Source organism: Drosophila montana, unplaced genomic scaffold (assembly GCF_035044405.1).
Source record: "Drosophila montana isolate Dmon_TW-CO22-7 unplaced genomic scaffold, ASM3504440v1 contig_779_1, whole genome shotgun sequence".
In the NCBI taxonomy this organism is placed as follows: domain Eukaryota; kingdom Metazoa; phylum Arthropoda; class Insecta; order Diptera; family Drosophilidae; genus Drosophila; species Drosophila montana.
In genome coordinates, this window is record NW_026999075.1 from 1 (window position 1) to 109263 (window position 109263).

General features: G+C 39.3%; 2 protein-coding genes and 1 long non-coding RNA gene across 3 annotated transcripts; 2 read left to right on the plus strand and 1 right to left on the minus strand.

Annotated features, from left to right (window-relative positions):
• Positions 1-1923: 1923 nt before the first annotated feature.
• ppk15 (pickpocket 15) lies at positions 1924-3944 on the plus strand. The gene is made up of 5 exons (XM_064698648.1): positions 1924-2059; positions 2119-2343; positions 2403-2574; positions 2644-3323; positions 3383-3944. Exons 1-5 carry the CDS (start codon positions 1941-1943, stop codon positions 3621-3623), a joined length of 1437 nt encoding a protein of 478 aa, XP_064554718.1. The 5' UTR covers positions 1924-1940; the 3' UTR covers positions 3624-3944.
• Positions 3945-43016: 39072 nt separating this feature from the next.
• On the minus strand, positions 43017-92548 carry osy (oskyddad). Its single transcript, XM_064698556.1, has 9 exons — positions 91848-92548; positions 75532-75794; positions 57029-57188; positions 56452-56714; positions 55486-55579; positions 48782-49209; positions 48502-48721; positions 44393-44570; positions 43017-44168 (listed from the first exon to the last, which is right to left on the minus strand). Exons 2-9 carry the CDS (start codon positions 75765-75767, stop codon positions 43414-43416), a joined length of 2334 nt encoding a protein of 777 aa, XP_064554626.1. The 5' UTR covers positions 75768-75794; positions 91848-92548; the 3' UTR covers positions 43017-43413.
• Positions 56100-56881, plus strand: LOC135439765 (uncharacterized). Its single transcript, XR_010438175.1, has 2 exons — positions 56100-56312; positions 56370-56881. It is a non-coding gene; the product is annotated as an uncharacterized LOC135439765 (long non-coding RNA).
• Positions 92549-109263: the final 16715 nt, after the last annotated feature.

Genomic DNA, 109263 nt, shown 5'->3' on the forward strand with positions numbered 1-109263 from the left:
ATATTTTGTTTTAATAGTCCATATAAGGAAAGCTTTAATGAGGCTAAACTAATAAATATCGTTAAATGTTCTGTAAAAGAAAATATTCTCAATGTAAAAAAAAAAACAAGATTAATGGAAATCCAGCTCAACAACAAATTTTAATTAAATACAATAAAGGTAGACTTATAAAATTTCAACAACAAATACTTTTACAATTTTTAACAAGCGTTGGCAACATTTTTATAAAAATTCTTAGCTCGTACGGTAATAAATTAAAACCTTTCCAACTGCGACGGACCACAAACTACCTTAAATACATTAACGCGAATGCAACAAATTTATTTTTTTTTAATTTTGTTGTTATTATAGCAAAGCAGAAACTGTCAATTGATGAAATAAAATGGTTTGTGGGTGCTGTTAACAATGCGTTTGTTGAATTATTATTGCTGGACTCAAAGGAACCAAAGGAAATTAACTGCATGTTTGGGCGCATAAATAATTAAAAAGCTCGCATTAGTGTTGCATGGGCCATGTTGCATGTTGCATGCTGTCAGGCAGGCAACGTTCAAATTTCAATAAGCACTCTAATTGTTTTTAAGTGTTTTTCACCAGGCAGCAAACAACGTAAATGAGTCGTAATTGCATAATTCTAATTTAGCGTCGAGTTCTAAGCACCAAAAACATGTTGACTACATTTAATGCATGCCACGTTGAGTGTTTGAGTTTTGAGTTGAGTTCTACACGTGTGTGCTGGTGTGTATGTGAGTATGGGTGTGGGTGTGTGTCTGGCTGTTTGGTGTGAATGGGTCGCTTGTTCAGTCATTTTGTCTAATAACATACTGCATTTGCAGTTGCTGCTGCGGCTGCTACTGCGCCTGCCTGGCTGTCAGCCCACCTGCCTGGCGGCTGTAATTGGGCAGGAGTTCTGTGTCGGTAGCGCCGCTAAAAACTTTACGAATTATGGCCTTGAAACCTGGCACAGGTGCCAGCAAATTCGTGTGCATTTTAACTTAAAAGATGTGGGAAAATATGGAACTGTTTGAAAGGAATTTAAGAGGACACGTATGTAGGGCATAAAGTGTATTTTAATTTTATTATTACTTCAACTAGAGAAACATTTAAAAATCGATTTGTATTCAAATCGGTTGTCTTAAATTTGTGTTTTGTCCATATTTGTCACGTACTTTTATTACAAATATAAACCAATTCAATTTACAAAATATACTAATATAAAAAATTATGTATGTTTTATAATAATATTGTTTTGTTTTATTGTTAATTGACTCCATAGTAGATAAAAACTAAATTCGTTTATAATATTAAAATTATAATTTCTTGTTTTCTTTTAATATTGATTAATATTTAATTTTGTGTTAATGAACGTTGGGCTTGTTAAACAGTTTGCATTCAACTTATATTATAATTCATATGCATATATTATTTCTCTCCTTTAAATTATTTACTTAACATATGTATCAATTTGACCAGTCCATTGTAAAATTAATACTGACATTCGAGCTGCTAAGTGAAAAGTTGACGCCTGTTGTTAACCCACTCAGACACAAATAAATTAACAATTTATTGTGCTTCGAGTGCTTGCTCTATATATAAGTGCATATATTCAACGAGTGTGTGCTGTGAGGGTGGACTTAAATCCTTATTGCGACACCTGCACAAAGCAAATACCAATTAAAAGCTTTTTGCATGCAGCGAACCTACCGACCAGTCAGCTACAAGAGTTGGCTCAGAGTGAGAGCAATCGAGACGGAGACAAAGGCAGCGACGGAAGTGGAGTCCAAGGCCAATGGGTGGTACAACCAGGCGCACATGCAATTAAGCTAACACAGGCCCAATACAAGTTCAGAATATGGCAGGAAAAGTGTCGCTTATATAAATGACATGGCAGGACAGCTCTACTCAGTTAGCAGGCGATTGGCATAGGAAACGATTGGGCGGATATGAAGCTGGAAAAACACAATCAGTCCTGGAGTGTATTAGGCTGGAGATTTGTGGCCTACTTGAAGGATTACTGTCAAAATTGTAGTCTGGCAGGCTTTGCCTATATTGCCAATCATAAGTAAGGGAAGGTAAGACGCGGATTTATGCACATAAACTTGATATTGTATTTGGCTACAGTTTGCATTTCACGGAGCGAATTTTTTGGCTACTGTGCATAATTGCATCGACCGTAGGTGTTTATAATCTGATCAGTCAATATCAGCGCGACTTCACCTCGCGTGCTGTCAGCATCGTCCCCGAGAGTCTATCGCCTTTTGCGATGCTCAAATTTCCATCGATCACTGTTTGCGAAATGCACTTTCGCACGGATTTTCCGCAAAATGTGGAAGACTATGTCCAGAGGTATGTGCAACAGTTCAATCATAGAAATATGCTATGTACAGGCTTGAGGTTTCTTACAGCTTGGGTACAGACTTGAATGGGCCCTACAACTATGATTTGGAGAATTATGTGTCCTTCATATTGTTTCCATATCTGTATTCCGTTAACATGGTTTCGCGCTGCGAACGATTCGAAAATTGTGAAGAATGCGCCAAGTGCCCCAAGAACGATTATCGACAGATTGCCACAAGGGTATATTGAGAAAAGGTGTACTATGTCTTAGGAGGTCTTTTTTTAAACTTGTATTGTTTTATTTCTCAGTTTGGTTTTAATTGCTCGGATCTGTTTATCAGTTGCAAATTGTCGGATAACACCTTTGACTGCTGCAACTTCTTTCTGCCGATGATCACACCGTTCGGGCGCTGTTTTCTGCTCAACTCGCTGCAGAACAACGAGCCCGAATCGAAGCATTGGCTGCCGGCCATTTTGGATCGGGGTAGCCGACCGGAAATAAAACTGCATCTGACACGCGGCGCTAAGATTAGCGTACTCAATGAGGAGGATGTCACGACCGCGCAGCTGCCAACGGTGGATGTCAGTGTGCTGGAGGGACAGCATAAGACACTGCAGTTTCACAAGGAGGCCATGGTGAATGATCCTAATATGAAGGATATTCCAGTGGCCGCCCGTGATTGCTACTTTCCCGATGAGGTTATGCCCTGGAGCATGTACAAGGCGTACAGTTTTAGTGCCTGCATCAGCGACTGCGCCAGACTGTATCAATATGAGCTGTGCAACTGCTCTACCTACAATTTCACACCATTCAAGGATGAACGCTATCCCGACTGTGACTTGAAGGGGTACTTGTGTCTGGAGAAGGTTAGCATGGTCAAGGAGGATGTCAAAAGACTGTTTCGCATTAGTTCACCGAAACTGCATTGCCATTGCCTGCCCTCCTGCACGGAGGGCGACTTGAAAGCCATCTATGAAGATCTAACCAGGTAAATTGTGAATCCCTAGCTCTGAGGGCATCTCTTTAACGTCTTCCAATCTCTGGCAGCACAATTGCCAATGTCAGGGATACCAATGTAACAATTATGATGCCAGTGTGGCCCACGGATCAATATCGCCGTCAGGTGCTTCGCACCAAACTGGATGTCGTTGTCTCCATTGGTGGCATACTGGGCCTCTTTCTTGGCGCCAGCATCCTGAGCGCCATCGAGTTTGTCTACTACTTTACAATGCGTGCTGCCAAAAGTGCGCTGATGGCACGCAAGAAATTGGTTAAGACAAATGCTTAATTGGCCGTCTGCCAAGCAGATGCAGAAGCATTATAATCGTTGTAGACGCCTTTAAAATTGATTTACTATTTAAAGGAATATTTTTTTGCGGAAAGTGAGCTTTTTTTAGAATCAGTGTTTTATCATATATATATATATATATATAAAATAGCCTGAACGGTGACTAACGCACTGCCCAAGCCGTAAGAGCTTCAAAGCTGAAAATTGGATTGAAGCTTCCTCTTCACACGCAAGTGAGGGAAATGGTGGTCTAAGATTTTGTGACAAACATCATAAGCAACCCACTGTGTGAATTTGGTGTCTGAGCTGTCTAGTATGCGAGAGGTCACCGGTTCAACACCGGTAGCTGTTGGTAATATTTATATTTAAATATTTAATATGTTATTCTTAATAAAACAAAACAAAAATCACAATTAATTAAAAAACAACAAATTAAACGGCAAGGGAATAGGAGTTCACAATAATTTATTTTTTATTTTTTGGCAAGACCGAATCAGTCTACTGATTGGCTTAGTTGGCTAAGCCTCGCCACATTGAAAGCGAGACTGAGTTTTCAAGTACCTGAGAAAACAGAAGACGGAAATTGTAGATCTCGTTAACAAAAAATAAATGAATAGATGGGCGATGAATATTTTACTGGCTTAACCAAAATGTAGACAAACTCGCGACGGGAAATGCCTCTTCTGTATGAGTCACGGAAGCAACTGTCGAATGGTATCCTACGCGATTGTTTTGAATAAGGCCATTTTAGTTAATTAAAGCAATATAAGTTACAATGAAACTGATCAACCAAAAAAAAAAAATGGTTGTACCGACTAAATATATTAAGATAGCTACTTCTGATTTTAATTATTTTGTCGCACCTATTAGTTTTCTTATTAAAAACTTCTGGACTTAGGGTACAAACAGTTTACGACCGTTATTTAATCGAATCTTTCGTCCCTAGTCCATTCGCATACAGTGTATGTGTATTACATTTTTATACCCTGAACCCATTAAAAATGGGTACAAAGGGTATAATGTATTTGTGCAAATGTAAGTAACAGGCAGAAGGAAGCATATCCGACCCCGTAAAGTATATATATTCTTGATCAGCATCAATAGCCGAGTCGATCTAGCCATGTCCGTCTGTCAGTCCCTCCGTCCGTCTGTCTGTCCGTCAGTCCGTATGTATGAACGCAAGGAACTCAGAACCTATAAGAGCTATGACATGAAATTTTAGCTTTAGGTCCTCCTAGAGCCCGCGCAGATCGAGTTTGTTTCCGATATTCGATAAATTGCCCCGTTTCCAAGTAATCGATAAAAATCGATATCGAAATCCTGTTTTTGAGCAATTTTGGTAAATAATAAGAGCTAGGGTCACCAAACTTGACATGTAGCTTCTATAATAGTATATATACAAAAAACACAGAAGTTTTTTAAGAAAACGTGTTGTGGCTTTCCTCGTATGTATACATGTACACACACACATTTATGCGCGTCTTCTTTGAATTGTATCAACAGCATTGCAATTGCGATTGTATTGTTTTCTGTGCTGCTATTTCAATTCGTTTTTTCTCATTGAGACTCAATTATTGTTGTGGCTGTTGAGAAGAGGCGGCAGCAAGCGGTGCGGTCTGTAGCGAGTTCGAACCCTTAAGGAGGGGACTATTTTGTTTGCTGGTGTGGCTGTTGAGTAGAGGCAGCAGCAATTAATGCGGTCAGATGAGAGTTCGAACATCTTCTTTGCTTTTTTTAAATTTATCTTTATTACTACCAAAGCAAACGAGCGCGTAGCGCGAGCTGCATTTGGTGTTGGAATAAGAGGGTTCAGGGTATCCCCTCGTCGGGAGCTCTCGACTAGAACCTCTTACTTGTTTTTTTTATTAAATAGTTGGTTGACCCGGCGGACTGCAATGCATATTAAAAATTCAGCCGTGGAATGCTGTCGTGCCAAGGATACGGAGAAGGATGCCAAAGCCCGAGTGTGTGACGAAAATCAATGAAACTTGCAATTTGCACAGTCAGCGGTCAGTGGCCAACGCCTGCAGTGACTTCATCTCGCATTTTTCCAGGTCCTTTTGCTCTGTTGCTGACGCTCGGGGCTTGCCTTGTTGCAGGCTTAATAAGAATTTCATTTGCTGTATTTTAAATATTTAAAATTCCTTAACAATGCGAAAGGGACCGGCACAAAAAAGCTGAGCACATTAATTTTGTTGCCTTGTGTCCTTTTTGTGTGACTAAAAACAATGCTTAATTAATAACGCGCTACGTCCAGTGAAAGTGCCACGAAATGGGCCTTTTCTTTCGGCCTGATTGTCTCAAACACTTAAGAGTATTTCCAAAATTACACCTAATTGCCAAAGGGCTTAAATATTAAAAGCATATATATGTGCTTGGTAAAATGTAAGATTTTTATTATAAAACCTTTTTAAATTATTTAAAGATTATTTGGCTTGCTAGTTTAATTTAATTTATTTAGGTCTTTTGTCATTCCCTTGGAAACGGTTGCTCAGTCGTTTAACAATTTAATTAATTATATTAGATAGCATTTCCTTACATATTTTAATCAGGTATCTTGTAAAGACAAATATGTAGCAAGTCTAAGGGAATCAGCTGAGTGTTATTTTCATTTTGATAAAATATAGACGTTTTATATTGGAAAGCCCTTTGTGAATCTCTTAAATTATGTATATTTATTTTTTTAGTTCGGCTTACTCCTGAAACATGTAAATAAAATTTGTGTTTTACAAATTTTGAATTTTTGTTAAAAAACATTTTTTTTTTATCAAGGTCGAGGTTCTAGCCTTAGATTAAAGTATCACAATAATGCTAATTAAAATTAATATGAGTTCAGATAGATATTTATTTTTTCAGTTCCTTCAGTATGGAGATAGTTCCTTTTCAAGCTTCACTTAAAGGTACTGGCATGAGCATCATGTTCAACCATAAATAGGCTCAGCCACAGAGTCATAAATAATAATCTTGCCTTTATATACAATATTTGTTATATTTTTTTTATTTCACATATTTTTCTGCCCTTCGCTCTCTGTAAAGCCATTCCATTTTATTTTATTCAGCGCTTGGCTGCATCGTCTGGGCTTTCCCTTTTCACTTGGCCTTTTGCCTTTGCGCATTCATAGTCTTATTCATATTCATTGTGCATTTGTGTTTCGAGGTGTTGGCATATTTATGTCGGAAATCCTTTTTATTCACTCAAATGTTTGTCCACAAAGCTGGGTAGGCAGAAAAAAAAATGGAAGCCGCAGTGAAAGTGTAGCAGAAAAAGCTGTGCCCAGCAACAAAGTGTAGTCCGGCAAGTTTTTGGGGACACGCTGTCAACTTTACAGTTGTTGTAGCTGCTGTTCTTATTTTGGTTCTTGTTGCTGTCGCAGTTGCTGTTGTTGTACTTGTCGCGCGTATCATTTATCAAGCTCAGCAAAAAAGGGAACATTTTTGTCATGTTAAACTGTCAGAGTGCGCATTTAGTCATTACTTACATTTTGCTAGCCCCGCTGCGCGCGCTCTGTTACCCTCTCTTCCCCTTTGTCATTCTTTTTCTGCTTGTCATACACATGCAAATGCAGCAGACACGCACGCATATACACACCTACGCACGACACACACTTGCAAAATGTAATTAAAAGTTGCCATGCAAATCTGCGGTTGAGTTTTCATTTTCATTTTCATGTTCATTTCCGCTTCCGTTTCTGTGGCCCGTTTCGCTTTCGCTGGGCCATTAGCATAACGCTCGAAAGTATGCAACACTTTAATGAAACGCCCCATTTGCCATTTATCAAACTCGGACGGACATCGCAAATGTTAATTATTATGTTTTATTGCTCCAGACGGCGAAAGATTTGAATTTCTGTTCGCCGTGATTTCGTCGACACTAAAATATGAGCTCAGCATGTGGCCAAGAGTTTGCCGCAAACTTATGACCAATTTATTGCTATCAAACCATAATTAAATTTACAAGAATTGAAATGGAGCTAAAGCAGCTATTTATTGGATATACCATTCTAAACAAACAATTTCTTAAATTAAGATTGATTTCAGGCAGCCAGACTTTAATTACAATTTGGAAAAGAAAATTGCATATAAAATTAAGTTTGGACACTTGCAGCGTCTTAAATCGCATTTCAATTCCAATTGGCAACTGAGAGAGTAAGCAATTGCAATTGCCGAAGAGGTGCTTGAGGAAAGGGATTGGCAATGGCAATGGCAACGGGAAACGAAAACTATTTTTCAATTACCTTTTTCGCACGCACGTTTGCTTAGCATTTTACCTTTGTGCGAGACTTTCCGTTGCCACCCAATGCTAACCCAGCAACAGGCGCCTTTCTACACGCTTCTCACGAGAAACGCTTAGCAGGAGAACAAGAGGTAGGAAATTGGGCTTATCGATACACAATTGAATTCCAGCTCCAGTTGAAGAATTTAATCTTTGATTACGAGCTTCAATTTGAGTTATTATGAACTGAAGGCTATAACGTATTTTGCAGTGTGTAGCTTTATTAAAAATAATAAAAAAAATAATATATATTTAAATAAAATTAATTTAATGCCTAACACTAAAAATGTACGCCACAAATTTGATTAACTTGCATGCAGCAACTGGCAAATTGTGTGTTCCAATTGATTGCACATGATTTACATTCAGCAAGACAATTAGATTGTAAGGGAATCTATACTTCGCCTTTAAAGGCAAGTGGAAGACATCAGTTTTTTTTCTTCAACTTTTCCGGATTCCTCTCATTTCAATGCATGACTGTTGCAATACCTTCACATACCCTTGGCCTGTGTGTGTTTGTGTGTACTAAGTGTATGTAGTTAGCAGTTTTTCAATCAACGTGCCACACTCACACTCGCACACACCCATACGCACACTCAGTAGGAAGATGAGCAGCTTCAGTTTGCGTTAACAATTGCCTTTTGCTGCACTTTTAAATTTCCTCTAAGCGGAAATCTATTTAAATTGAATTCTATTCTTCGGCTGGCAATTCATGCTGCAGATATGCATTCTTGTCTGGATCAGACGATGCTGCTGCTTCTTCTTCTTCTGCTGCCGCTGCTGCAGTGTGAAATTTTGCACAGCGCACTTTACACATTGGGAATTATATTAAATCCTTGGCTGATATTTCCATTTCAATGGATAATCATTATGAGTGTATTTGCAGACGGCACTAGCTGATGCCATTGTTGTAGTGGTTGTTGTTGTTGTAGTTGTTGTTGTTATATCAGCAGCCATTTTGTTGCAGACCGTACAAGCAAACGCACAGACACATACACACACCATCTCTCACACATATTTATGCATATTATGCATTTTTTATACATTTATGTAACATTTGATTGTGCTATATGTGGCAAGCTGCATTGTAGGTGTAAATACTTGCCTCTGGCATTCAGCATGTTGCACAACAGCTCGTTTGAGTAATATTTATTCACGCTCTGCTTTTGTCCGCCTTGTAACACAAACACACACACAGACAGACTTATACGAAGTGCAAGCAAGTCGAGTGAAGCATTCAACATATGCCAAGCATAAACATAAGCAGGAAATTCATTTTTCATTTGTTTGTTCAAACTTCTGAGCTGAACTGCCAGAAAGAAGCTGCTGCTGCGGCTCTTGAATAATGAATATTCATCATACGCCAGCGTGACCGAGCAGCAGCACTTATTATGCTTAAATTAAGGCACCGTTTTCGGGGCATACATGAATACGAATATGCTTAGCAGGGTCCTGCAGAGATCCCGACCTGAAAAAAAAAACTCTAGTACCGAAGGAAAATTTGAAATTCCAACTACCTAAGTTGAGTAGGCAAGAAAATAAGCGATGAAACCAAAAAAAAAAAAAACATGGAATGCAATTTACTTTAGCAGCCAGTTCGATGGCCTTTCCAGGATGCCATAAAACATCAGCTGTTTAACGTGCGGCCTTTTACAGATTTATGTCCTGAAAATTGTTGCGCACACACATAGACCAGCCGGTTCTTAGGACATATCAAATGCTGCTAAAGTTGCTTTGGCAACTATCTTGTAGGGTCCTCTTGGCTTTATGTGAGGTCACAGGGTTAAATGGATTTCAGGCTGTAAAATGAATAACTTGGCAGCACTTGATCTTATCCACATACATGGCCTCTGTATCGGTGCCAACTAGCTTTAAGCTGGTGAGCTTTTATTTAATCATAGTAAATTAAATTAGAATACAAAATTAATTATAGTGGGATAATATTTATTCACTGGAACTTTGGCATCAGATTTCTTGTTTTACAGCCAGAAAATTTAATCTTTTTGATCCATTTATCATAAGTATAGAAGTAAAAATATTTTTAGAACTTCTAAAAATATATTAATAAAATATATTTGCCTTCTGTTTAGATTCTTCTATTAACTTTAATTTAAATCTGAAACTAAGATATGGCACACACAAAATATTTATACAAAAAAAACAATATAGCTGTACGACATTGCAGGATCTGCACCTCCATTCCAATAAAGAAGGTAGAGTGTCAGTGTGAAGCAAATCTTATCGTCCGGACTATTAACGCAACAATCCAAAAAGCCAAGTTAAGACCAAGTGAGCGAACGCGTGGCCAATGCTGCTGACTGTTGGGCATTATCAGCGACAGTGCGGGCCCATCAGCAGGTTGTAAACTACGAGGGAGAGCGATTCAAATCCAAACGAAATAACCACGACAAATGTTTGCACGTGCTTACCTGGCGCCATAAACCAGAGGCGCAGAGACAACACGAGCCACAGTAGCAGCAGGAGGAGCACACAAATCCCTAGCAGCCGTTGATGTCGGGCCAATGTCCTGGCATTTAAGTTGCACAAAAAAGTTCGAGCGCATGAATATAAACGGTAAAAGTGGTTTTTAGGCCTTAAATTGGTTGTCCAATTTATGCGTTCCCCCGGGCAGAGGCCAGACGACACGAGACGAGGCGAGGCCAGACCGAAGCTGCTCCAAATGAAAGAGTGTCTGTGAAATGTTGGTAGTGATATTGGCCAGCACCCGTTGCGAATTGGTAACAAGTAAGCAACATTTCTCATGGCCAGCCTGCTGATAGCTGCCACGGACGACGATGTCTGGGCAGCGCTTACAAAACTTTTGGGATTAGAAATGATTTCTTATGGCCTCTCTTTACTCTAGCCCAGTTTTTGGCTGCCATTGCCATTTGATTTATGCTGACATCCCGGGGCTGCTCCTGTACTTGCTGCTCGATGCTGCTGTTCTCGCGCCGACGTTCGATTGCCATGCCCTAGTGCACGCCTCACTGGTCAGGTGGCTGGCCGGCAAAAACCAAAAACCAAACATTTCTTGGCAAACACTTGGCAATTTTTCATGGGGTTCATTTCATTTGAGTTGCTTCTTATAGCCATCCACAGCAGTCGCACGGCTAAGCACTACAGTGGAGCCAAGCATTATGTTAAACAGGTGAAAAGCCAAAAATTAGTTAAATAAAACTGTTGCCTTACCTTACGAGATGGAGCTCCAGGCTTATACTGGGTTTTCGAAAAATTCAAGCTTCATGGGACTTAAATAGACAGACAATATTAGTTCTTAGTTCAATTATCTTAAAATTCATAAGTTTATAATTTTTCACGAGCGGGAAATGGATGCAAAATTGATTTCGAAAATTGGAACCAAAAATCTCAGACCGGGCGAAGCCAGGAAATATTAGCTGGTAAATATATTTATGTAAAATAATTGAATTCACCTTCACTTGATAAGAGAATGGTATGAAATATGGAACCCAACAACTATTGGCTTTAGATCAATCACTATTTCTCTTCTTGTGCAATTATTCTTAGAAATTTATTTACTTTGAAAATTGTTTGCTTTAATTTTAGAAAGTTACCACACTGTGCGCCCAAGTTCGAGCTAAGTTTTACGGGGCGTAAGCCTTAGTGGTCTCCGGCTCTGCGAATGCCTGGGAATTTGTCACACAACAGCCCTGTCGCAAGGGCAAGTCAAAATGGCGTCCGGATGTGGGCAACATTGTTGCCAGTCGCCAGTCGCCAGTTCAAGCAGCAGCTGTTGTTGTTGTTGTTGTTGTTGTTGTCAATCGTAACCGCATTACATGTCAATTACCGTATACTAAACTGTAAGAGCGCTTACGCCAAGTGCGTCCTGGAAATGGCGCCTGCCCTTTCGATTCGATATAATAGTCCCTTTTCACTTTGAAGTTTTCGACACATACTCTTTCGCAAGCACATACACACACCCACACACACATCCTGACACACACACGTTGGGTGAAATAAATTTGTGGCACATGAGTTTAATTTATGGCGCTCGCAGCTATTTTGGCTGCCAAAGCGGAAGTGCTGCTGTCAATAAGGATTGGCAGGCAGCATGCGGGCTGAGCTGGCCTTGGCTGAGCTCACAGCTCAGCTTTTGGGTTGCTTTTTTTTAAACATCTTTTTTTTTTTTTGCTTTTTCAGCAGCCGCAATCCCCTTTTCATAGAGATTGACAAATGCGTGAGTGTTGGTGACTTTTAAAAAATGTTTAAGCTGCACAAAAACTCAAATGAAAGTCTGAGTGGGGGCATGAATAAATGGCAGGGTGACTGGGTGAGTGTGTGCGGTTTTTGCTGGTAAAAAACCCGTAAATAATGCGCAAAATTTGTTAAAAGGACAAGCGTAATAAATCCTCTCAATGGCACACAATTTCTTGATAACTTTTTAGTGTCTAATATTTTGTAGTTGTGCGCTCGAGGGTCTTAGGAAAAATTAAAATTTATATCACTTGTTATTTGCTGCTGCTTTCCTAACCATAACCCTAACCCAAATGCTAACCCCAACAAATTCATACCGGTTATGATACGTGATTTGACTGATGGCTGCTTATAGTGCAATTTCCGCTTGACAAACGCAATCGCACCCGATTCCCTCCATCAGACTGACTGGCATTAAAACAAGTTGGGAACCATTAAATATTTTATGAGTTCTTTAGATTTTTATTTCGACAAGTTTTGGTTGTCAGTGAGATTCATCAAGTGAGCAACGCATGTATTTCTCAAGTTTTATGTTGGATTTCAGTTTGATATTTCATGTCTCTATTTTGATGAGCAGCTTAAGCTCGGTCGTGCCTCAACACAGACATGCTGCAAGAATTTTGCCATAAATTTATCAAATAATTTATTGCCGTATTTATGCAGATTTTTTGAATTTTATGCATATCAAATATTCCGTTCAGTTGGCTTTACAAGCAAAAGGCGTTGACCTGGAACTTTTAAAAGAAAATTAAATGCACTTAAAGTTGAATTTATTTACAATTTTATAAAACTCATAGCAAGCGCTTGCATATTTATTTATTTATTTATGAGCATTAAAGTAAGTAGCTGCTGGTTTTCTTAGTGAATTTACTGGGTATGCTTTCAAAGCTGTTGTTTTTAAGGTTGTCAGCTCTTTGCCCTGTGTCAACACTTAGAGACAGCATACAATTTATTAACCCAACCAGCTTCCTTACTAGTTGCAAACACCCTGGACGAGATTAAAGGATTCCATCATAAATCAATTTGAACTGAGCTCTACAAAATTAAGAGAATATTTTAGCATTAACTCATTCATTGTCGTATTTTTTGTTAATTAAGTGTCTATTTACTTTATGCAACACATATATACAAGAACGAGATAAAATTCGTAACATAATAAAGCAATTATTATCGAAATTTAATGAAATTTGTATGGCCTATATGTATGAAAGCTTTACAATTTTGTTAAATTAGCCGTAGATACAACTTTTTGGTAGCTCAGCAAAATACATTACGGCTTGCATTACACTTTAACTAAAACTAACTAATTTTCTGTACCAAAAATGCATTGTTCTTTGCATGCCTTTAGTTTAAAATCTAATGCTAATTCAATCCTAAAATTCCACTACACATTCTCTCGTATGCACAGATACAAATAGATGGAAGCAATTTCGAGCTGCTTAACTTTGGCCTAATTGAATCTGCCGTAAATTGTGATACAAAGGCAGTTTCCAAGCGACAAATTTTACCAGATGTTTTCATAAATTTGCTTGGAAAATATTTACAAAACTTTGCACACACGTTATCACACACACACACACCCGCACTCACACACTTAGTTGTCAGTCAAAGAGCAACTAGTGCAACTAACTGGAAGCTGACAATTTCATTCATCCCTCGACACTTGTGCACTTAAATAACGTGTATCCTTCAATGTCATCGTCATCGTCTTGGTTCGCAGCCAGAGTACCTCTTGGCCCGATCCAGGTGGTGTGCAATTTGATCACTCGGCCGAAAAAATGTGGTTTAATGCCGCAGGCACAAAATTTAAGGGCCAACTTGGCCCTAACTAACTAACTAACTGTCTAATGCATAATTTGTCTGAACTTTTATGCGACTAAGACGAGCGGCTTTAGTACCCCGAGACATAGACAAGACCCTCAGATTGCTGCTGCGGCTTTGTCCACGTGTGGTAAGACCCCCCTTCTCCACCCCGACAGCTCAACACTCCCAAAACTTGTGCATTGAATTCATTGCATTTTGTGGCTGGAGTCGTGAATGTGTTCATTTGATTTGAATGTGAATGAGGCGGTCACAAGCCATTGCCAAAGCCACAAAACGGCATAAAAGTTTGCACATGAACTTTACGGGCTAGTTGTGGGTGGTTGGGTGGTTGTATGAAAACTAACTGTAAATCCAGGTGAGGTAGATGATGGCTATGTGCCTCAGATCAAGCCCCATCGTGCCTTAATTTATGCGTATTTAATAGAGTTTTTATTGTTGTTTGCAGTTCGCAGACGCAATGGTAACTAAAACCAAGTTTTATATCTGCAATTCTCTAGTTCTGATTGAATATTTATACGATATTCTTGGGTACTTCTCTGCGGGAGGGATAAGAGAGTTTTCTTTGTGAACATACAAAAGTTTTTGTTAACATTTCAAATACGCGTATTTTCTTGGTATATAATGTGATTGACAATTGTCAAACTGGCTAAAAACTTTAGAAGCATATTTACCGCTGTGAGATGATTCTTAAAAAAAAAACACTTATATCCTTGATTTGCTAACCTTTAAATTTAAGTATTTATAAAATTATGTGACATAAATTATAATTTGAAACTAAAGGAAAAAGTTTTGTATTTTCCATTAGTTTTGTTTATTACGGGGGTATTAAGTATTTCGCATCAATGCATTGAAAGAAGAGTAATTGATTATAAATATTGATTATTTCAGAGTATATCAGTTTTCGGAAATAGTTAAGCTGATCTCATGAGAGCAAGTAAAAATAGTACACAATACATAATTACATAAGACCAATTCGTATAGGAATCGTAGTAGGCTACTCAATTCCATAACTCACTTTTCATGTTTGAAAAGTAGGCAAATAGACTATGCATACAAAAGAATCCGTAAATTGAGTAGTGTTGCAAAGCGTCAGTCATATATGTAACATTTCACAGATGCGACGATTTTGGTATACATTCCACAGGCCTGGGATACAGAGAACATTTGTAAATTTTTCATACTACAGCTGCTACGTGCGAGAGCTGCTAGAGCTATTGAATACCCTCAATGTTAAACACTATCGCCAAAGGAAACGCTTTCCTCTTCCTGGACAGGTACCGCTTCTCAATGTGAAGTAAGACAGCTTCTTACCTTTGTATCTCGCATGATAGATGCATCATAATTGTCAATAAGGTTTTACACTGCAATTTGCAATTAAAATATTATCTTTGAATATTTGACTTGAGAGTCAATTTAACGATGTACGAATTCTTTTAATTGATTGACTTTTAAATTGTCAAGAGTAGTCAGTACTTACACTTTTACAATCTGGAAATTTAATTGAAAATTCCCCAAGAGTACACACACACACACCACACACGAGCACATTACAATGATGTTCTCATTATGCACGTTTCCTTTGGCCTCTTCGGTTAGCAAGAAGCTGGGACGTGAGGTGCGTAGGAGAAATTAAATTTGCTTTAGCGAAAATATTTGAAACTAATTATGCCCAATAGAGCGAGTGCGGAGCACTCTCGTTTCGCAGCTCGGCTGGCACGTAGGCGCATCCGCTCGTGATTTACGCGCCAGGAGTTGTTGCTGGATGTTACCCTACACATCCGCCACAGGGAATGACAGCAGCAGCAGCAGCAGCAACAACAATAACATGGCTAAAGGCATTATGTTTAAACATTAGACTTGGTTGCCAGCGAGAGCCAGGGCTCAGGTTATAAACAAAATACGCGTGACTTCCTTTTCGAGCCATTAAAGCGGCGTATCCGGTTGCGCAAAGAGTTCGCATGTGTGTGCGTGTGAAGCTATGTATGTGTGGGCATGCGTGTGTGTGTGAATGATGAGCAGCCAAGCAAATTACCAGCGCCGACAAGAAGCAGGCAGGTAGACCCGGAAAATGGATTTAAATTGTTGATTAGTGCCCTCAACGATGAAGACAACAGCACCTAGCGTACAAAATGGGGGTAACTGTTTCACTGTGAATGTGCGTGTGAGTGTGCGTGTGAGTGCGAGTGTGTGTGTACTTCTCAGTGTCTGTGTGATTTTGAAAAATAATCATAATAATGACGGGCATTGTGCTGAAAATTCGAATGCAGCACAGCGAACCAAGAGTGAAGCTACAACAAAAGTAATTTGAAATAGTCTCTGTCTTCTTCTGTTACTCTCTCTCTCTCTCTCTCTCTATCTCTCTCTCTCTGTCTCTCTTTCGCTCTCCCTCGGTTTCCCTCTCCATTTCTTTCGTGACCCTGACACTTATGCCGCGCATTTTTCTTAAGCTTTATGTTACTTACGCACTTAAAAACTCGCTTTGCAATTGTTTTGCTTTGTTTTGTTTTTGGTTGTTCTGTTTTACTTTTTTGAAAATTTCATGAACTCTGAATCGAGTTCACCTGCAATGTGAAAACTTTGCAGACGGCAGTTCGTGCAGGATAATCCCGTTTTGTGCCGCACTCAGATCAAAGGTCGGCTGCGGCTGTCGAGTCAGGTTGAGGGAGCGGTACTAAGCAAATTGCGCTAAAAATGAATTATTAGCGCTCAAAAGACCAAATGAAAAATGTTGCCAGTCGGCTGTTTTCCTAAATTGCGCCAACAAAAAGCGAGCAACCGAGCTACCGCGCAACCAGCCAAATGTGTTTTTGCGCTTTGTTAAGAATTATGGCTGTGAGAAATGAAAATTGTTTGGCTATTATGTTTTGAGTTGATTGCGCCGACAAATGCGCTACAAACATTAAACACACGTATGGAATATATGAAGTTTTGAAAAGATTTGTAAGATGATAAGAGATCTTTGATATCTATATCCAGAAGGTACATTATTTATAATATACGGATATCTGAGACTTACTTATTCAAACTAGCAATATAAATACTATGTATTAAATTTTAATGGCATTAAAAGCGATTTCATTTTGTGAGTTTCTCAATCCGGCTGAATATTCATTGCGTACATTCACACTTTTCACTAATATTCCAAATCATTTTGAAAGCTTAACTTTTCGAAAACAACATCCAAATTGTAGCGCACAATGCAGAACAGTTTTGTTACTTGCAGTGGCATATCATGCACAATAATGTTCACATTTTTGACAGAAATGAATGAATATGTTGATGACGTCATTAACTAAATTGAATTTTAACAAAATGCGCGCACACACACCAGCAGCCTCTAGACTCATGCACACACACACACACACGCAGACTCCTTTGCCTTGTTTCTGGCATCATTTGCAATTTGAATGAAAATTGGCTGCATTTTTAACAATGTGCGCAGCATAAAGCAAATGATTGCGAATCTTTAAGATACGTTTAAGAAGAATGCTCCTTGAAGTATGCCGTGAAAAAGGTTTAAATACATGTCAATGAAAATATGCGCGGCATGGCTCTAGGCGGGAAATTAAATGCTTAGCTCAATTGCAGCGACTCGAATTATATGAGTTGCACTCGCTCAACATAGCGGCACATTGAGTGCAAAAATACAGGGAAATTTTGCCAAGAGAGGAAGAGAGAGAAAGAGAGAGAGAGTTAGAGAGCGCGCGTATTGCCGACACAATTCGCCGTAATTGGGCAGCGTCGTTTCCTGTTTCTGGTTTCTGTGTCAGTCGGTTAGCAGGCAATGTGCGCGACGGTTGACACTCGGTTGTCGGTTGTCGGGTGTTGGTCGCGACCACTGCCGCTGCCGACGCCAGCGCCGACGCCCCTTGCCAACAATTGAAAAGTGTTGATGTTGTTGTTGGGGCTGGAACTGTCGCATATTAATGACACGCTAGGCAAATGTGTCATTTTGACATGTTAACAGTCTTTCATGCAGTCACCAAAACCACACCATTTATGTATGGATATATATACTCTATACAAATATATAGATAGAAATACATATATTTATAGGCAAGCATGTTGTGAAGCTGCAGCTGTGACGTTGCCATATAGGAAAAAAAAATAAATAAAAAAGAAAATGGCGCCGGCAACTTAAATGTGTGCCATTTGCTTATCACACACATTCACATGCACACACACACACACACACACACCCACAGAGGCCGGACGACGGTTTTGTGGCCCAGAGATTTGTCATGCATGGATTTATGTTTATGTTTGTGCATAGTTTTTGGTGACACTCACCGCCTCCCCCATTTATTTATACCCCCTAGCATACAGCCGGCAGCTACATATAATTGTTTGCAAATGGATTAAAAAGGCATTTGTCAAGCGGTTGGCCCTGTGTCTATGTGCGGCCAGTCAACCAGGCCCGGCGGCCTCAGTGTGCCGCATATTTAATTAAAACAAAATTTAAACAAATGCAGCGAACTGCTGCAATCATCGCAGCTCAGATACACTTATATGTAAAAATTGGATTTTTATTTGTAACTACATAGAAAATTAAAATATATTCAAAATTTTTAGAAAGGCACGTGTTTAGTATTCGTTCTATTCTAAAATTAAAACTACATATATAAATAATTTAAATTGTAGATCATATCTCACCTACATCTGTTCTTCCTTGCCACACAATATCTTATTTGTTTGTATTACTGGAACTTCCATTCCACTTAGCTAATGCCCCCAGCACCAAACCACACAAGCAAATCACGATGCTCTTTACCACAGATACGACAACATAGCGTATGATTTAGCGAACGCGCGCTCAGGGATTCGAATTTCAGCAGCTGTTTCCTTTGGGGAACCGCAACAATAACCTTATTTTTTGGGGTCGTGGCTTATCGCTAATTGTGGCATACGCAGGGTGCATAAAGGTCTAATGTCCTTTCATGTTAATTGCTCGACTTGAGGTCCTTAAAAATTATGCACTCGGCAACGCCTCAGTCTCAGTCTCAGTGCCAGCCCCAGCCTCAGTCGCAGCTTTCATTATTCTGTTTTCAGCTCTTGGGTTTTGGTTTGGTTTCGCTTTTCGGCGCCTGCCTAATTCGAAATTAATTTCTGCCCTTGTCTGCCCGTGGACTGAGTTTTCTTTATCTGGCTAATTAATTTATGCAGAGCAGCAGGCAAAGCGCGTGTGTGGGAGGGGGAACGGGCCTAATGGGTATTAGGTATGAATTCATAACTTTTGCATTAGGCCTGTGTGTGGGCCTAGTTTACCTTTGACAAATTTGAAAAATGATTTAACTTGAGTGTCGTTGTTGTTGCTGTTGTTGGTGTGGTTCGCTTTTGTCGGTTTCTGGGAAAGTGCAACAAAATAATAAGGGCGCCAAAAGGCAAATACAAAACAAAAGCAAAAAGCAGAAGGCGCAAAAAAGTACAACAAAGTGTACAGCACAAAATAAACAGTGGACACGGCAAAGAGCAAAACAAAAAACAAAATAAAGCCAAAAAAAAGAAGCTGAAGGACACAAAACTAACTAACTGAACAGACGCCAGGACGATAACTCAGCCAGCTGTGGAGCCCAAGCCCGACAGCATAAACTGCCACCTGGTTGGGTCAGTGGGTGGACTGGAGGCGTTTGTCGGGTTTGGCGGGCTTGGCAGCGCTTTGTTTGCCGAAAGTGCCAAAACACTAATTTACTTTTTTTCGCACTTGGAATCTTTGTCTGTGCGTGTGTCTGTCTGTCTGTCAGTGTATTTGTGTGTGTAAGGTCGCTGGGCAGACTAGTTCCCAGGCACCACCCTTTGGGTTCCGGTTGCTGGTTCCGCTTTTGCTCGATTATAAAACGCAGATGTGCCATGCTCGTAGTCAACCTCCTAGTCAAAGGACAGGTGGAGGAAGTGGCGGGAGTTTGGAGCAAATGAAAATATTTAGACAACACAGCGTGGGTGTTGGGCTGTAAGCAAGAGGCCTAAACTGAGGCCCGAATCCCGTCTGAATGCGTATGTGGGCGCAGGCACTGCCAAGGGACAATTCCTTTCCGTTTCGCCGTACAAATCTTAATGTAATTCAAGAGCAGGTATATTGGACTAAACATTTTGGAAACTTTTGAACAGAAATATTTAAATATGCTTAAATATTTTTAAATATAGGGTATCACTTAGTCGTGCCTATTTGACTGGTATGCCTTTTTTACTTTTCTGTATTCGCTTCTTTTACATTTTTCCGTAGCCTTGTCTTTATTACCGGAATGTGTTTACAAGATCCAACAAAACTGGGCGTCGCATCGCAGGCAACTACTTGAAATTGTTGCGATGCCATAAATGGTTGCCGCGGGCGGTGCGGCATGTGGCATGTGGCGTTTGTGATTGGGGCTGTTCGCACTTTCAACGCCTTTGGCAGGGGTGAAAATTAAGTGCATAAATGCTTAATTGTGCTTATTGAATTGGAAACGCATTTAATTGAAGTAATTGCTGTTGTCCAAATGCGCGCTTAATATTAGAAAAATGTGTTCTGATTGTGAACTATATACAAGGAAACAAGGAGTAAATCAATATTTATTTTATTTATTACTATATATTATAAATCAAATGAATAAAAGGATTGCTTTTAACGCTTCAATAAATAATACATCTAGAAACGCTTTTCTTTTGTTGCTTTTAAGAATATAACTTTTTGATTTGTCAAATCTTATAAACTTTGCTCTGTTGCATTTGTGACAAATTGAAAAATAATTCAATTCTTATGCGATGCCTTTTGAATTTCCGCCAATTAGCTAATTGCAAATATAATTGCCGTTTCCCTCGAAATGCGTAAGATTTCTGACCCAGACGGCAGCCCTTTCTATGTTTATACATATACATTCTATACGAAAAGGTATACCCTTAGAAATCTGCACCCGCCTCGCTATCCAGCATTAAATTCATTAAAATTTCATTCGAAATTTCAGCGAGAAGCATATTTGAAATTCTAATAAAAGACAGGCAAAAGCAAATGTTTTCGCAGGACGCAGAAAATTTCCATCGCCACGCTACAAAGATGAAAACATAGATAACAATTAAGGCTAGCAGCCAGGAAAAAAACAAGAGAAAAAACAACAACGAACCGAAAATGCCACAGAATGTTATAGCTGAGGCAACACGAGACATTCTGAAGTACACAAATATGAAGCATAAATTTTAATACTCGGTAAATTTAAATTTTCAGCCTTGTCAAAATGTATGCAGCGAAAGTGATAATATTTTAGAAATTTATAAACCAATTTTTTGTAAATTACAATGAGACGTCTGCGTGTTCGGCTGCTGTTTTTCGATGCCAGCGCTCTTTGCTGTTTTAATTAGGTTAAAGAGCCAGAGCGCAGTGCGCCAGAGCTAATGTCAATGGCCCTGGCTTTAATTGCCAATCGCTGGCGCAGTTTGTTGTCCAAAGAGACACACAGATACAAAACATACACACACACACACAGAGAGAGAGATATACCCATCGGCAGGCACTCAGACAGATAAGAGCACGGCCACAAAGGGGACGCTCAGTGGGTAAACAAATTACGCGGCTTTAAAGCTGAACGTGCTTTTGTCCTTGTCGTCCTGGGACAGAACACAGGCTACAATTGTCACTGGGGACAGTTCGTAAACGTTTGCGAGCTGCTTGCGTTGCCTTTGTCGGGGCAATGGCATATTTATTCTCGGCACAAGCCCAAATAAAGTCAAAGCGATAATGTGCTACAGTTGCTTATCCTTTAGCGGGGCAGCGCCTGCTAACCCTTAAAATGCCCGCCTCCCACAAATCACATGAACTCAAGTGTTTTGATCCGTTACGAGGCTGGTGCTTCTCTGTGTAAATACTTTGTGGCATGTTCTCAAAACATTTTTCAATTGTGGTCCATTACATAGCAGGCACAGCTTGTTGCGGTTGCCTCAACCAACGTGCTAATGCTTTCGGCTATGGATTGGGCTAGACAAAGGCTTCAAGTCGTTTTACAAATGAGACTCATTTTCTAACAAATAAATACTTTAAAGCTATGTGTAAGTGTCTGGCAACCTTGCCTCATGGCCGTTCGCAGCGAATCGATAGATGTGCGAATAAGTATCAGGATCAGTAGAGTGAGAAGCTAAGCAGCGAAAAAGTAATTAAGGGAGATTATACTTTAAAAAATATTAATATCTAATCAACTATTTGTGGCATTAACGACATTAAGCTCTTTCGTCAATTACAAATATTTATATAAGCTAGGATCACTAAGTTAACCTTGCTCTCGCATATGTGTATTGAAAACTAATCTTTAAGCACCCATCGAAATATTTTTTAGGATTTCAGTATAAGCCTTTAAAATCAACAGCACCATCAAAGAACCAATTATAACTAATTTATTTATTTATTTATTAATGGTTGACAAATCCAGGGTCAACCTAAGCCAAAAGCCTTACAAGAATACAACAATTCTTAATAACATCACCATCGAACGATGGGGATATTTTATTTGTCCGTTCCGCCAGCTGTGCCCCTCTTTACAGCTAATGTTGTCAGAGACCTTTTATTAGACCTTTTATCTAAGAAGGAAGGAGTTAGTCGAGAAAGTAAAAAGTAAGTAAAATCAAAAATAATCTTAGTCAGCTATATTTATTTAGAATATATAATAAATTGGAAAAAGAAGAGCGAAAGAATTTTGTTTGACAGGAGTTTACACTTTGTGGTAGAATATTAAGTAGATCGGGTAGAGAAAATTATGGGAAATCACTGAACTGTCCGGCAAGCTATGCCCCTACTCATAGCTAGGCGTGGTCAGAGAGATTTTATTTGAAGGAGAAAAAGTTCAGTGGAGAAAACATGGAACAAGCTATTGCAGCATGTGCATTAAAAAATAGTTGTGCATTGCGTTGTGCAGGCAGGTAGGAATAAAAGGCGGTAATTCCTAGTAGGCCCGGAGGAAGCAGGTAATTAAAGAAAAGAATAATCTTTCTCGTTAACAGTCAACTTATGTTGCAAGACAACACCGAGAATTTTTCTACGGTTGGCTTACAATTGAAGATTATGAACAAGAACCTGCTGGAGTACGATAGGAACGGAAGATTAACAATTGCCGTAAGGCAAAAAGGAGAAATTGTTTCTAAACTGATTCAATTCGATATATGAGTAGTATTCAAGAATAGGGCGTACAAGCGTGATGCACAGAAGTTTCGTTATGGAGCGATCGAAAGACTCCTTCGACCAACGTTTAATGAATTTAAATACAACTTTGACCAACAGAGATTGAGCTTAGAGTCAAAGAGATCATTAACTGTTAGTCTACGATGCAACGGAGTATTCTCGATTATATAATTGACAAGATAAGATAATTGAAGGTAAAAAGCATTCAGATGGAACTTAATTTATGTACGACCTCGGGAGTCGTTTCATTTAACGTAAATGTTTCTAAATAATTTTATTTTATTATTATTATTGTTATCCATGTAAAAAGTTACAAGGCTGATTGGCATTTCGTGCGTTAGATAGATGTTTTGTTAGATTTTGGTACCGACTGACTGTAAACTTCCGTGCGACCACTACTAATTACAGACTACACGATCAGAACCGACAGCCACAACCCCCAAAAAATTGTTAGGAGTGAAGATCCAAGATGACGACCTTGAGGTACGCCAGAAGTAGCACGGGCAAGGCTCTTTGGGTGCTGCGCTTTAAAGATAGAGAAACAAAAGGTCATGGTTCACAGAGTCAAATGCCTTGCTGAACACGGTTTAAATGCATTAGCAACTTTAACCAAAGGAGCAATGTCAAGCAAGCTGGAAGTAGTTGAACGATTTTTCCGAATCCATGTGTAGCATAGGAGAGAACTGATTTGCAAAAATGCTGCAAAATCCAAGCGAGATTGGAGAAAACGTAGATGAAGAGTGTGTGATTTAAATTTTCACTAATATTCTAAATAAATATTGCCAATGCGTTTTTACTTATGCTCTGCGCTGGTTTTTGCATTTAAAGTAACATCCTTTTATGAACTCACAAGCGGACGGCAGTATTAGCCCAGACAAATGTCAAAGGCAACAAGCGTAACGGTCAGCAGCCACTTTCTGCAGTGAGCTAAGTGGAGATGCGACAAACAAGTCAAGTGCTGCAAGGGCTGGCCGGTTGGCAGGTGGCGGGTGGTGGGTGGAGGGTGGTGTGTGGCCAAGCGTGGAATTGCCATTAAGCTGCAAATTTAAAGCAACTGAAATGACAGCAAATAAACAGCCAGGCGAGCAGCAGCAAGAGCACCAGCTTTAGCAGAAGCAGAAGCTTGAAATGAGCGTCCAGGCGACGAGCGTAGCTGGCATTACACATACGCTACGTAAGCCGCACAGCAGTTAAGCTGTCGATGGCCTCAGCAACTGCTGGTCCATTGAGAGTGTGTGTGTGTGTGTTCACGTGCATGTGAGTCATAAGCAAATGTGTGCGCAAGGATGTGCTAGGATTATGCATGTTCCATGTGTTGGCTTTTGAACGCTGCCAAGTTTACAACGAAATGTGTCAATAGTAGCCCTACTGCAAGTCCGAGTCCAGCACTGAAATTTAAGCCACTCCACCACGCTATGCCACAAACATATACACAACCATATATGCTATGTGTGTGCGTCTGCTTGTATCTCCTGTACCCTGCCAAATTTTACAAGCACGTATTTGGTCGCGTCGACATGCTTGTTACCTGGCTGGCTGCTTGGCACAGTTCTTGCTCCCGGCCAAGGGTGACTCATATTAATGCCCAGCCAACTAGGGGTGACGACGGACGGAGCCACAGCGACGGATAACACATTAAACTGATGAGCTTAATTGGAGGTTACCTGCACAGTGAACCCAGAGAACTCAACGACAACTACAGTAATTAAAGCACGCTGTGAAATGGCAAGACCTTTAGAGAGCCGATGTTCTGATGCTCTAAATTAAAGCTGAAGTGAAAATAAAGAGAAATTTGTTGGATAGAATATATAGAGATTATAACTATTCTTATATATCTAAAAATATATCTGCAAATACCTACTTAGGAATATTTGATTGCCATCTGTCAGTAAAAGGGAAACATTCGTTCATACATATATACACATGCTTACAGCGAAAGTGGAAGTAGAGCGGGTTAGAGGAAACGCAGAAGGAAGAGAGAGATATCAAGCAAAAGATAAAGGTAGAGGAGACACTATGAGCAGAGATAATATTTATTATGCACACACCCATTTTTAAATATATCACCTATTTTTAAAACATGAAAATCAGTAAAACTCCCATGAATTCGCGAGAGTTCGCATAGTAAGATAACTTTTATGAAGCCCGTTTTTGTTTTAATTTAGAGCGCATCGAGAATTAAAAAGTATCTAGGCTTGGAACAGTAGAGCACAAATAAACACAAACAAACAAGCATGTATACATTCATAAATACAAAAAAAAAAATAAAGTTTATTTGAGCAACGGAATAGCACACATGTTTACATACTATAAGTGTATGAACAAGGGAGATGTAGCGAGTTTGGTAATGACAGCATCGTTTAATGAATCCAAGTACACATTTGGCCTCATTATCGATGGCTGCTATATAAAGTTTCAAGCAGAGTTTAGAATAAAAAAAACAGTTAGATTCTTAACTGTTAGTAAAGCATTCACCGGAAGTAACGTGAACCTGTTTTGAGGTAGTTAGCATCAGCATAACTCTTTTGGTCCTAGCTTTTAAATAAGAAAAAATCTAAGGCAAAAAAAAACAGAGGGAAACCTTAACGGTCAAGTTTAAGGAGTAATAGATCATGGGGTACAGAATAAAACGTAAATTCAAGCAAATTGATCGTAGTTGACCGATTCTTTACGAATCCATGTTGAGCAGGGGAGACAACTGAATTGCAGAAATGCTGCAAATTCGAAGTGATTATTTGTTCAAATAATTTAGGGATAGCGGACAGTATTGTCTGAGTGGCTTTAACGACAATACATACAAGTAAAGTAATATTTTTATCTTGAAATTTCAAACAGGACCTTTTCAAGCTTTTCCGCTCGTGAGAAAATGAAATCTCCACTTAACTTATATTTGTACATTGAATATTTCTCATTGGTGAATTATCTGACACATTTGATTTAAGTCGATCGAACGAATAGTTGCAATCAACACTTTTTGCTCACGCGGCAGACTGATATTGCCTAGATTGCTTTGTTTAAAAAAATAATAAAAAAAAAATCATTAGCTGCTGAGCAACACTCTGCTTATATCGGTTTATTTTGAGTCAATTTAAGATATTTAAGATACTGTACTCTCTATCTATAATTTATAGATGGATGCAATTCTTTACAATCACTTTAACCCGTAAGAGAAACATGTTATTTTGTGTTACTTTCTCATAGATCGCTTAAGATTTTTCTGATCTTGTGAAGTCACTGTCACCCAATTCAGCAGCGAAGTGAGCCGAGGGCAGTATAAATTCAGTTTTGGTTACATATCACGAAAAATGTTGCCTACTTTTGTGGTATACAAACACAACAACTGGAACAACTGTCAGGTCGCAGTTTTTATTTCCGTTTCACGACGCTTTGTGCGATTGTCATGCGTTTGCGTACCTTCACGTGCGCTGCCTGTCCTGCTGCTCCGTCATCCCTCGCCCAGCTCGCGTTTCCTGCTGCTGGTGTTGCCACAAATAAAATGGCTGGCGGTGCTGCTGCCCGAGGTGCTGAGCTTAGAGCAGCTCACGTGTGCTTGTGCTCACGAAGTCTCTTAATTAAGAACATCATTTATAACAAATATTTAGCTGCCGGCCATACAACTGGGAGAAAATAACAGCAGGCACCAGCCCGGGGGTCATTCCGACTGCGGCTTGGCTTAAACATTTCCGTTGTACAATTTACGTATATATATATATATATACATATTTTATTTATTATTTTTTTCTCTGTTTTTTTGGCTTTTATTTACACTTTCTCTTTTTGCTTTGTCGACTTCATTAAGCGCGCAAAATAAAAACGAAATGAAGCAACTCCGGCAGAAAAAAGTAGAAAATATGCAAATTTGTTGCTGCCATGAAAAACTAGTGTCGAATATGCAAATATAAAATATTTACTTCCGCTCTCGTGTGGTATTCACATTTTTAATGGCACACACACACACACACGCCTGGAACACACAGCAGGTGTTCCAGTTTTGAGTGCAATTATAAAGCTGCCAAAAAGCAAAAGACGACCAACAGCTACATGACATAAAAACGTCAACCAAATCCACAAAATGTTGGCTAATTCGAGCTGCTTTGTAGGCCAACTTCATTAAGAGCTCAACTGTAGCTTGTGTATGTATGTGTGTCAGGCCAAAGGTGTGTGGCCTAATGAATTAAGGCAATTAACAGGTGGCAAAACATTTAAACAAATTGGAAACAACATTTTTTATTGCTTCTAGCAGCTAGGCCAAGTGCTTCGGAAAAGATATTTTTTTATCGAATGTTATAGCTTGATAAGATATCAAGCATTATAAATTTTATCCAATTGTTCATTGCCAAACTGTTAACCTTTTGCAATAAGAAAAACAATTAAATAATTTATCTGAACGCATGCAGGCAAATAAAAGCGCTATTAGTTCAACAATTTACACATTTTCACAAAGGTATACATATTATAAGTAAAGTTATTTGTTTTGTATTGGTGCGTGCACAAATGACATACATTTAAAAAATGTTAAAGCCGTATTAATTCCGCAGTGCATCTTTTTTCTGTTCCCATGGAATGTTTGCGCATTTACTGCCAGCTATTAAAGTTATTATTTATTTCAGTAGGACTCTATTTACGCAAATAATTTCCTATGTACATGTACATATGGCAACTGTTCTCTAAGTAATTAGATAGATAGATTTGTCCTGGGGTAAGTTTATAAACTTTACTGAAACTCGAAGTCCTGGTCCGGTGAAATGTCGAAAGTTAAACATTTTTGAAACCCTTTCAATTCCATTTTAAAATGTAATATATGTGTTTATCCGAAACACTAACAATACCTAATGCTACTCAGCGTGTATAGTAAACAATAGATGCTTTTGGCATATAAATCTGCGTATTTTGTCATTGTTTTGTCGCCTTGTCAACGCACATTTTGCACTTTCAATGGTCGCCTAATTGCACACATAAATAAATTGTTACTAATTTGTGCCAAATCATTGCAGCCAGCAGCCAGCAGCGGCAACAAACAAAGCCTCTTGCACAGCAGGAGCTAAAGAGAGCATAAGTGAGAGAGAGAGAGAGAGAGATAGAGAGAGGGCGAGATAGAGAGGTTGGAGAAAATGAAAATGGGTTGCGGCTTAGCATGACATTAATGGTTATGGCTGCCATACGCCAGAGGGAAACCGAATGAACTGATATGTGTGAAGGGTTTCAGGTGCAAAGCCCGGCAGCGTGTTGTAAAAGGTGTTAAAAAATTCAAAAGGATTTCGACAAATAAAGGGCTGTTTTTTTTCCCATTGTGTTTTTTTTTTTTTATTTTGCGTGGGCAGCGTTTATAAAATGAATCAGCTTATAATTTTTTATAAGCGGATATTGTCAAGTAATGGCTAAAAAAAAGGTGCATTAAAATGTACAAAAGAATGGTTTATAAAATAAGCAAACAGAATTGACACATATTTGTATTAAATTATAATTGTTATCGATGAAAATGGCTGAACATTACCTGTAACGTATACGCCTGTAAACTTTTATTTTTGCACATTTCCTTTCGGACAGCCGCCGTTCCACTTGCGTGTTTTCTTTCAGATGAAAACCTTTTATGGATTTTCATTGTCATTTCATTGTGTGGAAGTAAAGAATAATTAAAAACTCAGTTTGGTCTTACTGCCTTGCAAAATGTGAAATGGCATTGTTTATTGTTTGGCCAGCAGCTTTTGGTAGCTGATGAAAACATGGAATAAAAAAATCCACATGGAAAAAGAAGCATATCAACTGGACAAACCAACCAAGTGACTAACTGAGTAGTTGAGTGTCTGAAGTTGAATGTCGCCTGTTTGACTTAGTTGTTCTAAAGTACAGCAACGTTTTATTGTTGACTTTTGGAAAAAGATTTTTCATATTTGTATCTGTGCATTGGTAGAAAATATAAGCACAATGAACAATGTTCTACAGCACTAGAGCATCACAATTGGGTGGTAATGCTGGCAGTATTAGGAAATCGTTATATTTAAATGTTTTTTCTAGTGATTCTATTTTAATTACATTTGACGAAATATTTGGAAATTCGAATTTTATGAATTTAAATTGATTTTGCGTATATGTTGATAAAGTTTACATGACAAATTTAATGTTATCTCTCAACATATAGAACCTTTACAAAATTATACGTTTTTCTTTTCATTTCCTTTTTTGATATTAGTATATTCATTTTAAAAGAATTTGGAGAGCTGCATATAAACATGTTATTTATTGTGTGATAATTAAATCTATTTATATCTTAGAAATCGTTGCATAATTATAAATCTCTATGGTATATATATATATATAAAATCATATTTCTAGGGTATTTCTCATTTCTCTAGAGACATAATTCCGTTTTTTCTATGTTTCTTAAGCTCTTTTTGTGGATGTAAGTCAACGCGATATTCGCGCTAATCTGGCCAACTTCAAAGCTACTTAACTTTTATCCATTTAAGCCATCAGCGCAGGCAGGCAAGCAGGCTGAAAGACTGGCAGGCGGCGACGAACAAATGGCAAAGTAAAAGAAAAGGCTGCCAGTACATAGACAGCGTGATAGATAAAGAGAAAAAGTAAGTAAGAGGGGTGAGTGCGAGTTTTTGTATTGTCTGTGGCTTGGCGACATTTTTGCTCGACTGCACAGGGCCTTTAAATGTCTCGGTCGACTTTCGGACGGCTGCTGTGATTCTGATTGCGGCAGCTGTTTATGACATTACGCATTCGCCTCGTTGACCTTTGGTATTGTCAGAGGGCGAGCGGTGCACCTCTCTCAATTTAGTGAGGCCTTTGTATAATGTGCAAGCGGCCCAAACTCGAACGTATGCAGGCAGGCTCAGGAGACTGATGAACAAGTTTCTATCGCAGTTGTTGTTATTGTAGCTGTTGCAGCTAGTTGTAGCTGTATGCCACTTCCGCTTCCGTTGCGGCAGAAAACAAAAGCAATTGCAGTGCACTTTTTGCCCCGTCTCTTGTATCCGCATCCCTTACACATTTGCCACAACGTCAACAATGTTGTTCACTGCCTGGCGGGAGGCCTGCCTGTCTGCCTGCCTGCCTGCTTCCCCTGCCTGACAGGCGGGGCTGCTTAGAAATGCAAAGCAGCGCACAACGCAGCAGCGCGGCAAACACAACACACAAAGTGATTTTTATATTAAGACCACAAGTGCCTGCATCCGTCCACCTCCAAGCCCAGCTCCCATCTCCCTTCGCCTTGTAATGTCCTGGCCGCCGGTTTGTTGCCATTATGATGACTGCCAAGGCACGTTGATTGCTGCGGCGCCTCTGAACTGCAGCTGAAGCTGCTTCTTTGTCAGAGTGTGAGTCTGTGTGTGTGTATGTGTGTGTGTTTGGAATGCGCGTTGCATGAGATAATCTCTTGCAATGTGCGTGCTGCACGCCAACCAACCATCGTGGCCGGAACTTAACTTAACTTGCGTCATGCGACTGTTGGTAAGGGCGTAGGTGCGGTATAATCACAGAGAGCAGGACCTAAAGAAAGGGAAATATGGAGAGGGAGAGACAGCACGCGGATTTTTGATGGTTAATAAAAATTCCAACATTGTCTCGTGCAGTTCATCATGGCCACATATGAGCAGCGGAAGAGAGCGACCGAAGCGAGCGCTGACAACATTTATACACTAAGCAACTTTTGTTGATACTTGCAAGAAATGTACTAAGTGCAATAAGCGATATAACAAATAAATAAATAAATAACAATGTGAAATAGTAGTTGTTTTTGTTATACATTTCATTTATGCTTAAAATGCTCTATTAAATACAATTTTACTAATGTTTTGTGTGTGTTATGCTTCCCAAGCATTTTATTTTCAGAAAAAACTTGGTAATACAAATATTTAAAAAAAGTCAGAAAGCTGAAATGTGATTTGCTACCTGTACAATATTTGTAAACTATTTGAAGATCACATTAAAATATTTGTAGACTATAAGATACAAACAAATAAGTTAAATAAAAACAAGATCAATAAAACATTTATTTTATAGGAATTATAAAAATATTAACTCTATTTTTAATTTTTAGATAAAAATAATTTCACTATTTGTAAGGTTTTATTCTTTGTTGTGTGTCAATAATTTTACCCATTTTTTGTTTCCAGTGTAATGTTGCTGTTGCCGTAATTTTATTGGGCTGTATGTGTGAAAATGTTAAAATGCAACATCTCGAGCGCTTTACAACTCAACTTAGGCGCTGAGAGCTCAACGCACGCTCGTTGCCTGCCTCATAAATGACACGAATTTCAAATTATGTGCCAGAGCTCAAGTTTTCTTCACGCTCCTCGCTGAAGGAAATAATAACAAAGCCATTCATATCTAGTCGAGTCGAGCAGTTGATTGTGAAGGCATTTTAAAAGGAAATCTAATCAGCCTGTTACAGCATTCAGCAGATCAGCGAAAGGAAAAGCCGAAGCAAAAATGTTGCGTACTTGGCAGCGTGCAGATTTTTTAATTAAAATGGCATAAGGAAAGTGCAGCGCGTGTGAGTGTATGTTTGTGTCATTTGCTCAGTGCAATGCTCTCAATAGATGGCAATGCATAAGTAGAGTTCATAAATGAGAATGCGAAAGAATCACCTGCAGGCATTTTCCAATCAAGCAACTTCGTTGACTCCTCCAATAAAATCCCCGCCACGCATTTGAGCTAAGCTTAACTTTATGACCGAAAAGCGGCACCCCACAGGATCAACATGCACACAGCTGTAGCGCCCGCCTGCAAACTCGTCAGCATGAACGTCATCATCATTATAGCTAGCAGCCATCGGAATTTAGATTTTCAATAATCAGCCATCATTGAAAAACAAATACGCGCTGGATTTTCAACTTCAATTGAATTGCCGTAGCTGCTGCACAGAAGAGCATCAGGCTATATTTGGGATTTGGCACAGAGAACGTGATTGGCTTTGCTGAGTGCGTAAACTGAGCAGGTGATGAGCCACTGGATAGGGTTGAACTTGCACCCACACACTTCAAATATGCGTGTAATGCAGCGTAGAAGCTTATCGTATCGAAACCCGACTCTGTGATGGAGTAAACATGCTGAGGGAAACATCTATTATACCCTGCATTCATGAATTTGTTCAAACAAGTATTGAGCATTGCAAAGAGGATTTGCTCTTCAGATGTCTATCTGTTTGTATGACTATTCTCGGTTTCTGCTAAGCTAAACTATACATCTGCATACATACAATTTTCTGTCCTGACTTACAGACTGCTGATTTTCCCCCGTAATTATCTTATGTGATAGCTTTATTCGATGGATTTCAGACATATTTTAAAATATTCGTGCACTTAAAGATAGTACGGGCCGAAATAAATATTTCATAGGCGGAAACAGGATGAGAAAGTCATAAATGCGCGCTAATGTATAAATTTAAAACATGTGATATCCAATCCCAATTAAAGCAGATAGTTTCCAAATTTATATTCAAATCAAGATCCAATTTTTCGTCGAATCTTTAACATCAGTGTCGAACCAGATTCTTTTGAAGTATTAAATAAAATTCCCTCTCCCGCATTTAACCGAATAAATGTATAATATTTTTTTTTAACATAATTATTATTTATTTTATTTAAAATCTGCCCCCTTTTTGGGCAATAATTAAATGTTTTCTTTGACCTATGGCAGTTATGTATTGCGTGTATAATATATATATATATATATGTATAATATGAAATAATACTTTTGTCAGTTTTTTGAAGTCAGTTTTTTAGGGTTTCCGATAGTCGACTTCAGTTTTCATACTTCTTTCCCCAGAAACTTTATACTACGAAATATGTAGCAACATCAAGTATTTACCAAGCAAATTGAATCATTTTTAAAGCCAAGCAACTCTTGGCGGTGACTTCCACTCAATTGCTAAGCAAATGCACAGGCAGTTCAATAAAATAAAATCAACCACAACATGAGAGCACATACTTGAATGTTCTTGGCAAATCCGGGAATCCATGTTTGACAAGTGAAATCCCATCGAATTTCAGGCCAGTGACTGTCATAGTTAAATGTGTTGACTAATCGGCTTTAGACGATAAAGAAGCCCCCGAAAATTGATTGAACTATGTGAAGGAAAACTGCTGAATGGAAGCCAATCAATTGACTTTCACTTTAGATAATTTGGACACACTTGAGGCCTTGGGTGAGATACTCACTTGCTCCTTTTTGTGGCTTATGCAGGACAATTCTGCATTGGCAATTTCTAAAACATTTGCATAATTCAATAAGCACACAAATCAATAGCCCGCGCTGTAAGTCCACTCGTGAGCTAGACAAAAAAAATTAAAAAATAAAATAAAAATAAGCCAGAACGGACCAAAGCTAGAGAATTCTATTCAAGCAATTTGGTGCGATTAACTGCTCAATTATTTAGGCATCCCGTGGCGCAATGCAACAAAAAAAGAACGAGAACAAACATGTTTCGTCAGAGTGTCGAAGCATGATTACCCTTACAAATAAATGGCACGATTACAATATTGTATGCCTAACTTATTCAATGGCTTTTGGAATTTCATATATGAGTATTTGTTTTGATGCATCATTGTTAGTGATATAAAAGAATATTGAAACATTGCCTTATCGATGTACCGAAATTTTCACTCGATTTGTAAAAAAAATAGCCAAAAGTTTCAGCAAATAACACTATTAAGCATAGATGCATACCTTATTTGTAATAGTTTATTTATTAATTATTTGTATACGTTTGTGTTTGTTATATTTGCAAACATTGTATGTTCTTGCATTTATTCTCTAAGCTTCTGAAAACGGAAATTGCTCAACAACTAATCCGTGGTGAGGCTTAAATTACAGATCGTACAGAATTTTAAGAATGTCAATTATCACCATTTATTCAAATTGCAAAAATATCTTTTAGTTCTTGCTTCAGAGCATTATAATATTTTAAGTTGTGCAGGTAATTTATAATACACAATCTACTGAACAAGCTAAAAATTTCATAACTTAATGGTACAAATACATATCATAGCAACGATATCCTCGCTGAGAGTATACAAAAAATCAGAGCCTGTGCTACACGCTCGACTTGTTTTCAAATGAAATGGGAGCAACAGCGACGATGCTGGTCAAACACAAAACACTTAGCCGGCAATTCTGACGGTGCTGTGGTGCCTTTGGTGGGCAGCTGGCGGGTTAAAAGGGTTGTGATCAATTGACATTGATGTGTGCCAGACCAAAAACTATTTCAATGCCCCAGCTGGGCCAAGCGAAAGTCAACCAACCAGCCGGCTGACGGACGAACCACATAGCTGAAGGTCCTCTCGCTTATATCTGTACAACTTCTGCTTGACGCCGACGCCAGGATCATAAAAACTAACATTTATTGGTGCGACTGACGTTGACTTTGGTTGCCTTTGGCTCTGCCTACTTCACGGCTAGTTTTGCTTACTTTTAACGGCCTGCCGACGTCTCTGTGTGTGTGTGTGTGTGTGTGTTTGTGTGTGAATGTGTTTTTAGTGTGTCATTATAATCCGTGCCCATTTAGTGGCGCTATTTGTCGTAGAGCTGACTCCCTTTATGGGTCGCCATCCTTGGCTGTGCTGCATGCAAAGTGCGCCACTTGTATGGCAGCATCATAAAAATACGTTTTATTTCCCCAGAGGATCTGCCTCAAGACATGTCCACGCACTCACTCTGCTGTCGGTCTGTGGGTAGGTGGCGAATGGCAGCTAATTTATATTGAGCGTGTAGGCGTGGGCGTAGCAACCTGCTCGTTAATTCACGACATGAAAACTAAAGTGGAAAGTATGCGGCACGACCTACAACGAAAAACCAACAACAACACAACAACAACAGCATACTGCCGGCCATCAAATTTAATGTTTATGTCAACACTGACAATACACACGCCAGGTCGTTTTACAACACTGCGTCTGTGACCCTTTAAAGTTGTCGCCATCGTTGTCGTTGTCGTTGTCGTTCCCGTTGCTACATTGATTTTTATATCAATTTTCACACTAATATCTTGTAATATGTAATTTTTATGCATGAGACGCACACAGATAACAAACACACGCACACACATGTGGTGCGTGCACTTCTCGTTGAATGGCCTTGATTGCCGTGTCTGTGGCGCACACATATACGTTATTTTTGATTTTGATTACCATTTTGCCTCTTTGTTGGCGCCAGCAAAACAAAACAAATTTCAATCAAATTTTCAACGCCATTTTTGTGTCGTTAATTAAGTTAATTTTTGATTACCCTTTAATGATCAACTTTTTTTCAAAAGTTTGCCCCATCGGCACGTCCTTCAATGCACGCACACGCTCATGGGCCTGATTGCGAACATTTGTGTTGCCCTTATATTATTTCCTGTTGATTATTTAAAAGTACTTTGCATTCGCTTCATGTGCATCGATAAGCGCCATCGTTTCAACGGCTTGCGTTCTTATCCACCACCACGTTACCCCCTTGCTCCGTGGTGGCATTTAAATTACATTTGTAAATTGCATACAAAATAAAAACGTACGTCGAGTTTCAGCAGTTTGTAGGCGTAGAGCATGGCTGGAGTACATGCAATTCATTGCACTCAACTGGTTAATATTTAGTTATCTTATTTATAAAAGTTTTGCACTTAACCCTTAATAACATGACTAGAGAGTTACCCTCACAAAAGAATATTAAATGACTCTTTTGCTATTATATTGAAATTTATTAGCGTACATTAAAATTGCTATTGTAGAGCATTTGAAAGTTTTGATATGCTCAAATATTAAATTATTATTATAGTCTACTCTGAAGCCTTTCTTTTTCAATTCGTTTCACAAAGTGACAATCAGAATTCTGGCAGCTATTTATCTGTGTTATGCCATAAATTATTTCATTTCGATGCGCTGATTAATTAATGTCCCATGCACATACGATATTACCAATATGGTCAATGCGCCCTTTTAAAAGGACACTTTCGTTTAATTTATGAGATTATTAATTGTTACGTGCTATTAAACGATCCTGCCAGCCTGATGCAGTGCAGCGTCAAGTTCCACGTGGTGTATTTGTGATGCTATCAGGACATTGCATGGCATTTTTTGATTGGGTGGCGATTGCGCATGCAGTGAACGATTGCAATAACAGGAGCTTCAAGAAAAATATATATATATTACTTGTTAATGGAACATTTTTTGTTCAACCAACATTTTGAGATCTTACTAAAAATATGCCAATAACAATAATAGACAATACAAAGGAACACACAGAGTTGGACATGCCGAAGAATAAATACTCTATATGGTGTACGCCCTTCGCTGCTGTCGGTCAAATGAAATTATTGTGCAAATTGTAATTAGAATATAATTATCTTAAACAACATAATAATAACATAATTATAACAGAGTAAGAATAATTGGATGCTTTGCAGCACTAAAACTTATCAAAATTTAAAAGATTTATTAAGGATGCATTTTATTCTGAATAATAAATTTCTGTTATTAAAGATTAAAGAAAAAATGTTCGTACTCTTTTCTTGAATACTTATTGTTTGCATAAATAAAGTAAATTATTAAACTGAATTAACTGAAATGTAGCATCTTCTTGAGTAGATATTAAGTGAGAGGGATTCTGATTTGCATTATGTGGCAAACTTTGTCAACATTTCCAAAGTATCCAAATACTTATTGAGGGTAATAAATATGTCGAGTGCCAAGTGCGCTTTGGCATTTCAAAAATCATAAATATTAGAAAAAATGTCTGGAAATAAGGGACTGGCCGGGGGTTAAGGGGCTGGTCGACTGCTGGACGACGTCTTTGGTATTTTTACTAAGCTAACGGCAATTGTGGGAGTGCACACAAAAGAGCCATTAGCAGCGAATTACCAGATAAAGGGACACAAGTATGGAGCCTGCTGCTCCTTTTGTGAACTGAGCCAGATACTCAACATTTTTCAATGGGCCACACATGTATGTGTGTGTGTGTGTGTGTGTGTGTGTGTGTGTGTGTGTGTGTGTGTGTGTGTGTGTGTGTGTGTGTGTGTGTGTGTGTGTGTGTGTGTGTGTGTGTGTGTGTGTGTGTGTGTGTGTGTGTGTTTGTGTGTAAGTAAGCAACAGCCTGCGGCGTTTATTAGTATAGGGCGTGGCACTAACAAACCCACGCACACAAATATTTATATGTGTTTATGAGAATGCTGGTGAGTTCTCATGGCTGACTTTTAACGTATTTCATGCTCGTGTTTTGTGTCATTTGCTTTTGAGCCATTAGCACGTACTTCCTGCCAGCCAAAGGAATGAAAGGAAAATATATACATATTTATGTGTGCGGCTGGCCTGCCCGCCAGGCTGTGGGCTCTACGAATTGGCTTCATTGTAGCAATGCTTGCCTCAAGCAGCTGTAGGCAGAAAAAAATAGAAACAGAAACGAAAAACAACAGCTAGAACTAAGTAGTTCATTTTAAGATGCCTGCTTTTGTTGTAAATTTTAAGTACGGATAAGAAAAAAACAAGCTGCAAATTGTCGCATAACAAAGGACAAGGGGCTGCCAAAGAAAAATGCCTAAAATGAAAAGCGGCCAACAAAACCTTTGCTCAAATAGAAAAGCATGAGACGAAAACGAAGGAAAAGTAGCAGCTCTCGCTGAGTCTTGACACAAAATGTGTTTCCGCCCCAAATCCCAAATATCCCCGGAAGCCGATTAAGTGTTGGACGTAAGCGCGCGCAACAGCGTGAAAGCGACGCCGCTGCTGCCGCTGTCGCAGTTGCTGTCGCAGTCGCAGTTGACTGCGACTGCAAATTGAGCGCCCTGCATTGTAAGCCAGATGCCATAGCAAAAGCAGCAGCAGAATCCGCCAGCGCCTTGGAATATAATGGCAATACATGCTGTTTAAGCAGTTACAGGAGCAACAAGGGACACTTGAGAGGTAATGGAACCAAAAATGGTAGAAAATAAAACTCAGGCTTGTGTAAACACAATTTTAAGTTGATACTTTCCGAACTGCCCTCGCATGTGCTGAAAACCCAGCCGGCTTGTAAACATTGCAAAGCATATTACAATAAAATATTTATCGTTATTATGCTTTTGAAAATGCTTTTCAATTGAGGTCTGTACATAACGTAGATACCGCTGACTGAAGGCGATTCAGCCAGCCCTTTAGTCCATCATTCGCCAGCTTTTTAGCTTCTTGGCGGGACCACATGGAGGCGCGCTTATCGAAGAATGATTGATGAAGGCGCATGGGGACTGGCGCTTGGGTTGCCTTGTCTTGTGGTGCGCTGACAGCATTATCTTGCTCCAGATCTGTGCCTGGCGGCAACTTCATCAAATACGCGAAATTCCCAAATATATATGGGTGTAGGTATATTAATTTGTTAGCCAAACAAATTGCATGTCTGCGCAAATAGCTGGCATACGCGGCGTATGGGTAATGGCATGTGTAAGCCCTTACAAGACAGACACGCCCCCGGGCCAATACAAAGGCGTTGATTTGCCAGATCATATTTATTTAGATTTCGCCAGCTATTTGCATGCGATTGTCAGCCTAAGTGGGCTGCCCGTTACCAGCTTTAGCTCAGGGCGACAACTTCATTTATATATTATTTCGTTTCCCCTTTGGAAATTAATATGTCATTTGAGCCACCTACCCAGGCACACAGGCGGATGCCGAGACTGGCGCAAGCATGGATATAGAGTCAGTGGAAGAGACGTCAGGAGCAGGCAGTGGCAAAACGAGATGAGGAAATAAAAAGGCAACAACATGCTTAGGGGGTGAGCTTCAACGGCAAGCTAAAGCAATGATGAAGCCGTCTAAAAATTGAAAAAAATACAAAAAAAAAGAGTGGTAAATATAGGAGAGGTGGAAAAAGTACAGCATAAGCAAAGAGTGAAATAAAAATGCAAATAAAATAAAATAAAAATGTGTCTGTCATGTCAATATTTGCCGCCAGCAGATGAACTCAATTTGCAATTGGCATTGAGTGTGACAGGCAGCTGTATGTGTGAGTGCTTGTGTGTGAGTGTGGCTGCTGGGCGGCAGGACATCAGCATGGCATATACTTTGGTGGCAAATCGTGGAAAAATTGATTGACATTTTCATTATACAATTTGCCAGGCGAAAACAGAAGCAAAACGTAAGCAAACAGCAGACAGGAAACAGCAAATGCTGAACTGATTGCGGCTGCTGCCCATGTTCTTGCTGGTGATGTTGTTGCTGTGGTTTCTGTTGTGGTGTTCGTAAATTAAACAAATTGCTCATAATGTACCACAAATAATTAATGCCAGCCATTAAAATAATAAAGTGCCTGCATATGAGAGTGCCTGTTGTTGCCGTCTCTGGTAATTGCTTAAATAATTAAAGCTTTCTTCGAATTTGGCAGTTGTCACTAGTAAATGCGCTAATTGATGATGGCTAATAAACACAAAATGTTGTAAAAAAAATATTGATAAAAAGAAATTTAAACAGCCCCGCTGATTAAGTGGCAATTATTGCACATAAGTAATGCAATAACAATGCAATATCCATGAGGTAATCATAAATTGTTTACTCAGTAAATGCCCGCTGCGAGGAGTTTGCAGCTGACACCCAAATTTGTATGTTCATTTTTTGGCCTTGGTTTGAACGATGTGTGTTCTTTATCTTTGCGGGCTATGCTGGCTGTTAAACTCAATATAATACACAATATATTAATTCAGTTTTTCAACTGCACGTTGCGAAGTCCAGTGTAGCTTTCGTCAGGAATTCTGAACTTTTAGTTTTTGTTATATACACATTATGAAGATAAGTTCCAGTACACATACATTTGACAGCTCTTAATTACAGTTTCATCATAATCCATAATTTATATAACACCTTGTCTTCATTCCTTCCAATTATATATTATGTCGTCAGGTTAATTTATTTAATTTTTTTATTCTTATTGTTACTTTCTTTGTTTTGCAAGCGCAGTTTGTCTACTGTTAAAGCTGCCGGATAAATTAAGTTTATCTGTTCCATATTTTCTTTGTGGCTTACTGTGTTGTCTCATCTTAGTTTTGCGACATAGAGAGATTTTTGATTTGAATTTGAGTTTCTGAAAATTCAATAGATTTTTATCAAATATGCAGAAGCTCAAGCACCTGGCTTCAAGAGTGAATGCTATTACCCACAAATCGCAAATTGACATTTTGCTTGAATGAAAAGCTGCTTAAAAATATTTTTCTAGTTAAAACAAGCCAAAATTCTCAATAAAGTTTTTATAACCTTGAGTTACATATTTAGCAGTATAATCCAAAATTAATAAAATTGAATAAGACAAAAATAAATAATAATAAAGGTAAATATAAATAAAATATTACGTTAACAAACCGAAACGAAATTTAATGTTCAACTTTCTAAATGTCTCAGAGTTCGCATGAAAAGATTTTTTATCTAAATTGAAATCCCTGTACTACATATAATCCAAGTTACCTGTTCGTTCGAGTCATTATTTATTTCATTTTTATAGTCTGTTAATAAAGTATACTGAGTAACTACATTGTTCGCTTTGCGGTCTACCCGACTGTCAATTAGTTCGCAATTTATCTGTATATGCGTCCAATATGTGTTGTCGCTTTTGAAGCTATCGACTTGAATTTTCGCAGCACTCGTTTATTTTTAGTTTCTAAATTTTTGTATATAGAGCTTAGCTTGACACATTTGTTAAATTCATTCGAAATATCATTTCAATTGATTTTATTTTTATAGATCGATTTTTAATGACTGTCTATTTTCATGAAGCTAAAAGTTTTGTGTAAGAGTTGAGTGTTTGAAAGCCCACCTCCGCCTATAGACTTTTAAGTACTTTAAGACTTTTTAAGAAAGTTACATTTTAAGAAACCCCTTAACAAGCACCTGAAACTTTGCAAGCTGCCAAAAAGGACACTTAAAGTCGAATTCCTGAAATGATTACATTTGATTAAAATGCCACCGCAAATATGGCAAATGGTGAGCTATTTAAAGGGTGGTCCTGACCCAAGCTCAAATAAAAAGGCGATGCCTTCGGGAACGTGGGGTTCACGGACCGATTTATGCCAAGGAGCACACATTTACGCGCTGACATTTGTGAAAGTGAAGCCCATTGAAATGAACAGACAATTGACATTTTGAGCAGCGAAGCAAATGGCTGGCATGCTGAACAAGTGCCTGGGGAGCGGGCTGGGGTGAGGTGGCAGATGCTGGCTGAACATTAAATTAATTGAGCAATTAATTAAGACGCCATCGAGTTGGCGGAGCAGCAACACTTCACGATGAAGAAGGGCCAAAGGATCCAAAGGAGCAGCCCAGCGCGATTGCGACTGCAGCAAAAGGAGCAGCCACAAACAAAGAGCCATTGTAGACATCTGGCTGACTGGCTGAATAACTGTTGGATGTCCGTTGGTCGGTCCGTCTGTATGGATATTATTAAGGCTTCACGGAGCACGTGAAATTATGAAGTTGAGAAATTAATTCAGCGGCAAGTCGAAAAGTTTGAACTTTCAATTATGTGGAAAGCAGCGCAAGCTGCCTGAGCTGGCAACATGAACATGAGAAGGAGAATGAAAATGAAAATGAGTTTTTCCAGCAGCGCTCAACTTTCCAATTTATGTGCTCAAGTGCAGCCGTCAGCTACACTCAAGTAATCAATGATGGCATCCAAACCACAACATCAATCCGAAATCATTTCCAAACGAATGTGAAAAATAATAGCAAATTCTTCCGTTCAACGTTATCGTTCGCTGACGGATATCTAATTCTAAATACACACGCTCAGAGCTCAAGAGGAGTTGTAGGGGTCAGGCAGGACAAGGCGTCGCCTGCGCATTGCCTGACTGATTTGCGACAGCAACTCATTGAGCTGATGGAAGATGGAAGCTGCAGGCGTAGGGACAATGGAGATGGATAGTGGACATGAACATCAATGCAGTGGCAATCGCAGTGCTACGCCCAGTCCAAGTCTTGGTCCTAGTCCTCGGCTAGTCCTAGTCACGGAAACGGACGACATGTGGAGCACGTTGCAAATTTCAGATATGGTCTGCCAAGTCCACAGTTACACGCCCTCTTGTAGTACTGACCTACATATGCATATAAAACACCCCACTCTGGGTGTATGTGTGTGTGTGTGTGTGTCCGCCCGGTGCTTTTGTAATTCCTTTCCCCTGAGCTTGGTCACCGCAGGAGCCGAAACAAAAGCTGAAATCCCCATCCTTTGGCTGTCCTGTCACTTTGTCCGCTTGTTAAGTTGATTTCTTGTGCCAAACGGATACTGCACGTGTGGCACGGGCCACGTTACTCACCCCGGCACTTGCTACATGCATTTCCGGTTTAATTGATTTTGCCGCAAAATGTGAAATGTGTCGAAAACGAGCTACCCGACAAGCTCAGCTGCCCCACCCCAATCGGGGGCGTTGCACCAACAAATAATGCGCATGTTTAAGAAGCAGCTGCAAAGGGGTTAAAAATTTTGACCAGCACCCAAACTGACAGATAGGTGTTTGGGGCCAACCTTTGATTGCAGCTACTCTCGGTAAATAAATATTGGCTAAATCAAAGACTGATTGAAAGGGTCAAAAGTGCCTCAATTTGGTATTTAATGAAAAGCATTTGCTTCTGCATCTGAAAGCTTACTTCGGGGCTTAAATGTTAGTAAAGTTAAGTGCATACATTTTTGCAAAGCAAATGTAATTATTGCTCATAATAGCATGAATATTCCTCAATAAAGCTTCAGTATAGACTATTTTCAAATTTAATAATACGTGGAAACTGCTTACATTGATGTACTCGAAATAAAGTTAAGCAAATGTCTCTTGGAATAATAACTGGAACAGCATCCAAAAAGGGTTCAATGAAGCCCTATGCCACAACCGAGCTCAAGTTTATTTCGGAATATTAAGAGCTCCTTCTGTTCGCACCAATATTGTTTAATATAAGTTTTACTTAAATTGTTTTCAGCATACCCATTATATACAATCCCTAATACTTAAAACATAAAATCCTTTTAAATTGAATTCACATTTTATTCATTTTTTTGGTTTACTGTATACTTTAAACAAGGATAAAATGCTTTACGCTTTGTGTTATTGAATTTAACATTGCTTTTTACATTCAAAATTCATGTACATTTATTTATATCGACCAATGTGTAACGTGAATGAGCATGATCAGAAGTAGGTGAGATAGGTGATAGCTGATATGAAACCTTAAGAATAAAAGGCACAATTATTCCATGAAAATGTGACATCCGGAACCTTAAATATAGACAGTTATATCAAATAATTGGGTTGACTAACACATTGTACAAGAGACATACACTCGCTCGACTTATAGAAGACTAAGGACTACCCTTACAACCTAGTAAAATCATAGGCAATAACTGTTGGCGCTGTTCTAGTCTTAGCCCTTTTTGAACTTAAGTAGCAGAATGGTAAGCACCATAAAGACGAGCACCCACGCTGAGATGGAAATAAAACCATTGTAGACTGTGGGATTGTCCATGCCCCAGCCGCGTTGCAGTATAGAGCGCATTGATTCTGTGGGCTTGGTCAGTGGCAGGAAGGCGGTGATAAACTGCAGCAGCGGAAACATGCCCTCGATGGGCCAAATAATACCGCAAAGCATTACAATGGGCAGGAACGAGCCCATGGCTACATATGTCGCCGTCCGCTCCGTATCTACAGCGCAAGAGATGACAAAGCCAAAGGTCATGCCACAGAGTCCGTTGAGTATGCACAGCGCGACCACCAGCCAGATGTCACCCACCAGCGTCAGCTCGAAGAAATAGAAGCTAACAATGAGCACGAACACCGTCTGACTGAGCATCACCGTGAACTGTGTGACGACCTGCGAGAGCAATATCTCTGGTCCTGTTATGCCTGCCACCAGGCAACGCTCAAGCATGCCCTCATTGCGTTCAATCAGCATCGCGCCCGACGTAATGGCCACAGACAGAAAAAAGATAATGGTCAGTATGACGCCGGGTGCCGCAAAGTCTGTGAAATTCGGATTCCGAAAGCCGTAGATGGGCTGCACAAAGTCCACGGGCACGCGTCCCAGCTTGGGATTCACATTGCAATCGCTCAGTAAGTTCTCCACAAAGCTAAAGAAAGTGTACTGCAGGTCGCGATAAAGTAGTGTAGAAATCTGTTGATCTGTTGATGAAAAGATTGAAACCAAGAATGTTATTTAAAATAGTTAGATATACATATATAATATCTCATATATATATGAAACGAAATATTAGTCTGATAATGAAAAGATAAGAGCCGAATTTCATGCAGATATCTTGGGAAGGAAAAAGTTTTTCATATGAGAACTTGATTATCGACCGGTCGTGCCTTTATTGAATTTTTTAAAATTCGATTAATATACTTACTCGACCAATCCATGCGTACGCCTAAGTCGGATGCCTCTACGGTGCTATCCTCTGCATAGCGGCCATCCTCGACTCGTTCAACCAGGGCATTCGTATAGTTGGGCTGTATGACAAGGGCGGCCCAGGCATATCCGCGACGTACCTGCTCGTAGGCGGCTTCATCATCATTTACGAATTTCTGTGCAAAGAAGAAAGGAATGGGAAATTAAGTCAGTGCAGGCAAATGCCAACAGTCAATCAAATATTCATTCAATTAGCCTAAAAACTCAATACAACTGCATAGCCAAAAGCATATGAAAATCTATATCTGCGTCTTGGTACATATCCTTATGTGGGTGAGTGTAGAGCATCGGCATGACTAGGCGCCTTTCGTCGTTGTTGTTGTTGTGCAATTAAAAACGTCAGGGTGTCAGAGTGCGCGTAGGACTATTGGGGCTTCCTTAATGTGTCTAAAGCTTCGTGGCTGTTCCTTTGTTATAGTAGACAGTGTAACTGTTATAAACGTAACTTCTAGTGTAACAGTATCTCGCATCATTTCCTGTCGCATTGTTTGTTGCATGTTGGGCGGCGTTGTAGCAGCACAATAAAAGTAACTCCGCGTAATTAATGTGCGTACTTTGCGTCAAGCGATAAATTCTGTAAACAGGAGCAACAACAACAACAGCAACAAAAAAACAACAACAACAAGAAGGGGAGGATCCTTAAGGCAGCGCCGCAACACAATATGCGTTGCCTACTTTTGTGCGTTGCGCCATTTGGTTTTTGCGCGCCAACGTTATTGTTGCTGTTGTCAACAATATGTTTATGTTATCTTTCACAATTTCATTGCTCTGTTTTTTTTTTTTTTTTTGAGTCAGTTCTCCCTTATAGCTTTTGCGTTATACGCGAAAAAATAAATAATGAAGTGTAAGCTCAGAGCAATGCTGATTCAGAAATTTGTACCCCGCATATCCTTTGGGCGTAAGCCACTGCTTGTAAGTGCTCATACATTGATTAAGTTGGTTCAAACAACTTTTGGGCCAGAACTTTGCCTAAAGTTTTGGCAGTCACTTATGTACATACAATAACCCACAGACAACAGCAACAACATCAGTCCTGACTTGTGGCACATGTATTGGCATTTGTATCTGGGCTAAGCTTCAGCAATTTTGTGGCTTCCTTGAGTGGATATTTAAACCGAAGGAAATCTAGAACAACAGGCGTGAAATTTACGCAATTGACTCATTAATGCTTGGACAAATGAAGTCATTCACACGAACTTACACTTATACGCACATTCCGAGAAAATGTGTGTGGCTGTACGGCGTAAAACTTTTCATACATAATTTTCGGCACATTTATAGAATAAGCTACTAAACATAAATATCGCTGTCGAAAGAACTTATTTATAAAATTCGGAGCCTTCTAGTGTTGAACATTCGATGGTAACGATTAGCGAAAGTTTAAATATTTTGGAACAGTTACAGACTTTTGACAGAATTTGTTGCCCCATCTATCGATAGGTATCAACAGTCACTTTGCTGCCAAAAGGATTGCTGAACAAGAGCTGATTTATTAAATATTTACAAAAAACATACATATAGTTATATAATGATATTTAATTTACGCACAACCAATTCAATCACATGGCTCAGAGTTGGGGCAACAAACGGTAATCAATTCAGCTGCCTTCACAACTTTTGTGCTTTAGCTAAATCTTAAGTTCAACATTGTTTATGACAAACTTGAGCCACAAACTATGCGCAAATGAAGTCAACTTGGACGGTAACAAAATGGGTTATGGGAGGGCCAGCAACGGCTTATAGAGTGTAACAATCTAGAGCTAGTTGTAGCTCTACGCAAATGAGCTGGAGACAGAAAACAGGTGAAACTTTGGCGCGTAGCTGCGCAATTTCTGTTTTCACTTCTACCCGCAAGTTTTTTGCCCATAAAATGAAACCACTACGGAGGTTTCCTTTAAGTTAAAGCTTGTCGCTAATCAAGTGCAACACAATAAACTGACTGCACTTAGCCCCGCCTCACAGCTACCGCTAGCAGCGAAAGGCGCCTAATGAGCAGCGTTGTCACGCCTAATGAACTTTTAATTAAAAGCCACGGCAGCAACAACAATTGCGTCCCCGCCCACAATACGTTGTGCAATTTTCGACATAATTTAAAAGCAAAAAGTGCCAAGGGGAGCAAAGGGGTTGCCATTTACTTGGCTAGCCCTCCGGGCTAGGGGGGGGGCTCTAAAAGGGTCGCCAAAAAAAAATTAAGAACCAATTTTTATAGCACTTAGATAAGGGGGTCAAGCTAGAATGCGTTTGATGTAGACAAAACCACAAAGCAAAAGTCGACTTTGAAAAGATACAAAATAATTATTATATATGCATATATATTTTTTTTTAGCTGGAGCATATAGGAGCTGCTGCTGTGGATGCTTGTGGCAGCTTGCAAAAAGGGGAGGCAACTATTGAATTGCTGTCAATAAGCGCAGCGCTTGAAGGGCAGCAGTTCAGGCAGCAAAAAATTCAAATTTCGAATGCCAAAGACCCCCCTTAGGGTACCCGGGTGGCGAGCACAGAGCATTACGTTGCTATTGTTCCGCTTCTTGTTGTTGCTGCGATTGTTGCTGCTGGCCACGTGCTGATGGCTGCTGGATATGCTGTTCATTGAGCAAAATTAACTTTTGGGTTTCTCAACAAGGTTTGGGAGACACAACAAACAGAATATAGACAACAACAAAATTAAAAGGCGCAGCACATTTTACGGTCTAGCGGCAGATGCGGTCTACGCTTGCCGTGTATTTTACTTTTTATTTTTATATATTTTTTATCTAAGTTGAAATTTGCGCAAATTAAGAGTGATAAGGGAGCAGTGGCGGTTGACCGAGCTGCTTTTCAATATTCGAGCCTAAATAAAAGTTTTGGCCTCGGGTCGGACTTTGCAAATTGGCAGTTGAAGCGTGCGGATTGTTGTTGTTGCCGTTTTGCAGCTTTATTGTTAAGGTTATTGTTATTATATTGTTTTTAAAAGAGCCACAATTTGTGGCTACTGCTGAAAAAGGTCATGCGTGGAGCGCTCTTTAGTTGTTTTTGTTTTACGGCAAAGGTTAGCTTTGATGTCGCAGAAAAGCATTTTTAATCTTGATTGAATTTGTCAGCTGCCCGATATTAGGCCATTAATTAAGAATCATTAGAAAAGGTACAAAAGCTATAGGGGTACAAATTTGAAATAAAATTTTAAGTATTCTCAGTAGAATTTAAGCTTGTGAGAATCTCCTAGAGAGGCTATCAGCTACATCAAATTATATAAGTATTTAAGACATGTGCATACAAATAAAAATACTTCTTTTTATAACTCACTCTCTCTCGCTTTCTTTCAATTCACTTCATTAATAAGCCATGCTTAACAGATTGTGTGCTTGAGAATGAATTTTTGTATCTTAGACTTGGCTTAAAGGACCAGCCAACAATTGTGCACAAATTAGCCAAAAAGAAGGCATTGTTTTTGAAGCATAATTTGCAATAAATTGCTCTGAGGGGCAGGTCTTCTGCACTGGGACTGGATTTCAACTACTGTTTTTGCCCCACAGCCAGTAAATTTATTGATGATCTCGACCGGCCTGCAACTGCCCAGCTGCCCGACTGCCTTACTGCCACACTGTTGGTGCTGTTGCCAAAGATAAGCAGCTGTAATTTGTGTGCGCCAACACCAAAGGCAACAGCAACAACAGCAGCAGCCAAGACGGTGCCAACTCCAAGGGGGAATCGCTCTGGGTCTGGGATCCAGGCACTTGATTTAGGAGTGCGGCAGAATGGAGCAGGGAAGCAAGACGAGAGGGCCAAACATTGTGTGCAGTAGATTGAGGAGCATGCACACGGTGGCTGACCAGCTTTGCTGTCCACACAAATTGAAATAAATTACACGAATGGCCGGCAGGGTCGAACCATCGTCTCAACATCCTTCAATAAGCAACAGCAACAGCAACGCCAACGGCAACAGCAACAATAGTTACATGAGTGGTTATTGTACTTGTAGCCCGGTTTCTATTTCAGAATTTAAGCAAAAGCCAATGACAGCGTAGGCCCCATTTATGCCCCAAGGTAATTTGCATTGCATGTACTCACCACAACCATGCTCTTGTTCTTGACCAGCATATCGAGATAACGGCAGCTGAGCATGGTCTGATTGCATCCGGTGTGCACTGGACAGAATTGTTGCACAATCATTTCCTCGGACATCTCGTGATTTGCCACGGCCAATTTGAGGCCAGTCGGATCATGGCCAATCGCGTAGCAGAACAGTAATATCTGCACCACCGGCAGACCCACTATGAACAGCATTATCCTAGATGAGCCCCAGTTATTTAGACAGTTGGCTATGTTGATTTGCTAGCCAGTTACTCACCCCACATTGCGCATCATCCAGAGAAAGTTTTTCCAGATGAGTGCATGCAAATGATGCGATTGCATCACATGCAGGTTATACCAGAAGGATGTGGGCATCTCCTGCGCGGGTGGCAGCGGTGGTGCAGCCGGCGCTGTGCTGCTAATGGGATCACGCACCGCCGAGGACATAGATATATTATCACCGAACTCGCCAGAGATCTCGGCTGCATGCTGCTCATCGGACATGTCCAGCGCTGGATTCGATATGGCTGGCACTGTCACCTGCTCCACAATTTCCTGTGCAATGGAGGAACGCCGACGTTTGCCCATGTTCTGCATCACTGAGAGCTTAAGGAACACCTCTTCCAGCGACTCGGCATTATATTGTTGGCGCAAAAAGTCTGGTGACTCCTCAGCGAGCATTTTACCGCCGCGCAGCAATCCAATCTGTAAAGACAACACTTTTTTTTAGGAATATTGTTTAGAGTTAGAGACAAAAGTGTCGCCAAGTCAATTAAACTTTTGACTTTGACAGCGACTCGTTCGTGTACTTGTGTACCCACAAACCCCAGCACCCTACTTGCTCCCCTATACCTTCCCATCCACGATTCAGGTTCAGGTTCAGCTGTAAATTGTCAATTCCTGGCTTGTTTGAGCGAAAGTTTCTTTGTCTTTGCACAATGACAGAATTATGCACATCCTGTTGTTGCTGCTGAAAAGTTTTATTGACTGTCCTTTGGCCACGCCCCCCTGCAACAAGCAGCTAATCCAACGGCCGCTTTGTCACAACGTGCGGAAATTAAGTTAATTGATTTCTGTGCCGCACATGATTAGGCATACCGGGCAACATATTAGGCAAGTTTGGGACATTGTTCCTGCCACTCCAGCATCGTTCTGCTGACTGACTGCCTGGCTTTGGGCGGCAAACTTTGCGGCTCTGCAAAACTTGGCCAACATCTTCATAGCCAACTGCTCGCTCATCAATTCCAGTGCTCTGGATGGCTTCATTAGGCATGTACATGAGTGGATACAGCGCTAGTTTCTGCTCCTGCCCTGTCTGTAATGTGCCTTCACTTGGAAATTTGCTGCAAAATATGCTACACACACAGGCAAATTCACTTACACCCACATCCACACACACGCACGAGCTCTAGTTAGTTAGAAAAGTTTTGCTGCTTGATTTGATTCTGTCTTCGGTCTACCGGAAATCGGTTGTTTCCTCTGGCTTGTCCATTGGCTGTTGTATTTGGTAATGCGTCGATAGAGCGATCTATTAACTTCCTAATTGAATGCCAAACCAAGGCTAAGGCACAAGCTTCCTGACGTACGGCCAGCCAATTGCACTTTCATGGCCCTCGATGTGATCTGCATTTAATATTGCCCCGAACTCCAAATGCCATAAATAATTCCTTTCATATTTTATGCTCTGGAAGCGGCTCTTAATATGATGCCACGAAATGTGTAACGCATACATATGTCGGTATTGGTGTACCAATAAAGAAAGCATATATAAGAATAACCAATAATGGACGGTTTTTGGAAAATTAGCTCTTAAATTGGATAGAAATATTTTAAATTAAAATAAAAAAATTTTTTATGTTACGTTACATATCAGCTTTAAAAAAAGTGTGCGATAAACAACTATTTGCACTAAGCTAAAATATGTAAATAATTGTGTTCATATCGATGGTAACTAGCTTGTATATTTTTCTGAATATGATTAAATATCCATCCAACTTAGATGGAAAATACTTTATATGCCTGCAAGTGTATTTAATCTTCTGTACCATGAATATAACCATTTTCCTTGAATTTTTTGCGTGTATGAAGCCGGAAATTGAAAAATGATATACGAGAAGGCGTATGTGCAGTACCAAGGGCATTGTTTGCATTTTTCAGAAATTGCAGGAAAGGCTTGGTGTTATTTGCATGCACATGGAAAGAAAATGAACTTTAAGTTGTTAAATTTTAAATTCAATGTGGATCTTTTCGAACAGGAATAAAATGTGATCTCTTTCTTTTTTTTACCAATTACATTGTTAGTCAATAAATTATAAATAAAAAAACATGTAATAAAACTATAATAATATCAATATTATTATTGATTCTCGTCTGTATTTTTTTTTTAAATATGACTTTTTGATTTTAAAATTTATCAACTAAAACAACCAGTTTTGCGAGCCTCATCATTTCGATTTCTATTGCCATTGAATGGTTTCAAATAGTTCGAACATTTGTATTGACTTGATTAAACTATATGACTTCCTCTCTCCGGTACTCCTCGACTCACACATGCCCCTATATGCCATGCCTCCATTAGTGTGTACGCATTTAAGCACTTCCTGCTCCCAGCGCCGCCGGATATGGACACACGTTCGTAACATACATACATATCTGGCGAAAGACCCTCATCAAAGGCTGGCACCATATTATAGCAGAACATCAACGCCTGCAATTTGCGTCATTATTAACCAGACCCAATCTAACACCCCACCCAAGCCTAAATGGCTTGCAACTGAAATTGTACAGAGGTGGCAACACTGGCTGCGTTCCGCTGTCTGCCAAAGTGATGCGTTTCTTTTTGCCCCTCTTCCTTGTGGATTCTTATTTTTTTTTCGTTAACTTTTTTACAGACGTTGCTTCCAAAATTTAATGTCAACGTTGGCTTGGCTCATGGGAATTTGTTGGCCAACACAAAAAGCGAGAGTAGTAGGAAATCGCGTCTACGCCGCATAGTCGGCGCAGTTGATAGGTGGAAGGGACGGCGGTGGCCCATTGCCATTACCCAGTTGTATGTGCAGCACTTTCTGCTCTAATAAATGAAATCAGGGAGCGTAACATTATTTGATGGATATATTGTTGCGACTACTTCACGACCCCCCGTCGCATCCCTTCTCTGCACCCCTGCAGCGACAGTCAGAGCTGATTCAGTTGGCGCTTTAGCTCTGTTTCTGAATTTTTGCTTGTTATATTTTTTTGCCTTGTATCTTTAATAGTTTATGCTGTCTCTTCTGTGTTGCATATCCCTTTTGTGGCGTAATTTTCCGCATGTTGCTTTTAAAAAGCAGTAAAAAAATATATGTATAACAAGAAAAATATGGAATTGTTTTTTGAAGCCAGGACAAAAATGCAAATGGACAGTTGAATAATTGCTGATGTTGAGAAATTACAAAAAAAAAATTAACCTGCCAAACGGTTTGCTTGTCCACGCGTGTGTGTATATGAGAGGGTGTGTAATTATTTCGATCATATTGATTGACAATTTAATGCAACATTGCAGTCGCCGTATTATTATTGCTGCAAGTGAAACAGTCAAACGGAAATGTTCTACATACAACAGTAGATATAAATATATTTTACGCAGCGTAAGCCAATTATATTTTTTGTCAATATTACCTTTTCGACTTGGCCAAAAGTGTTTACTGTGATATAACAGAGTGCACATGAAGGTACGGTATAATGGCGTATTATAAACAAGTAATTATGCGATTTTTAATAACTCTATAAAGTTAACTTGATTCACATGGATTCCATCCAAGAAGAAATGTTCATGCTACAGTATTTTTTGTTGTGTTGTCATATAAATTTCTCTATTTGCAAGTTTCATGAATTAATACAACCAACATTTCAAGAGTATTTTTACTTTCAGTGCCAATGAAAGGGTATTCAGTAGGCACTGTAAAAAAGCGATCTGGCAGCCATTTCGTATGCCTCATAAATATTTTATAAACAAAATTTTTATTACTTTTATCTAACAGCCAATGTTAATAGCTAAGCTTTAAATTTGATACAACACAAATTTTAATGATTTCGCTTAAAGTTTTACAGCAAATCGAAGTTCAAATTATTTTTCATAAATTTAGCGAGCGGCAATTGCACATAAATTTGTTGGGGCAATGCATTTACAGCCAATAAAATGCACGACATGCAATAATAATAAATTTTAAATGCCAAATTGGCGAATGCAGTGCACATGAAATCGGAAAAAGAATGGGGCGGACCAGACCTCGTGCCTAGGTAAGTGTCAATAAATATTTCTCACTCAATCAGCACGAACAGGAGCTCAGTCTAGTAAGGCTATGTGTGTGCCTGGGCTTGTGTGTGTGGGTTAGCAGCAGTGAGAGTGTGCGGACCGTTCAAATACCCACACAAGTGTTTTAGTGTGCATGCATACGCTCTTGTGTTGCCCTCACGCAATTCTGCTGAGTCAACAATAAAAGGACAAAAAAACAAGAAAGCCGAAAGAAAAAAACACAAACTGACCAAATTCCACTGGGCAGTTAGACAAGTAAGTCGCACGACAGCTGAACTCCAAGTGACGTGCAGAATTGGCGAAAAATATGTGATACTGCAGGATGACTCCTTCGAGCTGGGCTCCAACGTTGAGCATTGCGCAACCTGCGGCAAAGCAAAAACGTGGCACGAAAAAGTGACAAAGCTGAAAAAGCAATTTGCTGCCGGCCATAATACGAGTAGTCAACTCAAGCGTGCACAATCTAGGCGGACTCCGTGCTATGCTATGCTATTGCCGCCTTTGTTGTTGTTGTTGTAGTTGTTGTGAGAAGAAGAGACAACACGTGTTCAATATGAGCAATTAAACATTGTCACCAAAGTTACCAGACAGACAAAAGTCGGGCCAAAGTTTCTTGCCACCATAGGCAGTTTGTATTTATTTTTCTTTTTCTTTCTCTTTTTAAGATCCCAACAACAATTGCCATTAAAGACACATTTCAATGGGCGAAGCGTTGCGGTTAGATTAACTAAACCGTAAGCCTTGGGCCCTATTTTAGGGACTGGGCTTCAGGTTGCCAGCACGTTTTGTGGCAAACAAAGTCGCACAATGATTTTGTTTATTGGCCATAACTCTTTACCGCAGTGACACACAGCGAGGGTATTGTTGTCGTTTCGACAAGCGTCTAACAGCTGTTGCCAGCAGGCAACAGAGGGGGTTCAATTGTCGCGTGTGTGGCAGGTCCCGTAAAGCAGTTGGCTAACGAGCTCAAGAGCACTCTCTGAAACAAATACTCAAATATATATCAAATAAGCCGCTTAACATAATTTAATATGATTTTTCTGGGAATTTATTTAAATTCAATTCCTCAATATATATCCTTTAAGGTAAGCCTTTGTATTAGATATATAAAATTCAAAACCTTGCATCGATTTTTAAGGCCATTTACTTAAAGTAAATAAACGCATGAAGCATGAACAGCTTAAATGTTGAATGTATTTAACGTTAGCTGTAATAGTTAGCACGTCTTTTCAACTTGTTGAGTAATTCGATTTGTTTAATCAGCTATTTGTTTCTTTCGATAAGATAATAAAATATGAAAGGGAAGACTACATACATAATTTACTTGGATAAACTTAAAGCGAATTCATATAAGCAGTAATTTTTCCATCTTGTGGAAATGTACAATTTAAACTAAGAAATTTACAATTTATGCAGTTTCATTCAGCATTCCAAAAATCGAATCAAAAAGCCACCGAAACCCCATAAAATGTAGTCGGAAATCAAATCAATGCCCTCGTCTGTAGAGATGTTCTCCGCAATTAAGTGTTGATAAGGACCTAAATAAATCCGTGTTTTGCAATATTATAAATCGCTTGGCCATCAATCATTCGATTTCATATGCCCAGCATAGAGTACACACGTGTCGTTTTGTTTGTCTGTTTTCTCCACCCCAACTATCGTCAACTCTTTAAGGTCGTTTCTTTAGCATCAATCTTTGGGTCTTGCCACTGATATATCTACAGACTTGGCTTTAGCTTAGCTTCCACTCGGACCTGACCAGCATAAGTGCGTTTCTGTGTGCAAGGACTTGTTTGTTTTATATATGCGTGCGTGTGCGTGTGCTTGTGTCTCTATGTGTGTGCATATCCTGTGCGTGTCGCATGGGTATCTGTTGGTCTATCTATATATCTGTCTATCTAAGTGTCCATTGTGACGGGCGTTTGCTTTGTGCGTTTTGTCACGCTTTATTTCTGTATTTTCCAAGCATTTTTTCTCTCTTTATTTATTTTTCTTGTTTTTCATATTTTTGCTGTAACTGTCAGTCGCTCGTACAGTTCATTGTCTGCCACACACATTGGCAGGGGGCAGCAAATGACTAATACAAGTACACACACGCTCACTCACGTACACAAACACACACACACACACACACACACAGAGTGTATTCCCGCATTGGCTGATTATGGTGCTTCGCATTGCCAACATAAATAAATCTGAAGTAAATTTTGCAATGTGTCTCGCTCGGAAATGCCTCGTAAATCGTGCCATGGCCATGGGTCAACAGAGGGACAGCCAGTAAAATTATACTTTTCGAGAGAGAGAGGACACAGATTTGTTGCAGCCCGCGCAGGATACAAATTTGCCAGCGACCAGTCCTACATGTCCCGCTCCATCGGCACATTCATGCCCTAACAGAAGGAAGCACTTAGCGCCGCGTGTTGACAGCGCACACTCGAGCTTGAGCTGATAAGCGCCGCCGCTGTGCAGAGACTCCCTCGACAGCTGAACTCTCACCTTTGCCAGCCCGAACCATCTGAAGCGCATAATATTGCCCATACGCCGCATATTACAAATAGACGTGCAAGCACCGACTATTAATCAAGCTAGCAAACAATGCGTGGGCGCCAGAAAGCCGTTGACACTTGCTGGCAGCCACAGCTCTTTATCCGCCACACACCCCTCTAAATATGTGTCGAATGTGAACTTACCACATGCGCCTGGGCACACTCGTCGATGTAATGCGTGGTGATTATCACAGTTGTGTTGCCATTTTTCGTGATGTCCACCAAATGATCCCAAATGCTGTAAATGTGAAAAGAGTTAATTAGAAGCCATCTATTTGATATATTCAGTTACATATTATCTACTTAATACCCTCAAAAGGGGAATCTCAAAAGCATGTAACAGTTGCAGGAATCGGTTTGATTCTAACTAGCTAATTTAAATATAAAAGCAATTTTAAAATAACGGATTCAACTTCATAATTTTTTTTTGGTTGCCCGGTAGAGAAAAATAATAGGGAATGTAAACCATCCTAATATCATTTAATTTTTCCTTATAAAAAATTATTTTGCAGTTGGGATTTTTCCGTCACTTATTTTACATATTGAACCTGCTTCTGAGCTTAAAGATTGGCTTCTACCGAATTTTCTGCTTGAATGCGGAATTCTCCCGAAATGGCGAAAACTCTTTTCGACAAACTCATTAAGCACTTGTGGTAAAACAAAAGCTGAAATTTTCGCTTGTGAAGCGCTGAGATATCCGTTTTTCCTTTCAGCTCGAAATTTTTAATTGCATTTCATTTTCTTCCTTTTGACTTGCTTTTACTGTCAGTTTCACGATTCTCACAATAAACTTAATATGTGGAAATATCTTTTAATATATCGCTTTTATAATGTTCACTCTAATTGTTACTCATATGATGACGTCAAGTGGAGAGCATAATTTGGATTATATACAAGTAAATTCATTCATTTTTAATATTATAGAACAAAACGAAATTATAATTAATTGGATTAAGTCCACATTCACAAAAGTTTGTTGTTATAATCATATTATTTGAGACATTAAAATAAAATAAGGTTTTTCCTAGGGAAATTCTGCGGGCTGGTTCTTTAAATATCCACATTTTGAGCCAGCCTCGAGGCACAATTTATTGTATATTGTATACGCACCTCTGTCGAAGCACCGGATCCACGCCCACTGTCGGCTCATCCAGTATGAGTAGCTCCGGTTCATGGAGCAGAGAGACAGCCAGGCTCATGCGACGCTGCTGTCCACCGCTCAAATTCTTGACAAATTTCGAGCCATTTGGCAAATTGAGCAATTTGAGCAGAAATTCGGTACGATCCTCTATGTCGCTGCGGGGCATGGCGGCAATAAGTCCAAAGTAGATTAAAGTCTCACGCATTGTGAACTCCCCGTAAAGAGCTGTCTCCTGCGAAATGGGAATTAAAAGCGTATTATATAGCGAGAGCGAACGAATGCAAATACCGTTGCCTACTTCACGGCGCTGCAGCTTTATGAGCCCCGGGGACTAAAAATATTACTGCGCTTTGTCGAAATTAAAAGTTCTGTACTGTGCAGCAGTTAAAAGTTTTTTTATTTGCTGCATTTTTTCTCTTACTCTGGCTTTTAACGTTTTATTGCATTTATTTAATTTAGTTACGAGCCATGAAGCCAACTGCGGCAGGGCAATAAAAAGCGCATGAAATATTTAGGCAGCTGCACGGCACATGGAGTTCGACTCACCTGTGGCATGTAGCCAATTCGCGGACCGGGTACACCGGATCCGGGTGAACCCGGCCGTCCGCCCAGCACCCAAATTTCGCCCGAATTGAGACGCCGTCGTCCAACGATGCAACTGAGCAGTGTTGTCTTGCCACAGCCAGACGCGCCCAGGAGACCATAGCTGCAAGAGTGAAGGAGAAGTGTGGGGTGGAGTGAGCGGGAAAGATTATATAATAAAATGCATATAGATAAGGCTGCACACTCGCTGGTATGTATGCTTTCATATATGTATGTATGAGATTTAGTCAGGAGCTGTTCAGGCTGTAAATGGGCCCAAAACTATTCGGCTTCTATGAATGAACTATGAATACAGCAGCGAAAACACTGATTATTATAAAATTGCAATAAATTCTCTGAAACGGAGTAAGATAGCAGCGGTTCACGTTGATCTTTCTTAATTTATAAGCCATAGGCTTCATATCGAAAATCTTTGAAATAATGTTCAAAAATTAATACGCTATTATAAAGTACTCTTACCTTGAATCTATTTTAAAAAATGGTAGCAGACTGATCGACAATCAAACGACTTTCAGAGATACCTCAATCACAAAACACTCAAAAGAAAAAAATGGCATAGACCCATTAAAGGATTGGCGCCCAATTCAATTGGCTGCACCTAATGGGGCACCGAGCCAATCCACATGGCCCGGCCGAGGCAGCGGCATTGCATTTAACTTGAGTCCTATAAAGCGAGCCGTTCGTTTGGAGGCCAGACAGTTGGACAGGCTGCCAGGCATGCCACAGCTTCACAAGCAGCCAGGCAGACAAATATTTTAAGCACTTACCTACACACACACACACAGGCGCGTAAGAGGCATAGGCACACCAGCAGACACACACACACACACAGAGAACACACTGTGGTCCATGAAAAGCATCAGGTGAAAAATCAACTGTGAATAGTTTTGGAAAAATATTCAGGTGCAAAAAGTTTCATTGCAGTGAACAGTGCCTTTCGCATCGCCGCGTGTCCTTGCCGTCCTGGCCATGGCATGTGTGCCGCTTATCTCGTATGTGGAGTGGAGGAGCTGTTGCAAAATATATTTAGGGAATGTTTAGCACAGCTTAGAGCGTAGAAATCCCTTGCCCATGTCCATGTCCAGGCCAACGCCTTCGTTTTACTATGTGTGCAGCGCGCTATAGTTTAGAGAATTACCAGCTTGGCTGTTGGTATTTTGTTCACGGTGGTGCGCTGGGGCAGGGCTAGCTGCCATGTGTGCGTGTGTGTATTTAGCCATGAATAACATGCAGGTCAAAGTGACTCCGCAGTGTGCACATGAAAAAGCCACACTTGAATAAGCCAAGCCAAGCGCCAAAGGGGTAAATAAGAGCGCAACTCTGCGCCGGCCAGCTTCAAGCCAGACTGGGATCCCACCAACGTGCAACAAGGGTAACAACAACAGCAACAAAAATAGTAGTAGTAGCAGGAGGTAAAACAATAAGCGCAAATATGATTTAAGTGTGAAAGTTTAAGAGCTGCGAAGAGTGTAAATAAAGGTGGCAAACTTCTTTGTTGACTTTAAATGTTCCCAAGTCAACTAAATTGGGAGTTAGAAATCTATGATATGGGAGGCTATAAAAGTTTAATATTTTTTAACTTATGTGTTCTGTTAACATTTACAACATTTGTACTGAGTTTGTATTCATATAAGTAGAGTATATGGTCTTGTAGGCATATTTATTGTCTGCTTGCCTAGAAACAGAAATTTTTTTAAAAACGAAAAATATTGTTTGATCACAAAAACAGGCATGTTTACCATACAAATTTATTATAAAAATGACAATTATTTTTATCAAGCTCCTGGGCACACTTTAAACCATTAACCCTTTGATAACTAATGTCCACTTTTAATCACACCGCAAAACTTATCTTTATTTCCGTGTTCCTGTGCTAAAATGTGTAGCTGCTCGTGGCATTAGACATGCAACTGCATATTGCCACACGATTTTAACATAAACTCCCCCCGACAGAGCTGGGAAAATGTCGCCGTGCGTTAAATGGGCGCCGTCAAGCTAAAATTTTGCAGTGGAAAAGAACGAAGCCATTGGAAGTCACAAATTACCAACATTTACCTGCGGCGTGCGCATATTTTAGCCAGACGCTGTCGCCGTTATTCAGCTAGCAAACAAAGCAAAAACAGCAAGCTGCAACAACTACAACAAAAGCATCGGCAACAAAAACAAACAATGCAACTTCAAATGGCGGCAACCGACGACCAAGTTGATTTTTGAAGCCATTAAACTTTTTTGTGCGCAGCCTGATGCATTCGCCAAGCAGTTGGCCAAGTTAAGCATTGCTGCCGCAGTGATTGATGATTTGTGCCGCAGAATTAGCTTGTGGCATGCCACGCTGCACTGGTGCACATGCTTTCTTCAGTGCCACTGAAATGTTTACTAATTAAATGTGATTTAACTCGGAGACATTTGTCATTAACTATGGATCCATTGCATTCGAAATTATCTCATATCTGTCTCTGGCTAAACTTACTGTCAGTTTGTCTGTCAGTTAGTCATTTAGTCAGAGGTCAAAGTGTCAGCTGATAATTAAATTTAATGTTTGCGTATTTTGTGCCATATTTTATTGACTAAAACATGCACGCCAGCAAAACTTTGCAGTCGACTTTGTATGTTGTTGTTGTATATTGCTGTTGTGTACTGCTGCTGTATGTTGTTGTTGTTGCTGTTGCTAAGCAGCACATCGCTGGCAATTAGAGGCGCGGTAATGCGTATTTAATTAACAAGCTTACTTTGTAGTTTTCCATGGAACATTAAGAGCATTGTTGGCAAGTCTGAATTACTTACTTGAGCGACTGCCAACAAGTCAGCTGTCTAATTAAACGGTAAACTTTTCTAATAGCAGATCGCCTGCATTCGCCTCCCTCGCCTTACTGAACCATGCAAAAGTCTAAGTGCCTGTCTCTAAGTTTTCTATGGTTACTACTTGAGGCGGAGTTAAATCAGTTCGACATATAGTTAAATTAATAAACAAGAAGTTGGCTAAGCTCTTATTAAAAACCTATAAATATTTACAGCTTTGTGTAGAGCTTAAAAGTAACCCCCAGCTACCTTTTTGTAACAGCTGCTGCTCAAATACATAAGTCCTGGAGTTGACCAAGGGTTCGTCAAAACAGCCTTGCGTATGCTTGATATTTTTTCAATTAGAGACAAAAGCGCACGCGTTACGCATACGCAATTTGGAACCAAGTTTGCAAAGCTCATAAAATTCAGACGGCGTTGCTGCCATTGCGCCTGAACGTATGCTAATAATTAAAATGTGTTGGCACAAAGGCAAGCAACCGAAGGCGCGGTGCGGGAGAAGAGCAGGTTATGGAAGTATGACTGGCAGCCCAGTTAGAGTTATGCTTACAGTTACAGTTACACTTACTCATTCAGTTGTAGTACGTGCTGACCATTATGTACACAACTCTTGACCCCGGACTTCGGTCAAAACAATGACTTGAATTTTGTGTTTTGAAAGGATTGTTTTGCCTGCCAGGGCAACCGCAGCAGCAGCAGCAGCACCAGCAGATGTCTGATTTCATTTTGCAGCGTTTATAAATTATTTAAACAATTCCATGTGCGAAGCATATAAAAAGCGCTTCCATATTATTTCCCATATTTATTACTTGCTTTTGTTTGAGCAGCGCCGGCAAAGTCAGCGTTTTTCCACTTGCGGTCAGTTGGACACAACAAAAAACAAGATACAACGGCTATCTTTAGCACGCCGAAGATTTAATACCCTTGTAGTAAAATAGCTTATGGATTTGCTAGTATGAGGAAGATAGTAATATTACAGTAAAACTCAGTTTTCGGTTAATTTTACCAAAAGAGCTCTTGACAACATTTGGCTTCTATGTAAGGAACATAGGTAAACTATTAAAAGCCGTTTTTGGTCACACAGACGCTTGATTTTCGACCGTTCATTCCTGTGCCATCAAATAATATGGTGGTCCGATGCGGCGGTTCCGACATATGTACTGGCTGGAACAAAAAACGGACATGCAAAGTTTCATGACGACGGCTTAGAAACTGAGAGGCTATTACGCATTGAAACAGCCAGATGGAGATTGGTACAGCGATCCAGCTGTTGATCCTGATCAAGAATATGCATCCCTTTTGAAATTTGCAAGGGTAAAATAAAGCAAATAAAATAATAGTTAGCTCTAGGCAAGGGTGAACAGCTAGTAGGTACCCAGTGGGAAGATGTATGTATCTGTCGTAACGACATTTTATATACATATATGCTTAAAAGGTTATGCATGATGCGCTCTTCCGTTTGTAGCGCTGACGTTTTTTTCACAATCAAAATTATGTTTAAATTTATCGAAAAGGCCCTGTTAAATAATATCGACTTTCAAAACGATCAAATGCCTCTAACGAAAGATTCGCAATTACATATAAATATATTTTTTTTTCAACTGAAATTTATATTTATTTTATTATTGACATTTTTACCGTCAAAATATTTGAAATGCCGCTGTTCGCCTATAATGTACATATTTTTGTTCTAAGTCCATTTATTTGATGGTATTTGATGAGATCCACTCTGCTGTTGATATGGTTGAGGAATGTCCTTCTTTTGTATTTCCAAAGTAGCAATAGATTTACTGTTTGTCAGCTAGTTTTTCCTTTTTCATGTGTACAGGGTATAAAAGCAAGTTATTATTGCCACTCAAATGAAGATGATGTTGCCCTTGCATCATCTGCAGCCGCCGCCCCCGTCGCCCACGTCCCTTGACTGCGTGTATTTGTTTACTGTCTGTCTGTCTGTTGCATATCAGTGGCATATGCAAAGTGCATGTGTATCGTTATATGTTATAACTTTAACAATTTTGTTTTCGGTTCAGTCTGGCTTTTGTGTTGGTAACTGTGTTCCGCATGGCGTCCCGCATCCGGTTGAACACTGTTTTGACAGTGGCCTGTAATATTTAAATGGTTGCCTTGCTTTTTGGCTTTTAATTAAGTTTGCGTGCTGCCAGTTGGCCAGTTGAGATTGAAACCTCGAATTGAGTTTGCGAGAGCTTTAAGTGTGCCCTCCGACTATCTGGGCGTGTCCACAACAATTACGTTTATGAAACTTTCGCTCAATATTCGAGCTCTGGTAAAAAATTGCAATTTTCTCGGGATAAATTTTTGTCTATTTGCTTCGTTAACCGCACACACAAAATTCTATTCTGCGACTGAATGTTTGCAAAACTTTGTTTTCCCTCCTCGCTGCGCATTATGCTAAACTTTCTTGCAATTTTTATACTCTGAACCCATTAAAAATGGGTAAAAAGGGTATAATGGTTTTCTGTTAATGCATGTAACAGGCAGAAGAAAGCATCTCCGACCCCATTTTTGGTCAGCATTAATAGTCGAGTCGATCTAGCCATGTCTGTCTTTCCGTATGTATGAACCCGTCGATCTCAGAACCTATAAGAGCTAGAGCCTTGAACCCAGCTCCTCATAGTATCAGTTTGTTTCCGATAGTCGATAATTTGTCCCGTTTCCAGGCGATCGATATAAGTCGACATCCAGTTTCTTGGGCAAATCTATTAGGTTTTAAGAGCTTTAGCTTTACTTAATGTAGCTTCTTAAATAATATTTAAAGATCAAGTATCTTTAATTTTATAGCTACCTACAAAGCGAGCTGCATTTGGTGTTGGTAGAATAAGGTTCAGGGCATCCCCTAGGCGGTCACTCCCGACAAGAGCACTCTAACTTGTTAGTTTTTTGTTTGTTTTGGGTTATTTATTTTTTTTTATTACTTTTGTCAAATGCAATAGGCAACGTCAAAACCAATTACAAAACCCATAGCCGCAGCGTAGGGAACAAACAAAAGTGAGTCGAGAAGTGGGCGTGGGTGCAAAGTTAGCTCGCAAACAATTGCAATTTATTAAGCCAAGGGCCAAGCCAAGCGGAGCAGAGCACAAACAATGTTCATGTCCAATCTGCTCAGCGTCGGCTGTCTTCCCCCATAATTAAAACAAAGTTCAATGCGCCAATGCTGACTGCGTACAATCTAGAGATGGAGAACAAGAAAAATAACTAGACCTGCATTTAGATATGAACACGATTCAAATTGAAAGTAGTGGCATTTATGGTAGTCAGATATCGTGTGCTTTTGGATATAAATGAAATATATAAGAAATGCTGTAAAATGGGTAACAAATTTAATTTTAATTAGAAGAATCCCAAAAGTGACTAGGCTGGTTTTATTCCCAAACTTCACCCGCTAGAATCAAAGCTAATGGCTGACTTAAAGCTTGTGTCGGGCTTACTCTATTGCATGCATTTAAGTTAATAATTTTCCTTGTGCGTCATTCATAAACGTTTTGAAACTACGCATGCAAGCTCTCAGCTATTAGTTGTATTTTATTTAAATTTCTGTCTCAAATATGATAAATATTTTTAACCAAAACCGAGATTTTCTTCTTTTTTGTTTGTTTCATATGCTGTATACACTATCATATTATGACAGCTTTTACTTTCCCTTAAATGTGCAATTAGGAATCATATCTTCCAAATAATCTATTGTAATTACATTAAAGATTAATTAATTAACAGTAATTACATTTTGTCCTTTTTGCCAGGCATGCTTCCATTAAATCAAGGGCGCATCACTGATGCGAGCATCGCTCATACGCCCCGCTGTACGAATTTATTATGCGCTGCAGCGTTTCCAACGTGTAATTATGTTGCAATAAGTTGGCTGCCTGGTCGCTGGGAAAGCAAAGCGTTAATGCGCGTGCTACAAATGTGTGACCAGGCACTTCAATTGATCAATGGGTGGGTGAAGGTACGGGGGGTGGGCGAAGGCAGCAACAAAGACAGAGCTAGACAATGGAGTCACTGATTAGTTGTGAATTTACTGCTGATTAAGATGCCTTTTAAGATAAGTTGCCGGCAAATGAACTTTGGCACAACTTTCTGTATGTTATTTGTTTGTCTGTTTGAGCGGTGTGCCTGACTCTGTGTGCTTGTGTGTGTTTGCTCTTGTTGTTGTCACAAACTTTTCGTTGAATTGGCAGTTTATGAGAAATTCAAGGACAGCATTAATTTCGCGCACAACTACGTACAAACACGTTCGCCTCACTTGAAAGTTTGGACACGCCAATTGTAAATATATGTGTATATATATCCACTATATATATGTACATATATATTTATATAATCTATTTAGTAACGGTCGGGGCGTGAGGGTCGTTGAATACATGCTGAAAAGTCAGCAATAAAAATGTGCAAGCAAATCAAAAATGCTGGAACGGCTAGCTTTCCGCTTAACGCAACTTAACGCCAAACAGGAGGCGACCTTAAACTTCCCGCTTATATAATATATATATTTATATATTCGTTGAACTCGTAAGGCTAAGGTCCAAGTGAATCCAGAAAAGTGTAAATTACAGAAGCATTTGTTTTTATAAAGTGAAATGTGAACTTGTATTATTTTTAGCTTTTATTGGTTATGTAATTTGATACACACGATAATAAGTGTCGCAATCCCATAATTTTTAACTATATTACAATTGGCCTGCTTGCTCATAGCTGCCATATATCAAAATGTTTACTAATGCTTATTCATAGGCACAACCCACTTAATTACAATTTTTCATTATGGATATAGAAGCGCGATTCAATGCAAATATTTTGTCATTCAATGTAAATAAGTGCAGTGCAAAATGTTATATAAACAATGCAAAATAAAATCACAGCGTATGGGCTTTTGTTTTGGCTTGTTTACAGGTTAAATGAAATCATGACAATCAGCTCAGATGCAAATTGCATGCCACACGCATAGATGCAGACACAGATACAGATATATGAGACTGCTGCTGCCGATGCAGCTGCTGCAACCATATGTCAATTACTGTTTTTATGATGTCTAAATTGTTGTTGTTTTAGATGCTATTCCTGCTCTATTGACATGCTAAACTGTTGTCTATTGCACGCTAGCCCCCGCCTGATTACAAAGCCAAACAGAGGGTCACAATATTGAAGTTTGTCCCGCTGCTTTACAAATACGTACACATTTTTCGAGCGTGCTTATGTGTGAGAGCGTGAGCAGCGTTTGCAATGCAATTAACAATTAAGCGCAACGGCAGCCATTTTGTTATTGACCCAACTGACAACTGGCGAGGTTGGCTTAGGGTTTGTCTAAATAACCAATACAAATTTTAATTTAATGTGAATTTATTTTATGCGCATAATTTCATTTTAATTAGAAGTTGCATTAAGCTCGCGCACTTAAACAGGCAGCAACATAGCCAGTGCTTCAGGCCATGCAGCAATAAATATGCTACCAACTATATTTTAATGGCTAATTTAACTCGCTTTTGTGGCAAAGGTAGGCGCCCAACGTACCTCACATATTCAACTGAATACTGCATCCTTTTTTTTTAACGGATGTTGCGCATACGCCATTTTAAAAGTAAGGTCAACCCAAATGCCGCCAGGCACTTGCTGCTAGTCAACGAAACTAAGCAAGAGCACTAGTATGTGTGTGTGTGCGTATGCCTGTGTGTGCATGTGTTTATTGTGGCCACATTATGCTGCGCACAAATGAATGGGCCAATTGGCTGCAATGTGCATTTTGTAGGGTCTGCAGGCATTTACGTGTAAGTGGTGCGTGGGCATAAGATGCTTGCGTCATGTGGTTTCGTTAATTGAAGAATGCGCAGAAAGTGCAGAAGGGGCTCGAATGACTTGACGGTTGAGCTACTTAGATCTAAATTCTAGGCGAGTGAGTAAAAAATATAATTGCCGTGTGTGAAAAAATTGTCTTTAGCTTAAGTTTAATTTACAATTCTTTTTATTTTGTACTTATATAATGTATATATATTCAATTAATATCACTTATCAATTTAAAATTGCTTATTTTTGGCGCAAGTATTCGCTTGAATATTGAACAACAATTTCACAATCAATTGAAAAAAATAATAAAGCTTACAGTAAATATATTTGTTACTTTTCAATCAATTGTACACATTTGTATACTTATACCCTTATTCATATTAAATTCGCTGCTATGGTAGCGCATTAAATATTGCATATGGGTCTGAATTTAAAATAAAAAAGTTGTGCAGGAAAAACAGGGAAACAATGTCGCAGCAGCGGCGGAAGCTTTGCAGCTGTGCGTGTGTGTGTGTGTAGGTGTGTGTAAGCGCGGATAGCTCACTTTTTCCCACAGGTGTATGTATGTATTTAATGTGTATGTGTGCCTTGGCGCTTAACTTATTAAACGCGCACACTCAGTTTTAATTACACACACAGCTGTAGAAAAATACTTAAATATATACGCACATATGTGTGCTGCTAATTGCGGCCACATTTACCAACTCACACACACACACACACACACTTTGACAGACATGCAAGCGTGCACAGTTAATGCGCACTTCCGTTTCCGCAGTAATGCCCTGAACCACAGTTATTTTTATAAGCCCCGCCCGCCGCTTTGCCCTCGACAGTGAGCTGCAAGGTGCAGGACCCACCCGTAATTGATGCTGCAGTTATTGTTGTTGCTGCTGCATTTTGCGGCATATAATTGTTAATTTCAACAGTGCTGGCACACTTTGAATGATGAACGTCCAAACTGTCTGATTGACGCACAGACTGCACCGCGAATGCAGCGCAGTGTCTTGCCACTTGCCACTTGTCACATGGTGCGCTGTCAGTTTGATGGGCTGCGTTGCAAATTAACAACATTTTAAGTGCGCGGCCGCAGAATGAAAAACTGCCAACATGGATAAACATTGACAGATGCGAGTGCACAGTGGGGCACGAGAAGGAGCGGACTGCGGCTTGGACTAAAAATGAAGTGCAGCTTAAGCAAATTAAGCGCAAAATCAGAGCAATGACAACAGGAAGGCAGCAGAGAGTCAAATTGATGGAGCAGTAAGCAAAACATCTCAACCATTTGAGCCAGCCTGAGATTGAGGCAGCTGCCAAGAGTTGAGCTAACAGACTATTATGCAATCATTTAAACATTGAGTAGAACAGCAAATACAAGCGAAGCAACCTCAGTAGCAGCGCGAGCTGTGCTAAAATAAATTGAATTCCTAGACGCCTAATTGCGGCCAGCACTCAAAAGCCGCCTGTCAACGTCCCAGGCACGTAATGTCCTTGACAGCAGGACAGCAGCGGCAGCACAGCCTCTCCGTTTCGTTTCTTACATTTCGATCTGGGTAATTGCTGCTTGAATTTCAATTCGCATTCCGATTTGTAATTGCAGGGTTGCGACGACCTAACCCGACCCCGAGGACGTGGCTGTGTTCAGGGCTTAAACTACTCTGGAATTTTCACAGTGTTTAGCAGTCAAATCGAATTAAGTTTTTTTGTGCAAAATCGAACTGGTCTCTTGATGCCTTATAATTAAAGCTAAACTGAATAAGGTTTGTCCACAAATTAAAACTGAAGATAATATAAGCAAAGCAGCATAGAAGATAATATTAAAATAAAATCGGGCTATTTTTGATTTATTTTGGACTTCATAAAATATTTAAAATACAAAATAATAGTATGTGCTACTTATATGTTAATTAGAGAACCTTTAGCTTATCGAATTTTCACAGAATTATAATTAATGAAGGATATGCTGTAAGTCAAATCGTTTCATCTGCATTAGAAAATCCGCAAAGCCTCGAGAGAAGAGCATGTGAAATTCATTTGTTGGCCAAACTAATTTTCTATGCCACTTAGTTGAATGGGGGAGTGTGGCTGTGCTTGTTTTGGTCGCTGGTTGTTGGATGCGGGTGTGCTGCCGGCGCTTGACGGCCATTTCCAAACAACATTCAATCAATTAATTATTGTTTTATGCTGCTCTCAATCCTTCAAATGGCACGCCGCGGACTGGGCTCCGCTGTGCGAAGGCAACGAGCAAAGCAAAATGGCCGCACACTTTACAATTAATTTGCCATTATGTGCTGAGGCTCTGTGCGCTGGGTCGGCGCCATTTTTAATCGATTTTCATTACAGACTCGCTGCGGCCAAGTACTGTTCGTCACTCACTTGACGCGCCAATTGGCCACGTCCAGCCAGCTGGCTGCTGCCTAATTTTACTAATAAGCTGGCCATTGCAGCGGCTGTTGAACTTCCGTTTGCCGACTGCCGACTGCCGATTGCCTAGCTGGCTAAGCCAAAGGGCCACTTTGGTAATTATATTCCACAACAGTTGGGCGTTGAAGCGTCTGCCAGCCGCAGGCTTCAAGTACTGCTGTCCGTATCCCCGCCCTAGCCCATTGACTTCGCCCTTTTGCCAGGTTCCGCTTCCATTTGCTTTCTTTGCCTAAGACTTCCACGATGTTTGGGCTCGTCTGCGCGGGTTCCGTTTCATGTTGCTCTTATTGGTTAATCATTAGCCATAAAGATTTTAATTTCCGTTTTTTAATAGGCAAGCATTCGCGTTAAGAGCGTGAGCCGCCTGTTTAACTTGTGTTTGCCTTTTGAATATTATACGAAAATTAAGCCAATCTCTAATTGTTTTGCTTGCAGGCGCGCTGAGTACTTCATGGGCATTAGACTTTAAACAAAAATCGATGCTACAATCCTAGAAATTTAATTAGTCCAAGGAACTACATGACGTGCCAATTAGGCAATAACAGGGCGCTAATAATTCCATACCATAGAGTTTCAACGTTTTGAGTGTCTGTCATTGTGTCAGTTTCGAGTGTATTGTAAATCGCAGTAACCAAAGCCAGTCAGTTGTATAAGCCAAATAGAGCTGGCTAATCATACAGCCTGTTAGACAGTGTTTCAGACAGTCAGGCAGTAAGTCGATTGATAAGTTAACAAAGCCGCCATTCAAAATCACTCAATAATTTAGAAGTGACTGTTGTCAAGAGAGAGAGATAGAGAGAGACAGAGAGAGAGAGAGAGAGAAGGCGTGCGCGAGCAGAGCAATCACTACAAATTGCTGCGCCATATCGAAATTGAAATGCTATAATTTGAGTAGCGGACAGATAGAGATACATACACACATTCAGTTAAATATGTACAAATCGCTGCAAGTCTGATGATTATATGGCAGTCAGCGCCAAGTTTACTTACGCAAATGAGACTGATTTGAAAGGTGTTTTTACTGCAGGCAACAATAATGTGTCTTTATTGATTTACACACAATTCAAGTATTCCAAGTTGCCAACTGCCACGCCCCAGTCCCGGGGCAAATGATTGCCGCAGGTCGAGCAGTAACATTATTAGGCATACAGTATATATGCATAGTTTGTGGCTGTAATTAGTGGCAAATGCCTGCGCTGTTGACCTCAAATTAATGCGAGCTACACAAACAAAGAGTGCGCCTTCGGGCCCAGGCCCAATTTGCACTAAGAATATGATATACATCGCACTCAATCGCATTAGAGTATATCACTTTCCGTTAGCTGAACCAGTGGAGTGCGTTGGCACTTGTGTAAATGGGCAAAGTGCAAGTAGGTTGTGCATCTAATTGTTGGTACTACGCTCTCAAGTGACTGCGTACTAATAAGCATACTAAGAAACACCCAGCTAGACAGCTACAGACACTGTCTAATGAGCGCCAGTTAGTTGTAGCCTGACAGTGGGTAGTTCTGCAAAACCTATGAAGAAATTCATTTATCTACGTTTTTACTTTGTACCATATTAGTTAACGTTTTGCTGACTGCGTTCATACTTATATATTAATACATTGAGCTCGCACACAGAGTGCGAACTCTGTGCTACGCTTTTAAATTCTTCTCTGTGTCACTTGCATATCTGTCCCTTTTTCATTTGCTTATCGAATTTGGATCAATTATTCTTTCCTTTGAATTCGTAAACGTTTTACATATAGTATACGCACTCTAGTGTGTGTCTTTAAACATATTTCACTCTTCTCTATGCATAACGCTCTCTAAATAATTTCTCAATTTTTCTATTTGCTGTATTCGTAAACGTGTTACTGATAGCGCTGTATTGCCCCACTGTTAATCCTCTTAATAATGGAGAACAAACAACTTCAACCCCTCCCGCTCTGAAAGTCCCGATGTTTGTACTTAATAACCCACAATTTGTTTGGGAAAACCTTGGTATCGTTCCCTTTTGGTTGATTGTAAGCTACACTAGGCATACAAATCTCTAATACCGGCACTTTATAACACAAATTGAATGTCAGAGATCATAGCATACTTATAAATACATAGCACATGCTCTCGCTCAATTAGATGGCCAGCCAACGTCTGTTATTAATATGCAAAAAAAAATAAATAAAAAAAATAAAATAAAATAAAGTCGAGCGCTTAATAATTAATGCCAGCACGTAATACTCATGTCAATATCAAGGGTATCGACTAACGCGATTATTAAAAGCGGCCTCAGCATCGGCCAAGCTTTTGTAATTAAATAACAATTTAATGTCAATTAAAAGGCGAATTATATTTATGTGTGTGTTGTGAGTGTTGAAAATCACAGGTCTCCAACTTGCACGCTTTATAATCTCTTGCATGGGCTGTTTATTGTGTGTGTGCGCTCAATTTGGCCTGACTCATGCACCATTAATTGGCCATTTTCATGGTTTCTGCAATATACAGAACCCCGCTCGAGCCGTCGAGAAAGGGTCACTTCCCCCTTTTGGCCAGAAGACCCACTCGAGGCTCTTGGCCCTCCCCATGGCTGTGACCCCTCTCAACGACCAATTACACCTAAACAGCTTTAATTTAATTTAGACACCCTGCGAACCATTGCCTGGCCCAACGCCACCCCTCGGCTACCCACTAAGGAGCATGGGGCTTTGTGGAGGCAAGAAACAATGGCGCAGATGTAATGTTCGCATTATGCTCGTTCACAAATTGTAAGCAGCCATTATGTTTCTTCATGTTGCTGCCCCATGTTGCCGCATTGTAATGCCCAGGACCCTGGACCGCCCTAACATCAACAGGCCTGAGTTCTAGTCCCCGGTCGCTGTGTCCTTTTCGCCAGCGTGTAAAATGGTTCAGCGCTCGTGTTTTCCATTGTTCCGGCCGCCTCTCAGCTCTGTCGTATGTCAAAATAATGGCGGCTCCATGAGGCCATTGTTGTTGCTGAGCTATTGTTGTTGTTGGCCATGGCCATGCGGTGGTATTACCTGGCCAGCATGTTTTTGAGCCATATTTTGCAGCAGTGGTTCAGTTTACTCAGCGGCAATTGCACCGCTAAATAATAGCAAAGTTTTAGTTGTGCTCCTGATATGCACTAATTTTAGTTGTTTATCAAGTTAATGAATGCTGCAATGTTCACCGCAGTCTACGTGCAGTTACTTTTTTTCAAGCTCTAAATATCAAAGTTGAAATATTTAGTTCCATTGCTGCACATTTTTTCTTTGTCTCTTACTTACATTTAATTTCCACAGAGCTTCTTAGCTTTTCATTTTCTTTTTCTGTCCCAATCATAAACGTTTTACTGACTAGATGCTCACAATTTTCCCAGTATTTAATTTCTGCATAACTATGCAATTCTTCGTTTAGTCGCATTCAAAGCCGCTTTACGCAGTTATCGGTTTCTTCATGTTTCCAATAAAATCCCAGCAAAATTGAAACTCAGTGTCTGAAACTGAACAGCTCGTTTCTTTGAGTTGCAGGTCAGAATTTCATCACATTTTCTGTACCCAATATCAATTTGCCTCAACTGCATGTATAAATCATGTCAGAAAGGTCATTACCACAGAAATTACATGGCAATCAATGGGGCCTGCCTACAGTTTGTGGTCGGTAGCCCGTCCAAGCCAAGGAGCAACAAGTAAAAAGAACACAGCACATGCATTTCCAATGCCAAAAGCCAAACAGAAAGACGTGTTGTTAAAACACTGCCGATGCTTGCATACCCTTTAACGATTATGAAGAAAATAATATAGTTATCATATAAAGAAATTGACAATGCAATATCCCTTCTAACCTAGTGCGGTAAAACTATAAAATAAGTGGATAAGTGTTTGCCATATACAGCTGTCAGAGGTGTAGAGTAAAGCACATAAGGATATTTGCCATTCAATTGACTAGACGTATTCCTGACAGAGGAAGTGCTCGGCTGTGGTCATATTTTGTGGTCAGTTTTAGTTGAGCTATTCACTAAATATTGCCGTTGCGGCCGCTTCGTGTGCATGCAAAGAGTAAAATATTAAATTTCAGATGATTAAATTGCAATGCGAATAATCTAGTAAATTAAAGGGCTATTTTTTATTATTATTGCAATTTGTAGTCTGTGCGTGTGCATTAAGTGCTGTTCGCTCTATGTTGAATATCAATTATTTCTCTAGTTGTTTTCCATGTCTAATTTAGTAAGCCGCAATAACTTCTCTCTTGCAATGCGAACTGGATCGTTAAATACGGGTTAGTAATTGCTTTTGTTTCGCGGCATTCGGATTGTGTAATCATAAGTGAATTACACACTCCAATGATTAAACCAACTCAAATTAAATTCAATTTGAATGTGGACTTTGATTTTGATTCATGGAAACGCATCTTTGTGTTTTGCCGAAATTTAATTTAGTCAATAAATTTGCCAAAAATACACAATCACGTTCTTTTGCTTTTTTCAGATTAAACTGACTTATCTTCTGGGAATTTAAATATTGTTCGTGACAACTACAGAACAATCGTGATGTATCTATTTTAAACTTTTAATTAGTTTAACAATACAGAAATATTCAACATGTCAGCAACATAAAAATTTCAATAAAATGCTAACGGTATTTTCTAGGGATTTTATTTTTTCGAAATTTCCTATTTTCATCACAATTTGTATTTGGTATTTGCATATAAAAATGCCTTTTTTAAGATCATACCTAACTAAAATAAGTGAATATTCACTTTCGACCATCCAGTCAGTATGCAAAATATGTTCTACTTTCTATCCTCTATTTATTTTTAAAAACCATTCAAAATCTACTGGATCCATCCAAAAATAGGCAATAAAAATACAAATTTCGCGCTTACTCTGTCTCGGGTTAATTGAGTGCATTGAAAATTTAATTCAGAGCTCTTAAAACCACTTTACAGAACAGATCCCAGTCAAGCATTCTCGACTACAGCACTCCATATTTTTATTATTTTGAACGCCTGCCACTTATTAGCCAACAGAATTTATGTCCTTTGTTTGCAGGCCGGCTGGATTTTTTATTGGGTCATCGCTAACTGATTGTCGTTATTGAATTAAAACCGCCGCCAGACATTTCAATCGAGCAAATCAAGTACGCTGAGCGGAAAGCCCATAAATTTGCCCCTGTTCAGGGCTGTTGGAAAAACCGCGTAATTTCTGCGTACTTTATTTATGCGTGGATGGCGTGATTTATGTGCGAGTTTTGGCAGACCGCAGAACAACACTTCAGAAGTGGGCTCTGTCACACTCCTAAGTGTTTATTGTCTATACTTGTCTTATTTGCCTATATATTTGTATGAGTGTGTGCGTATACTCTGATTTCTTGTGTGGTGTGCGTGTGGCCAGCAGGAAAATATAAAAACAATATAATTCATTGCAAATAAAGCAAGCAACATGCAATTATTTATCACTGTGGCAGCCGTCAGAGATGGCGTTGCTGATGTATCCGGCTCTGGCCACAGGCGAATCCCTCACCGAAAACCGAACAAATACTTGTACAACAAAACAAATGTCAGTCACCAGACGCAGACACAGACAGACAGACAGGCAGACAGCCAGACAGATGGGAGCTGAGCCGCGCCTAAAAAAGACCCTAAAACTTTTGGGCTTAGGGACTGCACAGTCTTTCTCTCTTTGCCTTCCTCTTCGTCATTTTTTTTTTTTTGTATACAGCACAACAACTCAAATCTTCGCCTTGGGCACGACTGACAGCTGGGAGAACTCGAGTCGGGTGAGCCGGGGCGACATATTTTGTGCTAAATCTTCTTGTTCACACTAACGCGCCGCTGACAGTTTTTCGTTCTCATTTTATATTTTCTTCTAGTTTTTTTTTTCACTCGCCTTTGTTTGTCTGTCTATTTGAGGCCCGAAGTTTCTGGGGTAACACTCGCGACAACGCATCGGCTTTTATAATCTGTGTGTGCGTGTTTTTTTCCACAGATTTGCGTGACTGTCAGTCACTGAGTCAGTCAATCTGTCAGTGGTATAAGTGGTGTGAAATATCTCGCCAAATGGTCAAAACAAACACCCGCCTCAAGGCAGTCGCTTCGATGAATTCATGGTCAAACTTTTGTGTGGGCTGCTTCATTCATGTTTTAGCTGGCCGTTTTCAAAGTCTGGCAACGCCGCAGCACGCTCTCTGAGCGCTCAGGCTGTGGTTTGTGTCTTGTCTACAAAACTGGTTTCGGTTTCGAGATGCTGTTGCTGCTGCTACTTTACGGGCTGTCACGGTGTCTCTGGGCCGACGTCTGGTTAAGTCATTCACACACACTCAAACTCAAACTCACAATCACACTCACACTCAATAACTCTTTGTGTGTTAATTTGGCAGTTTTTCAACTGCTGACATTGACCCACTTACCGTGTCGACAAAGCGTCGACGGCTTCATCTTCGCCTCATTTGCTGCTTGGCAACGCCAAATCAACAGCAATTCGAGTGTTAAATGCGGTCAATAACATTTTACCACACGCAGACTGTCGAAGTGCATTTGCATTTAGTTGTGGTTGCTGTTGTTAGTTGGCAGCCTTTAGGTGCAAGTTCAATCGTAACTACACTTCCATTTTGGCTGCGTTGCACACCTTTGATCGAGCAACCGAAATGTTCCTTATTTAATATACATACATATGTACATATCAGGTCGTTTCAAATATCGAGTTTTGTTTTACTTATTGACCCAATCTCATCGGTCGAAACTAGTTGTTTTCATGACATAGTCGGGTCAAAAGAATTTGATCTGAAGTGTGTTTAACTTGAACGCGTTTCGATATGTGTACTTCAAAGGTCAAAAACACTTCAGACTTTTTTATTTAATCTACAATTAATGTGAACTTTTTTTTAATTGTACTTTTTAGTTTAAGTTGATAATTTAAGCTTTTCTTTTTTATCCACAATTTTTACATGTAAAATATTTCCAGCTCAAGCTAGTTACTAATTATAAGACTGTAAGGCTTAATAAACTGTGGGAACATCTAAATTCGATAAATTAGAGAACTGGATCAGACCAGCGTTCTTAAAGCGATTTGCTCATTGTCAGAATTCTATAATCACTTAAATTGCAATAAGTCCATTTTGTAATAAACAAGATTTGCAAGTTAATCCGCACAAAACGAAAGATGGGCTCCAAATGCCGTTTACAGCACTACATTGCTAAATGTGATTAATGAGCTTTAAGGGCAAGAGCTGAGGGCCAAAAATATGATATTTGAAATATGTACATACATATATCATTTCATGATATTTAACGTAACATTTGTTTCCTTCAAATCGTAAATTCTTTGATTTGATATTTGTAAATATTTTGGTGTATTTATAATATGCGGGAAATACTTTATAAATTTTATAAGAATAGTTTAACAAAGAGGATGAGCTGAAACTTCCTTAAATAGTGAACTGTACTTACATGGACCCCTTGGGCACTGTCATATTTAGGCCATCCAACACGATATTTGGACTCTTGCCACTGCCATACATCTTATGGGCGCGCCTAACGCAGACGGCCTGCTGTCGACGCGTCGCCAGCGTCGAGGGCTGTGAGATGAAGAGGCGACGCCGGGCGGCCAAGTCCAGATCGCTGTTCGCCGTGGTCGCAGCTGCAACTGGCGCCGTTGGTGGCACTCCATCGGCTTCGGCGTCCATATTTTATGCTGTTGTTGTTGTTGTTGGCTGTAAATGACGATACAAATACAAATCGATGTGAATATTAACGTATAGTTGAAAATTGAAATAAAAAAATTTGAATTGGCAAACGTTTCGCGCAGCGCAGCGTTTGCCGCTGGCATTGTGCATTGACAAGGAAAGTGAATCGATATGTTCTAAGCATATATATAGATATATATGTATATATACATATACAGCTATAGCTATGAACTGACATGCCCACGCAGCAGCTCGCGTAAATGAAGCCAACTCCTATGCCCCAGTTGCTGTCAATACGCGTCTAACTCGTCCAAGCTCCAGCGATAGCCGTTCTTGTCATTGTTGTTGTTGTTCTTGTTTTTTTAGGGGCTATTTTTGCAAGTGCTGCTACTGCCCCTGCCACTGCTGCTGTTGCAGTTGTTTCACAGTTGATTAAACCAATTTTTGTATATGGCCAAGCTTGACCAGTGGTGTGCAGTTAGCCAGTGATGGATATTGCTGCCATGTAGTGGCAGCTCAAAGTTATTTTGGCTATTGCCAATTTTCTAGCTTCCAGTGAAATGAAATTTTCAAAATGGCTTCAACCCGTTGACTGACCTCCTGGCGGGTTATCAGCTTTTTTGCGAAAACGCCCCAGCATTTGCCTTTTTAGTTTCATTTTTATTTTTCTTTTTATTTTTATTTCCATTTTCATTTGAAGTTGACATTTTGCTAATCGAAAATGCAGCAAACAATTTGCGAATTGCGCTAAAGTTTCGCAATTATTTTTGCCAAACCTCAGGCAAATACAAAAGAAAAAATAAATAAACAGAATAAAGCACAAAAAGTATTCTAAGCTCCGTTTCATTTATTGATTTACTTCGCACTAACAATGGGCAGGCCAAATAAATAAAAATAAGCATAACAACAGCAAATAACTAACCAAAAGTAAACAACAACTGACGCCTTGTGGTTCGGGGCTTGCCTCTGTTTTGCTTTCGGCCTGCTTGGCTTTTTCAGGACCCCGGACCCCTACTTGGTGCCTGGGCCAGCAGCAAGAAATAAACTTTCTTGATAAATGACTTCAATGTAATTAATTTCTGCTCAGCTCGCTTGCAGTGCTGGCAAAATTGTAAGCACAAGTGTTTGACGGGGTCGAGTGGGTGGGTGGTGCGGCTTGGTATGGTCTGCCTGCTTTTGTGGTGCTGTGCGAGTAAGCTCATGAGCAATGGCCTGGTCAAATGCTGTCACTGCAAATGTTCAACTAGGAATCTTCCTGGCTGTCTGCCTGCCTGCCTGCTCTGTCTGTGTGTGGTAATACAAGTCAGAATCTGCCCCGCAGCATTTCAATTAAGAAATATTGTTTAAACATGTAAGTTGTGGCTTGGGCTAACTTATTGTTGCTCACACATGATAAGCACTGCAGAGTATTCTATTTGTTATATCTCCTTTTAACATAATTACATTATCTACTTCAATGGGCTATCAGACTTTAAGCTTAAGTGAAATCTTCTGCAAAATAAATACTACGCTGGTTTCTATGATATTTGTTAAAATATGAAAAGATAGTAAGAAGAAGTATTTCAAATTGGGCTGTCTTACATGACTTTTGTAAACTAAGATTTAAAAAAAAGGTGTCCTACCTACAATAAGCATTTAAAAAATAATAATTTCAATTGTGAAAAGAGTTGACAATCATTTCATGCATAAATTAAATTTGCAAATTTGATATTCAAAATTTATTTATTTATTTCGCCTACTCGTTTTACAAGTTGTTACTAAATCTCAGTTAACAAAAACAATTTGTTTTTAATAACAATTTTGCTAATTTCACATTCAAACAATTCACATAAAATAAATATTGCAGACACGATTTCCGCTACACTTCATTCACAATAGAGAATCAGTTAACAAAAAAATATAATTAGTTCATAAAAGGTGAACAACATCCGTTTCCGCAATTGCATTGCGACTGAAAACAAAGCAGCAGATAATCAGATCTTATAGATATTATGAACTTATTTGTTTTGTGAAATCGCACCACATTGTGGTTAGCCAGACTGTAGTTAATTGAATTTGCATGCAGTTCCCATAATAACCACTGACCTTTGCTAAGCCTGGTGGCTTTGTCGCTGGCAAATGCCTCCAATTAAAACTTTATTTATCTTTTGCTGGTCTGCTCGAAGAACTCCCAGGCTGATTGGCTCTAGTTGAGAGCTGGGTGCACACTTGGCACCACAGCAACCACAAATTTAATCAAACAACTGTAAAACTATGTCCATCCATAGGCAAAGATAACAACTACCTAGGCACATACAAATACAAATGCAAAACAAACAAACAAGCAAACACGTACAAAATCTTTGAGTGGTTGCAAATTGCAAGAACAACAAAATAGTAGTTGTGGAAAAATGTTTCAAAAAACCAAAAACAAAAAATATAAAGGAACGAGAAGGTGTTTGCAAACTAAAAGTGTATCCGAACTGGCAAAAGTATATTTTATTGTAATAAAGCAGCTAACGGCACGTGAACAAGCCGAAGGTAGACAGATCGACAGACCGAGGGAAAGGTACGCAGGCAGAAATTTTTTTGGTTAGGGTAAATCTTTTAAAGTTTTCACGTGCCTTGGCGCACCGGTATCTGTATCGGCTGCACAGATTTGTATCCGTTTTTTATAATCTTTATGGCTGTTGGAGCGGGAATGTCGCTCCTATGGCTGCCGGAACAGGTGCCAACTTGGCAGGCACAACGGAAATAAATAAAATCACACAAGGCTCAAGAGCTTGGGCAGGACCGTGAGCAGGGGGCGTGGCAGCTGTGTGCAAGCATGAAAAGTAAAATATGTTTATAAATAATATACAAATACGCATACACTCAAAGCGGCAGACTTACACTCACACCCACGTACACAAAGTTTGAAGTTCGAGCAACATAAAGAAGTGCAAATTGTTGCGTGCCGCGATTGTATCTATCGAATGCGAGCACACAAAGGTATTTCCTGACAACAAATATAAACGCCGCAATAAAACGAAATTCGGCAACAATAACAACGGCAAGAGCTGGCTCCACAAAGAGAACTCACAAGTTTTTGGGGGGCAAACAAAAAAAAGTTGTAAAATGAAATGATTATCTGGTGCCTGGCGTTCGTCTAGCCAGACCAATACATGAGTAAATGCGCCTACGCAAAAACACACACACACGAACACACCTCCACGCACACACCTAGATATGCCCACCTGAGGTATGTTCAATGTGCCAGGGATGTCTATGACAAAAGTTGCGTCAGATTTATCTTTTATTTGTATTTTTTGCTCTCCAGGTAAATAAGTCTATAAAGGCCGAAATTCGTCTGCGGCATGGTTTATTGCGATGCGAGTCACATATTTGTACAGCATTTGGTTTACTGCATTTATATGATGTGCCATATATTTATAGGAAATATTATGTTATATACGCACTGATCTGGTATTATGATTATGGTATCAACAGTAAATGTTTATCGTCTGCATAAACTTTAGTGCACATTGAGATGTTAATCATGGCACAGCTCAGATCAAGGATACGATTATAAGCTCAACAGGGTGACGGGTGACTGGGTTAAATTATAAGACAAGTTGTAAAATATCATTGAATATTGGGTATTTATATTGAAAGAATCCACAACATTTTTGTAAAAATGTAAATGCAAAACAAAATAAAGTAATCTATATTATTTAAATATAAAGTAATTGTTGAACAAGAAAATAAATGTAAGCAAAGTTTGAAGCATTTAGTCAAATATGTTAAGAATAAGATATCTTGCATTTCAATCCATTACGACTGCATATATCTATGTATTTCTTATTCAAAATTGAAAATATTCTCTATACTATATTCTATTTGGAAGCTTATTAAGTTAATAGTGCGTTATACTAGTAATCAAATATAAACTATAATTCACTATAAGTTGTGCGCTCGCCTTGCATCGTCTTAACACATGAGTTCTTAAAATTATCTGCCCGATGGATTTTCCTGCAATTATCTTTTGAGAAGGCGACGTTAGCTGGTTGAATGCGTGATTTGATTGCTTGGCCGAGTCCCTAAATGCTCGGCAATTTTGACCATAACTACGCTCAGTTTAAGGCGTATATAAAATGGGTCAATGGGTCTTCCAAGCGCACAACTGCAGACCCGCTTCATTTACATATAAAAAGCATTTGATGTTCCGAGAGCTAGAGTCAGGCACACAAAGTCTGCCGTACAAAAGTCACTTTTCGCAGAGTAATAAATATTTATATTTATTTTTGCACATACACGAAGATATTGTAACTCGCTCTCTCTCTCTCACTCTCTCTCTTTCTGTGCCTACATCTCTTGCACACTCTATTTGTCTCTTTGGGCCGTTGGTGTTGGTCAACAAAAAATTTGCACAAAATTTTACGCTCAATAAATTTAACAGCAAAATTTTGCCGGCCAATGCCAAAAAAAAGCGCTCATGTGTTAGTAATGGGCGAGCTCCAAAAGCACACGAGCACACTCATACACACACACATATATATATATATATATATATATAAGCACCAGAATTTCCATAATAGTTAGCAAATTATTGACCACAGCTCTACGCAAATAGTTTGTCTATGCTTGAGGCAAATGTATATTAAAATATTTTTCTCTATGGTGAGAGATTTCCATATTTTTCAACTAAGAATTTCACATAATTTTGGCTTTTCGGCAAAAATAGAAGGTTAGCAAGAGATCGCATGAACACAAAACCAAAACAACATAAACTCATGAAATAGTCATAAATAGGTAAACACAAAAATTCAACTGCAAAATTCCATTCAAAAATTCAACACACAATTTTCAGGCCGTAAAATTGCTCACATAATTTTAGACCAAACCCATAGGTTTTCGACGAATTGGGCTCATCGGACGCGCAAACAAATACACGCACACACACACTTATGTATGTACTAGTGTATGTATAGATCATTTGTTAGGCTGGTTCCGGGCTTTGGGGTTTTTGTGGCTTGCTCGTTTGCCAAGCACATTTGTATTTAATGAAGCCTATTTTTTTTCTCTTTGTTTTTATTATGGGGTGTTACCAACATGAGCCGCAATTATTACGAGCCATTTTTTTAATAAATAATCATCGAAGCTTTGTTACGCGGCTTGATTGAGTAAATAATTTATGCAATTGATATGAAGGTAAATAGCTGCAACATACTTTGAGATAAGTTAGAAAATATTTTTTAACCAGTCATTAAGTGGATTTCCAAATGCTATTTAAGCTATGCTTAAATAATTTTGGAATATATTTCCACTCAGCACATAATTTAGGTTTACTCAAGCGGATGACAGACATGAAAATCTCCGCTTGTCTATTCATAAATAATAAAATTGCATCTGGTTTTGTTGCAATATTCAACAAATTCTTTCTTTAATTTAACTTTTAATTGTTTTTAACCAAAGTTTTGTGGTTGTCTAATACTTGATAGGCCTGCAAAGTAAAGCGATAAGCAAGACCAAAACTTTGTGCATATTTGGCGAACAGTTTCGGAATCGATGAGCACTTTACGTTAAACATACATATAACAACGGAATTTAAGATGATATCCACATACTGCATTTCGCTTGAAGAAAATCTTTATAACCTTTACGCATGAAAAGAGTATCATGCATAAGACAACTCAATGTATATATTCTGGATTAACATCAAAAGCTAATGGAATCTGTGTGGGCATATCAGTGAGCTGATTACAGGGCATCTGCTCGTGAAGTTCTCTTAACTCGAGCATTCCTGTTTTATTTTCCATTGTTGGGTGCATATTGCGCAGTTATATTGATTACGCCATTTCAAAACAGAGCTACAAAACAGTTTGTGTTTAGCTGGCATGTTCTCAGCTTGTCTTTGACCTCCCAAATCGCCTCCCCACCCCCACACTCACACACTTTCAGAGGCGAGCATATCGTTTTCATTACATGTAGCATACTTTTATGCGTTTGGGCTTTGCCACAACGTTGTTAACTGCGTGTTGCTTTCTGATTATGCACAACACTAAACTACACTGAGCAAAATAACATGGCCATTTGAGCTAAAGTAATTAACGAACAATTAACTATTCATTTACATAGTTTTCGCATTTGTTTCATAACACTCGTATACAAGCTTAAATGTCTGAGTGCTGTCAATAAAATGAATGGTCCCTACACTTTTTTTTAACATGTACTATTTGCAATCCGTTTCGCATTTCTGACTGTCATCTCCCTGTTTGGCCTGACTCAGCGCAATCGTTGGCGCTGTTAATTGAAAATTGTGAATTCAAAATTCTAGTTTCCAGCTGCATAAGCCATTCCCACTACAAGTCCAATTGGTCAACTGTAAAATGGGCATCAATGCAATCGATTTGACAGACAATGGAATTTGCCCTGCATTGCGAAACGCAAATGCGGTTGTGCTCTATGGACCAGTTGGGCGGAACACTTAGAATCAGAGACTGTAGCGAGAAGCAAGCTAAGCAGAGAATAATTAAAATTTCGAGAGAAAATAATATGCAAAATATATTTATTGTAAATATAATTATTTTTTTGTGCTGTCGTCAACAACATTTTTAGTTTTGCTATTTATCTTAAAATTTTGGAAATATATTTCTAAAACAATTTTTTTTAATAGTAACTGAAATGAAAACAAAGCGTCAATTTTACTACTTACTAATTATCATATTTACTATTTTATTGAGAAAATTCCCTTGTGTTGAATTTTACGCGCGGTTCGCAATTATTTTTACATTGAATATTTAGCGGTCAGTCTAGACTATGTAGTTCCCTGTAAACAACAATTCAATGTCTTAAAGCAATAGCCGCACAACTATATACAATCAAACTAAGTAAGTAGAATAATGCTGTGGCTAATCATCTAGCCTCACACAGGTACACAGACACACACACACACACCGGCAGCTATAGCCTTGTTGCTATGTAACTTTACAAACGTTAGTTTTAATCGACAAACTGCAACTTTTCTGAGCTTGTTGCTCGGTCCGTTCAATTGAGTGATATGTGCACTTTGAGCTGCAAAATTATCAGCTGCATGCCAATTATTGGCTTTGTTCAGTTGAGGAGTTAAGCAGTTGATGCAACATGAAGCGTATCGACTTTGAACACTGCACTCGAAAGTCAAGAGAGCTTGATGAGCTCAGGGGCAAGTCAAGGAATCCACAACAGTGTGGACCCCAGGCAAACATATATGTATATCGGGGGAAAAACTGGCGACTTCATTGCACTTAGTCACTGTTAAGTGTGAGTGTGTGTGTATGTGTGTGTGTGCGAGGGGCTAGAGGAACCGGTTTCGTAAATTAAGCTGCTAATTAACGTGCCTATAACAGAACTGTCATAAAACGAAAGCCCGCAAAGGTCGCATATAGATAGCTCAGTCTCTGTGGAATAACAATATACTGTATAGTACACAGCTATATATATAAATATATGATTCGACGAATGCCGCCTAAACTTGACTGTGAATATATTTCTCGTTGTTCAGCGAGAAAATTTCTAAACGGGGAAACAATGGCAACGACATCAACAGCAATGTTGTTGGAATGTCGCAACTAGAATGCAAATGATTGCAACTTGTCTATTACAAAATGGCATGTAATTTATACGCATATTAGAAAACAAAATTCAATCGCTACCCCCTCTTGTCCGAAACATGCAATGGAATAATTTCAGTTAATCTTGCTGCTTCATAAATTTGAAAATAGCCAGGAATACATTCTCGAGTTCGCAATGCATGAGCAATTGGCTAGGGTCAGTTTGGCAAGCGGTTGCAGTATCTCTTTTGTAAAGGAAACAGTCACGTTAACCTTACCACGCCCATACACGCCCCCCCCCCCCCCTCCCCCACACACACACACACTCGCATACAATCTAATAAGAAAGTGACCAGGCACAAAGCCGAAATCAAACGAATTACAGCAGAAATGCACAAAACTGTGACTTCATTACAAAAGTATCGATAGTGGCTATAGTCAAGTCTAACAGCATCGATGCTGGGACTCAATATAAACTCAAAATATATTAGTATTTGTCTAAGGTGCTGTCGCTCGTTTGTTCTATGGTTCGGATTAGCGTAATTATATTTGATATATTACTAGACAATTACAGGTAGTTAAGACCGAGTTACTTGTTTCATTAAACGCCCATTGCTGTTTCAAGTTAAAGGTCTTAGTCTTGACTGTTAATTGAGATTGAACAACAAGATGATTTAAAATTGATTGCTTCTAGAAAAGTGAACTTTAAGCATGAAGTAATGTGAATAAATTAAGTTGTTATTACATTTTTTATTATTATTACTCAGGTAATGCGAACTCGCAAATCTTATTTATTATCATTGGGTATAGTAGTCTTTATTTAACATCCTAATATATTCAATCAATATTTCATTTCAATTATGAACTTGGTATCTTTTCCTTTTTCCAAAGACTTATACTTAACCTGACCGGTTGTTTTTTTTTTCTGTTTCGATTAAGCGATTAACGACCCGCAAGGATACCCGGGCTATCGTGTCTGCTAGTTACTCTGGCAACGGATATGTAGTATTTTTTAATAGTTTTACTAAACATCTTTGCCTGCATTAGACTTCATGTACTCAGCGAAACTTAGGAGGTCTGTAGTTCTGAGAATATGACTTTTCTGTCAACCATCAGCATTGTTCCCATTTAAAAAACATACATTTGAAAGAGGCATTCAGTCTTTGCATGACCTTGACCTCAAAGCCACCGTAATTTTCTTTAGATCTAACCAGCAAAAATCGCAATTATCCTTATTCTGCTATTTTTGCGCATCTCCAATTCCCGACAAGCTGCAGTTTTTCACACACTAACACGTAAACAGGCACATTGAAATATTTATGTCGGTGCATATTTTACAGAGACATTTGCACTTGACAATAACAACAACAAGTACAAGAGTCACTGCAGCAGGACCATGTCAGGGCAAGGATTAGCGGCAGCAGAGGCAGACATTGACGATGATGACGTTGACAATCACTGCAACAGCCGTTACAGCAGCAGCAGTAGCAGCAGTAGCAGTTGGGGGAGTGGAAAGAGCAGAGAAATGGACGAGAAGGAGCAACAGCCTCGAGACGCTGGCGCCGCCATCAGCATTAAAACATAAAGTGCAATGCGTCTGGGCTGGGCATGTTTCAGGTTACGCTTTGGGATTGAGTTTGCAATCGGAATTGGGGTTGGGGTTTGGGGTTTGGGTGCTTAGAGCTTGAGGCTTGGGGCTTGGGACTCGGGGCTTTTGGGGCTTGGAGTTTGGTGGCAGAGTTAGACAAGGACTGACATGCACATGGCAACCAAGACACAGACACAGACAGAAACAGAGCAGCGAAAGTGTTGTTATTTGTTAGGTGGGAAGGCGGCTCGGTCATGTATAGGCCCGGGAATAGCAACATATCTAAATCTCTCTGCCACTGTCAGTCGACAGACAGAAGTCAACAGACAGCAGCAGAGCACAATACAAGAACAAACAAAGCGTACGAAATGCATACATTGAATTTTTGAAAGAAATCTATCAAGTATACCCCGTGGCGGCTTGTTGTTGAAAAACCACGCATTCGATCGAAAATCAAGCCAAAACCAAAGCACTCAAGCAAAAGTCGAGACAGAGCAGCGCCTCCTTCCCTTTAGCTCGTCTCTGAGTGTGCCCACACTCCAGAGTGTTTAGCATTTATTTGCATATGAGCATGAAGGATGCGTCTGTGCGGAAGGAAGGGCGGAAGTGTGGGTGTTTGTTTGTTTGCGCTTTTGTGTGAGTGTGTAAATATTTAAAGGCCCCTTATTGCTTTCTTTTCGTAGTAAGCAGCAGGCACAGTGGAAAGTACAATTGGTTTTAAATATTTAAGAACAAAATACAGTGAAAAATTAAATATTTAAATAAATTTCAACTGTCAATATCAATTTGCATACTTCATAGATATTGGGTAACAATATTTTTGTTAAGGAATTTTTATCATAAGTTTAAAAATCCATAAATTCTATTGACTATTTTGTATGTTAATTTTCAATAAAACTTTAAAATGAAATAAAATAATTTTTACAAATTCCAATTGCAGAACGCATATCAATATAAGAAGCGAACGAGAGTCCCATATACAACTCAAAGGCCGATAAAATAAAATATGAAATTTATTTGCCGTTTGTGCAGTTGGTTTTATTTCACAAAGATGGAATTGACTGGACAAGAACAAACAATATTTTTGCAATGAACAAAAATAGATGTCGCATTTATTTTGTTGCTCGTTTGTCTGCGGCAATTTGAATGTCGCCTGCAATCGCACAGACAGTGATTTAAGTGGTATACACACACACCACATACATAACACACACACACACATACATGCAAGCAGCTGACGTTACAGCTAGCCAATCCAATAAAAAAGGTCATTTAAATATATTTTATGCCGTCGTATAATTCATTTACTTGGATTGCAGCAACTCGACGTGCATTTTATTTATTTTAAGTTTTATTTGTTTATAAACAATAAAATCTAGTAATTAACACAGGCAGCTCAACAGCATGACAAACAACATAACAGCGATTCAGAGTTGGCTTTTAATTGCCCACACACACACTCAGAAAAGCACGCACAGATTTTCCCAACAATTATGCACAATGAGCTTGAATTGTTTCCAAGGCTTTTCAAATTTTGCTTACACACATAACGTCCAACCAAATTTGGTGTAAAATAACAATTAACAGTTAAACAAAAAACTAAAATGAAAAGCGCTTGGATTGCATTTAACACAGTTTTACAGTTGAGCGGATTGCAATGAGACCCACCGCTGCGATTGCGACCAAGAGCGGTGCTTCGGTTCCGCTTGGAGGTCTCAGATTTCGATCGCTTCTTCTTCTTTGTTTCATATTTTGTGGCCAAGTTTATGCCTAGGTATAGTCTAGCCACGTTGTCTCAGCGCTTAGCCAGGGTTTGTTTGCACTCTTGCGGCTCTGGTGAGTAATCGCAAACTTATGTAGTCTCTTTTTATACCCCGTATGATAAAATTGTTAGAATGAAATTAGACTCTAATTCTTAAAATATATATGTACTTATTACTTATTTTTCAAAAGGACCAGTCGGGAAGACCGATTAAACCAACTATTAGTTCGTCCGCCTTTCGACCAATCTACAAAGCTATTAGAGATAAATTCTTGCTAATATTTTTCATATTTTTTGCTGTCCGCAATTCAAGAATCCAAAGAAAGTGACCCAAGTTGCGATAATCAATTGTGTCTTAAGCTTCATAAATTTATTATATGTTCTTATAAATACCAAATTACCACCCCAACTGGCTACAGGGTATTCTCAAGTTTATTGTTTGTTTGTTTAAGGCTATCTTTGACCATTAGTCGCTTTTGATTGCTTGAGTGGGACAACTTCAAGCATTCAGCCCTTGAAGAAGTCATTAACTGGAAATATTAATTTTGATTTGTTTTTCGCCTGATTTAGTTACTAGTATACCTTTCACTGAGTAAGCTATATTTTCAATCCCAAAGGTTATTTGATTATTTAAATAAAATCACAGCGCTTGGAGCCTCACTTTATTTTTACGCATATAATATGGACCTCAAGGTAGCAATAAAAAATCGCAGACAACCTTTTAAAATAGTATGCAAATAAGGCGGAATACCCTGCGAAAAAATGCGCTGCAGTGCCAAATGAAAATCGGCTACATATGCCTGTCTATATGCAAATATTACTCTTACATATGTATGCAAACATTTGGCAATTACTCGACTTTGTTGTGGGTGGTTTTGTTGTTGTTGTTGTTGCTGTTGTTGGTCTGGTTGCCGCCCTGCGGCTGCGTCAGTTGTTTGCCTATTTGCAGATACAAATTCACTGTGAAGAGAGTGAAAAAAAGAGTCCAATTCACATTTTTTGGGAATTTTCAATTTAAATTGTGATTAAATTTTGCTCGCCCCAATGCAAAAGTCGCTGCCCTCTCTCGCACACTCTGCATATTTCCAGATATATATTTATTGATATCGCGCATTATGCGCAGACTTCAGCCGAGTGTGTGTAAAATCCTGTCTAGGCTTTGTCCTATTTCCTGCCTCACATTTTGCTTACTTTTGCCTCGGCTGCTATTTGTCATGCAAATTTATTTTCGATTACTTGTTACCAAAGATTTGCTTCAGATTATGCAAATGTGTCAAACGTAAAACTCACACACACACACATACACGCGTGCACATTTAGGCGTGGGCGTGGCATTTTGCATGCGTATCGGGGCGCCTCATCGCTGCCTTACAAGTGGCTTATTACTCTTAGTGGTTGTCGTTGTCGCATAAATGCAAAAACTTTGCATATTTTCATGAACATTTTGCGAAACGACTTTCGTATATTTAGGCATAAAAAAATATGACTTGGAAAATCTATTTTCGCATTCACTGATTGTTTATCGCTCAGGCTATTGATTCCGCATTGAATTGGGACTGGGGCGTCCTTTATTTTGCCATTTCACACATTCGCACACAGTCCTTAGTCTTTAATATACATTTGCATAATTTGAGGTGGAGCAATTCCGAGCATTGAACGTTATTCGGTATTATACAGCCTCACTAAATGGAAAATGATTTGTATTAATATTTATTGGGGACAACATCAAAGAAAAAATAGTTGGAGAAATTGTTTTGAAAAATTATACTAAGCATCTTGGGAATTGCGTGAAAATTGAATATTTGACAGACTTTTGTAGTATAAAATAAACATAAGTTAATGGTCGTATGTAAATTCTCTTAACAATATCTTAGTTATTTTATCCGTATTAATATCAGCTAAGACCTTTTTCTGAAATTATTTCTCTCTGCTTTGCAATTTTTAATATTGGACTCCCCTTTTTTTGATATTAAAGCAATTTAAAGAAAACCGAATAAATAAATTAATTTTATAATTGGACACATTTCATAAAATGCAATTTGGTTTCGTGCGTCCGTCAGGAAAAAATGCATTTATTTGTATTATTATTATATATATTTATTTGTACCTGTTGTTTTGTTTTATTTTATATCTGCTTGACCGTTTTTATTAGCGGTCACCTTTGGACGCTGTCATTTTTATAAATTGTATGTGTGGTCTTTATAATTGAATAATTACATACACATGTATGCGTTAAAATTGTTATCTCTTTTGTATTTTGGTCTCTTTTTAACGGGTTAACTCTGTTTGTATAGCTTGTAAATCAATTCCCATTACAATGCCACCCGTTTGGCAGCAAATAAAACAAATGAACAAAACGTTGAATAACCTTTAGAAACTGAATGAAAATCGTACCGGCAAATATGTTGACAGCCCGTGCAAATTGTTGTCAGTGTGCAAAAATAAAAGTTCGAACTGAAGTGTAGAAATTAAAAAAAAGATATATATATATAAATAAGTTTTAGCTGCATTCCATTAATTGCAATTCAAGAGCCCGCACAAATGCCAAATGCTAAATGCATTTTATTGCAATTGGCGCTTTCGAATTACTATGAAAACAGTCAGACGGCAAATGAATGCACATGCGAATAGTAACGAACTAATTAAAAATTTTGATGCTGCAATTAGCTGCTGACAATTACCAAAAATAATTTCAATTTACCTCAACGAAGCTAAATAATAGAAAAGAATTAAAGGTAACATTTAAAATATCAGTTTTTTTGACACTAAACTTTTTCTGTAGTTTGTGCAGTTTGTTCTTTAATGTTCTTTTTTTTTTTTTATTTAACACATTATGGTGGCACAAAAAACTATATTTTAAATAAGATTTTTTTATTTCTCTCTGAATGCCAGCCCAGCCCTGCCAACCAGCTGGCAGTAAAAATTTAAATGCATTGCCACAACAATGATTTTTTTTAACGGACGTTCAAATTACTATGTAAATAACGCAATTAAAAAGTATCGATGCATCGCATAATCAACATAAATTTCACATCAGAGTGACTTGTAAATTGCAAAGTTGTTTCGTTATACTTAAGTCCCGCGATGACAAAATATCGGTGCAATAAATTAAAATCAAAATTCATAACAAACAAAAGGCAAGTATTTTGCGGTTGCTTTTATTTTTTCTCCGTTCTTATCGAGCCATAATGCTTAACATTTTATTAAGTGACTCAGTCAAAGCTATAAGCATTTTTCTGCAATTCATGGCAAATAATTAAATGACCAAGTCCAATGCCAAAGGGAGCCGGAAAACCAGCAACAGCTAGTGGTCAAGAGAGAACAGGGAAGCTGACCGACGAATGAATATTCTTTCCGCCTCTTACTTTTAAATTGTTTCGTATTCAGTTGCGATTTGTTATTGTGTTATGCAATTTATAAAGAAGTGGGGATTGGTTTTCGTAAATATTATTATAATATTTGTAATCTATAATGCTTGCACCTTTCAAAACATTGTGATTGTTAAGATCAACATCGACCTAAAAAGTTCAACATTAACTTAAGATTAAGGATAAGGTTTGTGTAGGGTATGCATAATATCGTTTTTATGATTTTGCCCATCAAGATAATATAGTATTCTTGATGTATTCCGAAACGTGTTTTTCAATGCGTAACACATTATGTGGCAATAATATTATGTACCTTACCACCGCCTTCACCCCGCCAACACGACGAAACACATGAAATACACTTAACACACACTCAACTGCACAAATGCCGCAAAATCGTTACGAAATTATTTAATTAAATTAGTCTGGAATAATGCGAATATAACGGTACTTAAATTTGCGTTCTTTAATTTTTACCTTTTTTTTTTGGGGTGGCTTTTGTGTGCGTGAAAAATGCTTCTGTTTTTTTAATTCATTTTCGAAATGCCATAAACAAAGGGCAAATGAGCTAAGTGAGCAGCCAGCAATGGGCCAAGCTGTGTTTTGCGGATTTAATAGAGCCAAGTAACGTGGTTGTCGCAACTGCTGTTGTTGTAGTTTTTGTTGTTGTTATTGTTGCTGTTGTTACAGTAGTTGCTCTCATTGTTGCGGTTTTTGTGTAAACCAAAAGGTTAAGTGGCGTATTTAAAGCAACGAATTAAATCATTATAAATCACCACGGGACAAGCGAAAGCAGAGATAAAAACGCTTGACCAGGCCAAAGCATTTGTGGAGAGTTCAAGGTCTGGCAACGACCTTTCAAGAGGTGATCAGCCTAAAAAGTCATAACATTCAGAGATACCTGTTAAAAATCATGTAATGACCATATCAAATTGCACTATTTCCGTTTGGCATGTTCGTTGTTCAGTTTTACCAACTAGATTCATCTATATAAAGCGGAAAAGTTTCATTATTTAGATACCTTGACTGGGTCACAATACCCTTCGCAGAGATACAAATCAAGCTACACGCATACCCATGACAATAGCTGGCTTATTCATAACAAAAACCCGGCAACAACAAGAAGCTGTAGCATTAAAAATGAAACAAGTTGTTGTGTTCGAAGCGCATGAGCTGTACTTAGAAATACCCTGTGCAAGGTATTTACTTGCGTAGAGCCAGGGTGACGTATTTGATTTTAAATGTACTTGTTTGAATGAATTTCCAGAGGATTTTTTAAAACGGCATACATACAAAATGTGGTAGCTATACCTGAATTGAAATAATTGAAGAGCCGGTAAGAGCAATAGAAACGATTTTTATTAATTTGCGTATTTTTTGATAACAGAAGATAATCAATTTTGTTTCTGTTATAAATACTTTCAATAAATCGAAAAATAATCTCTTAATCCCATTTTGTGTACAGGGTATCAGAGCGTCAGCAGCAAGCGCAACAATAACAACAACAAAAAAATGGCTTAAGAAGCAGCAAGCTCTGCGCTGTTGTTGGATGTCTTCGACTTCAGGTGAAGCTTCAGCTGAGTTTGCATTTTGAAGCGGTTGCTGTTGACCTTGGGCTGCATAAATCGAATTGGAGCAGGTCGTTGCCGAAGCTGCTGCTGCCGGCGCTGTTGTTGTTGTTGTTGTTGCTGCTGCTGCTGCTGTGCATTAACATTTTTGCGGTTGATATCATCCTTGAGATTGCGCTGCAATTTCGCAAGGCCTGCGCCCTTTTACAATTATAATGAGGTTTGGGTTTTTGCGGTCTCTTACCTGTTCTTAAAGTTGCGGCTGTTGGTGTTGCGTTTGTTGCTGATGCAAGTGTTGCTATTGTTGTAGCTGTTGCTGTAGTTAAAGTTTTGCACACAAAATGTAAACAAAATACTTGTATTGTTGTTGTTGTTGTTGCTGTCGTCGCTGAATAAGTTTGGCGCGTTTGCGTTTGCAAAATCAACAAACGTAAAGAACACGTTTGCTTTTAGTTAACCTGTTTTGGCAATGCCCAAAGATTGCGATTGAGCAAAGATTGAGACAGACACACACACACACACATGCACATACATAGATACACCAATACACGTATACAAACTAGACAAACTTTGCGCATGCGAAATGTGAGCGTTGTCTGAGCGGTTGTTGTTTTTGTTGTTATTCTTGTTGTTGCTGCTGCTGTTCGCTGATTTTTGTGTCTTTTACTCGCACAATTAGCCAACAACTAAAGCCACAGAGTGAGCCACAATGAACAAATCGTAAAGACACAACAGTTACTTAACTTGCTTCGTTCACTGGCCAATCGACGCGTTCTAGTAACTTTTAATTTTGATCGTTTGCACCTGTCATTTATCGTTGACGGTCGATTTTATTAAATTCGATTTGAATTTATTTTTGTAAGCCGCCTGCTCAGCGAATTCTCTTTAGCCCGTTGCTCGAAACGTTTCCGCGTGCTGTTACCAGAGCCACCGACGAATGTAAACTGAATATCAAACCGAACGCTTATTTGCGCTGACAGATCGCCAGTTAGGCTAGAGCAGCCGCGCAGTCGACGTCGACGTCTTCGTCGCCGTCAGCGTCGGCGTCGTTGTCTTAAAGTTGTCTAAACGGCCCGTCCAAAAGATCAATCTGTAAGTGGTCTGGTCTACCTTTTGCGGCGGCTAAACAGTTGCTTAGCTTTTTGGAAGAGTTTTATTCTGCGGGTGCGTGTCACGACTAAAGCAGCTGATCGAGCTTTTATGTGTGCGAGAGAGATGGAGAGAGTGACCGAGGGTAATGCCTTTCAAGCTTTGATCATTTAAGCAAGCTTCAGCACTGCGCGTGATTGTTGTCTACACTAAGAAACTATGCTGGAAATATGTTGGGGTAAAAAATCACTGTAACGTATATAAATTACTTTCTATTTGATTTCATTAAATTTCATATTAAACTTGTGGGTTCTCGGGAAAAGAAAATAATATACTAATATATCAAGACAAAAATGATAGCCACAAATTTATATTAGAGTCACGAAGTATATAACGCAGATAGAGGCATCTGCGACCTATAATAATTATTCCTATATTATTTATCATTTTCAATACATCAATACAGTCTGTCAGATTGCAAGCAGAGCAAATGTCGGATTCGGCCGGATCGGAACATTATATCGTATAGATGGCGCAGAAACTATGCCGGTCGAAAATAAGTTTCTTAATGAATAGCATTTTTGTTTTTGAAGATTTTTGACCAAATTTTCCATTATTAGGAATGGCTATATATAAAACATGAGGCTTAGCATAAACACTTTTCTATCTTTCAAGCTATCCTGACCAATTCCAGCATATAGAAGCTTTACTGTTATCCTATCTAACCTGCAAATCGTTTCAAATCAGATTACTTTATCAAATGGCTTCTATAGAAACAATCGGTCGGAATTAGGGCTTTTATTCTTGGCGTACCAAAGATAATCGTTCGTTCCTGTTAGCAGATAAATTATCTACTTTAATGTCAATTATTTATTAACTTTTATCGACATAACTCTGATAAAAGTTTGATTCGAAATTCTGTTGTTTTATGTAAAATATTGTATAACCCTGTTGAATAATATTCGGCAATCAGTTGATTGGCTTGTTTTAACAAATAGCTGCTCAAAATGTTCAGGGACATTTAATCATTTTCTATACCTGCTTGTTGTGCCCCTTAATGTGTATCGTCTTTATATGTCATACAAAGCAGTTGTTTCCAAACAAAGATGACTTCGTAGCTGGCACATTTGACGCATTTTCCTTTATTTTTACTGTACACTTGAGACATTAGGCAACCAGGGTATTTGCTGTAGTTACCTTTTGTTGCCGTAGCACACTATGCCATTTATAAGGCTGCTTTGGTCAGCTTTGTTTGGGTACTTGGCGAGGCATTGCCGTGTCAAAGTCAGGCAACCTCTTAGTGCCACTCCCCCAAGCTCCCACGCTGAATGTCGCTTTTGTCATTGTCAAGAGTTGGCAGCCTTTTCAGGTTTTCAGGCTTTCAGGTATGCTGTAATGGCTGGGTGCGCTATCTTGGCACCCACTTGTCCCATGCCGCTTGCTGCATGCCGCATGCCCACTTGCTGGCCTGGCTTGGTCACACTGTCGACTCACAATCACCTGACATGTGCACGTCTTTCGCTTTGGATTCGAGAAATGCTTAAATGAATTGCCGCTTTTGTAGAGATTTCTTGCAGCTGCTTGCTGCATGCCTCTTGTTGCAGCTAGCACCTTAGTGTTGCTTGACTAACAAGTTACACGTGCATGTCTTCAACAATGTCGCCATTTCAGTTTCCGCTTCCGTTTGACGTCCTTTGGATGCGCCTCTCGAGACGCCATGCAAAACATTAAGCTTGCAGCTATTCATTCCTTTTGTTGCATGTCTCTGAAATGGCAATGTTGCAGATACATTTCAAGCACACACGCACACACGAACACACACAGACATGCAGTTTGAGCTGCTTAGGTGTCTACAAAATATTTGTGCATCCTTTTAACCCAGATAAAGCAGCAACATTGCTACCTCCCTGCCCCCTCACGTCAGCCATAGCTAGCATTCTTAGCCAGCCAAGCTTCCCAAGCTGCTGCTGCTAATGAAGTGCAGGGCATGCAGGCAGAGTGTCTTGAGCAAATGATATGACAACAGACCTCAAACCTAATGCCAGCCATGACAATTGGGTATTGCATTCGGGCTTTCCTCTACGACTGCTTTCTTTAAGAGCCACAGTTACAGATATTTTCTTGCATTTATCTCGTGTCCACCTTAGTTGCGCTTCGCTTTTGAGTGCAATTTTCTGAAATAAATTTTACCCAACGGTGCAATTTTTGTACTAACAAATTTATGTGCTCAACAATTGATTTTCCTGTTCAATTTCGACTGCTGCAGAGACGTGTTGGCCAGCAAATGCAGCGCCGAACCGAACCCCGACGAACCGCAAGGTGCAAACGGTAAAAATAATGGCCAGAAAAATGAAGAGACCTCCAATGGCTGGCAAAGGTGTCGCGGCCCAGACACTGCGCCACTTCATAAAATATGAAATTAGATTTGCAAGTGCAGCAGCAGGACAACGAGCGCGCTCTAAAGGATGCGCATATATATACCTTGTTGCAGGAAGAACAGAACAGAAAAAAACCGGAGAGAGGGTGGGCGAATTGATTGTAAGTGGGTGCCGGGCACTGCAGTCAAATGGTCATGCCAGTGAGTCAGCCAAGCGACCAGCGTTGACTCAAATGGCTTGACATTCGATCAAAAGTTCGACGGAAGCGGCAGCTAAAAGCAGGTTAAGCCAGCTGAACAAGCCAGTGTGGCAGCCACATACGCTTTAGGGATAATATGAACTGACAGTATAATATGTATTGCCAAAGCTTTAATGCTGTTTTTGCAGCCAGTAACACAGTTCAGTATGTTAGAATGGGAAAAGAGATTAAAGCTGCGATAGGTAATATACATTTGTAGGCAAATAAACTGATTCACATGTTTTTTTTTTTAATTTAAATATGTTATATTTTGCGCTGGAATCGATCAGTGTCTTACTTATATGATAATTACAATAAATGGGAAGAGGGCATTTAAATAATTCTCCTCGTAGATAGGTCGCCGGGGTGTAGCCTTTGAAGGCGCCTCTCTCTCTGATGGGCATTAACATTTTCGTACCATGTAAATAAAAAAATAAAAATGCTAAAAAAAAATAATAACAATTGGTAATGGTGATTGTTAACTGGTAATAATGTCGCTAGGAAAAAAGAGAGGAACATGATAAAAATTAAAAAGCCAAAGTGACGAAGAGACTCACCAGAAAGATAAGGAGATAGAGAGAGAGATAGTGCGACGGAAGAAAGAGTTAGAGTTAAAGTGAGAGTGAAGGTGAGAGAGCAGCCAAAAAAAGGGGTGAGAGAGATATGGTGAGAGGGAGAAAGTGAGAGATATGTAGAGAGGGAGAGTGAGAGCGGGGAAAAGGAAAGATAGACAATAAAAAAAAGCTAAGGAACGATTGTGACAAATAGATGATTGACGAGCAAAGTAATTGTAAGTTTGTTTCTTTTTATAAACGACATAGAGAAGAAAAGAGTTAAAGAGTATAGAGAGCATTTTGAAGAATCATGTTAGTTGAGAAAATCGTTAAATCTTAGAAGACCATAAGTTAAATCATGATTAATATATATATGATTATATATGGAAATTAGCATAAGTGTTGCGCTGCGTAAACTATTTCCTTGAGACATTGTTATTGTATGATTTTCTTACTCGATAAATCTCCAATTAATGTGCATTATTCATACTTGTGCCAAACTACTTGCACCATATGCTATATAAAAGTACCCTGGATAATCTTTATTTACAGCTCTGATCGGCGTGTCGTCAATGCCCGATATTTGCAATGATTTGTAGCGCATAGCAGCAACGCAAAGCTGCAGGAGGAAACAGGATGAGAAGTGATTTTAACAGCAGGACCACGACACACAAATACCAAGCGCAATGCGCGGCTAATGCCGCTTAATAGTTTTTACATTTTTTGCAAGGGTCTTTGGTCTTCGTCCAGATCCAAAACCAGAGCTTGTGCCGAAAGGGGCTGAAGGGTCTAGGAAGGATATGCTGACTTAACTGATTCGCTTTTTTTTTCTATTTCTCGCTTTAAAGCCGAGCGCTATGTTCAATAGCTGGAAAATGTAAATCCCATTGAGTTGGTTAGCTTTTTTTATTTTATTTTTTTTTCGCTCTAATTTTATTTTTCCACTTTTCTTTTTTGCTGCTAATGCTGCAACAAAGGGCGTGGCTGTGGCTGTGGTCGTGGCTGTGCAATTGTGGCCGAAATGTCTTCATCGGTTTGATTTTCAATTCGATTGCATTTAAGCCGTGTCCTGGCATAAGCTGCGCGGCGAGCAAGAAAGCAGCCAGCGTTTCAATGTCGATAAAGAATTTATTATACCTGCTTTATGGGCAACTACCTCGGGCTCTCATCTATTTTTAGTCGATTTATATAGACAATTTATGACAAGATTTATGATAGCGGCGCCTTATTATGTGGCAACATCAACTAAGTGCCACAAACGCAATTCGTATATGCATAATAACTAGGCAGCAAGGAAAACAGCTTGTCGTCTGATAATTTTGTAGCGTATATGCGAGCACATTAGTATTTTGAGAAACGAGCTTAAAATAATATAAGCTATATATATTTATATGGCTCACGTAAATATATTTGACTGCAGCAACAATGAAACATTAATCGAATAAGCAATTTCCCCTAATCTTATCTTATCTGCGGTAGAGCATTGAGGCTTCGTGCAGCTGGCTCTGTTGTTGTTCTTATTGGTTGCGCAGCAGCCACAAAGTTGACACCTCAGACAGCTACCTGCTCAAGCCCCACAAAGTACACAAGGACACAACGACAACGACAACAACTTTGTCTGACAACAATCAATCAATATTTATGTCCTCAAGCGTTTAGCAGCTAGCTGTCTGTGGATGTGCGTGTGTGTATCCATAGTTACAAATACTTATGTTTTTAGTCTGTGTATGTGCATGTGTCTTGCCACAGCTGTGCTTTGTTCTTGTTATGGTTGCCTCAGCGCTGTGACAGCGTTCTAATGATAATGACAAGCGCAATAATACTCACAGCAATGGCAAGCCCCTGCCCCACCCGATACCCTGCACACGCCGAGGTCGAGGTACTATCCCGTGGCCATTGTACGAACTTTACAGATTTATGTTTATCCGCTCAAGTGCTCACGCTTCAGCTGTAGCGGAGCTGTGTCTGTAGCCAGGGCATTGGCGCAGCTTTCGCTGTTGATTGATGTCCCGGCTAAGTTAATTACGTGACTCAAAAAGTGGAGGGACTTGAAAAAGTTTGCAGCTCGTTGCTAAGAGCCGCAATTAATTGATTATTTTTGTTGTGCCAAAAAGTGCCATAAAGCACTTGACTGCGAAATAATAATAATAATATGAGGTGCTGCCAGCATAATGATTATTATAATGATATTGTTTTCGTTGTTGTCTGTTGTCAGATAGGCGTTGGCAGAGATTACGCATTAAATAAATCATCAGAGCTGCTTGGCGAGATGTGCTCAGCAACACTTCACAACACTTGAAGTCCTCAGTTGAGATTTATTGTAAATAAGCGTGATTATCATAGTATCACGTATACGCCGTGCTCAACTTGACAGACAGGCCCGCAATAGAAGAGGCCAGCACGCGACCAAGCCTGAAAAGGGCGGCCTAATCAGCTCCAGAAAGACTCGGCTGATACTCGGCTAAGGCCAATAAACAACATTACTCCGTGCGAGCCACGGACGGCGTATATGCGATATGTTTGCTTGGCACTTTCAGTAGTTATTCTTGAAAATGGGCGAGAAATGACAATCTACGAGTCAGCCATAATACTACCGATGGATCGCATAGGGGCTAATGTTAAGAGAATCTGTTAAGCTTGTTCAAGATCAAAAGATAGACAGAATTAAATTTCTTTCGAATACCAAAAGTTTGAAAGTGTTATAATTATTATATTTTAATTAATGCTTCTATTGGAAATTAATATAAAGATAACATAAGTATTATTAATTTTCTGAAGCATCTGAAATAGAAAGCGCATGAGGTAAAAAACCCATATTGCACTGCAAATATTATTATATTATAGCTCCGAAAATATAAGGTTACCTTTTAGACAAAAATAAAAAGAATTTTAAATATTTTTACTCTGTTTTTCCAACCCAGCTCTGTTTCTTCTCTTTAATCCAATTACCTGCTCTCCCAAGGAATATACTCTATTCCTATTTGCATTTAATAATATTTTCTCAAAGAATTATATTCGAAATACGCATCGATGACTGAAATCGATGGCATTTAAAAATTTTAATAATTGATTAATTAAAAAACACCGCGATGTGTGGCTACCACAAGCAAATGACATGTTAACAAAGTAAAAAAATGAGATGTGGGGAATCTCGTCATTTGAGAAACTTGTTTTCATTGGACGTCACAGTTGCTGGCTCTCAAAGTCAAAGCGTTTTAACCTTTTAAGCGCAACTGTAATGCGACTAAAGCTGCTGACTATGAATGGGCAGAAATGGAATGAAAGGAGATGGCAGCTGACTAGGGGCAGCCGACGCCTGGCAGCTCCAAGCCACGGAGCGCGTGATGCCAAGGACACGCTACTCTGGCAGCTGCTGCTGCTGCGAGAGTCCTGAATCTGATGCGGCTGCTGATGCTGATTTGCTTGCAACACATTGAGGTTACGCGAAGCGAAAGAAGCTGTACAAACGGGCAAACAGTCAGGCTGGCAGACAGACCCACAGACCGACAGACAGATAGACAGATAGACAATTGAAAATGTACACGCTAAGATATGAGTTCCTTGTGTGTGTGAGTGCGTGGGTGTGAGTGTGTGGGTGTGAGTGTGTGTTACTGCGGTGGTCTGGCAGCACAAATATGTCTCAGATATGGCATGGTTTTGTGGCGTAGATACGCCAGATTCCATTTCTCAGTTACGCGGGTCACTCAACAAATGTGTCTGTGTGCGCTGAGAGGGGCGTTTTGGGAGGGAGAGTGACGCCATTCATTGCAATAGTTGAGGCAAACGACAAAAAGACAAAGCGTTGCAAGTGCCACGTTGAGAATGAAAAGGAGTTAAAAGAGATGCTTGAACAAATAATATGTGATTAAGCTTTCGCCTTCAAAAAAAAGGAGAGCAGATTAAACGGATTAACAGGAGTCACTTTAAACTTGGGCTACTTAAAGGTGCATAAAGGATATTTTAAATTGGAATCATACGGAAAATATTAATTAGTACTTTAAGCTCGCACACTTATACCGGAGCGTAATTAAATTATAATGCTTAACTTCAAAAGTTCAAAGCCAGATCGAAAAGTTATTCAAAATTGTAGCTTCCATAAAAATAATCTAGTTTTGCAACACTTAAAATATATACCCAAATGCAAATTTCAATGCATTACACAAAGAAAAGTAATCAAAGCTACTTAACTAGAATTTTGCATGGGCTCAGGAGCCTATCAATTTCGGCTGTATAGTTAGTGATTACATTTTACTAGAATTTATCTGGGGAGCCATCAGGTTTAATAAGAACAACAGCAAATGTGCTATTAAAGTTGTGTTTACTGTAGATGCGAGACTGACCCGCATGGCGGGCAAATTACGCACATTATAAGCCTCATTTTCGTGGCATCAGGCAGGCAAATGGTCTGGCCACGCCCCAAACTGCTCGTTAGCCCAAGCCCCGGCCCAGGCCCACACTTGACCCACACTGGCTGGCCTCGAATAACTTTACAGCGCTGGCCAGGCTTCACCTCATAAAAAAAAAAAAAATAGAAACTGTGGCAACTGCCAACACTGGTCATAACTCCACTCAAACTTGACCTACTGCTGATGCAATGAGGTCTACTTGAGGTCTGGGTTTTACCTGTTGCGAATGTTAAAAGCAGTCAAGCAGCTGCGATGGGGCGTGGCACGTAGTTCTAGGGGCTAGCTGGTGCAAATGTTATTTTCTTCTTTCTTTTTGGTTTGAAATGACATTCATAATTTTTATTTACTTTCCTTTTGGCGTAGCTTTTCGCGTTCTCTCGTTAATCTCGGCCGCTTTTTTGGTTATGTCGCCGCTGTACCACGTTTCGTATACTTAATGAGATTTCTCGCAGACATATTTGCAATTCGGCGGCAGGCGGCAGGCGGCTCATAAAAGTTGAAACCGCAAAATATTTTGTATTGCTCAGGCAGTCACAGGGACGGGTGCCTGGTCGCAGGGGGCAGAGGCACTTTGCCCTGCCGGTTCAATTTAAAAAGTTTCCTTTTTGGCCCGCGTACTGCAGTTAAACCCCCCAGCAACAAAAACTAATTACAATCTCAAGTTGTTTTTTCAACACTCAAAGCTGGCAGACGGCCCCCACTGAGCCAGTGTACCACTACCTTGAGCTCAAAGCGCACAGTGGGCGTGGCAAAATTATATTAAAAAATAAATAAAAAAAACGCAGCAACGCTGTCTGGGAGCAAGTTTAATTTTAGTTTTCCCAACTATTTTCTCAGCCGCATCGCATTGTTGTTTTTGTCTTCATTTTGCACTTGGCACTTTGTGCGCAGATTTATTATTGTTGATGCCCCTGCAGTTGCAGCTCCCCTGGCAACCCGCCCCCCTTGTTGCAGCCCCTTTATCTTATTCAAGTTGCAACAATCCTCTCCAACCCCCCACTTTTTTCTTCCTCTCTCTATTTCACTGTCTGTCTGTTGTGTTAGGGTTCTGCTCTTTGTTCAAATTGCACCTCTGTGATTATGGCCACTTGGCAACGTTATCCTTGTCGTTGTTGTTTTAGCCATTTAATGTGCAGCTTCGTTGTGGAAACGCTTTGGGACCATTGGCTTGGTTTTTGCATTGCTCTAATGATGTTTCTCTGAAATGCACTTGACAACACCTTGACATTATTCATTAGGATTTGAATTGGCGCCAAGCGACACGCACTTGCCCTAAACTATTGCCCCACATCCCGCTCCCACCACTCCTCGAACTCCTCTGCACCCACTTGAAAGCTGCTGTCTAATCTCTGTCATCAAGCTTGATAAGCGTTGGGGCCTTGGCATGGGCTTTTTCGACTGTGTCCCGCTGTTCTGGCTCTGCGCCGCTGGAGATCTGGCCCTGGATTTTCTATTTTTCGGCTATTGGTATGAAATTTCAGGGGCTGCTGCGTCATTATTCAAAATGTCAATGTCATTTCTTTTCGGTTTTCTTTTTTGGGTCTCGTTTTTGTCGCTGAGGTCTCAACTCGAAGCTCTGACAGCTGCTGATTGTTGTTTGCCCTGCTAGTTCTACCAGCTCGCACTCTCGAAGTTCTCTAGAATTCGCTGACAGTTTTTGACACCCCGCTTCCCCAAACTGCCGGCATATTTATGCATTTAACTTAAGTTCACATTTGAATTATACGTTAAATATTAAAGGCTCTTAACAGGCAACTAACAAAAAAATATATTATGGAGATCTTAAATTTGCACACAATTTGTAAAAATAAACAAAAAAACTTTGCTTTTATAAAGGTTAATGCTCTAGCAGCAGGTATTAAAACTTTATAGCTTCATATAACAAAATCCAAGTTCGGTTCCGAAACCTTGTTTATGAGTTTTGATAAAGATATTTCTGTATGCTTATACATAATAAGTTTTTTAAGATTTCCAAGATGCATTAATAATATTTAAATTCCTCTTTAGGTTACACTTATACTAAAACAAAATTTCAAACTCTACAAAGAATAAAACATTTAACAATTTACTTTGAATATTTTTATAGACGAAAAAGAGTAACGGAATTTTTTCGAGCTCCATTCCTTTTGATGGAATCTGAATGAGATCCATTTGCTCTACTGTAATTTCTTGAAAAACAAATGCTATTTATCTGGTAGTGTATTTAATATCCGTTAAGTTTTTCATTCAGTTTTCGAATGTTTTAAACGCCATTTACAATGAAATTTTTGGCCCACTTTATTTGCCAATAACCGCAATGGCCATCAATTTATTTAACAAATGACAAACACTTTACAAATCAAACAACAATAACTAATAGATGCTTTGTTTGTTATTTTGTGGGGCATTTATGTTGTTGTTGTTGTTCTTGATTGCTGTCATGTTATTTAGTACAAATGGTTTTCTCTTATCTATGGCACAGACAGCCGTGGTTACCGCCTGAAACCGACTTTATCAGAGGCCCAGCAGACGGCCGACTAATGCACTCTGTACAATAGTACCCGATTTATGTATTTGTATTTGTATACATGGAATGCATATTAATAACCGATTTGCGTGCTTAACGCATATAAGTCCCAGTTAAGGCAACCTATTCTTGTGGCTCTTAGTTTCAGTTTATATCTGTGTATATGTGTGCTCGCATAATGGAAAATATGATTATCATTTATTAAGTCGTTAGCTTGCCTGCTTTTCCATGGCTAATGCAGTTGCTGTTGGTACTTTGATAGCCCATTGTCGAGGTTTCCACGCTTCAAACCCCTGAAACGAAAACCAACAAAGAAAATTAGTTGAATACAACAAATTACACAAATTACTTTTAAAATGTGTGCCATAATGCTGATTACAATGGCTGCACTTTAATGACAGTTCATAAAATAAAAAACGTTGCTGGATGTATTAACAATAGGTATTAACAAAAACAACAATACACAATGTTCGGAGCAATGAATATCAATGACTTAAGCTACAGAATTTATTTATCAATAAAATGAATTAAAGTGTTTATTAATTCTTAAACATGACGCTCTAACTAAAAGGGGACATATATGGCACCTGCGTCCTAATTGGTTCACATAAAAAACAAACAAAAAAAACAGAAGAGCATGTTTTCAAATACAAGGCTTTAAGCCAGAAGCAGGAAAAAGTAATTACATATTTGTTGACCTGCAAGTTTTTATCAATTCAAATTTCAACCCAAGTATTAGTTCGAGCGAACTAATTTTACTGACCTGTTATCAAATTCAAAAGACCTTTTGAATCTGTTAAGAGGAGATATGTATACTCTTGTTTACTCATTATATAATTATCAGATATTTTCATTGATAAAATCAAGCTGAAATAAAACCAAATATATTAAAGGACAGCTCTACCACATGTGACAAAGGCAACGCAAAAATTGAACAGCAGTCAATCTGTTTTGTCAACAATCATTCAGTTCCAGTGCAAATTAAATTGAAGACTTGAATCCCAATTCAGTTTAGAGCGTAAAGCAATTGTCGTGCTCCCAGCGGGTTAGGCGCCTTTGGGGTGGTGGCATGTGGATAGTATGTTGCAGTTGTAATTGGCATGCTTGCCGTGCTATTAACCGCTCAAATGTCCAACTGTCAATTGCGCAATGATTTCCAATGATACGCAACATACTGTGAAAAGCACACACACTCAGCAGCCACACACGCACACACCTCAATCAGGGGTTCAGCCGCATCCAATGGGTTGGAATTACACGCAATAAGCGGGCTACACGAACTGCGCTTTTGCGTTTCCTCTGTGGTCAACATAGCACTAGACATGGTCAAAAGACCCATCCCCCTCAGTTATATGGATGCCATAGCTATGTCAACAAAGCCATATGAAAATCTGGTAACTTGGCAAAAAAAAAAAAACGTATGTAAATCGTAAGTCTTTGTTCAAATGAAATGTTGGCATTCTCTGTAACTCGTGGATGCATGTTGAAAACCCAGAGTCGCGTCGGAAAATGCTATAAGAAAAATTCTCATAATATTACCGCCAGTGTAAAATTGGTTTTTCCTTCTATATATTTTTTGTTGTTGCTTCTGCAATGCACGTTAGTTTTTATGCGGTGTGGTAGGCCTCGGGATCCTGGTCTACGTCTACGTCCGTATCCCCCACTGACGTCAGCTGTTTACCATTTAGGAAATGAGCCATAAAGTGGAGCTGAGCCGTTTGCTGTCTCTCTGCTGGAAATTGGCTCAGTCAACTGCACTTTAACCCAAGTATGCACTCAATTGCAGTGAGTGCGAGGGTGTGAGTATGAGTACATGTCTCGGTGTTGGTAAGGGTGTTGTCTTTGCATGCATAAGCAGCCATTTAGTGTTGTTATGCTTATTATATGTGCATACATACATACAAACGACTAACGGGGCAGACGGCGGCTGTCAACTGCCACAGCCGTCGTTAGGCCCATTTTGAACAGTCTACCAAAGTGCCAAGATGTCTGCACCCACGTACACACTCACACAAAGCTATTTACAGCATAACAACCTACACAATATCAACGTCAGCTGGGACAATTTCCATTTTTGTGTGAAGCTCATAAACCTTCAACTTTAGCTACAGAACAGCAAGGACATATGCAGGTGTCTATGTCTAAGTTGACGCCAACGTCAGCGTTAACGTGCACGTTACCGTCAACGTCGCCTACATATTTTTATGTGAATTTATGTATTTGATTAGTGCAGCCTCTGAGTTATATATGCATTTCAGCTTTGACTTTCATTTTCTCACGTTTTAATAAATTAAACACAATAACAGAAGACGGAATAGGAGCAGTTCCAAGAAACAGAAACCGCGCAAGAACAGTCGAATCTTATAGTTCAATATGACATGCGCCGCATATTATTTATTTAGCTATTGGGTTTAGGGTTTAAGTCAATAAATTTTATCATTATTTTTAGAATATCAATATGAATATTCACTTCTGGTTTTTGTTAACCATATTTTCTAATTTATTTCTAAATCTTGGATATTAATTTCAGCTTACTTTTTTATTAAATAGATAATTCAGATCATATTGTTTTTTAAATTATTCCAACTTATAACAATTGTATAAATATGCTATCAAATCATCTCATATGTTTTTTTGGGTTCCTAATATTCTAAACAATATTTTATGAATCAATGAGCTTCTAAAAATTTTATAGAGTTCAACCAATTTTATATTTGCCAATTAAGAGAAAAACATTTTTTGTTGAACCCTTGCTGAGGGTTTTATAATTTTTTTTTATGTGTAAGACATCGAACAGACATCTCCAATCACCTGAAGTATATATTTTTTGATCAGTAAAAGCAGACAAATAGCCATGAACTATGTCCGTTTGTATGTTTCTATGCAAACAAGACTCTCAGTTTTAAAGCTATAGTTATTAAACATGAATCTCTGCACAGGTGCGTCATTCTTTTGCAGGCAGTACCAGCCAGATCGGACATCTATGTCATACTTATATCTGCCATAGGAAGAATCAGTCACAAATTAAATTCTTGATATCTTGACAACATTCGGCATTTATTAATTATACGCTTCTTATAGATAACCAATATCTTATCAACATCAGACACCATCTTTAAGCAGAATCGATCGGAAAATAAGCCGTATGACAAAATATTGTGCTCTTCAGATATATTCAGCAAAATCAGTTATTACGATCCTCACTATTTCACTTCATATCTGCACAATCTTGAGCTAAATTTCTACAGGGTGTTTAACTAACACGTACCGATTATAACCGTTCATTCTTATTTTATTTCCAATGAGTTTTCATTTTGTGGAACTGATATGTTGTACTTGCAATATACTGGTATCATAACGGCAAGTAGTAACCCTAGGGCACTTTTTTATTTATGTGCTCGTAAAATAGCACGCCTACTTTGGTCTCTAACTCAGTGTCGTTCTCAATTCAAAGCCGCCCTCAGCACGCACCGATTTCGCACTCTAACTAACACACACACATACACTCATTCACACATATTTATTGCCTGCATGCAGGCTGTCACATTTACATATGTGCCGCGACTTATGTTTTGTTCCTGTTTTGTATAGTCGGGTCGCTGCAAAGTATGCTATGAAAAATGAAATTTATTCAATTCAGCTAATTTAACTATGCAAATGTGGCATATTAACTATTTATGCGGCTTCCCAAACAGCCGAATTTATTGGACTCTTAGTTCTGCTTTCCTATAGTCTGAAAAGCAAAACTGTAACTCTTAATTTTGAATAACGTTTCCATTGTTCAGTCTATAGGCTTATCTGGCAAATCTAGCTTATATTTTTAATCAGCTTTGGGTTTTTTACTTAAAGTGTATTTATATGCTTCATACAAATTTAATTGCCTTGAGGTACAGTTCTTTTTCTGTATCTTCCTATATTCATTTTCTTTTGAGTTTTCATTTTGATGCTTATTTCTACCAGGATACATGGCAGCAGCACAATAAATAGTTTATTTAGGTATTATGCCTTGCTGACGAATAGCTGCCCAACCGTACTCACGCAGAGCAGGCACTGCAGAAATTTTGGGGGAGCTGGCATTTTAGAAGAGCCGGCGGCATGCGTCGAAATGAAGAAATGAAATTTTCATTGTTTTTGTGCCCCAAGTGTTTGAAAAAGTGTCGCATTTTGATTACGTTTTTCCTTACATTAAGCTGCGTCTGAGCTTTTGGCCACGCTTGATTGCCTAGCTGGCAAGGCACGCCCCCTGCGTCAGTTATACAACAGCCTTCCACTTGACTCTTTTTGCTTTGAAGTGGCGTTTGCTCAGGGTTCTCGCACTCGCAATCGTGCGGGGTTTGTACTTTCTCCACCCTTTGTAGTTGGAAGTGCAACGCCCATTGCCTTGGCTTGGCAGCCCCTTCGTCGCGCATCCATCTTTAATTCATGATGTGCTATTTTGGCCTGCCTGCACTTTTTGGAATTCACTGCGAACTGCAAATGATTTAAAAGCGGCTAAGCGGAAAAACAGAAACATTAAGTCGCAAACATTTATTATGAATGCCGCTTTTATATTAATTGGGAAGCAGTCAACATTTTTAAGTCAGAAAGCTGCAAAAATGGCGATATCTCACGGTCTCAAGATACATTTGCAACTCAATCCAATATCGAATGAAGGGCACAGAATTTTTTAATTCCATAATTATACGAAAATATAGAAGAAGAAGTTTTAAAGCAGTTCAGCTTTATTTCAAACCACAGTTGTTAAAAAAAAAATTAGAGTTTAACTCTCTTTATAAAATTTATTTTCCGACAAGTTTGTTAATAATACGTATATTCTTAGCTGCACTCGATTAACTGCTTCTTTATTTATAATCAAGCAGCCAATTTCCTTTGGAAATTAAGTTTGTAAACAGCACCCAAACTTTGCCCCAACCAAATCCGCACCCCTTCCATGATTGTTAGTGCAGACCAACAGCTGCCTCGAAAGAGTGACAAAGAGTTTGCATTGTTAACGCGGCAGCCGCCAAGGTGTTGAAGCATCGTCGCTGACTCACAGCTCGCAGCTCGCAACCAGGTAACTGGCGGGAAGGTCCTTGAGCGCTTTAACGCCAACTGGCCCACAATGGCTGGCCACAGTTGCTGCCACTGTTTCAGCAGCAACAGCCTTGGCAGTTTAGTTTGCTTTTGGCTGCGGCAAACGAGTTGTAAATATTTATTTATACGCGCGCGCGGTTTACCCATGGCCACGTTAACGGACTGCCAACAACGAACCGGAGCCAGTCGCCAGACCCAGACCCAGACCCGGACCCGGACACGGACCCGTGCCCAAAATCAGACCTAGACTAAGGTAGCTGACTGGTAGGAATTTTGATTTAAATTTCGGCGACTAACCAACTATAGGGCCAGTTTCCAGTCAAAATTTCAGGATTTTAGTTGTTCTCGTCAAAAAGTGTGGTACCTTTTTTTTCTCAATTTTTTTTGTTTATTTTGTTTTGATATTCTGTCTTGCTGCTGCCTTTTCTCCTGGCCATCAAATTCGACTGCCTATTCCGTCCAGAGGACGTTTGGCCGGAGACTCTGAATCTGGCTTATGCCACGCTTCTATCCCTTCAATGCCAGCAATTTTATTTTGGCTTTTGCGGTTTTTATTCGCAAACGTTACTTTCGTTTTCTACATCAAGCAATTCTGCCTGCTAGTTTCAGGTTGACGATTTTCCCGTCGGTTCTGAGTGTTTTCCTTTTCTTTTTTTTTGCCGCTTTTTTTTTGCTATATATGTATATATATAACAGCAGCTGCTAGCAGGCAGCAAAATCATCATCAGCCACAACAGCCGCCGCATTTTTTTCCATCAAAACATAATCAAAAAATCTAAACGAGCAAAAAGCCGCGCATAGCTTTTGCTTCCCAAATGTGTGACAAGTCGGGCACTTTTACTATAAACATTGACAGCAGCCTGACACACACACACACACTCATACAGCGGCTTCTAGCGGCTTTTTGGCCCTTTTTTTGTTGCAACACTTTTCAAATGCAGTTTTACAGTTCGTTGAATGAAAGCTTAAGCGGTTTTATGTATTGTGGTTGAAGCAACCACTCGACACACCAACCCAATCCACCTCTCCACGCCACATGCTCAGGTGATTTTGCCAGCATGTGGTGCGTTCATTTTATGTTGTGACAGCAATTTTTCCATCACGCTGTTGCTATTGCAGTTGCAGTTTCAGTTTTGGTCACTTTGCCATCACATAAATGCAGTTCTAAGCTAAATTCACTCAGCGACCATTTTTTTGGTTTGTTTTATAATATGCAAAGCCAGGCAACAACCACTGTGTACTGACCGACGGTTTTTTCATTTTTTCTGCACTTTTAGCATTTTTTTACAGGATTTTTAGTCGTTGCCTTTTTTTATGCGAACATCAACAATTTGCAGCTATAGTTTAATGAAAAATATACAATACCACGAAAATATTTAATTCAATTTTGTCCATCAACATGTGTGAGCCGGCAAA

Bases quoted from the DNA above. Each gene is read 5' to 3' on its own strand.
- ppk15 (XM_064698648.1), top strand. From the start codon at position 1,941: ATGAAGCTGGAAAAACACAATCAGTCCTGGAGTGTATTAGGCTGGAGA. The intron at 2,060-2,118 runs GTAAGGGAAGGT...ATTTGGCTACAG, and splicing joins GCCTATATTGCCAATCATAA to TTTGCATTTCACGGAGCGAA. The intron at 3,324-3,382 runs GTAAATTGTGAA...AATCTCTGGCAG, and splicing joins ATCTATGAAGATCTAACCAG to CACAATTGCCAATGTCAGGG.
- osy (XM_064698556.1), bottom strand. From the start codon at position 75,767: ATGGACGCCGAAGCCGATGGAGTGCCACCAACGGCGCCAGTTGCAGCT. The intron at 56,715-57,028 runs GTGAGTCGAACT...CCCATTTCGCAG, and splicing joins GAATTGGCTACATGCCACAG to GAGACAGCTCTTTACGGGGA. The intron at 48,722-48,781 runs GTGAGTAACTGG...GGGCTCATCTAG, and splicing joins TGGATGATGCGCAATGTGGG to GATAATGCTGTTCATAGTGG.